Source organism: Labrus mixtus, chromosome 11 (genome assembly GCF_963584025.1).
Source record: "Labrus mixtus chromosome 11, fLabMix1.1, whole genome shotgun sequence".
NCBI lineage: Eukaryota > Metazoa > Chordata > Actinopteri > Labriformes > Labridae > Labrus > Labrus mixtus.
Window position 1 is genome coordinate 9,469,268 of NC_083622.1, and position 110,193 is coordinate 9,579,460.

At 43.6% G+C, this 110,193-nt stretch overlaps 1 protein-coding gene across 10 annotated transcripts; it reads left to right on the forward strand.

The window, feature by feature from the left end:
- Positions 1 to 33,721: 33,721 nt before the first annotated feature.
- satb1b (SATB homeobox 1b) lies at positions 33,722 to 98,721 on the forward strand. 10 transcript variants are annotated; one of them, XM_061049872.1, is made up of 14 exons: positions 33,722 to 34,182; positions 47,743 to 47,981; positions 50,574 to 50,750; positions 52,328 to 52,454; positions 54,405 to 54,458; positions 56,085 to 56,208; positions 64,154 to 64,265; positions 65,402 to 65,479; positions 68,423 to 68,937; positions 71,358 to 71,570; positions 74,740 to 74,811; positions 75,316 to 75,471; positions 93,072 to 93,281; positions 96,171 to 98,721. In XM_061049872.1, exons 2-14 carry the CDS (start codon positions 47,768 to 47,770, stop codon positions 96,783 to 96,785), a joined length of 2,667 nt encoding a protein of 888 aa, XP_060905855.1. In that variant the 5' UTR covers positions 33,722 to 34,182; positions 47,743 to 47,767; the 3' UTR covers positions 96,786 to 98,721. The 10 variants fall into 10 exon arrangements, with proteins under 10 accessions (XP_060905855.1, XP_060905860.1, XP_060905863.1 ...); XM_061049870.1 differs by having other exon boundaries at positions 33,723 to 34,182; positions 68,420 to 68,937; XM_061049875.1 differs by having other exon boundaries at positions 33,723 to 34,182; positions 56,085 to 56,133; positions 68,420 to 68,937.
- Positions 98,722 to 110,193: the final 11,472 nt, after the last annotated feature.

A 110,193-nucleotide genomic window follows, 5' to 3' on the forward strand; every position in this document is an offset into this window, starting at 1 on the left:
TATCCTCAATAGTTTAAAATCTCTGTTACAGTAAAAAGAGTCTTAACCTTTTTTGACCTGAGACCTCAAAGGTCAAGTCATATTTATTGTTTCTATTATTTTGGGATCTTAAACAACATGGAGGGGAAGTCAAGTCTGAAATATATTTACTGCATTTAGGTAAACAATTAAATTAAAATATTTTTCAGTGGATCAAACATAAGCCGTGCTTTATTGAGATTTCCTTTAAGATGCAGTTGGATCATTTTAGGGTGGAAATAAAAATGATATATAATTAAAAACTGAATTGAACAAAAGGCAAGAAAATATTAAAAGACAGATTTTGAAGTTTGGCATCGAGGGGCAAATGGGTTTGATGATTTTTGTAAAAAATAATCCTGTTTGCACTTTGTGACCCTTCACACGGGACACGAGGTTGGTTTGCTTAAAGTGTCGACGATCTTACAGAGAGCTGTGAATCAGTGTGATGGAGTGTCTGTCATGCCACTAAAAGGCACTGTTGTCCACAGCTGAACCTCTGGTGTTTCCGTGTCCTCTGACAAGCGATGAAGACGCCGTCGCGTTGAGCAAACCTCCAGAGAGAGTTTGAGGCAGGTCACCTCTGCAGTCAGATTTATCGATAATCATCAATAAGATTTCTAAAACCAGAATATCTCATCTTTTATTTTCTCCAAGTTGAATCATTTTAAAATCTGAATTTGAACTCCTGAAAATCAGCCTTAGATTCCTGCAGTCATATCAGATAAAACTTCTCATGTCATAACATTTCAGGAGGGTTAAAATAAATCAGGATAACAAAGACAGAAATGGTTTTCAGCTATTTAACATTACAAACTGTATTAAATATACCCTCCAATTTAATACACAGTCGACAACATTCACCCTCTAATTTTATTTAAATTTTTATATTTCTGGGCCATTTTTGCCTTTACTAGAGAGGACAGCTGAAGAGAGACAGGACATGTTGGGTGTAGAGAGTGAAGGGGGGGTGACGTGCAGCAAAGGGCCGAGGTCGGATTCGAACCCACGGCCGCTGCAATGAGGACTATAGCCTTATTTTACGATGTTGAAAGGCTGTTGTAGTTAACAAAATAGTATGTTTTATTTAGAGTAGATTTTTATTCCATCATTTTTATTCACCTTTATTCATACATTTTGATAAACATAAACTGTTAATTGACCTTTATAACCACATCGCTGACCGTCCTGACTACAGACATGAATTACAAATAAAGGAGGAACTCAAAACATTTCACAGTTTGCCAAACACATCGGCGGATCACCGCAGGGGCAAAGTGGGCAAGTGTCCAGCAAGTACCCAGGGCTCAGCAAATAACCAGGGTCCAGCAAATACCCAGGGCCCTGCAAGTGTCCAGGGCCCAGCAAGTCAAAACTTTGGTTTAAGGTTAGAAAAGGGTTGGAAAAATGGTCAGAAACACACAAAACATGGCCAACACTAGAGGATTATATCATCTCTCACAGTGTGTTTATTCTTATTAAAACTTTACAGATTGTTTAAATGTTACAAAGTGAAGCAACGACCGTCTCAAACCAGCACATTATACTTTTCATGTTTTTGTTATCAGGTTTATAAAACACCTCGGTCGACTCTCCGCTGGAGAAAGGATGGCATGTTAAACCTGGAAAAATGTTGTTTTTGTAAATATGAATTTAATCTGGGCTACAGGTATTGGATTCTGTGTCTGCTGGCGGGGAGCCACACACAATAGCAGGCACAGGTGTTGACCAGGAAAAAAAAAAGGGAGAGAGAGAGAGAGCGAGCGAGCGAGCGAGAGAGAGAGAGAGGGAAGAAGTGCAGAAAGTGATTTGAATTATCATTGTGGAATTCATTTGGCATCCCTGCAATAGAGAGACAGAGGCACAAAGTTTTATGTAAAAATTTGTGCATGAATATTTCTGAAATTTCAATTTTTCATTGTTTAAGTTTTTTTTGTTTTGTTTCTAAGTTAAAGGATTTACCAACTCTCCATTTCAAACGGCAGGGCTCGTCGATGCCGAGTGAAGATATCTTTGACTTGAAGCGCAGCGTAATGAGAGAAATTAGCACAAATGCTCTTAGTAATAGTTCCTGATTTTTTTTTCTCCCCTCCTCACTCAAATGATTTTTTTTTTCAACTTGTTTTTGTATCTGCGCATAAATTAAAAAATCTGCTTAAATTTATTATTCATCTGAGATGTGATTAATATGCAAAATTATGCAAATTAAGATGCAATTAGGCTCCAATTCTCTAGTGGAATTTTCCATTATAATTTAATACAAAGTAACAGAGTAATTGGTGTCACGTGTAATTACGGTTACTCAAGTGCACTTTCAGGCATGCAAATGATTCGCTATATGTTGGTTATCCTATGCAAATGCACCATGTGGTGTTTTAACAAGTTGAGGAAAACACAATGGGTGCGTGGTGCCCCAGTGGGGCTGGAACAAGGTAAAGACACCGGTGTGTGTGTGTGTGTGTGTGTGTGTGTGTGTGTGTGTGTGTATGTGTGTTTATATGAGAGGAGTTGGAAAACTTTCAGGGCTCAGATTATCACTACTTAAGACTTCCTGTTACTTTTTGTTTTTCCTTATTTGAATTTTTAATGAATCGAGAAGAGATGCAGACTGTCATCCATCACCAATCGATTCATGAGAGGAAGCTGCTTTTGGATGCGACTCGGGACTCTTTAGGCATTTTTTTTTTTTTTTTGTTAATAAAACTTGAAACTGTTGCTTCAGTCGACGAGAAGTCTCACACCCCAAACACCTTCAGCCACCTCCTCGAGTCAGTCAGAGGAGCTTTTCATTACCGCTGTTTCCCCCTAGCTGCTTTGATCAATGACACTGCAAATGTCACAGGCAATCACAAAACATTATGCGCCGGGGACAATTACGCCGCAGCTTCTGTGTGACAAACTTTGCAGTCGGCGTCCGCGCGGAGAGAAGAAAAAGCGATTATGTAATTGATATCTATTTGGATAGAATGAAAGTCCTGTAAACGCTCGGAGGGAGAAAACGTCTCGCAGAGCAATTCCTTCTTGGGAGGCAAATTGATTTTAAATTGTTACATGGCTGGTTACATGTCCTGACATCTTGCTTTGCCTGCTCTCGCTCTCTCCGACACACACACACACACACACACACACACACACACACACACACACACACACACACTCACACTCGTGCAGACACACACCCTCTGCTATCTGTCTTGTTCATGATCAACGCTCTGAACAAAGACATCCTCCTCCCCTCCTCCTGCCCTCCCCCCCTCTCCTCACCCATCTTCTCTCTCTCTCTCTCTCTCTCTCCCTCTCTCTCTCCGCCTCCACTCTGTGTGCCTGCCTGCTCGCACAACTCTCTCAAAGAACATAATCCCTCAACAAAATGGAAACACAAAGGAAACTTGAGCTCAATCCTATAAACGCGCGGACACAGCAGACAATGCCTCCTCCCACCCGTTTCCCCCTATCCCCGTCCCCCTGCCTCCCCAACAGCCATAAATGCCCTGTGGCACAGATCAGGCTTTATCAAAACCTCCCCTCCTCCTCCTCCTCCTCCTACATCCATCCATCCCTCCCGATTAGCACCCCACCGCCACCACCTCCTCTACCCCGCCCGTCCCGCTCCCAGCATCTTCCATACCTCCACATGGACCCTTTTCCTGTAGCAGGAGGGTAAAAGTCCTTTTTTGAAGGTTTGGCTTCAGCTCTTCCAGCGTCTTTGATTCCAAAAGCGTGTTGAGCCGCTACACCATAAGCAGAGGTGACGCCCGAGTAGGAGTTGGAAAAAAAAAAAAAAAAGTTTGAGCCGGAGCAGCCGTCAGTCAGACGACTCGCAGGTCGACCCTGCAATCTTAAAACGGTGTGGATGTCTTCATTTCCTGAGATGCTCATTTTCCCGTCGCTTGTTTCTGCGGAGTTAAATGAATCATTGATGCACGAGCGGCTTGTCAATCAAAAACCGTCGCGCGAAACTCTTTTACACCCATTTCCTCAAAAAAATCTTTTTGTTGATGATGTTCTCGTGTTTCTAGGTGTCGCTTTGGCGAGCTCGCTAACCGACAAGTCTCTGTGATTAAAAGTACACTGTTCATCCACGCCCTCTGGAAGCACACATGGGGGTGTTTTCTGATCGAACGACCACATCTACACGACGACTTCAGTTGTTGCATCTACAAAAAATCCAATTCCAGTTTTTTTTTTACGTTGAACTGCTGAAGTTAGATGTATAATTATTGCTTGGCGAGAGGCAACAAGACTCTGTGCTGTGAGGACAAGATTCTGCTTTAGGTTTAATTGTCTACTCTTTTAAGATTAGAGACTTTTGCACCAGGTTTACCATGAAAAACACACGGCTAAAGTTTGGTTGGTCATGCTAAATAAACCTGTCAGCTGAGGTCTCTGATTTTGAAGCCTTGACGACCCTTCCATCCCCCTCCTTAAGCTGATCGTGTTGCCTTGTGAGGACAAAGGGAACATCAGCTAGTACTACTGATTCTGACCTTCTTCTTATGGGACCATCCCATCATAACCTAACTCTTCTATAAATGAACCATAAATCTTCCCTGGGCGTCCTGAGCTCTGTTGTCTCGTTGGTTCCTCTGGATCGTTGCTGCATACGGCCTGCTGCTGTGGACCCGCCTGACTCCAACTGCTGCAACTATGAATACAAGTGTATTAATGTCAGAATGATCAGTCGATTTTCATACGTTTCTGATAATACCACACATACTTTATACCATTATTGCTAGCATTGTTGTGCTAAACCAACAGTGCAGCATATGGATGTTCAGCATGGGTCTGGTTCTGGGGGTTCAAGGGGCAGCTGTGGCTCAGGTGGTAGCGTCGGTTATCTCTCAACTGGAAGGTTGGGGGTTCGATCCCCAGCTCCTGCAGCAACATGTCCGATGTGTCCTCGAGCAAGATACTTAACACCAAGTTGCTCCCGCTGCTTCATGAATGTGTATGAATGGGATTCGTTACTTCTGTAGGACTCTTTACATAGCAGCCTCTACCTGCGGTGTAGAAGTGCTTTGAGTAGTCAGAAGACTAGAAAAGAACTACACAAGCTCAAGTCCATTAACTATTTCTGCTCGAGGTTTCTGCCTCTTAAATGGATGTTTTCCTCTCCACTGTAACTTTGCTAAATGTTTATTTACTTGTTTGATTTGGCGCCTCCTAACATAAGAGGTCTGAACTCTGCGTGCTGAGGGTTTTGAGGGTCTTCTTCCTTCTGAGTGGCTTTTATTCGAAAAACATGGTCAAGATTTTTCAAGTCACCACCAGCTATCTTTCGGCAAAGTTTAACCATACTTCCTAACGCTGAGGTTACCAAACCAACAGATCATCACAAAAGTTCAAATGGATTCTTTGGAGATAATATAACAGAGTAAGGTAATTACCTTCTTGCTCTCTTTGTGAACTGTCTTCAGATAACATTTTGATATCAGTGTTGTACTCAAAATCAGTCTTGGTCTCAAGAACACTTTTTGAAGGTTTCGGTCTCGGCTCGGAATCGAAAGCATTTTTTCTCAATCTTGTCCTGGTCTCAGACTGGGCGGACTCCGGCGGCTTTTAAATCAAGACCAGTCAAGATCACCACTGAGAGGCTCCAAGTCATTATTGTGATTGGAAGGAAAAACGCCCTTTTGTAAATCAACGAATCACTTCAATTCATTTGCAGATTGATTTTTGCCCCTAGTTAAAGCTGCAACCTTCCCGGTGTTATGGTCTTGATCTTGTCTTGGTCTTGATCCATAAATGTCTCGGTCTCGGAGCACTCTGGTGCGTCTTGGTCTCAGTTAGTGTGGACTTGACTTCTGTACAACACTAACTGACACTATACAATAAAGATGAATTGATTGATTTGTTCTTGTGTGAGTGCTTCCTGAGTGCTGTATGCTAAGTTTCTCACAGTTTCTCACACAGCCTCAATCAGTCCTGAGCTTGCCTGTAAGTATCCTCTTTGATTCTCCAGTGTTGGGCAGTGAAAATCGCATCAAAACAAACTCTTTGTGTCATTAAAACCAAATCGTTGTTTTTTTTAAATTATCAGACATCACTGCTCTGAGCTCTACAGTCACCGTGAGCCCATCAGATGAAACACAGGAAAGATGTGAACTGTTTGAACTTGTGCTTTAGTAATGAGGTCAGTCTGAGTTTCCACATCTGATTAAGTGTTTTTCTCTCTTTTGTCATAGAGCTCTTCCAGACCGGAGCCAGAGCACCCCCCCCCCCCCCCCCGAGAGTGACTCCTGCTCGGAGCCGCAGCAGCAGCAGCACCGCGGAGGGCGCCCCCTGGAGGTGGAAGCAAAGGTGTGTGAGGTTTACTCTACATGTTATCTGGTTCTCAGTAGGAGGAGGGGACGCTGTCGGGGGAACTGTTTGGCATCAGCACCGGGACTCTGTGCGACTGTGTGGTCTTCGGTGGAACCACTCGCCGCCCCCGTGCTCTCCTCCAGCTCCCCGCTCGGGAAGGTGAGGCAGACTCCCCTCCCGCCTCGCCCCAATCCCCTCCCACCAACACGCTGATTAAATCAACCTTAAGCAGGGCAAAGCGCGATAACAGACGCAGAAGTAGGGCGCCTTCACTCGCTGTCACAGGAAGAGGAAGTGCCTCGCTGCACCTTCACCTGGGCCTGGAGCCTCGCTGGTGCCGTGCCACTACAGTCGCTGCACAGCTGGAGACGAGACAGCGAGCGCGTTAGATCAGAGAGCAGCGAGGCTCACGTGTCGCGTTTCCTGCTATACTGCGAAACGTGTCGAGTGACCATCTGAGGCCTCAGAACAAAAGAGGCGCAGAAGACGGCTCGTCTCTTGCTTAACTGTAATTACTTACCGCTCTTTGAAATCCCTTTATGAAAAAAAAAAACCTGTCAATGACATTCTGCTTTTTTTTTCTATATACATTGAAATCAAAATCATCTCCTCAAAAAAAAAGAGAGAGAACAATTCAAACACGGTGGATTTTTACATTTATTCATTTTTGATCAAGACATTAAAAGTCAGGCAAGTTGTTGCAGAACGTCTCTTCCATGTGGCTCAATAATTAACCCCAATCAATTTAGCGACGAAAGTACAGCGAAAAAGAAAAACAGGTTAAGTTTATTTTATATATTTCCCGTGGATTTTACATGCCAACGAGCAAATCCCACAAACATCAGAGATCTGGATGGCGAGTCCTTCTCTGTAAATTCTATAAATGTCTGGTCTCTTTTCATGGATTACTGTCATTTGCCATCCGCTATTGTGAGCGCCTGCCAGACCGGCTTGCCATTTCTGGGCCTGTGTTTCCAACCTTGATATATTTGCCAAATGAATATTTGAAGCTGTAATTAAATTTATCCCACCTCTACACCTTCTGTAAGACGGCCACCTTGCACATTTCTCACACGCCATATTTCAGCTATTTTCTGTGTGAGAAAAAAAAAAAAAAAAAAAAAAACCCCGCACAGCTTGTTGACATTTTTTTTTTAATGATTTGGAATGAGGGTATTTTTAGCGGATAAATCTGATTTCAGGACATTCATAATGGCCCTGCTTACACATTCAGATGTAAATAGACATCGTGTGGCGAGGAAGAGCCTTCAGAGCTGTCACCGGCGTCTTAAACAAACTTCATAATGTGTCTGTAAATACGATTAAAAAAAAAAATAAGAGGATGACATTAAAGCAGTATTTAGGGCATTAAGTAAAAAAAAAAGAAAAAAAAAAAGGCACGGCTCCACATTTTAAAAACAGCGTTACTGTGTCCACATGCAGTAACAAAACCCTTCTCGGGAACACACTAACACGTCACACACACACAGAAATCTAAAAGGTGTATTTTTTTGTATTTGTGTAAAAGAGGCTGCGAGGGAGCTTGAGACAACAGGAAAGGTAATTATTTATTAAAAAGACCAAACAAGAGGATGCGTACACCATTGTTCGTCCTCAGACACGAGGCCTTGATGCATGCAGGAAACAAAACATTTCATTAATTCATGACGTGGAGCATTGTCGCCCACACTCATTACTTTTTCTCGGCTTTTTTTTATTTTTATTTACCTCAGAAAAAAAAAAAAACAGATTCATGAACAATCACTTCATCCCCAAAAAATACAAACAGACAATTTGAGAGCTAGTTTTTAAAGAACGTGACGTGACTTCAGAGTGCGTATCAAAAGTTAAGATATCTGGTGGAGCAGTTGGTTAGTGCGCTTGCCCCGTGTATGGAGGCTATAGTCCTCCAAGCGGGCGGCCCGGGTTCGAATCCAGCCTGTGGCTCCTTTCCCGCATGTCATTCCCTACTCTTTCTCTCCCTGATTTCCAACTCTATCCACTGTCCTATTGCTCCATTAAAGGCACAAAAAGCGCAAAAATAAGTCTTTAAAATTTTTTTAAAAAATAAGTTAAGAGACCTTTTTGAAAGAATGAGAAACATACATTCAGTCGTCAGTGTACGGACTGATTATATCTCAGTTAGGAGTCTGGGACGACCTCTTTCTCTCAGTCACATGACCTCACAACTGACCCGCCCTCGCCCTCCGCCCTCGCCCTCCACTCTCGCCCTGCCTCTGAATCCTCTTAGTTACACTTTAAAGGAGCCCACTCCTCATAATTAAAATCTCCAAGCCTCCCAATAATTACCACTGGTTTCCCCCCTGCACTTTGAATTGCACTTGTGGTGACATAATTCATTAGTGTTTGTCCAAAGAAATGATTCAGAGTCTTTAAAGTGCTCCTCCATGCAGAATAGCTATTAAAGCGACCATATGCACATATGCTCGGAGCGTTAAACGGTTTGTTGAAGTCAGCCGGGGTACACGCCATGATAAACATAAATTATGACTAATACACTGCACCAGTGGCTTTTTCGGGAATAAAAAATTACTGACACAGGGAAACCACTTTGGATTCTCCGCTGCACACCCCCTCTCGCACACCGCCCGCCCTCCTCCCTCATCAGTGTGTGCTGAAGCGAGGATGTAGGAAGCACAACACAAATGGCTCGGGCATCACCTTGAATATTCAGATGGGTAAGCTAATCGTTTATGCCTGGATACACCGTTGTGATTACCTGGCTTCTTTTGGCGGCGTCTACTCTGAAGCCCTCTGAAGGCGACGGCGATGTTGTTTTTTTCTTCGGCGCTATTAAAAAAAAAAGTTTAGAGCAAACAATGAAGACCATCCCTGAAGTTCACACCGTAAATCTACACCCAAACATGCTGCTTGTGTTTTTTTTTTTTTATGTTTTTTTTAAAATTAAAACCTGTGATTTGTGCACAAAGAACAAACCAGTCATCTTTTTGTTTTTTGTGACAAACACCCTCGATGAGGAGTGCGTCTGAGATGACATCTGGTGCAAACGAACGAACGCCTTGGTGACTTTTACACCGATGTCGTCACCTCTTGCATGAGCATGACGGATACATACTACTCAGGATTCAAACATCTTAATCCTGTAAATGTGGCGGCTTTAAAAATCCTGTTTTTTTTTAATAACCTCATTGTTTCTCTTTTAGCTTCTTCCTGCAGGGAATTTTTTTTGAGAAAGTATGAAAAAAACTAAACTGTTTAACTAAAAATTAACCATCGTGCATCGTTTCCTTTTCAGCTCTAAGGATGAGCAAAATAAAAATACTAAACATTTTTGTTGATTGACAATAAATTTATCAGCAATTATTTCAAAAAAATACTTTTTTTGAGTCACTTTCCAAATAACAAAATTGTATTTTACCCTTTACCCTCAAACGTCTTAAAAGTGATAATTTAATAATGAAAATATTTGCAGACATTAACGATAATGAAGGTGATGCTTTTTATTCTTTCCTGACAGTTTTTTCTCAACTCCTCCTCAACGTTTTTTTCATTATCACCCCTTCTGACCCGACTCACTGCCCCAGCGCTCACACCTTCACTGTGAAAGCCCCCCCCCCCCCCCCCCATCATAACCATCCACCCTGCATTCATCACTTTGTTTCCCCTTTTGTGTTGCTCCTTTTTTTAAGGGAACTGCAGGAATTATTAGCGGCTTAGCACCGAGAGGCCCCTAAGTAGCTCTCAGGGTGTAAGCCCCTCTCCCAAGTCAAGGCCAACAGCACTCTGAGCCCCCCAGCCCCATTCAGTGATAATGTACATGTCAGCAGGGACACGCAGTGATCCCTCACTTCTCCATGCTAAATGATCGTTTTCCTTTCTTACACTCTGTTCGCATTCAACTAAATCCACTCCCCTTAAAAAGGAAAAACTCCCAGAAAATATTAACACGCTGTTGAACAATGGCGCTCAGAAATCATGAATCAGCAGATGATTCCCAATTCTATTCACACAACAGGGGATTGTGTTCAGTGTGTGTGTGTGTGTGTGTGTGTGTGTGTTGAGGTGGGTGCAGGGGAGCCTCTGTTAGCACCAAACGCTCCCATCCAACAAAATTCCAAAACCCCCGGCATCAGTACGGAGCTTAGGATCTGTGGGAAAGCCGAGGCGAGTAGCGGAGCCGTGGAGCACCTCGCCCGAGTCTCCAGACGGCCTGATTTGGGAACGCCGTGAAATCCGTGGCACCTCTCCTGGCTTCCTGGCTGAACGGCTGCCATATCTTGTGATGGACTGAGGCAGGAGAGAGCGACGCAGCCAGGGATGAATACGGCTTAATCTTTACCCAGGCCACATGTGTGTGCATGATAACATGGTTGCTTTCTTCCCGTGCAGGGTTATTCTCCGCCAGCTGCCAGGTTAGCTGCCTCGCTCAGCCGTGTTTCGCTGCGATATTTGCCCGCTGTAAAAAGAACTATTGCACCTAAGGTGGGGGCTAATGCATGTTTTTGGAATTGGCGGTAATTCCTGACACATTTCAAGAGACAGATAGGGTGTCTTATAGCAAATGACAATATATGTAAAGACACCTAGCTTTTCCCCCCCTTTTAGTTCCTAATATTTTATTTGTGAGGAGCCTCCGTACGCCGGGGATAGAGGTTATTTTTATAATTAAACGGCGGTGTTGTGATCAAAATAAGCAAACACACATTTAAAGTCAGGCGGCTGGTCTGCAAACAGCAGGTTGGTATAAATAAAGGAGAACAATGAAGGTCTAAATGTAGCTTTAAAGAAATAGTTTCTAATTTTTCCTTATTTTGAGCACGCTAAATCAACAGTCGACACAGATTAAAACAGCTTTATTTCACATTCTTGTCTTAAATTATGACCGTGTGTGTAAGTGTGTGTGTGTGCTGCATGCAGGTGCTTTCCCCTCCATACATTCTCCCATCATCTACATCGACTTTGCTGCAATCACTGCGTCGGGTTTTTTTTGTAAATTTCCCTCTTTCTCTTTAATTTCTCGCATAAACTTTCTCCCCCTCCGCTCATCTGCCCGGCTACACACGGCCCATTTATTATGATTGCATTACCATAAATGATTTTATAACATCTGCTTGTCAATAATTATCCCACAAATTCCCGTGCACTCTGACCCCTGCTCTGAATGAACCCCAGGTGTAAGGCACTGTCGGGCTAATGAGTAGCGCCGCGCTAGCACATTGTCCCCACGTCAGTGCACACAGCCACCCACCCACTTCAATTAGAGCCTGGCACACGCCTAAATATTAGCCCGGAAATTGAGGAAATCACGCGCTAATTGAAAACATTGCATTCAAGAAGAGAGAGTTTGTGAGCAAATGGCGAGGATATATTTGATCTAATATCCTCAATGATGCACAAATGGTTGTTTCTCCTCCACAGAGAGAGAGAGAGTTTGAGACTCCCCTCTTGAAGTCAAGAAGATAATAAACAAATAGACTCAAACACAAATATTATAGTTGTTGTAAGGAGACATAGAGACACTGTTCAGCTTTTATTTGTCAACAAATGTAATTCCATGAATGATTGATGATATATAACAGAGCTGTAATCATTTAAAATTCCATGAATTATTTGTGCTATTTATTAATTGAGTAGTTTTTATTTATTAATGCTTCCTAACTCTTTATGACAACTAAGAAATCTCCATCCACCGATGAGGAGCAGGAGAGGCAGCTAAAATCTCTCGTAAGGAGACCCTGAGATTAAAGGGGACATATTATGAAAAATCCACTTGTACAGTGTTTTTGAACATATATCTGGGTAACCTGAGAGTCTACTGACCCACAGAATGTGAAATAAACCCATCCAGTCCTTTGTTTGTGGTCTGCATAAGTCTTACAACGCAGAGAAAAATGCTCCATTTCAAATGTGCTCTCCTTGTGATGTCACAGTGGGATTCTGGTAAACAAATCCCCTCCCCTCCCCTGGTATCTCCACCCATGGACTCCACCCCCAGACTAGAACAAAACTTTTGAGCAGGTCCGCCATTTTTATTCTCTCTACAGAGGAGTGATGTCTACCGGGAAAACTCAGGGGGGGGCATTTAAAGAGACACACACACCAAAATGGAGCGTTCTGAGAGAGCTGGTTTATACAGGGTCACAAACCTCCTCTGCTGCTTGATTCATGTTATATTTGTATATGTTTGAAAAGGTGGAGAAGGAGGATAATATGTCCTCTTTTTCCTAGGGGTTCACATTTTCTTACCCTTTCTATCCCCACCACAGATGTGTAAGAAACACAATTTGGCAACATGTAAATCTTCTTAGATTAATTCTTCAGGGACTTAAACACAAAGATGTATATGCAACATCACAATTTCAAGTAAATTGCAAACACTTACGTACGACGTCTAATTTCCTAAAAATAATTTTTATGCAGTTAGGTGCATTGCAGGTTATACAGCGTGCATGAGTTTTTGCTCGGACATTGTTATGTAAAGAGCAAAGTCTTTATTTACAACTGAAAATACGACCATTAACCTGTTGAAAACAGCAAGAATAGTTGGTTTGTACTTAAGTCCCGCCCCTGATTAGGCAAATAGGCAATCATAGCTTTGGATTTTGGGGTGGCACCTGAGGTGACCAATCAGATTTAAAGGAGGGGCCCATGCCAACTCTCTGGCCCCTCTGACTGGTTGAGGATCAATAATAACGGTAAAAAAACCAACATGAATATGAATAATAACTTAAAGTATACTGAGCGTATTTTGACAAAAGAATTAAAAAAATAAGAAAGATGAAGTTCTATTTCGATTTAACTTCAAATAGACTTCTATTTCGATCTATTTTCTGTTTACAGACTCTCATCAAAAGTCGAACCTCACTCCGTTGAGAATCCTTTAATCCTTAATAAAACAGCTTCTAGATTTCAGGAAAAGTGCCTCCTAAAAATGACCTTTCTGTGTTTCAGTGTTGTGTGTTCATGCTGCTTTTTTTGAATGTGGTGTGTATGTGACTTCCAGTGTTCCTGGAGTCAGCCTCAAGCGGTCACTTGACCAACTGCAGGATTTTGCACTTCCTCGTTGGCTTCATTTTTCAACACCAAAACAAATTGATTAGCTCTTATAAAAGTTTTACAAAATCTGAACCTTTTGAGTCTTTACGGGAAGACAAAACATGAATAAATAAAATATGTAAATGAAGGACTTCCCATAGGTCCTACAAGCTTCATGTTTCTGAAGTCAGAAGTTTCTGTGTGAGATCATCGATGAAGCTAGACAACCATGATGCTAGCAACTATCTACCTACAGAGTTTAAAATGTATACACCCCTCTCTCTTTAATTCCACGTGCTCACATTACAAACCGTTATTCAGGCGCTCGAAGACGCTGAAGTGCATCAATCTATTTAAGTCTTTTCCTCCCGATGCAGCAGTCTCGTCGCTCCAAACAGACTCAACTGCAGAGTCAGATGAAGTCCTAATTGAAAAGTTAATTAACTTTTTGAAGTCATCAGCTGTCATTCCTGCAAATCAGGCTCCGCGCCGGCCCCCTGAGACCAGCTGTATATCAGCCTTAATGGCTGGGGACCCGCTGCGAGGCTACGTGGGAACGTTTGGTCATTGAAAGCACCATTTATAGAGTATTGTTTAATTAAAGTCAAATTAAGAGGACTGTATGCAGAATTTAATTTCTGGTTTGAATTATTGTCCAAAACAGAGTGCAACACGGATAATCAAACTTTTCATTATCCTCTCCTCCCTCCTGAGGTTGCCTCCGCCGATTCTTTGTCGACGACTCCCAAAGCTTAAATGAGAGGAAGCTACCCACAATGCATTGCGTATCTACAAGTGTTCACTCATTCATCAGCTTCCCTCGGTCAAACATTTTTTTTGTTTTGAACACACAAAAGCTCTCGCTCACGGCCCTGTCTGGAGCAGATAACTGTCTCAAGCGTTGCTATGGGTTACGCTTGAAACTCTGCACAAGAGAACTTCATCATCACCTGTGAAAGTGCAGGGTCTTATACTCTATAAAAGTCTGCAAAAAGAACCAATATGTAATGTGAACTTTGTGTTGCTGACCTAAATGAAGAGCTCCCTTTTTCTAACGGGTGTTTTTTCTGGAGTTTTCTGGAGTTAAGGACCTTCCTCTGGCTGTGGAAACAGGTCGCTCTCTCTTAATTCCAGCGGAGGAGAGAAAGTGTTCGCTGTGTGATGTTGGTGAGGTAGAAAAAGAAATGCACTTTTTGTTCTACTGTCGATTGTACCGTTATCTGAGATGTCTGAATACAGGTCCAGATTTGTCTTCTATTTCAGATGAAGACCGACTACAGGTGTTTCAGCTCGCTCACTTTGTGGTCAATGCCTTTGAATGGCGCAGGAGGACACTTCATGTTTGATTCATTGAAGTTACAGTCGGCGCTTAACGAGTGTTTAAACCAAAAATTAAGCCAATGCGGAAGTGCAAAATCCTGCAGTTCGTCGAGTGTCCGCTTGAGACACCACAGCCTAAACAAATTAGCGAAGCGATATTTTGGGAAGTGACGACATTCATGCAAATAATATCTTTTGGTTTTAATTTGATTCGGATCTGCGCTTCATCGGCTTCCTTTGGCAGGTGTAATTATTTGACAAAAAGAACAAAAAGGTCTGACTAAACTATGTTGGTTTGTTGGATGATGTTTTTCTCTGCAGTCATATTGTTACGGAGTGAGTGTTGGAAAATTGTGGAAACTGTAAATTAGCGATTCTTTCCTTACGTTTACATTTGACACTTTGGTCTTTCTCCTTTGTTCACAAACTTTTTTGACACAGACGTTTGAGTCAGATTCAGCGGGACACGAGTTAAAATCAGCCAAACTGACGTCTCATTTTAGAGCTTCTGCGGCGACAGATCGTCCTGTGTTGTTTCCAGGGGGTCAGCTCAGGTTTAATTGATTCTCCTTCTCCCTCCGTCTCTTATTAGGGCCACACCGCCTCTCCATGGGAACTGCTAATTGGCCCTCCCCAGTGGCCACTTGGAGAGGCAGGCAGACGTGGCCCGGTAGACACTTCTGCTGGTCCACAGGGACGACAGCGAGTAAGAGATTCACGCCGACTGTGCGGCTCTGTGGTTCCGTTTCTTTAGGGACGACGGTCTGACGTCTCCTTCCTTCACCATCTGGACACCAGATTTACTAACAGAGACCAGAGAGACTCGACTTGATTTTAAGAAGATAACACCTCTGTGTGTGTGTGTGTGTGTGTGTGTGTGTGTGTGTGTGTGTGTGTGTTCTTGTACTTCTATTCTTGTGAGGTCTATAGCGTAAACAACGGGAGTTCCTTGAGGACAATCAGGTTTCCTTTGAAAAGTGAGAGTATGTTTACAAAGTGAGGAGGTTTTTCAAAGTGGGGACATTTTAAAAGATAATGTTTTTCATAATGCAGACAAATATTTAAAGACGAGAGATGTTTTGAAAAAAGGAGAAGAACCTGCTGAGGTCTTAGCACAAAGAAAGTTCACTTCTTCCTGGTAACTTCTGTGTTTTGGAGTAAACTGACGCATGTTTACTTGGTTTCAAACAACAACTGCAATTCATTAAAGTGGAGGAAAAGTTAGGACCAAAAAAACATAGATATAAATAATCCAGACCCGGGCACACAGATGGTTTGGAAAAATATAAAAGGCCTTTAATTTATTGGGCTAGAAACATTCAAATAAACCAACGTGTATCAGCTAACACCTTCTTCAGGGTGCAGGGAAACACTGAGGCAAAGAGAGTAAAGCTGCATTTATTTTTATTTTTGTTGGTGTTTTATAAGATGTGGATCTTTCAGATCAAATTGAAGAGTGCCATTGGGTTGTATTTTAATCCTAACCTGTTTCCCCACATGCATTCCTGAATTTTTTTTTTAAACATTTTTTTAAGATTTATTTTTTGGGCTTTTTGTTCCTTTTATTGAGAGATAGTACTGTGGATAGAGTCGGAAATCAGGGAAAGAGAATGACATGCAGGAAAGGAGCCACAGGCTGGATTCGAACCTGGGCTGCCCACTTGGTGCGCCCAATGCATTCCTGAAAACCTGAAAATTTAAAGAGAATTTCAGGAAGACGGCCCCTGAAATCCTCCTGACTGTCCCGTTCGAACGGGAGGGGGGGGGGGGGGGGGGGGGTCTCCTGAGACAACACACGGCGTTAAAAGAACGATGTGAAAGTAGCGGATGAAGCAGAGTCCGCTATACGACGCTACAAAGAGAATATTATTATATATTAGTATTTAAATCAATGCTACGTGTAGTTCAACAGAATGACAATATCAACAAAAGAGCAGAGAACATACTGGAGAACAGAAAGCATAATGCAGGTTCATATCATAATCGTCACCGCTCCCTCCCACTCGCTCAAGATGAATTCTCCTGATTACATCCTGCTGCCTTCTCACATCGGTTTGACTTATCTGGGACTTTCTGCAGAACAAAAACAAGAGGTGTGTTTGTGTTCACACATGCAGCTCACACGGAAAAAGAGTTCTCAGGAGTTTTGTGCAAGTTTGAAAAGCAATATTAGCTGCTAACAGCGGGAGACTATTTGTGATGGACGGGAAGGGAGGGAGTCTCAGGAGGCAGGATGTAGAAAGAGCAATGCTGATGGCATACGAAGCAGCAAAAGTCTGCTGTGATAACAGTTATTATATCAATGCTGCACGTGTAATTGGACTTATTCATAGTATCAAAGAATGAGTATCCCCTCGCATGATTTACATCACCTCCTCCCTCCCCTCACTCTTGCTAGCAGTGGATTTTTCTGAATATTTCCTGTTGTGTTCTCATATCGACTCACCCTGAGTTCTGGCGGTTAAAGTCACGGTGAAGTCAGCCGTTTGCGTTCACACCCGCAGCTCACCCAGAAAATGACAGGGAGTTTTGTGCATGTGTGAAAACACCCAAGTAGTCACACAGTGTTTGGGACTCGCATTGTTCTGGTCTGGTCTCTGTTTTGCCATGCCTCGGTCTCGATGTTGACCAATTATCAATCCCTTCTACTAGTCTTGTAGTCCTTGAAATTGGTCTTGGTCTCAACACCGGTCTCAAGACAACTTTTTGAAGGTCTCGTCTCGGAATCGAAAGCATTTTTACTCGGCCTTGTCTCTGTCTCAAACTGAGCGGACTCCGGATTTTAAATCAAGACGGGTCAAGACCACCACTGATCGGCCGTTTTTAAAAGAATGAATAACTTCAATTCATTAATAGTTCGATTTTTCCCCTGGTTACGGCTGCAACTTTCCCGCTGTTGTGGTCTAAGTGACACGCAGGCTGCACACAAGATGACGATTTTTCAGAGATATTTTTGGTCTTGGTCTTGACTTGGTCTTGATCCCTAAATGTCTAGGTCTTGGAGCACTCTGGTCTCAGTCGATGTCTTGTTCTCAGTTAATGTGGTCTTGACTACATCATTACCTTCTACGTCTTGGCCTTGTCTCTGTCTCGACACACTCGGGTCTTGGACTTAACTTTGTCTGTGTTTAGGCCGTCGACAACAACGACGGTCATGTTTACCCGTTTAGGTTCATGCTTCCTTGTGTGAATGTGTCTGCAAGTGTATTTGTCAAATCCGTTTCATGTGTGCCCATGTGTGATAGGACATCTGTGTCTTTGTGTAACTGACCTTGATCTTGCGCGAGTGAAGATGAGCAGATAGGCAGCAGAACAGTTGTTCTCTTCTCGCCTCCTTTTAACCACAAACACGAAGAAGAAAGTGTTGCATTTATTCCCTATCAAAGATTAACTTAGGCTGTGCATCCTGTCAGCGCATTTCCCCGAACATGACATTTAAATATTTTCAGGTGAGAGAGAGAGAGCTTGAAGGCAGAGCAGGATTCTTTTATGCACACTTTTAAAACACAACCTGAGTAACAAAGCTGAACCGAGAAGTTTCATGTTCACATGTTGAGATATTCTCACGGTGCCAAGACGATGGATGTATATTTGTTTTTACAGTAACCTGAATAATATCAAAACATTTCACACTATTATGACTCAAAAAAGTGCCCCACATTAAAACTTTGACTTTCAATCTCTTTGTTGTGGCACATGTTTTTTAATAAAAAGCCCCAAATTTACCTGAAGTGTCACCACTTTTTCAGTTTCGTTTTTTGTAAACCATCAAACGGAAATTAACTGATGATTAAAGCTTTTCCACTGTCTACTTTAACAACTGATACAACCTCTCTCATGATCCTGCAGTTGATCGTGGTTAAAAAAAAAAAACACAAACCAACATGAACACTAGTGGAGCAACAGTTGCAACGAAGCATCCTGTTTAAAAAAAAAAAAAAAAAAGTCACGATGGTCGTGAAAACCACAGTGAAGTCACAAGTGTGCGGGAGAAGTGGAATTGAAAATGAATCAGGCGTGAAGTTTCTCAGCGTGAGTACAGAGAAATCACAGTGGATTCCAGAGAGAGCCCGGGAGTCAGGATTAGTGTTTGAAGGCTAAATGGTGTTATCGGTTCTGATTAAGGAGCATGTACGTGGTGCTCGCTCCACCTCTGAGACAGCCATGGATGTCAATAGGGCTAATTGGCTCATTAGAACAGGTATTTAACGCTGCTATAATCATTCTGTGTCATCACTTAAGCCCTGGTGGAGCATGAGGGGCTGTGGCGATTGAATACCCCCCGAACCCTTTTGAAATAATTTGAGATGCGAGAGGCTTGACAGGAAGAGTGCTGGGTGGCTCATGATATCTTCTGCTGTCTTCCTCTTTTTTTCTTTCAAAGAAGAATTCATCGTTTACAGAGAATATTAAGAAGAAGAAAAAAACGCTGCATTTCTAGATTCAATAGATTTACATATCACAGTAGATGATGCACTGACCACAGAGCAGGATGTCCCTTCAGATAAAGATCTGAATTTGCTGCAACCACTTGACTTTTTGAGCTGTAAAATGAGTTCCCCTGTGCAGAAGATTTGTTCTGCACAGGGGAACTCAACCTGGAGGAACAACACTACCCACATACAACAATGGATTTCCCCCAAAATAAACCAAGGCCTCATTTATGAGATTCTTAAAGAGGGACATTTTGAATAACTAAGACATTTTTAGTCTTGTTGTAATCAACACCACACTAACGAGACCAAGACGCACCTGAGACCAGAGTGCTCCGAGACCGAGACAAGACCGAGACATTTAGGGATCGAAACCGAGTCATGACCAAGACCAAGGCAGGGCGAGGCCGAGACAAGACAAAGACCAAATCATCATTTGGTCTTTGTCTTGTCATTTGCAGGGGACGTGTCACTCACTTAGACTGAAACACCAGGAAGGCCGTAACCGAGTAAACATGCTTTTGAGTCCAAGACGAGATCAAGACCTTCAAAAGTTAAGTACACTAAATTGCAGTGGACAGTCACAAGATTTCACACGTGCAAAAACTCCTAAAAATGTCCATAAATGTTCTGGTCGAGCTGGATGTGAGAATGCAAATTTTTCACCTAAACTTAACTGAGACATATTCAAGCTAACCCCCTGCCCGTTTGTCCTTTTCCACTTCGATCCACTACCTGTCGATACTGTGAATACATCCAAACAAGTCATACATGTTGCATTTATTTAGTCATTACAGTCGGACTCTGACACTTTGCCCTCAATCTTGGGTTTCTATTCTTGTGTAATTTTTTGCCTCCTGAAGCAGTTTCATAACAGTCAGTAAGACTGCAGAAGTTTCATAACCATGTAGAAGTGGTGGCTCAGTGGTAGAGTTAGTCGTCTCTCGACCGGAGGGTCAGGGGTTGGATCCTCAGCCCTTGACATCCACACGAGAAGGTGCCCTTGGGTATATTGCTGAACCCATAATTATCCCTGCTGCTATGCTAGTGGTTTATGAATTCAATTCAATTCAAAAAACTTTATTTGTCCCCGGGGGGCAATTCAAAGGCACACAGAGCAGTAAATTAACAACAGTGCAAGTAAGCGAAACATTTTAACCTAAATATAAAGTGTCAATTTAAATACAACTTAAAGCTTAAACTTAACTTAAAAATACAAAATATAAAAGAGTAGATATAAGTGGACAGTGATCAGACTAACAGAAGTAAACAGATGTAATATGTTTATGGGATATGTTGGGCAGTAAGGTGCTCTACGTAGCAGCCTCTGCCAGTGTGTCCATGTGGTGTGAATGGGTGAATGTGACAGGTAGTTTTTAAGCGCTTTGAGGGTTCAGAAGACTAGAAATATGCTACACAAGTCCAAGTCCTTTTACCATTAACCTTTGAGATTAGATACCTTAATGAATCCAAATATAGCCAACAACCAGACCAGGAAGTTGCTGCTTCAACTTAATAAATTAGATAACCACATTTTTTGAAAGATGGAGCTCCCTTTATTCTACCAATTGAGCCACTGAGAAGGCTACGTCTCCAAATCCTGCATGTAATTGTACCCAACATTATGGTTTGCACCCTTTACTTAAAATATAATCTGAGGTAGGGGAAATTAAAGCACCCAAAAGATTACAAACAATTTTACCGCCAGATTTTACTTGGAGTTCCCTCAACAACAGAAAAATAACTAAATCTGTGGAGTTGACAAATTTTCAGATATATCCTTTAAGTCTTCAAATATAACGGAGATCTGCAGTCTACTTGAAAAATAATTTGCCTCATCAAAGTTAAATGAAAAACAAAACTTCAGCTCCATTTAAATGACAAAAGAAAAAAATCGGAAAAGTTGCGACCAAACACATCTTCCCTCATTGTTTGTTTTCCCCGTCTGACCCGTTACACACATCAGTTGGAAGCTCGTGCCATCACTGCCGTTTTCTTTGCTTAAAGGAGAGAGGGTGTGTGTGTGTTTGTGGGAGTGTGTGTGTGTGTGTGTGTGTGGGGGGGGGGGGGCGTTGGTGTCCTTAGGGCCTGTAGAAGCTGGCATGGTGCTGACCACGCTGCCGTTTCCTCTGAAAGGAATGTCTGGTGTGGCATCAGTCACTGCTGGCATTCTGGAGATGGTCTGCCAGTCCCTCATCATTGTGCCATTGCCGCACACACACACAAACACACAGAAACATAAACGCGTCACACTCGGTTCCCACCCTGTGCATGGCAGTGATAGGCAGAGGACGAAGAGCGCACATCCTTATCGACGCCAATCCAGATGAACCTACAGACACGCTTCCCCAACACCCCAGACCCACTCGCTGCACAGTTGGCCATCATTAGCCTTCTTTTAGCATTGACAGTCCTAAGGCTAAGAGGAGACGGGGGAGTAGGGGAGGGGCACCACTGCCAAGGTGCTCCCCTGATTTGCTACATTTCCCTGGGCTACGGGGCCTCTAGGCTTACTGGCCCATGGAGACATAAGCCCCGGCCTCCCTGGAGGCTCTCGGCCAACCCAGACGCTTGGCATGGACCGAACCGCCCAATGGGAGCAGTCCAAGAGCCATGGATGGCTATGATATGTTTCCACCGAGGGCAATTTCAATCATGTGGAATTTCGATGGATGAAAGGAATGTGTTTTCGCTGGGGGTGGACTGAATGATAGCGAGTCAAGCTGCTGCTTTCACACATTAACAAGTAACACAGCAGAGAAAAGAAGGTTCCTTCTTCAATATGAGAGCGACATTTCAGTGCGAAAAAAACACTTAGAATTCAGATGAAACAAACCATCATTCATGCTTTAAATGGCCATTTACCTGAATTACAAGAAAACATTAATACTCTTGTATAATGAGGGAATTTATGCACGCAAAAAAGCTTTGGTTTGGTTTGTCTTGACTTTGAGATATTCTTCTGTTGGATTTGTTGTTACTCAAGTAAAATGAAAACACAATTTATTTTGTAGAGCTCAAACCACAGAAACAAAATTCATGGAGAAGGATGTCCAAGCCAGGAGTATTTAACCTTCTTCATTAACAGATTGCTACTCCATAACTTCTGAGGAGTGGACAGTGGCTCTCGGAGAACATGTCATGGTCAGACGATAGCCGATGTGTCCTAAGATAGACTCTGAACAAGCACACATTACAAATAGATTGTCGCATGCTGCATCGATCCGCTGTCAACGAGCACTAGGCTAGTATTGAATTATTACACAACACACTTTACTGCTGTGTAAAGGAATATTGTGCGACTTTTTAAATCGGTAGATGTCACCATTGAGCTCCAGCATGAAACCAAAGCAAACTGCTGTTCAGCGACACCTTCGCTGTTCTGCAGCGACACACCTCCAACCCCTCTTCACTCACATGAAGGCGTTATCAATAAGAACGCGCCATTAAGCGCAATCGGTGGACAAAATCTCTTGATGATTGCCTGTGGCCTGCATTCTTGTGTTAGCAGGCTAATGCTAGCATACGTTGGTTAGCTTGTAGCTTCAAATTGCACATAAATTGACACAGTGAGATAAAAAAGACTCAGATAGACATTTACAGAAGATAAACTTGATTTCTGCTATATCAATGTGTGAAATATCGCATATTCTTCCTTTAAACGCGCAGTATGTAAAACTGCCGCCAGGGGACTGTCAATCAAAACAAATAACAAAAGATGACGCCGAGGCTAGCGGGGAATATGATAACTGTTGGAAATATTTGAGGTAATGTACTCAACCAGAATTATATATAACATAGGCTTCGTCCATTTTTTATTAATTTAGTTATTTGAATGTAAACATTGTCATAACATTATACATACTATACCTTTAAGTAAAAAAGCAACAATTTTGGATTATTCATCATCATAAAATCATGTAATAAAAGAAAATGTAAAACCTCCAAACCCCTATTGTAAGAGCTCACAAAGCCATTTATAAACATGTCAGCAAAGTAGCCCTGCTAACAGCTTGGCTTCCCGTGTTAATTACGTGAGCCTCACCTTGCATGTAGAAGTGGTCCATGGAGAGTCTACCTCCTACATGCTGGGTACATTACATCCTGCTGTGGTGATGAGCATTACCAACGTTCGGAAGTGCAGTGTCGGTGAATCATCGGTATGAACAGAGTTTGAAGGAATGCTGCATAAAAAGATGAAAACTCTCCTTATTTGTAACTGGCAATGGCTGTCCTGATGTCACAAACGTTTATTGATGATGACACAGAGCAAAGCAGCCCCAATCATCGGGTTAAAGGCGCGCTGATGAAGGATTACGGCAATTTTTAATCTAGACGTGTTGTTTTTCTAATTCACTCTGACTGCTCTGCCTTGATGCTTTTGATTAATTCGTCCATGAAATGTTTGTGAGTAAGACATATACTACGATTCATCTGCAAAATAATCCAATCATTACCAGCTAATGACAGTGGGGGGGTTGAAAAATGATGCTCCCCAACATGCACCAGGAGGGCCCCATAGACGCAGAGGATTGGAGGCCCCACCTGTCATGGTGATGCAGTAATTGCATTGCGGGCTCTCTCCTCTCCCCGGCTCGCGCTCTCCTCTTCCCCATCCACCGCCGTTCAGCTGCGCAGACAATGCTCGCCTTAATGAAGCCGTCTGACGAGGTGGCAATTACAGACTTCTGTCACTGTCACTGGGGGTAATCGTGGAGGAGGTGGAGGGGAGGGGGGGGGGGGGGTGTGGAGGGTTTCTCACCCCTGAGGGCCTCTCCACACCCGCTGTGTTCCACTGGATGGCAGGGTGGCTAAGCTGCTGTCAAAGGCAACTTGAGACTGTGTGCTGGATTGGAGGTTCACTATATGAGTGATTGTTAGAGATCAAGTGATGCATCGCAGCGTATGGAGATGTCTCCGGATTGACGGATGATCCAGCACACTTGAAATGGAACAGTTTCATGTGCATAAGAGAAATCCCCCGACTGATATGATATTGTTTGGGTCGTTACTTCTTAAACAGTTGCCCCCCCCCCCCCCCCCCCCCCCATCCCCCCCATCCCCCAAAGTTGCACACATTTTTTAGAAAAGACAAACTTTACTCATCCATGGTGAGTATTACTTGAGAAAAAAGTGAGCATTTGTAAGGCAGGAATAGTCTTGGACCCTCGCTCAAGACTTAAAGTCAGGGTTGGTCATTTCCTCCAGAGTCACTTTTTAAGATTCTGGTTGAAATTGTCTTTAGGTCCTGACAGAAATTAATAACTCATGTTCTCTGAAAAAGGAACGAAGAAAATCCATCATCTGAAAACTTCGACCAATGTCTGCCATGAGGTACCAATCTGATGAACCAATCAGACACCTCCCTGTCTCCCTGCTCGCTCTCTACCTCTTGCGTGCTCTAGCCCACACTCAAAGCGCGTCACAGATAAACAGAGTTTATACTGTGAGTTTACTTACCGCTGAATGAGACGTGAGACGACGTAGTTTCTACACAATGTAAGAGATGAGCTGAGGTCCGCTTCTGGAGCAAAGTCGGCGGTCATGTGTGTAAGTGAGGGGGCGTAGCTTTTGAGGGAGCACTGAGAGGAGGGGTGGGGGGGGGGGGTGCAGACGGAGCACTGAGGGAATGCTACTTTCAAAGTCAGCTAGTTTTTGAAAAATTTCCAACCCTGCCTTTAAGAGAGAATGTATAGCGAGCAGGTTGTTATTGTGGAATGATAGGGTGAGTAGGTCTTGTCTATAGTTTGAAAGAAAACTGCTCCCTCAGTTTTGCAGCTTTTCCAGAGGAACAACAATCACACATAGTGACTGTAACTTTTGTAAATGTGTGTGAGGATTAAAGCTCATCGATTCATGGTCAGACGTGGTTAAACATGCCTAACACTCTTATGCACTCTTTGACATGCTGCTTTTCAGTCAAACAGTCCCATTTCTAGCTTTTTGTTCTACCTTGTATACCCACAATCAGCGTTATCGCTCGCTTTGTTTGAAGCTCCGCTAACAGAATCAAAACAGCTGCATTAACCTGAACTCTCACAGGCACAGGTGCCATAAAGTCACCCAACCTGCTGTTTTTGTTTTTTTAAATTTGTTAACACAATTAGGTTATCCAAGCAACGCTCCAAAATTATGCAGAATTAGAGAATCCTCTGGTTGCACTGGTAGCAATGAAGTCATGGCGGCTAAAAGGGAAATGTACATAAGAGGCTTAAAGGCATTTCAATTCTTAATGGTGGTGTGATGGATGCACCAGTACAAAATAGCATCGCAGGCCTGGATAAATGGTTCAGTAGAGATATGGTCCTGTTAAAGGACCGACAGAGACACCCTTTATGTTCCAGGATTATGAAAACAACACGAGGAAGAGTTTCACCAAAGTTAAAGTCTGCTTCAAATCATTTATATTTTACATGTGTCTTTTAATAATAATAATAATAATAAATTTGACTTTTCTAAAAACTCAAAGACGCTTAGCAAGGAATAACAAAAGACGACGAAAACGATTCAACAAAGAACTAAGGAGAAGGAGGATGAGAGTTGAGTTTGTTGGTGGTTGTAGGCGATGTTGAAGAGGTGAGTTTGCGTCAGCAGACCTGAGAGTGTCAGTGGAGGAGGTCAGACAGGTAAGGGGAGGAGCCAGGTTATGGAGGGCTTTATGGGTGATGATGATGATGAGGAGTTTGAAGTGGATACACTAGGGGGATGGGGAGCCAGTGGAGGTTTTGGAGGACGGGTCGGGGAGTATGTGAGATGTCCATGATTATGCAGTCAACATAAATTAGAAATAAATACTTTGCCTCGTTTAACACGTTCCAGTCAACACACCGTACACCTGACGGTGCCTTTAAAGTATCTCCTACTCGGAATAAAGTTAATTGAATCAGAGTGTCAACACTGCGCGTCACTGTTTTGACATCTCCAATGAAGCTTAAACTTCCCTCACACACACACACACACACCAACACATAGTGCAGAAGTTGTCATGGTTACATCATGCCCTGTACAATTATAAGAGATACCATGACATACACAATACAAACAGTGTAAACACTTTTATTATTCCTTTTTGTGTTTGTATTCATTAGAAAATACATCATCTCCTCTTAATCTGTTTTACTCTTCATGGTAAAGGCTGCAAGGAGTGAAGTCACTTAAATGTTTACTTTTCCTATAACGTTATGTGATATATGTGAGCTGCTGTGGCTCAGTTGGTAGTCAGTTGTCTCCAGACAGGAAGGTCAGGGGTTTGATCCCCAGCTCCTGCAACAACATGTCAGATGTGTCCTTGAGCAAGACACTTAACCTCAAGTTGGCATATGAATGGATTAGTTACTTCTCACTTTACATAGCAACCTCTACCATCAGTGTGTGAATGTGTAGGTGTGACCTGCGGTGTCAAAGCAATTTGAGTAATCAGAAGACTAGAAAAAGTCAATTTAGCATAAATCTTCTTTATTTTTCCCTTTGCAAAAACTTTAAAATGTGCAAACACTGTGCACATTTAGGTGTACACATATCGCATCTAAAACATTTCCCTGTCAGCGTATCTTTGTGTTGAAATCTTTGTATCAGGGTTGACAGATATACGCTCCTGGAAGCTGATATGCATGCTCGAGTGACAATAATCTCCCTCCAATATACTACCAGACATCTGTGTTTACAAAGGCCTCTAAATCTGTATTTAAACCATCACATGCAACACATTCTCCATTTCTGCAGTATTCCTTCGACCGACAAACTTGTACCATACAGTAAGTCGCTTCCATCCAGTCAACCATCGTGTAGTCAAACAGATGAGGTTGTAGTTCTTTGTTGGTCCAGCTCGGACTGGAAAGTTTCAAAGCGGATGTCGCTCATGACCCCCCTCTGTAGATCAGCTGGCAAAAATGATTTTGTCATGTTTGTGTGGAACTGTTACCACCACTTACAGTTCCTAAGATGTAACTGGACAATAACCTTTTGAGGGAGGAGTTAAAGTTGGGTATTCTGTCATCACTTTTTTTTTAGAGACTTCTGTTGCCCTTAGTTTGAGGAGTGCTGTCCACCAGCGTTTTGTCATATTTTGGCCAGATGCAGGAAAGCAGTCCATGTGAAGAGAGCAAGAAAAGGCAGAACCAAATCCTCTGTATCCTGCAGTCATCTAACAACGATTTAGGAGACATCATCTCTTAACTCTTTTTCAGCTCAAGTTGTAAGACCGTAAAGAATCACAACATAGCCAGTAGTTTGTAAATGCTGGCTACACTGTGAGCCCTGAGGAGTTGGCCATTACTCCAAGAGGTCATGAAAGCCAATGAGTTTCTAGGTTTTTGTATTCTGGGATACTTACTGTGAGATATTTAAAATCCTTAAAAGACATCAATAAAATGCAGAAACAAACCTCTTGATAACGTGGACGATATCAGCGCAGAAGAGGAAAGTTTGAATGGATCATTTAAAACAAACTAAAGTCTGTGAACCTTAACCTGAACTTTTCAGCTATTAAAGACCTCATTAGTTTGATTTGGCTCAGACCCAAAAGACATATCAGAGCCGCATTACCTGAAGCAGCTCGTCCGAAACCCCTCGGTTCACTCGGACATAGGCCGACATTGTCTTTAAAATAGCCCCTTCGCTTGACGGCCCGGTTTGTCTGTGATTGAGTAACGAGCGCACAATCAAATTGAGGAGTCTCAGAGGGCAGAGGAAGTTCAAACTTTAACTGAGTTTCTGCGACTTGTTTCCTCGACTTAGTGCTTCTGAGTAGCAAGGTATATTTTTTTGACAGCGAGCGTTTTGCACTCGAAGGTGAATCGAAATGACTCACAGTTCAAATCCCCCTGAAATATTAGCACGTGGAGTTACTTCCTGCGTCTCTGTCAGTGATTCATCTTTTACAAGTTAGTGAGAAATTTCCCCGCTGCTTTCCACCTGGTTACAACTGACAGCCGTGTCTAAATCCCACCCACAGACCTAGCACTAAATAACCAGTGATCACTCTGTTATTAGTTATCACCTGTTTCCTGACACTCCCAGCCGCATCCTCTCTTGACAGTCAGCGTTAACTGTAATTGACAAACTTCAGAAACGTTGCTGTCTGCACACATTTCTCCCCATGTTAACTCTGCAGCTCGCCGCGCTCGAGCTGCACGTTAGTGTGTAATAGACGCTATTAATAAAGACGAACCATGCGTGACTTCTCTTTCTCTCTGCAGCCGCCTCTCATGGCTGACTCCTTACCGGGGATTCAGTTGTGTGAGTTTGGATCAGTCTAATCACATTTGTTTAATTAAGCACAGCTAATAGACTCTCCAGGAGATAGGGCGTCTCACTGTGACGGCGGCGCCGCGTTGAGATGCATGTCAAACACGGCGGCCTGATATTACAGCGCCGCGGCCCCCACAGCTCTGTGCTGAGAGACGTGCCCGACGTCCAGCCACGCTCGCAGGCCTGACACAGACAAGCTGGAGGCTGAACAGTGAAGGATGCCGACGGATGGGTGGATGGGTGTCTGCAGTGGTTCTAACATCACCTTTGAGGTTTTTGTTGTGTGCGGAACGCTTTACAACGTCTTGAACTTTCTCCGCTCTCCTGACGCTGCCATGACGGACAATCTGAGTTTGACGCCGTTTGCATGCAGATAGTGTTGTCCTCAAAGGAACTAACCTGTGAGGTTTCCCCCCCCACCAAAAAAAGAAATGTCTTCTTTTGTGATTTGAACAAATATTAATTTATAAAAAGCTTCGAGCTTTGCAGTTCTTAAAATATGTTGTATGGTTTCTCCTCTGCATATCAATCAATCTTTATTTGTACAGCGTCAGTTCACAAATGTTATCTCGAGATGCTTTACAAAAAGCAAGTAGAAGACTTAACACACCGTTATGTTCCAAAAGAGAAATGGGATAATCTGCAGGAAAGGATTTCTCCTTTGTATTCCTCTCGTTCCTGTTGTCCACACTTCCTTGCCGCTGAGGTGGAGGTCGGGGCAGGCCGTGCATGGATGAGGACGGCGGTGGTTTAGGGGACGACACAGTCTGATGGTGGTGGCTGGGCTGTCAGGGACGTCGGGTGGTAGTAATGCCAGATCACCTTACTGTAGGTTGGGGGAGCTCAGTCTACTCCAGAGCCTGGCTTCTGCTGCCGGGACAAGGCCTCCTGAGCTTCTAACACACTGACACAGAAAGGGTGGAGGGGGGGGGGTTATCTGGTGCCCCTCAGCACCTCTTCAGATGTATTGTTGATAAAGTGATGGGGTATACACTGGACCGTCTGTACATGGTGTTTTATTGTGAAATTCACTGGATGCTCCATGCGTTCCCATGTATGACATCCTGTCCAGAAGTGCTGGAAACGTTTTGGTTGAAAATAGACTCGGAGCGTATTTCAAGTGAAGCGACTCACAGTGGAGATAGCATGAGCATTGACTCGAGAGGTCACGATCAGCTCCAGAGTGCAGCAAACACAGATCCCGTGGGGTTTAGCAGGAAGACTCCCGCACTGCTGACATTTTCTTTCACATTTGTCCATGAAAACAAATCAGAGTTTGTCCAACAGGTGACCTCCTCTGCCCAAATACAAACTCAGCAGCTAAGTAAACCATCTTTCCTGCACTGAACTGATGTGACACAACAGATCTTCATCTTCTGATGCCTGCCACATTATTTGTCAATGGGCTGATGTCGGTCCACAGGGCTCATATTGGCATTCAAGCGATGCATCTGTGCATCATAAATCATTTCAACGGCTGCCCTTGGAGATTACAATTTGCCCCCAGAAAAACAAACACTCCAAAAAGACTACAAATATGGGAGTTCCTGTTCGGATTGTGTCACTTAATTCTTGTCATCTTAAGTTATAGATCATCTTTATTGTTCCAGGTGATCATAGGAGAGATGTGGGATCAGGTGGTAAGAACCTGAAATCGATCCAGCATTTAAGAGGATTTGTTTTGTTTGATTAACAGGAAACTACAAGAAACAAATCACAGCACGGCCCTCGTGGTTTGATTGACAGGTGATCTTTATGTGAGTGTGTTTCAGGAACACCTACCTGTGGCATGAAACCTGCAACTTTCCTCTCGCTGAGTCCTCTAACATCTGGGCAGCTGCTGATGCTCTCCACGCGCAGTAATGTACGGGGTGACACCGAGCTGCCACAGCTGATGGGAGAGTTCACACCACACAGTAATTACTTCAGTGGGCTGTTTTCTTTCGCCCAGCTGACTGACATCTCATTAACATCTGGAGGCGTGTGCGCTTCGGGGGCGCCGCTGTGGGTCAGCTTTTATTGTTCTGATCGGCTCTCATCTCCTCTGTCCTCCTTGGCAGCGTGCAAAATGAGGATTAATAGTGTTTCATCCGAGAAGGTGAGCGCCGGAGTACTTCTGTTTCAAAGAGAGAGAAAAAGAGAGAGAGAGAGAGAGAGGAGGGGGAAAAGACGAGGAATCCACTCTTCAGTTTTCAATTTCTGCCGAGCAATCAGAGGAACAAAAAGTCTGAAAAATCCAGTGCTTACCCCGGATAGAGCAGACAAGTGTTCGTCTCCTCAGGAATCCTTGTTAATCTTTAAAAGGTGAGCGATTATCAAAGAGCGACAGAAGAGAGTTGCAAAGGCTAACCACAAAACCAGAGCAGCACAAAGTGGCTGAGCATTCCAGATTTAGACGAGACGTCTGTCTTTTAGCTCGTGGGCATCTTTCTGAGACAAATTACTTTCACTCGTCAATAGCCTGTAATTAAAATATACCCACTTGATGGAGAGGCAGCAGTGTCTCTCTATTTAGTTATGGGTTGGAAAGATTAATTCTGGGGTGTATAACCCTTGTAATTTTCCAAGTGCTTTTTATTGTTTTAGGATGGGGGGGGGGAGAAGTGCAGACGATTGAAACGTCTCAGCTCAAGGTCTGCTTTGATTTGTTTACACTTCACACACATTTCACTTCTCTTCTTCTGTGCCCTCTTTATGCTTCTGCAACATAGCTGCACATTATCAATTTGAATTAACGTTTTGGAACTCGTCCACGGCTCCCTCACACGTCTCCGCTGCGCCGATAATCTTCTCTGGGTTTGAATGCTGAGGTCAGGGGGGCTGCTGCTGCTGCTTTTAAAATCAGGGGAATCAAGAGACTTTGGCAACAAACAAAAAAAACTCTCTTACAGACTGAGGTCATCATCAGCTGCCCTCCTCCTCTCTCCTCTCTCTCTAAAAACTCTGTTTGAAATGAGACTCAGTGGTCCCCCTTGTGGCCAAAGCAACAACTGCAGCACATGTGGGGCTTCTTTTTTTTTTTTTTCGGAGGCAGCAACATGAATTGTTGGATAAAACACAGGCTGCATTGAAATCACCAGCTGTTGTCTGTAATGATGAAAACATCCCTAACTTAGCATGAATTTATAATTATGCAGAAAGCAAATCTGAATCTCTTTACTGGAACTTTTCAATTCTCATTCAAGCTCCCAGGAGAGAGAGAGAGAGAGAGAGAGAGAGAGAGAGAGCCAGTGTGACTCATATGCAGAGATTGTGTGTGTGTGTGTGTGTGTGTGTGTGTGTGTGTGTGTGTGTGCGTGCGTGTGCGCGTGTGTAAGTGTGATTTCTTTCTCCGTCTTTGTTGTTTTTTTTAAATGCAGATTTCAGTTGCTTCATAATGAAACTTTTATGGAGACCCAAAACCACAACAAATGAACTTTTCTGAGAAGTATTTGTATGTATCGGCTTACAATAAGAGCTCCAGTCCTTCTGTCTCCTCTCTGACAGAATACACTCACTGCGGACAATCAGAATAATTTTCATGATTTGTCAAACCTTTCTTCCATCTCTCTCTCTCTCTCTCGCTCTCGCTCTCTCTCGCCCTCATTTGTTCTCTTACATTGGCTGCTTTTAGCTCTTTTTTTCCCTCCACGCTGATTCTATTTTCAAAGGGACGTGTAAATTAAGTGTAAATGTAAATGGATCAGTGTGTTATTTATGCTAAACCCTGCAAGAGAAAACACATTCATATTGTAAGTAAACAGCTGCATTACCTGTGGGCTCCTGCACACCTGCTAGAGCAGAGCAGTTAGCCTGTGTGCAGATGCAAACTGTCAATCATCTCACACACACACTCTCACACACACGCACACAAATAAATTCTTACACACAACAAATGAGTGTAAATGTGTGCAAGGGTGCACAGAAATCTAAAAACAGATGCATGACACAAATATATACGTGCAATCAAACCACAATTTGTGACACACACACACACACACACACACACACACACACTCACACACTCACACACACAATGGGCTCACATATGTACTAACCACATGTGCAGGAGCTACACACACACACACAGGATGGACAGAGACATCACACAGATTGGGTGAAGGACACATTTTTCTCCCTGCATGAAAATTAAATCTTAACTTCTATTTTTAAAATTGAGAAATATTCATACATAATCATATATAAGGATAATAAGCATAATCATGATAACAGGATCCTTCATCTCCTCACTGCTTGTAACATGCTCTTTATTAAGAACATTTAATTTAATTTCTCTGAAACTTGAGATCTTTTTTTTTTTCCCCCACAGTCTAATTTCAGACTTTGGCAGGAAAGGGGGGAGAAATACGCGACATATATTCTTTACTTTTCCCGCACTGCGTGTCAACAGAGTTCCAGCTGAAAATCAATTAAATTAGCACAAATACATTTCGACAGTGTGAGGGCGCAAATAAAAGCTCCGTTATCTGTCGCTGTCCTCTGTGCCTCGGCTGATTCTGCTCCGGGCTGTGTTCTTAAAGATGTCCAAGAAAATAGGGAAGAAAAAAAATCAAATTATTCTGCTCTCCACGTAAATTTTAACAAATTTGCATTCCTAAAGCGTAGATATTTATTTTTAATTTTTTTTGGATAGGCCCGGCGGAGGATTCTTTAATGTGATGGAGCGGCTGAATGTGTGTGTGAGCGTGTGTGTGTGTGTGTGTGTGTGTGTGTGTGTGTGTGTGTGATGGCCGGAGTTCAACCAAGTTACAGCATTAAAATAGCAACAGCTTGCTCTAGTTAAAAAATGATGCATTAAGAATGATAACAGGGGAAATAACCGAATAATAATTATTACTTATCAAGAAAAGAAAAGCTTAGTTAAGTGTTCAGACTGGAGAAATGAAATGGGAGAAAACCAGCTCTCTGATGACACTGCACGAGTCAGAATGAAGTACAAACTTTTATTATTTGAGGAAACTTTTTTCTGTATTATTTCTGCACACTTCCAAACACATAGAGACAGATAAAACCCTTTAAGAAAGCAGCTTTGTGCGTCTGCAGGAGCACCTGATGTAAAGCAGACTATAGCGGCTTTACGGTTTCATATTCCCCCGCAGGTGTTCGGGGAGTGAAGCTGGCAGGTTGCCCTCCTGTTAAAACAACACGCTTTGACTCTTTACGGCGCAAAACGCGCAACGCCACTGCGCCCAATCGACTATTTAGCAGACTTTTTACCCTCTTCTTCTTCTTCTCTTGACATGCAAACATGTGGCGTGTAAATATGAAAATGAATGAGTGTGAGAGCTCTCCTGGCACTGACTTCTCTCTCTCTCTCTCTCTCTCTCTCTGTCTCTCTCTCTCTCTCTCTCTCCCCGTGTCCCCGGAGAGCAGCGCGTCGGAGAGGAGCGGCTGTAAAAACCAAAGTGGGGCAATGAGACAAGCTGCGCCACAGCTGGCAAATCATCGATTTGAGCATCAGAAACGGGGAGGGGCGGTTCGTTTACCTGCCACCCTCTCAAAGCAGCCCTTCCTCACATGCCGCTACTCTCCTCTCTCCTCTACTTCACCCCCGCTGCCCGCAGCGCACGGTTGCTCGCATTTCTGCGCTCCATCCGCCGCGTGTGCGCTCTTGCAACTTCAACCTCCCGCCTGAGCGGTTTCTTCAAGACGACTCCCTCCCCCTCACCCTCATCCTCACCCTCCTCCTTCTCTCAGACACAGGACTTTTGACTTTTTTAAAGCAGTTTTTTCCTCCCACAGAGCAGTTGCCTATTTTTGGATCTCTCGCGGTGGAGCAGTGACAAGAGGTTGCTCAACTTTTGATGGAAAACAAGAGGTCGGGCGACTGCTGACTTTAAAGGTACGCTCTCATCGTGTCTCTGTGCTTGTCATTCTCTCTATGTACTTTCTCTGCGTGTGTTATAAATCACTTTTATTTTAGTGCATGACTCATAAAAATTAGGAGCATCTCAGAGGATTTATAAGAATAAACTCTGTTCTACATGAATTCAAAGCAGCTTGCAGACCTATCTCCTAAATCACTTAAAACCCACACACACTAAAAGTGGCTGCTGGGGTTTAATATTTCATAACGTAAAAAAAGAAAAAGAAAACGCAGAATGAATGCCATGCTTAATGGTAAATATAAATGCACGCATTCAGAACTTCTTTTTTTTTTTTTTTTTTTACCATCTAATTTTTAATGTGCAGAAAGAGGCCTGTGTCATTTCTGCACGAATGAGCAAAGCACTCGTGATATTGGCGGGGTTAAGTACATCCATCTCCTCTAATTCATTTAACAACTTATTCAGCGCGCAGCACAGGAGCGAGGAGAGATGCTGCCATCCTGCTCCTCTTGCTCATCAATTCATCAACTATATGTTTGGAATAAAAGTTATCAATTTTATCCCCCGAATTATGCACCTTAAAGAAATATTTTAGCATCTTACACTGTCATTAAATCAGGCCTTTGGTTAAGATTTCCCTCCCTGTAATAAAGTGTGTGTTCTTCTCAAAGTGCTGACATGTCTGTTGGAAATGCTGCAGCCAAACTGCCCATCTACTTTTACTACTTTTTATTAGGCCATTAGAGCCACTTCATTTATTCTCTCCTCACACTTAATATTTAATTACATGTCAACTTGCTTCAACACTTTTATCGCTGTAGCATGAAACACTTTGTGCAACTGCTAAAACACACACACACACACACGAGGACACAGGGAGGTGTTTTTAAAAAAAAAATCAGGTGAGAGAGAGAGAGAAGCACGTGGAAACAAACAGGTGAAGAATTTATTGCTCTCTCTCTGCCTGACTTGGTGTGAGACATTCATGTAGATGAGGAGATAAAGAGTCGTTGTAGTAATGTTGCTCGGGCTGCCTTGTGGCTTTTGTCTCAGTGCTGATAAAGTCATTTCAGGTACAACCAGACGTGTGTGTGTGTGTGTGTGTGCGTGAGAGAGAGAGGGATGGAGAGCAGTTATGAGAAGATGTATTGTCTTCTTAAAAGTGCGTGGGCACTGATGCTCTGTGGTTTACAGGTTTTTTAATGGTTTCACTCTGTGCTCTTTAGAAAAGAGCTGACATTTCACACACCGGCACGGCCAGTGGCTCTCACTCAGATATCTGAGACCATTTAAATATAGAAAACCAGCACAAATACCCTCACAAAGACACCGTCATGCAGCCGTCTTGAAGAATTGATTTGTAAAAATCAGCAGCGATGCCTCGTTTCGAAAAGGATGAAAGGCAAAGAAAAAGGGGGCTTTTAAAAATCCAGTGAAGTTTGTGTTGAATCAGAAACTTGATCAGATAATTAAAGAGCTACAAGATTTTATTTTCCCCGGATGTAATCTGCAGCCATCAGCGTCACTGGTTGTTGTTTGTCACCTCGCTGTTTGTCAGGGGAGTTGTTTGCTTTTTTTTTTTTCTCACTCACATGCGATTACGAGGTCAAAACTGGCACCTCTGCATGGAAAAAAACAAAAAAAAATCAGGTTATGGCACAGTGGCGGGCCAGTTTTTCTCCTTTTATCTTGTGCAGATCTGTGGCAGCTCAAGGTGGCTGTGGCTTATCTGGTCAGTGCCTTTGACAGCAGAGACGCAGCTCTTTTCCTGTCTCAGGCTGCCTTGTGTCACTTCTTGTAAAAGTCCTCCGGCGAGACCAAAAAAGCTCCAGAGCGTTAAAGCAAAACTTCTCCTCGCCTTTATTTTAAAAGAAAAAACCTTCTTTTTTTTTGGGTGATAATTTTCTGGTTGTGAAAGTGGCACAAAAACAACAGACACATCCTCAGCGCCGCGTTGATCTCATTGGCAAAAAATGTCTCTTCTTAAACTTGTTTGGCAGGAATGATAAGAATCAGAGTGTGAGGACGACGGCGGCGGCGGCATTGAGCATGACTGCCAGGTCACACACATCCAGCAGTAAAGCCTAAACATCTGTCACAGCTTATTAGTGTGTAATGAATTCCTTTAAATGTGTTCACAGTCCTTACAATAACTGCACTGTGATTTACAAGTAGAAGGCGAGCGGGGGAAAACACCTGAGCGTTTGTACCTTTCTACCTTTTGTGCTATCACTTACAGCTTTAACCTTGTTACACCTTTTCTTTTTCCCGACTCCGAGCCGACTTTTGTTTTCATTACAGCTAATCGAAACTAGAGCGCGCTGCGTTTAGTGTACTGGAGGTGTGTGATGGCAGGAAATCAGCTCGTAGTCGTCACAAATATTCAAGGAAATCTTCTTGTCTTTTTTCCTTTAAAAAAAATGTCTCAGTGGCACGTTTTGCATTCCGGCTCCAGCTCCAGGTCGTTTGATCCACATTCATCAAATTCTGCAAAACCAGTTAGACATTTGTCAAGCAGATTATTTTAAAAAAAGCAACAACCTGAGCTCTCGCTCAGTCTCAGGTCGTCAGACGAGAGAGGGAGAGCAAAGGCAGAGTTTGTCCTGAGACCCTGAGAGACCAATTAGTCTGCTCACTGGAGAGCGCCGCTTGTGAGTTTTTGTTTTGTGTTCTCGTGCTGTAAAACAACCAAAGTAACTACAACATGAAACTCATATGACACTCTCAATGATCCGCACGTGTGAAGGTTGTGATTTTCTTCTTTTTGCTGTGCTCTAAATATAAAGTACGCTCCTACGTTTTATTTACAGACGGATCATTTTTCTCCTGAATTATTATTGGAAAAAATAAAACTCAACATCCAGTCAAAGCAGTAAAAACAGAAACACTTGTAAGTTTGAAAGAGCTTCATGCTTTGATTCTGTGTTTGAGCGTCAAATTCAAAAAAATAAAATACAAAAACCCTTCCCTGCATGTGAATAATACGACACTCAGGAAATGTTCCTCCAAAGACAATCCAAAATGTAGAAACAATTCAACAATGAAAAAAGTCTTTACTTCTCGTGTTTTAGTTCCACTGTCGAGTATGTGCAGATATTTCAGAGCTGAGGTCGTTGCTTCACTTTGCTGAGACTGATATCTCGTCTAAAACCATTAATCGTCTTCCCTTTACCACCTCGATAATTATCGCTGCAGCAAAATAACAGCTCAGCAAACAGTGAAATTATACCTGTGGTAGGCAGCAGAGTAAATACCTGTTTAGCTGCCAGCAAATGTATTTATTAGACTGTCGCCAGTAAATAAGAGGCCTGTCTCGTTTTTTTAATGTGTGGCTCTTTGGGGATTCCACACACCACCACACACACACACACACACACACACACACACACACACACACACACACACACCCTCCATCCCTGCTCTGTATGAAATAGCTCTGTTATGATTGCTAATAGAGGAGAAAGATAACAATGATTCCCAGCGTTTTTTTCTTAATAACATGTTGCAACTAGTTTGGAAAAAAGAAAAGACGGTTGGTGTTAATAGGGACGGCTGCATTCCTGGGCTCAAAAATGTAAGAAACCCCCCCCGCCCCCCCCCTCTCTGTGTTTCTCAGACGGTTTCAGACATACCACCCTGGGTGAGTGCTTAGTGTGTGATTCCAGAGTTACAGCTCATTTTGTCATTATCTGGAAAGTTCTGTATGAAAAAAAAAAAGGAAAAGGAGAGAAGGGGGTTTATGTTGTCCCGGCATGTTGGACTGCATTTATTCTGGCATATGCTTTGCATACTGTTGATCCAGATTCCTTGGCTTAGCGATAAAAGCGTCACATTGTGTTTTTTTGGGTCCTGACAATCAGCCCCCTTCGTCGGATGGGTTGGTGTTGTCCTCGCCGGGAGAATTTATAAAAAGAAAAAACAACCCAAAGTCCGTCATGTCGGTTTTGTCACGCTTTTTACAAAATGACATCCCTCCTATGTTTCGATTTTCTGTTGTTGCTCTCGTTATTTAGCGCGCGTCATGCTACCATGGCAAATATCATTTAAGAAATAAGAAAAGCACATACGTCTTAAGTTTGTCACAATCCAAATCGCATTATTACAGGTCTCAACATCTGTTTATATTTTTCATAAATTTCTTCAGAGGAAAAAAAAAAAAAAAAAGAAAACCCTCATTGTGTTTTATTCCGATGCTTGTCTTTATCCAATCTGTGTAGGTTTTTCTGGATCCTTTGTTCAGAGAGAGAGAGAAAAAAAAGAAGAGATTTAGAGGAAAGCGCATCCGCTAAGATCAGGTTGTTAATACCCACCCACATACTCCAATGAAACAATTTCAACAGATACTGATTCTCCCTCTCTCTCTCTCTCTCTCTCTCTCTCACACACACACACACACCCTTGCCTTATCAACTGTTTTGTTCCTCAGTGGATGGATGATGCATCCTTTGACAAGGGATTAAATATGCAAAGAAAAATATGTAGATAAAGAAACGGCATCCTTAAGTCTGCACCTCTTCTTCAATACTTCCCTGCCTATAAGCCTCCATATTAAGATCCGTTCTCCCCTCAATGCTCGCATCCCCATCTCTCCTTTTCATCTCAGCGGAGCGCCCACTTTCTCGCACACTGAGGCGAGTAACACCCTCCCATCACCTGCCTCCATTTCTTTAACACTCCCCGAGAAAACTCCCCACAAGGTCCGGCTGCTGTGCCCTTCACCGCCTCGCTGCAAAAAAAAAATCCTGGGAAAACCCAGCAGGCCTCGGGTGACCTTTCTCACCCTGTCCAGACAGAATCTCTCTCTCTCTCTCTCTCTCTCTCTCTCTTTACACACTGACACTCCTGTCTGTCTGACTCTATTAATTGTGTATTTGTTGCAGCCACGAGGCAAAAATTAGAGTTTATTTATTCGGTCTTGTGATAACAGGAGTTCAGCGAGCAGTGGCAGAAAAGTCATTTCTTTGAAAAAGCCGCTGTCATGGCCGATTGTTCAGTGACTGAATGGTTTAATGATTCAATAATGACGAGACAAGACAAGAGGAGGAGGAAGTGAAGGGGGGGAGTGAAGAAGAAGAAGGGACGCAGCTTTGAGTGTTGATGTGAACCTGATGACTCCTGTGGCGTCGAGGTCCCTGACTCTAGGGCTCAAAGGCCTTGTCAACATGGAAGCGCGCTCTCCCTGCCGCTGTGTGCGGCGTGCATCTAGACGTGGGAGGTGTTATGAGTACAGTGCAACACCACAAATCTAAAGGGGTGGGTGTGAGCGAGAGGGTTACAATGTGAGTAAGAAGGTCTTATGTGTGTGAGCTCACCTGAAAATTCAGAGGTTTGCCTCCCGTTTCCCCGGGGACAGAAGGGGAGCGATGGACGCGGAGAGACCTGTCGAGGCCAAATGGCGTCGGGGGCCCTTCCTGTCAGCAGACCTGAGCCTGAGACCGCTCGCCCCTTCTTCTATTTCTGTCGACTTCACGAGATTATAAAACAATTAGGCACTTAGAGGACTCGACTCTCAGTTCATTAACCCCCCCCCCCCCCCTCCTTGTCTTATTCTTATTCCTCCTACACCGTAAAACGTGGACGTATGAAAATGTAGAAAAACACCTTATTTCACGAGTAATTGGCCGGTACGAGAGGCTAATGGAAAACACAGAACTAATTTGATTTGTCGGATGTGTTCATTATGGACTTTTGAGTCGATCTGTGCTTACCTCGTAACAAGTGATTAAGCGATGTTTCATGGTCCTCAGATGACTTATGAGGGAACGTTGATAAAAAAGCAGCAGAGGTGAACCTATAGAGGCTGGGACGTTGTGCAGCAGCTGTGCAGGGAGACGAGTTGATTAAGAAAGAAAAACTTGACACGTTTCATTTACAGGAATGATGATTTTGTCATCTTTTTTGTATTAAATTAATTTTTTTCTTTGATGCAAACTTGTGTTTTTTGGGTCTAAACTCTTCCTCTGCCATCATAATGACCCACAAACAATTTCCCAAAACTCAAAAACCTTCTTTGCAGATTCATTCACAACTTCAGAATTAAATCAGAAACTGTCGATAAATGAATTTCTGTTCATGTTTTCAAATATCCAGCGCTACTCGTCCTTTGACTGCGTGCTTGTTTTTGAGCGGCATCGACTGTACACCACCTCCTTCTTCTTCTTCTTTCCACTCCACTCCACATCTCGTCTGTTCAACCCACACATGTTGTGACATCGTTGTGCCCCCCCCCCCCCGACAGATTATTAAATCCTTTTTCTGCAGCCTCTAATAACACCATTATGTTTACATGTGTGCGTATCTCTCGAGGTAGACACTTAGAGAAAGAGCTCAAAGTCAGACCCCGGTGACAGCTCTGATCCCCGTGCTGCTTGTGATTTTCTCTCAGACATGCGGCATGCTCAGACTCATTTGTATTAAGTAATCCAAATAATCGTATTAATGCCTATTAGAAGCGTCACAAGTGGCGAGCATGAAGACATCACAACACCTACGTGCAGTGAGTGATGCTGCCGGATCCGTCTGACACACTCAATAAAGACGCTTTCAGATGTTGAGCCACCAATTATATCATTTTCTTTTTAATGTTTTCCGTCATTGTGCGTCGATTATTAGTGCCTTTTGCAAACAAAAAGACACAATATTTAATCCTCCTGAGACGTGAATAGTGGTTTAAAGAGCAGCAGGCCGAGGACGGGCTGGTTTAGATAAGTGTGTTATGGTGGAAACATACAGTACCTGTGGTGATGCACAGAGAAAAAGATGACATGTATCTGCGGTGTAATGCTATGACTCCTGACATTTTAAATATGAGGTGTCCTTTGTTGTGATTTAGCATGCAGTCCGTCATGTTTCTCATGTCATTTTTCATGTTTTCTTTACAAATGCAGCCAACAGGGCACCAAAAATCTTCCCTGAACAATTGCACTCGTGCACGTGCACCGCTCGCCGCGTCCTGTATCTCCCCGACACAAAGCCGCACAGCCTTGTAAAAAAAACCCACCTTGAACAGAGCTAAATCTGCATTCAGCGTGCGATTAGAACAGCACACGGCTAGTATTTTTTAAACAGGCTTTCTGTGTTTCAAAAAAAAAAACATTTTTCCTCCTCTATTCTGTGCGATACAAAACGGTATATGTTAATTGATAATCAGCAGTGTTGATTCAGTGGTGCATTCAGTGCAAATCTGTGCCCTTCTGGATGTCAGAGGGTTTTCACAGCCGCGTCGGTGCCAACCTCGCTGGCAGTGCCGGCACCTGTTGGCGGTGCCAAGGCCTGGCAGGGGTTATCGATGCTCTCTGATGGTGCCCGACAATCACAGTGGAAATGACTGCGGCTGCTTGCGTCATGCCAGATAGAAAAGGAACATTTGCCGACAATGGCTCGCTTTCACCGACGCTCCTGTTTTTTTTTTTTTTTTTTTTTTTTACTGAATGCTGCTAAGCTAAGCCAAGGGAAAGAGAGAAAAAAAAACACAGAGAGAATCAGGAACATTGTGTTAAACATGTTTACGTGGAAAACATGTTAACATGGAGGATGTGGCGCTGCTGTGCAGGTGGAGGTGATGCAGAGAATCGAGGAGGGGGCGAGGGCTGCAGCCTTTTTGTGTGATTCATATTACTACATCACCTAAGAACCTAAATAGTAGGCACATTTTATCTACACTACACATCCATCTGGAGACATGTTTTGACCTTATTATCATGATGCATTTTAATACAATCCTAATTCATCCTCCTTATTTGTACAGCTCGAGGTGGATTTGAATATTTCTGGAAATTGTGAATTGTACTTCTATGTGTGCTGTGACATTGTTGTAATAATATCTCACACTGGAGTGAATCTCAGAGAATAATAACCTGCCAGTTTGAGTCCTTTGCAGACACATGACCGAGTCATTTCAAACCACACGGCTCCCCCACAGCTGTGTTTATTACACAGTGCTGGTTTGCTCGGTGAAAAACCAGAGACCGGCTAGGAGAAGAATTCATCTCTGACTTTGTGCTTCAGCCCTTCTGCTCATGAATTCACATGTCGGAGGGTCTTATACAAGAATTGTCAACAACTCTTACACTTCCTGTTTTAAAACCACAGCCACGGGACCCTTTAAAAAAAAACACACACACACACACACACATCCGCCCCCTCAGTGCTTGCATCTCGTGCTTACAAGGTGTTAATATTGCAAGACGTCGCTCTGTGTCGGTCCGAAGGTGAGTTTCAGGCTGCGTTTTTTTTCCATTTGAAGCCTCTCCGTCGGCCTTCTGCGGTGAACGCTAGCCTTTTTTCCGGACACGAGCGTCTTTTCAAATAGAAGAACTTTTGACCTCATATAGGCGGGTGGAAGAATGATTTTTGGTTTCACAAGCAGGGACTGGATGAGTGGTTCAACTGTACTGTTTCTATACACATCATCACTTCTTCCTTTCTTTGATCTGTTTAAAAAAAGTGACTCCAGTCGTCTCTTCCCCCTCGATCGTAACGTCTAAGCACCTCCAGTAAACCTGTGGGATTTTCTCCGCAGTTGTCCCGTGACCGTCTTTGTCACCTGAATGCGGTTCCTGTAGCTAAGCCGAGAGGCTCTCGTCTGTGGCGTTGCATTGTTTATGAAACAACAGCTTTGTGTGAGGCCACTTTACCGTTACTGCGCTGTATTTACGGTCGCACAGAGAGGGAGATTTATTAGAAAGCATGTAGTGTTGGGAGCGTTTCACACGTACCTGACCTCCGAGCTCCCCCCCCCCCCCCCACTCTCTCCACCTCATGGCCCTTCGTTGCCGCTGGGTGGGTGTACTCACTTCCTGTTCCTGTTTTTGGTCGCCTACAACCCGGACAGACTCACTATAGATCGTTTTTGTTTGATGTGGATTTCAGGCCTGATGAGCCGGGTCAGATTGAGGCACCTCACTGTCACAAAGAAACAACTTTACTTGCTTCTTTGCTTCCCTCCAAAAAAAATACTAAAATGTTCAAAAAGTAGATCTGACTTATCTTTACTTATTCAAGAGTATTTCATTGTGAATTTCCCCAATGAGTAAGTTTGTAACAGATCATAAAAATGTTATCATGTTTCTTATTTATTATGAAAATAGCATGTATAGATAGTGTTTTTACGATATGACTATATGTAAATAGTGTGCAAAGGTCTCTGTGGTCTTGACAGTGAACTTGACCTCACATTCTCACCTCTCTGACCACATTAGGACCTAAAGATGGAGGGCCAAACACAGCTACACCTCACATCAGCCTGTATCAGTCAAGTGAAGTCAAAGTGGAGCAGTTCTTAGTAAGCCACCTTAAGGTTATGTACAGACACCATATCAGACCTTTATTGACAATATCAACAGAGATAAGCTTGTCTGATATTTTCACAGTTTGCTCTGGAGCAACAAAGCTCCTCTCCGGCAGAGGGAAGGTTCATGAAATAATTACTAAATAATAACAATAGCTCACACAGCGACTTGAGAGAGAAAAAACCTCCCAGCTTGCCATTGTTTGCAGAGATTGTGTGTCGCTCTCCATCCTCCAAACATTCCTGCGTTCCTTTCTTGCGTCCTCTCAGCTCTTCCTCCTCCACAGTGACAGTTCAGGGTTTTTGTTGACAGTATCAACAGAGATTAGCTCGTCTAATATTTCGGTCTAATCCAGTTTGACGTTACACGGTGTGATCTGCTGCCGAGGTAAAACATTTGGAAAGATAACCAAACTAGTTTTGCTTTTTTTTTTTTTTTTTTGCAGCATATTGTATTTCTACTTCCTTTTTAAAATGTTCCTATTGACATCAATGGGATCAATATGACAATGGAGAGGGAACCCACTTAAATATGTAATTATTTCTTTCTTTGCAGAATACTTATAAGTATATTTATTGATTTATAACAATGCCTAAGGTAAATATGAAACTGACATATCTGCAAACAAGCAATCTGTATCACTCACAAACCCTTGCCATGCAGACAGAGATGATCTTTAACATGCAGAACAATAGAAACTTCCTCCTTTTAGCTTTCATTTATACATCTTTTAAATACAAAATGCGTAAATACTTCCTTAAATGTAGAAATATTTAGATTTGTGTGTAATATTCTGTCTCAGACTGAATGGGAAGTAAACAGGAAATCATGTAAGCTCATTTATTAATTGTTAGGATTATCAATCTGCTCGCTTTTGCAGGGTTTTTGACTAAAAATGTTGATTAAACAAACGTAAAAAAGTGTGAAAAACTAGAAAAATAGATCCGAGACATGCCTATGATCATGCAATATTAATTTGATCTACAATTTTACGTGTGTTAAGGGTGATTTTGGGGGAAACAAAGGACACATTTTTATGTATTTTTTGGAGTATTGTGATAGATGTTTCACAATAAAAGACTGGAGGTGAAGGAGTTCAACTCATTTTTTCCCCCCCTATTTTTGATGAGAGAGATAAAGAAAGAAAAAGTCAAGTAAATCTATTTATTGGGTAGCCCTAACCCAAAATTTAAATAAAATAAAAATCATAAATTAATGCGTGTGCGTTTATGTGCGCGTGAACATCTGTGTGTACCCGGTAATAAATGCAGGACCGCCTCACTCTAATCAAGCTGATTAAAAATTCCTGCGCGCACAGCCGGAAATCGCACCACCGTTCTTGTCTGTTGTGTGTGTGTGTGAGCGTGCGTGTGTTTTATGAGCGTGTGTGTGCATGTGTGTGTGTGTGTGTGTGTGTGTGTGTGTGTGTGTGTGTGTGTGTGTGTGTGTGTGTGTGTGTGTGGTTTCTCTCCCTTGAACACTTTCTCCACTTTATTTGTCTCCTGTCAGGACTTTTCCGGCCTGACACGCGGAGGAATCATGTAGTTCTTTATTTATAAAGAGGGGGATTATTTCTCTCCCCCCCCCCCCCCCCCACCCCCTCTCCTCTCACCCTACACTCTCTCCCATCTCTCTCACGCACACACTCGACCCCCTCCGATCATCTTTTTTTTTTTTTAATTTTTTTTTTTAATTTTTACCCCCCTCTTCTTCCACGCCATTTGAAATGAAGAGGAGAAAGGGAGAGCACGGACAGGGGGAAGCAGCGGCGGCAGCAGCAGCAGCAGCGAGGAGAGAGAGAGCAGAGGAGGAGGAGGAGGAGGAGGAGGAGGGGGGAGTGATGAGTCAATACAACTAATAATTTAATGGGGACAGAGAGGGAGAGACGGAGTGAGAGGGGGAGAGACGGAGAGGGGAGATAGATAGAAAGGAAAGAAAGAGGAGCTCCGTCCGGACGCCAATCCCCAACCAGCAGGACACCTCCTACTATTACTATCGCAGGCAGCTCTCGTTAATGCATCCACAGCGAGCCTTATTTGATCCGCGACGTCGGAAAGTAAACGGCACTTTTTGACCCCCTCCTTCTGCTTGTTTTATTGCGCGAACCTGCTCCCGACTGTCCGCATATCGTCTCCACATCGCCTCCAACAAACCGACGCGATAACAAGCTCACGCTGTCGGTTACTATTATTATTATTTTGCAGTCAGTCTCTGCCGGTAGTCGGACGCTGGGCTGTTTTTCTTTTCTTTTTTTTTTTTTTTCTGTGCATGCACGCTACGTCCCCTCCGCGAACACACACACACACACACACACACACACACACACACACACACACACACACACACACACACACAACGGAGGTTTCTCGGTGGCGATTATTATCATTGCAACTGTGTCCGAGGTGCTTTGGTTTTGTACACCGGCGACGGCTGACTGTGCCGCCTGCCTTCCTGCCGGTCCGCCTCTCTGTTCGGATGTTGTGGTGCGAACTACAGCTGAAGTGGCGTTCACTTGCACGCTAAATGTCGCAGGTTCCCACGGCTACCGTCTTTTTCCTCCGGTTGGACGGAATTAGCTAACGGGCACACATACATAACACACACACAGAGACAGACACACACACACACACACACATAACCGCTTACCAATGTTCGCCTATCACGGTCCATCTCGACCTCGTCGTCTCTCCCACAGACCCGGGTTGTTGTTTTTTCGCACCGCCCGCCAGACCTCCGCGAAGACGAGCAGGAGGAAGCGTCTTTTTCAACACTGATTTATATTTAACAAAAAAAAAAAATTGCTGTCATGCATACGTAAACAGAGAGAGAGAGAGAGATAAGAAAAGAGGAACTGGGAAGCAAGAGTTGTTCTGTTTCCTTTTTTTTTTTTTTTTTTTTTTTTTTTTTTACCCTGGCCAAACTTGAAGAAGACTCGTTTTCCAGCCGGTGTTATATGCTCTCCACTGCACAAGTGCTGCGTTTAAGGTTGGTTTGTCTCTCAACTTATCCTCCCTAAACAACCCCCCCCCCTGTTGGGACCTTGATGTTGTCCATTTGAACTATTGCTCCTGTATCTTGTGTTTTAAGGGTAATTTAAAAATCCTGACCTGGATCTGGGTCTGGATCCCTCCCTTCTTTTCCTCCCCTATTTGTGGGGAATTAGTTGCCTCATTGCATGTTATGAATGGGGGGGGTTCATGATCTTTTGCGTGGGGGTGGATGATTTTGACAATCAGCATTCCTATTCATGTTCATCAGCTCAACGTGCATGCAGAGTCACCCGTGATAACTTTTCCTATTGCAGATTTGTAAATCAGCACATTTTCTTTTTAGAATTGATCATATTTCAAAGTTTACCCAGAGAGTTCAAATATCAGCCTACCTAAATAACCAACTTCAGACTGTCAGTCAGTGAGGCACCTGTGGTTAAGTCTGTGGTGGATGCTCCACCAGTCCTTCCTCTCTCTTCTTTTCCCTCCTAACTTTTTTTTTCTGGCTTTCTTCATGAGTCAGCAACTTGTCATGTGAAATTTTTTTACAACGCTGCCTTTTTTTCCCCCACCAACCCAAAGTTGTAAACCCTGCTGCTCGACGTGTCTAAAAATAAAAGTTCATACCTGTAAATTCATGTTAGTGGTTGTGTGTGTGTGTGTGTCTGTCGCTTACAGAAAATTGACGTCCTCGCCTTTTCGCCCGTCCTCCCCCTCTCCTCTCCTGAGCTGCGTCATGAAGCCGCACCAAAGTGACTCAGAAACCGAATTACGTTGGTTTCTCCTCTCTCTGCGTGCACCGCAGCAGCAGAACCTTGTTCCTTGAACTTCACTGTATTCATTCAAGTGGAATCTCCCAGCAAATGAATGTGTTTGCACTAAAAAAAAAAAAAAAACGGAGCTTGTTTGCCCCTTCTCGCATGGGAACGTCTAGCGGGACACCCATACATAATGCATGCGTTTGAAAAATGGGAACATTACAGCGGCACGGAAACGTCACCGTGTTCTGCGTTGACATAACCGAAGCGAATTGACAGTTATTGTCGTAATGGGTTTTGTTCTCAGAGGTTTCAATTACTTAAAAGCAAATTTTTTTTTCGCTCTATAAAAAAACCCTTTCACGTCTTCACATGTCAGTGATATCAACACAAAAGATGTTCCCCTCATATCGCCTTTCATTCCTCCTTTTTTTTTCTGTTTTCAAGCTTCTTTTCTACCGCACACATACCTCCTCTGACGGCTGAATCATCGTGTGTGTGTGTGTGTGTGTGTGTGTGTGTGTGTGTCTCCCCAGGTGATAGTGAGCAGAGGTGCTGAGAATGATGGAACATCTCAGCGAGGCGTGTTTGGGCAAGGAGAACTCCGAGCTGGTCAACAGCATGGCCGAGGCCAAGGGCCCTCCGGCCAAGCTGCCCCGGCTGGAGCAGAACGGCAGCCCCCTGGGCCGGGCCAGGCTGGGCAGCACCGGAGCCAAACTAGCCGGGGTCCCTTACAAGCCCACCGGGCACCTGCTGAAGACCTGCCACAAGAGAGGTAAAGGGGGAGTGTGTTTGTGTGTGTTTGTGTGTGTGTGTGTGTGTGTGTGGTTTTATAGCTCACTCCATTATTGTTTGATTTAATGTTTGTCTTTCTGCAACCAGAAATCACAAACCCTGTTTCTGCATTTCAAATATGAAGGTTTGGAAATCTCTCCCCTTTTTTTTTTTTTTTTGATTTTCCTGAGAAGAATAGAGGATGATTTGGTAGTTGACAGAAAATTGATTACCAACAAAGAAGTCATTTTTCTAGACAAAAACACCAAACGTTCGCTTCTCCAATGTTCGGATCGGCTGCTTCTCTTCGTCCCATGTGACAGAAAAACTGAATAGATTTAGTCTGAACTTTTCACTGGGACAAGATGAGCGGTTGCTCAACGCTCTGAGGACATTTATCATGAACATCTTCTCACAATGTTTAATTTATTATTCTGGATCATTTGAATTCATTGAAGTGGCAACCCAAAATTCAGACATCTTATAGACTGCGTCAGGAATCGATAAAGAAATAATCAAAGCTGCAGCTCTAGTCTGCATGAAACTATGAAACTAGCCGAAACTAACTTTGCACACATTTGAGCACAAGTCATAAAAAAAAAAAATAAACCATGTAAATAAAGGAAAGCTATTTAAAATGCAGTTTAAAAAGCCCCCCCGACCCCCCTACCCACACACTCAAAACACAGCACCTTCCACCCACCATCACCACCCTCTGCCTGCTCTCAAAAACTCTTAAACCTTTTTACAATGCATCTTTAGTCATCTCTGCATAAACACACACACACACACCGTGCACACACACACTCCCACTTATTTGCACAGACAATAGCTAATAGCAGAGCGCAGTGAGAGTTGTTCTGCATGGCGCCGTGTCACCGCTCCCCTCTCCAGCCGCAGCCCTCCTGCGCCGACGTTTCTTTATTAAGAGGAAGTTTCTGTCCTTTAAGAGCCATTTCTGTTTCAAAGCAGAGCCTTTACTTTCAGATTATGACTTAGCTTTTTAATATAGCTGGTGTCATCTGGTGATAAACACGGCAGGCAAAGCTATCCAAAACATGTATTTTTTTTACGAGTGTTTTTTTTTTCTTTTAAGTGGTTCAGAAATAAAAACTGCAGGTTTGGAGTTGTAATAGTGTTTGGCAGCGAAGGTTGGTCTGTTTGTTTGTTTGTTTGGCTGGTATTGGTCTTCTTCGGGGCAACAGGGACTCAGGAACTCTTGGAATGTGGCTGTGTGAGTGTCCTCAGATGGGCCGTTTCTTATTTATTCTTATTTGCTCCTTTTATCTCTGTGTCGGCGCTCCAGCTGAGAGAACCTAATTTTTCACCTCCATCATCTCTGCTTCCCCTCGGCCTCCTGTGACGTTTGTTCCTCTCTTGGCCTCCTCCTCTTGGTTTCATTCTTTAAGCTTCTTCCCGGGCAAAGCGTGAAGCAGCAGCAGCAGCAGCAGCAGAGGAGAGGCTTTCGCTGAGAGGGCCCACAGTGGGCATTGTGTCCGAGCCCGTAACAATATTTACCACAGCCCTCTCTGGGCGCCCTGGAAACAAAGCCAGTATTGATCCCCCAAATGAACCTACACAGCAGTCTTTATTGTTAGATCTTTATCTATTAAAATCAGGGCAGGAGAAAAGCAGCTCTTTCAGCACATTCCCTGGCATCTGTCGGCTTATTGATTGTTTTGCCAGAGCTTTGTGCATCTTCTGGAATGCCTGGGATTGAAAAAAAAATAAAAATAAGAATGAGAATCGTGTTAATCGGCAAAAACAATAAATGTAGAGGAATTTGTTCAGGTGACGGAAGAGTGGAGACAAAGTGAGAAAAGTACGGCAACAGGGCGGCTCATAGAAACTGTGAAGTGTGCAAACAAAAACCTTCCTCTTCAACAGGTTTTTGTGGAGTTTTTTTTTTTGGAAAGCAGAGATTTGGTTGGCTAGCTGAGGGGAGGCTAATGTGATCCCAGAAAACTTGAAAAAGAACAAAAACTTTACGTATGACTTTCGAGGATGTGTGCGGCTTCTTCTTGATTCTTAACACAGAGCAAAAGGTTGATACACTTTTATAATACTATATTTGATTTTTAATGTCAAGACATCACTAAAGCAACACTTTAATAATAGTATGCTATCCTGTTGAAGACCTCAAAGAGGAATCAACATTTTGATAAAGTTGGATTTCAAATGGTTGAACCATTGAGAACATCATGGAAAGTACATGACAAGAAAAACAGCATTTATAATAAAATAAAAACTTGCTAGCAAGCACACTATGAAACTGTGCTGATTCCCCATGATGATGTGACAGTTTGGCACCGAGACAAAGAAGTGAAGGTTCAGATAGATAACGGCCCTATTAAAGATGAAAAATGCCTTTGTGTGGTCAAAATGCAGAACTTCCCCTCCACAACTTCCACTCAGCAGCAATCTAATCACTCACTCCTAATCCCTCGACACTCAACCTCAGTGTAACCTAATCATCAGCGCTAAATATTAATCTCTTCCCCGCAGCAAACACAGAATACTTGAAGGTCAAAGTTTGCATGTGAGGGAAACGGGAACCCCATCCAGTTCTCACTCTGTGCCTCTGTGTCCTCAGGCAACATGCTGCCGGTGTTCTGCGTGGTCGAGCACTACGAGAACCCCATGGATTTTGACAGCAAGGAGGAGCACGCCGAGTTCGTCCTGGTGCGCAAGGACATGCTCTTCAACCAGCTCATCGAGATGGCCCTGCTGTCGCTAGGCTACTCCCACAGCTCGGCCGCCCAGGCCAAAGGTAAACCGCCGATGTCACCCATCGACTCCCATCATCATCTATTTCATCTCTGCCCTCTTGTTTTATCTCTCTAATGCTCATTAATGTCTTCTGTACAGCCTTTTCTGACAAGCTGCACACATTCAGACATACGCTCTTCATGCCACACACACACACACACACACACACACGCACACACACACACACGCACACGCATACGCACACGCACACACACACTTTTTGACCATAATAGCCGACCGCCAGCAGATCTGAAGCCACAGTAACACATCCTGACACTGATCCCAGACAGGAGATGCTCAAGTCTCCCAGAGGTCACACACACACACACACACACACACACACACACACACACACACACACACACACACACACACACACACACACACACACACACACACACACAGAGGCTTAATGTACAGACTTATACACAAAATGTTTATACGCACATACTCATACTGTGCATATAAGCACACACACACACACACACACACACACACACACTCTCATAATGTATATATTTATACACACTTAGCCTCAGTGAGTCAGTGGGTGGGAGGGGCAGGTGGAGGAAAGAGTCTACTAATTGCACTTGAGCGCACGCAGGCCGAGGGTGGCTGTTTCAAGGTGCCTCTTAGTGTGCTCTTTTATTATAGCCTGTCCATCAGGCACACACACACACACACACACACTTACACACACACATATATCCTAGTCCTCCTCTCCTATAAGCTGACTTCCTGCTGTGTGGGCTGCATCTTTTTTAAATCAGTCTCAGGAGAAATTTCTGCTCGGTTGTTGGGATTTTAGTAAGAAAGAAAGAAAGTATGTGAAGGGTGTTTATGGCCCCAGATTGTGTCTGGGGAGGCTACGTGTGGCTTTATTCATGCTGTTCATTCATGTGTTATTGGTTTTAAACAAACCCTTTTCTGTGTTAGGGGCTAAGAAAGTAAACATACATTTGAGGATGTCGGTGTTGGCAACCGTGATGGACACAAATTCAGATCCTACTTTTACTTTTAGTTTAAGTAGGGATGTAAAGATGAACCGTAAAATCGTGATGAATCGATTCAAAGGTGTCAAGATTCACATCGGTACTCTGAAAAATGAATCGCAGTAATATGGCGAGCGTCATCAGCTGCAGAGCAAGATTTAGAAATCGAGGACTCACCACCGTCTTTTAAATCGGAGGTGTGGAAGCATTTTGGCTTCCCCAAGACAGAAAATGCAAATATTGCAAGAAGATGGGGAAATACACAAATAGAACAACCAACATGATGCAGCATGCTCACATTTAATCCACACCACAATGAGAAGCTCCAATCACTCCCCCCCCCCCCTTGTTGAGAGGGAGCAAAAACATTAAAAAGGCCAAACCACACTGACGCGCGGTCTTCCAGCCCCTAAAGGTTGTCATGAATCGGCATAAGTTGAGTGAATGGTTACATCCCTACTTTTAAACTAAGACAGTAAAATGAAATTTTGAATTTCTTTTCCATGTTTGGTCACTTGCTCGTACATGACAACATTCCCGATTGCTTGTCCGTGTTGACCAATGCTCTCCATGTTGCGTCGTCCAGGCATGATTCAGGTGGGGAAGTGGAACCCCGTCCCGCTGTCCTATGTGACAGACGCACCGGACGCTACAGTGGCTGACATGCTGCAGGACGTCTACCACGTGGTCACGCTCAAGATCCAGCTGCACAGGTGAGGAGCACACAGACGCAGACACGCAGACACACAGACACACGCCTTGATTTCCTCTAAAATAGCCGACACCGCCCACCAAAATTCAGGAGCACAACCCTAAAACACAAACCGGTGCTGAAGGACGTCCATACATAAAGAGGCAGGTTCACCTACAGGAGTCTAGCTCCAGACACTCACACACACAGCACGTATTGTATGCCCAGAGGCTGGTGCCAATCTGCAGATGCCTTCTGCATGTTTGATACTGAGAATAACATTAATCCCAACTATACACACACACACACACACACACACACACACACAGACACACACACACACACACACACACTGACCTTTCAGATGAAATGGGAAAATCCCATCCAAACACAGAAAACTTCATTGTCTGATTATTCCACAGAGATTGGTTTATTTGTCAATTTAAGATAGCTGAATCAGTAATGCCTTCAGTTAGCCGACACTGTGCTGACTGATCACGCAGGTTTGTTTTGTGAAGCTGCTCCGCCTTTAATTGGAAGCTGATTTAATCTCATGTAAAAGATTAGTATTGATATTGAGATAACTCCAATGCTATATGACTATAAAGCAACCAACTTGAGCTTTTCCTTATTAAAAAAAAAAAAAAAAAAAAAAAACTGGAGACTGCTCGCAGCTAAAAATGACTCTGCAGCAGATGAATGCAAGGTTGTTCACCTGAAATAGTTCCATAAATAAACCTGGCTATTTTTAAGTCGCAATACATTTCTTCTGAATCTACATCACATGTAATAAAAAGAGACCTTCTTCGACTGAGTGATGCTAGCTGTCTTGTGCCATCACTCACCATATTGTACGCTAAATGCTCCGCTCTGTAGGTGTGAGGCTTCGTTGTATTTATACATACAAGCATTTATAGACATGGACGCCAACAGGCTCATATGTGCTCATAGCCACACACACACACACACACACACTCACACACACACTCACACAGTCGAGTGGAGCTGGTGTGGAGGCTTGTGACAGCTGCTGCTCCCACTCTTCCTCTCCCTCTCCTCTCCTTCTGTGCCCCCCCACCACCACCACCACCACCACCACCACCATCACCACCACCGCCACCCACCTTCACCAGCCAGAATACAGAAGGTTGTGTTTATTTCCGGCATGCTAGCCCCGGAATGCACAGATAGCTGTCTCTTTCTCCGCTACCCCCTTCCCTTCCCCGTCTCTCCCTCCTTCCCTCCTCGTGTTCACTTCCGTCTCCCCAGAGGCTTTTTCTAGCTGCTGGAGCAGTTTAAGGTGTTCTGGAAAATCCATTGTTTGCATGTGAGTGTGTTTTCCTACGAGCAGATGTTAGCCTCGACCGGTGCACGCATCCCTTTTTTCCTATCCCTCTCTGCCGCTATCTCACCGCTTGTATCATTTCCAACACACAGACTGACAGATTTATGCACACACACACACACACACACACACACTCACATTGTCTTGTGCACTTGTACACTTGTACGCTTATCACCCCTAATTCTATCTCTCATCTCCCGTCACTTGTCAAGCGTCAAGGCAGGTTTAAGAGAAAGTAATTCAGAGATTCATACAAAGCGTCAAACACAAGTCTAACACACATGAAGTGTTCACCCAGAGCCAACTGGGCGCTCTGACTCTGCTGCTCAGCTTTAGTTACTCCACACTCCCACCCACCACGTAGATGAATTTCACATTTTCAGAACCCAGAAATGTTCCTCATGTGGAGCTCAATCCCTGACGGCACACACCTCCTAAACCAGCTAACGCCTAAGCCAATTTATTTGATTCATAAATCGATTTGGATTTTGCTGCATATTGTTGTCAGTATTGTTATTGTTTTGTATTTGTTTTTTTCCTTCTTTTTTCTCTTCCCACCCCTCCATCCCTTCATCCACAACCCCCACCCTCCCCCCACACCCCCACCCTCCGCCCCGGCTGCTGCAGAAATCTAGCCAGTAACACCTTAAATTGTTTCGCCGAGCACAACGAGCCAGGAAGGTAGAAGTAACATGAAATAATAGTCGCCACATGCAGCTGATGTATAATTCATGCATCAATCCAGCAGATGTGTTGTATAAAGTAATTAACTAATCAGAACAATCAGGAGAGAGAGAGGGAGAGAGAGGGAGAGAGAGAGAAAGAGAGAGGGAGAATATGAAAGAGAGAGAGAGAGAGAGAGAGAGAGACAGAGCAATCTCCAGATGCATCTGCTTGATGCGCCAAATGAAATCTGTCTGTCTTGGAGGGGCGCTTGCAGCAGGGAAAAAAAAAAGAAAAAAAAGAACGTGAGCCCGTGTGTGTTCGGCTCTCTTTCTTTCTCTCTCTCTCTCTCTGGTTTCCTCGCTCTGTCTCCACCGCTCTGTCTATCTGATTGTTCCAGCGATTCGGCCAATTCATCAATACATGATGTTTGAAACAGGCTTGGACTAATGCTACGATATCGGATGTGGGCGAAGTCATTTGTTCCCAGTTTTTTTTTTTTTTTTTGAAGAGAACGCTTTGAGTAGTGTGAAAACAATAACAACCGACTGACAAGAAATGTTTCAAAATATCTCACATGTGAGAGGTTCTCTGAATGCTAAATCTCATCATTTATTGAATATATCACTCTAGATAAGCTTGTTGTCAGCGATCAATAATCCGCACTTGATGATTTTGTGAGACTTGGGACTGATATGGGATTGTTGAGGCTGATGCTAGAGCTGATTTAAGGGGGGGGGGGGGGGGGGGATCACTACTTTCAGATATGGTGATTTAAATACGCTGGAATGGAAACAGGACTCACTATTATTTTGTAGCTTTTTTTTTTTGCATTTAAAAAAATACAGTATTTACGTAGGTAGGTGTTACATATTCATTAATTTACAACCACTTCTGGGCCCACTGTTGGTTTAGCTGTGATGCTCTGCTGCATGATCTGCAGACTGTGTTGAGAGCATTGGCGTCTATGCGTTACATGCTCGGTAACAAAAGTTTTAAAATGAGAGAATATCAGAAAACGAACACTAATACTGATATGATGAATGTGAAAGGCCTGTTTCTGCTTACAGATAGAGCAGGCTCTTGTTTGTATTAACGTTTGAAACATGATCCCCATTTTCCCATTTTCAGTCAGTTTAAGAGTCTGTCTGATTGATTCCGACGAGTCCAAAGCTTTTATCAAGTGAAGGATGTTGGAGGAGGACGTTTTTGCATGCAGGTGTTGAGGATGGTGCAGGAGAGCCTCACTATGTTTCACCCCCGGTAGATGTTTGAGTTGAAATGTTTCCAGATATAACGATTGGTGTTATTACTCCCTTTGCTCCATATATCAGGGAACTGTCCGACCCCAACACAGAGATGAAATAATGTTGATATTGTGTTGCCAAATTTGTAGCTAGCTTGTGTATTTACATCATTTCATTTGGAGATACCATCAGGGCTGCTGGCTCTCCTTTCTACCTCTGTCTCTTCTCCATCTGAATTGTTTCTCATGCTCTTCCCCCTCTCTCTCCCTCTACATCCCTATTTGTCCCCCCCCCCCCCGCCCGCCCCCCAATCCTCCCTCTTTTCCTCTCCCTATCTTATCTTCCCTTATGCCTCCCCTCCACCCCCCGTTCGTCTCCTCTCTTTCTCTCTCCACAGTTGTCCTAAGCTGGAGGACCTGCCGCCCGAGCAATGGAGCCACTCTACAGTAAGAAACGCCCTCAAGGAGTTACTCAAAGACATGAATCAGAGCTCTCTGGCTAAAGAATGTCCCTTATCACAGGTGCTGAAGCCCAGTCTGCTTGTTCTGAAAAAAAATTGAAAAAATGAAAACGATTAGCACCCAACTCTCCCACCCCCCCACCCCCCCACACCCTCCACCCCACCCCCCACCTCTTTTTGCTACCAAACAAATCTCCATCACCTCCGTCTTATATCCTTAACTTATCAAATGCCCTGAGTTTGATCAAGTGGGAAAGAGAATCGGCATTGAAAATCCAAATCAATAGCTATTGTCATTTCTTTGCCGCATGATTTTTGTTTTGTTTCTTTTACAGCCCAGACACACACACACACACACACACACACACAAAACCCAACACACACACGTTAGAAACGGCAGCCAAAAAGCAGAGGTGTTGTTGAACGTATGGTTATTGTTAGATAAACATTGGCCTGAGCCCAGAATGATCTGGATTGTTTTTGACTTTTTTTTTTTTTTTTTTCTCATTATAGTTAATTCTCAACATTTCATAGCATCAGGACCGGAGAGCCAAACATGTTAGGTGTTACATTCTCTGTCCTCCCCCCCCCCCCCCCCCTCCCCCGCTCTGTCGGCTGGGAGGTTTGGATAGAAAGCTCTAGTGCAGATATTGTATTAACAGGCGGTGTAGTCAGTATATCATGGAGGCAGCTCTGGAGTGAATGGAATGAAACGGCAGTATATCTCTCACAGGGGCCAATAATGTGTGAGTGTGAGGAAATATTGTGCGTGTGTGTATTCGCTCGAGTACGTTTGTGAAATGTATATCAAGGTGCAGGACGTACGTGTGAAAGTCTTGTTTGTGTTTTGCATCCATTGTGCTTATTTAAACCCAAACATGTGCGTAGGAGCCGTCAGTATGAAGCCAGCTCTCCTCCTAGGCCACCGTATGGTCACCTGGAGACCCTCATTTGCGTTCTAGTGTGTGAGTGTGTACGTTTGTGTGAGTGTGTACGTTTGTGTGAGGCGGCTGCTCTCAGTCTGTGTGTGTGTGTGTGTGTGTGTTTGTGTGTTTAGCCGGGCATGAGCAGTGCGCTGATGATGTAAAGAGTCCCTGGGTGGCGTTCAGGCGGAGCCCAGCCCGGTCTGGTAATCACCCTGTTTACGGTCCATATGTGAAGACGGCTCAGAGGAGAGCACATGCGAGCTCGGAGGAGCTAACACACACACACACACTCTTTCTCAGGCCCACATTTGCTATTTTCACTTACACACACACACACACTCTCAAATTAAACTGAAGATTGTTTGAGCTTTCCAGTGAGAATGAAAGAGAGGGCTCTGAAAATATCTTGAACTGATTCTATTTCTTTCCTCGTTGTATGTTATAAACCTAAAACGTCTGAATCCTAAATCAATCAAGTGTGCAGAACATCTTGTAGTAAAGTATATATAATAATAATAATATCCCACCCAGTGTGGATTAGGAGAGTCCTTCTCTTCTCATTGTTTTGACTTTTCTTTTTGGCATTTTTGCCTTTTTATTAGAGAGGAAAGCTGTAGAGAGACAGGAAATACTGGGAGGAGAGAGTGAGGGGATGACATGCAAACAAAGGACCGAGGTCGGATTCGAACCCACGGCCAACTGCAATGAGAACTTTACCCTCTGTACATGGGGCGCGCAACATAACCTCTAAGCTACGGCAGGTCAAAATATTATAGATTGTGAAGTATGTAGAGATAACCACAGAGACATACATTACTTTTAAAACTAATTTTGAATTTATTTTTGCTATATACATGTATTTATTTACTGCTGTGTCCATTTTTTAGGACAGCAACCATTGAAATACTAATCAAGTGACTATTTCAAAGCAACTTAAAGAGCTCTGATGTCCACCTGATGCCCTGTGGTCTGTTTCACAAAGGCACAGCGGTCTGTATTTGCACCGTCCGAGTTGATTTTGCTCATTGATAAGTCTGATGCGAGTTTAAGACGATTTAACTACCTCCTTATCCCTCAAGAGGTAGTCAGGCCAGACACCCGTGTTACCTCGATATCACTACTTTCCCATAAGCCCCGGTTATAAAGTTTGTTGATCTGTATCTTGCAGGCTTCATTTTCATATTCTGTATCTCTAAATCATCAGTCGGCTAGAAGGTGGCTAAAAGGTTCTAAAAACAGTTTTAAAGTGAAACTTTTAACTTTATTTTGACTAATGTTACCGACACGATAGAGACATATTTGACCTGATTGTACCCGAGTTTTCCTTTGGTTGTCATTGGCCCAGATTGGCCCACATGACTCCTGCTGCAGTAGCGTTTGAGACAATCTTGACTTCACCTTCTTCATGAGTGATTAAGACGCCTCTTTTTGTTTGATCAAAATCTCTGGTTAAGTGTGAAACTGGCAACTGATATCTCCATGTATCTGTCTTCTTCAAACATGGCTGCCGTGATGGTGTTTGACATCTGTTACTCTGTGGGGTTTAATGTGGCCGGCTACACCCGTAGAGCGGCAGTTTGTCCCTCCACCAAACCCAACTGGTGGAGCAGACTGGTGGTGACGTTCGAGGGCTGTCCCCACGTTGCCTCGATACTCAGGCTCCCTGCCCTGTGACTGCTGATGTCACCTTCTGTGTGTGTGCAGTGTGTCGAGAGGGTGAAAAAAAACAAAAAACCATGAAGCGTATCTCTGAACCCTCTCAGCTTCGCTCAGAGTTGACCAAAAAAGTGGAGTGAGAGTGGGAGGGGACGGGGCGTTGCAGGAGTCAGCAGAAGATTGGCAACCTTTTTTTTAAGGATTAGTGTTTTTCTTGAATTTCTGCTGCGTAATCGGCGACCGCAAAGAGAGGTTAACAGACGACAGAATCGCAGCAGAAGAGTGAAAGAGAATTAGCTCACCTCTGAACGGAGCTCTGAAGAGAGACGGGGGGGGGAGAGGGGGGTGGCAACGCTGGGAGGGGAGGGCGTCGGGGGGGTTATTTTGTGAAACACCGCTTTTGTCCGGGGCCTTGTCAAACATTTAGTTTCATTCTTTTGTGGCGGGGGAGTCATGCTTTTGTGTGTTGAGCCTACAAATGGCACGAGGAAACTCAAAGAGGGAAAATTAATTCGCTCATGCCCATTGTGACTCTGTCGGGGGGGGGGGGGGGGGGGAACTGACTCAGACCTGCGCTCATGTGAAGCTAGCTTCAACATTCACGGCTTCAAGAACATGGCCAAAATACAACTTCCTGTGATTTTGCCTCAATCAGGATATCAGGATTAATATTTATTTTCCTGAGGTTGCTAACAAGCTTCCCCACCCCCTTGCCCATGTTCACAGAAACTATGGCAACAAACGAGCCCCCCCCCTCCCCCCCCCCCCCCCCCCCCCCCCACATCACCCCAGTCTTTCCCATTGCCACCACCTCTCCTTGCCCGCCCCCTGCTCGCTCTCACTGGGCGGCCCCTGATACACCAGCTGCTGCGTTGCGTAGCAGCAGATAGTCATCAAAATGCCATCTTTGCAGGTCTTCACCACCTCTGCTGCCATAGGCCCAATGTGGCTGCCAGTTTATGTGTGTGCATCTGTGTGTGCCTGTGTGTGTGTGTGTGTGTGTTGGATGAAGAGAGGGGGGAGGGGGAGGAGGAGGAGGGGGGGGGGGGGGTCACCCAGTTTAGGTGGGTATGTGCCATAATTGAGCTGTGTTAGATGTTGGCGAGAGAGAAGGCACAGTGTTGCAAATGGGATGCGCTTTTTCTCCCCAGCTGATTCAAGACATCAGGCTAAGTTGGAATGTGTGTGCGCGTATTTAATTGTGTGTGTGTGTGTGTGTGTGTGTGTGTGTGTGTGTGTGTGTGTGTTTGTGTGTGTGTGTTTTAGGCTGCATGTGCGTGTTTGTGTACCTGCACCATGTGTGTTTGTCTGCAGGGGGTTGTAGTTTGTGTGTGTTTCTGTTTGCCAGTGTGTGCACCACACTCTAACGCTGGCAGCTGGGTGCCTACAGTACCTGCCTGCTGCACCGTTATTTTCCTACACACACACACGCACACACATGCACACACACACACATGCACTCTCTCTCTCTTCCTGTCTCCCATGATGGGGAGTGGAGTAGATGTTGGGGACCGATAGTAGCCCAGTGCCACTTCCTGGTCTTGCTGATAAGCTCTCTGTGCTGCAGATGGCTATCACTTAAAGGGTCCACACACACATGCTCCTGCACACACACACACACACACACACACACACACACCCAAACACACAGCCATGCTACCTGTTGACAAGCTCTAGCACAGCCCTCCTGCTGGCACCGCAGTGGCAGCAGAGGCTCTGGTTATCTGCTTGATTTCACTTAGTGCGTATGCGTGTGTGTGTGACAGAGAGTGAAACAGAGAATAGGTGTGTGTGTGTGTGTGTGTGTGTGTGTGTGTGTGTGTGTGTGTGTGTGTGTGTGTGTGTGTGTGTGTGTGTGTGTGTGTGTGTGTGTGTGTGTGTGTGTGTGTGTGTGTGTGTGTGTGTGTGTGTGTGTGTGTGTGTGTTGTTTCCTTCACACATACACGCAGGGCCCCCTGTGAGAGGTGGAGTGATGTATTGAGGGAGAGGGCTGATTAATGAGGAGCGTTTATTAGAACATCTGTGTCAAAGATGGCGGAGAAAGAGGGAGCGAGAGAGAGAGAGAGAATGCACTGTCTTCTGCAGGCCTCTTGTTTGTTGCCTGGAGCAGCCTTAGCCCAGATATACTGTAAATAAAAGATGGCAGGCTGGAGGAGAGGAGTTCATTATCCCACAGACTTACAGGAGAATTCTTTCACTTCATATTTATGGTTTCCAGATGGATCTTTGGTTTGGGTGTTGGCTCCAGGAACCAGGTAAAAACTGGAATTTGTGGTTTGCTGCTCCACCACTTTTTCCATCCAAAAATATTCACATTTCTTTCCCAAAGAAGTCGCTAACAAATTGCTCCCATCCTGAATAGCTGTATCTTTTTCTTCAAGTCACGAGGAATAAACAATACATGATCGTATTAAAAGCGGCTACAGATTGAACTTCTGTTTCTTAAAGGAAACACTTCATAAATCTAAAAGAAGGAGCTGCTTCATGCATAAATGTCTCAGCCAATAAAAGGGAAATTCTGACTTCCTAACCCTAACCTGAACTCTATTAGGGTTTACATAAAATGAAGGCTTTTCAGTATTTCTATAAAAGCCTGCTTTGTTATACCATGCAAGTCCCAATTCAGACTCCTTCCCCCCCCACCCACCCACCCACCTCCCCCTCTCCTCGCTATTTTTCATCATGACACGATGCACCACAGTGTGGTTGGTACAGTTTTACACCAATCTTCAGCCTCCAACGTGACTATCCCCTCACTCGCTGATATTTTACTTAAAAAAAAAAAAAAAAAAGGAGCAGCTAACTCGGTCTGACAAAAGTGCAACCATCGGACTCTCCGCGTATCACAAGAGTCCATGATGATTATTGTTGAGGTGTGTGGTCCTTTGCGACTTCTCCTCAAGTGTCATGGAAAGCAGCACATCAAACTTGACAGCTTCTCTGAATAATAATGCAAAAAAAGATTTGGCCTCTATCTCTGCCAGTGTCTTTGAGAACTCAAGTTCCTATCATCTTCCAGAAGTGTTTTTGTCCTGATCATGACATCTTGGTTTTCCATTAAGCTTCCAAATAAGCAGACCCCCCCCCCTGCTTCTGTTTGACAGAGGAAACCTGTGTCTGTCATGCTCTTCTGTAACCTGCTTTTTAGGTGTGTTCTGGTTGAATAGTTTTACATTTGTCCAGTAGATAAAGGAGTGTACAAGATCCACCTCTCTGACAGAAAAGCTTTAATCCTGTACAGTCCAGGGTTTGACAGAGGGGTTCAATATGTTGTATTTGGTAGCTCCAAAGTTTGGTCCCTACATTCCTTTTTACTTCCTGCTAGTTGCCTTGTCTAGGTTTTGAAATTCGTTTTACACTCTGGGAAATTAATCTGAATTTATGGCAATAATTGAAAAAGCAAACACTTCATGTAGTCGAGCAATGCCTCCTCACTCAGCATGTGTACAGTCTGTAGGAGGCCTGTGTATGATGGCCGTGCTTTCTAACCATTATGATGCAGTCAGATGAAGCTAAAGCTAACTATCACCTACTCTCGTATTAATTAGTGTCAAATTAGTGGAGGAAAAAAAACCTGTTTTGGGACATATTTTGGATTTAGGAGGGATATGTTGCAAACACTGGTGTTCTATAAAACATGGAGAAAGGCAGATAAACATAGAAACTGAGTTAAAGCTAATCACATCTTGAGTGGTTGGGACGCGCGCCCCATGTGCAGAGGCTGTGGTCCTCGGGGCACGCCTGGGTTCGGCTCCTTTCCCCACATGTCGTTCCCCTCGCTCTCTGTCCCTGATTTCTGACTCTGTCTACTGTCCTGTCTCTACAATGGAGGCATGAAAAGCCCCAACATAAGTCCTTAAAAAAAAGCTAATATGCACTATTTTTTCTGTTTTTCTTTAATCGCAATTCTGATCATTACTTGAACATTGCACCTCACATATTTTTCTCATGTTATGCTGGCCTAGTTTAAAACTCTTATCAAGGCCTGACTCCTCATCAAAAACATGGAACCAGTTGATTAAAAATCCAAAAAATCATTTTATGTAACAATCGAGATTAGTTTTGAATCGAAAATAGATTCTCAATCGAATCATGAGACACCCAAAGATTACTAGCCCCACAGTTGACAATTATTTCTGCTATCAGGCCTGGCACTAGCATTTGCATAAGCATTGACCTGTCAATGAAGCAACTTTTTTTGTTGCTCTTTCCGCCTCAGAAGTGAAAATATTTAAATATTCCTTATTAGGCAACTTAAGAGCTCAGCGCCAACAGCTGACCCCGACTTACTTTGAGATGATGAGAAGGTAAAGCTGCTCTAACAGACAGAGAAATAAAAACGTACTTTGATTCTTCTTATCTGTCATTTGGAAGTGTCCCAGTTAAGCAAGGTTGCCATTCTGTTTTACCATGAGGTGACATTAAAGATGAACTAAAGTAAACTAAGTCTCTGTGCTCAGTGCGTCAGAATATAAGCATCTCTCTCTGCCATCCTTTAGTCGAGAAAAGCTGCAGAACCAGAATCATCCTGAACCAGTTCATTGTGCTCACCTCACCATCCTGCTCTGCCAGAAGGTCCCCCCCCCCCACCATCCTCCCAGCGCATATATTATAAAAAAAATGATAAAGATGGCATACCTGTAATTTGAAAACAGATGGTTTGGTTCTTTTGAATATTTATAACAATCAAAAACAATTTCTCCCGCACCAGCCTCCCTATTCGCCCCGAGGCCAGCAAGGTGTTAAAACATTCATTTTAATGAAACTAGAAGGAGAAAAATATCACATTTTTTTTTGTTTTTTCCTACAGCGAGGCAGGAAGGTTGAAGTGAACGCCGTGAGGGTAGAGAGTCGACTGTAAAAGAAACAACATGCTCAGTGCGGCCCCTCCATCCGCTTGAAGTTCTCGTCTTTAACAGATTGTATAAATAAAGAGCTGGAAAATAAAAAGAGGTTTATCTGTTTACATCGCACGACTCCCCAGATGCTGATATTCAATAAAGCGCTATCTTCTTTCTTTTTTTGAAGGTAAATATCCTCTCTGCCGCCTGCTTTTTTTTTTTTTTATGTCAACAGACGTAGCACTCAGTTGACTTTGTGATTTACCCACTCTGAAATCCCAAAAAAAAAAGTTCAGACAAACTCAACGGCATTTGATAAAAAAAAAAGAACAGACGAAGCCTTGTTTGATTTAATTTGTTCACCTTTAAGGAGAGGAAATCAAAAAAAAATATCTGCATGTCTGATCCCTTTATTCTTAGTGCAGGGTTTCACCGTGTCCCTATCTTTGATTTGTTTTGACAAGCTACAGTGTTACTGCATGTTTCACAAGCTTTAATATTATGTCTGTATATTTTTTCCACAATGAGAATCTAAAGTCTCTCTCCCGTCCTCTCTCCCTCTCAATCAATCTCTCTCTTTCAGAGTATGATTTCCTCCATTGTGAACAGCACTTACTATGCAAATGTGTCGGCGGCGAAGTGTCAGGAATTTGGGCGCTGGTATAAACATTTCAAGAAGACAAAAGATATGATGGGTAAGCAAAACGGAGGGGCGCAAAGTATGGCGCTCACACTTTTGTCTCTTTCCACACACACACACACATTCACACACACACACACACACACACACACACACACACACACACACACACACACACACACACTAGTCACCACCACAATATGTTCTCTAACCAACCGTCTCTTTGTCTTCCTGCCCTTGCATGCAGCAGAAATACATTTTTATCTTGTTATCTAATAACTCAAGATGACTCCAGTCAGTTCTGCAGAACACAGCGTTATCTTTGATTTATCCACTAGTGCTCTCACTCAAACTGAGCCAGAGCACCAATAGAGGCTCTGATTTGGTTTTTATTTTTGTTTGTGAACTTCAGTGCTCCTCGAACAAAAGGCTTGCGACGACTTCAACCGAGCCACCGCCTAGTCTGGAATTCAATTAGATTTTCTTATCAACCCTCTAACAACGCATGCTTTATATTATCTCCTAAAATAAAAAAATCCCCCTTTGACCCGCCAGGAAATGAGGTTATATGATACCAGTATCACCCCAGCTGCAGAGAGAATTCCGCTATATATTTTTTTATGTCTTTTGATTAAGCACAACACCACTCTGTTGCAGGGCTCGTAAGGCGGTGTAATGTTGAGATATTAGCTTTAACAATCTGTCCAACAATCTTTTCTCTGTTGCCAGCGCGCAACCGCTCGCAGTGATGACAGATGAGATATTATATCAAAATGTTTTCACAGCCTCCATGCAAATAGCGTGTTGTGATCATATCTTATCTGCTGCTTTTTTTTTCTCTCTCTCTTCTGGTTAAGTGTTAAAGTGTCTGCTAACATACGCCGAGAACATTACTTACTCCAGACCTGCTGTACTTGTGTATTATCCTGCACACTCCTACACATTTTCTGTCATAATTGTTTTCGATCTGGCTTTATTTTCCTCCAAAATGGGGCTGCTGCAGCTGCCAGCATGGGCCTCAGTGATGCTAGTGCTTTAAATGTCATATTTCTGCTTAGCTGCAGTGGGAGAGGAGGACTGTGGAAAGCCTTTAACCCTGTGTTTCTTTCTTCACTACTCCACATTGTGTGTGTGTGTGTGTGTGTGCGTGTGCGTGCGTGTGTGTGTGTGCTCTGCCATCCAACTGTGCAGGCATGCGCCAACCCTCCCAGCTGGAGGGCTACCTGGGGACATGTGTCCTCCGTGAGAGTCCCCGTGCCAATGCACTAGGTACGTTGCAACATGGGCTCACACTCAAACACACCTTTGATTCATTTTTCACTCTGAGGGGTATTACAGGGACAAATAAACTGGTGAGAGACTGACCAAAAGTGTCATTTCTAAGAGGGCGCCAGGGGTCTCTCATTCAGAATAAACAAAAACAAAACACATAGTTATCATTCTCACCCAAAAAGAAGTTTTATCTGTGTAACCTTAAGTCATGTTCTTTTACATTACAGCAACAAAAAAAAGTCTCATGAAATAGTTGCAAGGGAGATTACTACACTGCATATTGTATCTTCATACTGAAAGTGCAGTGGCTGTGATTCCTAAAGTTATCCAAATGGAGGCTTACCTGTCCTTTGGAAACCGTCAAGATTGTGTGTCTTGCTGTTTTTCATTCTATCCCCCCACACCTCAAGGTCACACCCTCAATATAATGTTCTCCATGAGATAGAGTGGATAGAAATGCTTTATGTTTCTTTTGCCTTTAAAGAAACATAAGCCGCAAAAGTGTCCACTCGAACTGTTTTTTTTTTTTTTCTCGTTTCTCTGTGGGTGCAGCAAACCCTGATAAGAACAAAACCACCAGTGTACATCCACAGCAGCCGTGATAACATCTCGAGATGTGCTCGCACACAAACTCTAGCCCCGAATGTGTCATGTTAACCAAACCTCAGACGCAAAAAAAACAAAAAAACCTGACACACGGGCTCAGGTGCCCATCGGCCGCCCGCCCGCCCGCCCACAGAAACTCCCCAAACCTCAATATTCATGATGTGCTCAGTGTCTGCTGAGTTGGACACAGAAGTTTTGAAGGCTGGAAGCGAGTGTGGCACGGTCACCCTGTGTGCTTTGGCAGCGGCGCTAAAAATGTGACTCTGCATTTACTTGAGCACACGGCTTACAAGCCTGAAGTCAAGAGGGGAACAAGTACCTGGTCACAGGTACTGGCGAGCTACCGCTCTGCTCTGCCAGCTGAAGTGGAGTTAGCGGCTGACGGCTAATGTGGTGTCTCCTCTTTTTGAGGTGGCAGCGTTAGAGCAGGAAAGCCAACATGGGAGAGAGAGTTGGGTCACTTTGTATCTCTCCCTCTCTCCCTCTCTCCCTCTCTCTCTCTCTCTCTCTCAGTCACACACACTCGCTCCCTCCCTCCCTCCCTCAGCCCACATCCCATTCCCATTGTGTGTTTAATCCGGGGCTCTTTTGTGGCAGGATTCCACACGAGGACTCCCGCTTCTGTGGCAGCCTTTTTCTCCCAGGGCCTGCCATGCTCTTCTGTCACCCCTTCTCTTTTCAATTTGCATGGAAATGCCTCCGTGTGCCTGTGTGTTTGTGTGTTGTGAGCATGCCCCCCAGCAGTCTGTGCGAGCGAGCATATGCACACACACACACACACACACGCACACACACACATTCACATATGAGTGAATAGGCACGCCATACCATCAGAGCCAGGGAATGCCAGGGATTATGGGAAGAGATGTGATTATTACCAAGATTTTTTTTTTGTTTTGTTTTTCCCCCCACATCATTTGTTTTCCACAAACGCTCAATAGACCCGTCTTGGCCGGGTGTTTTGTGCTTGCTGACAGTTAAGAAACAGGCAGCTCAAAAACATGATTATTGTGGGTATTTTTGGAAAACATCCATGCACTTAATCTTTCATCTGCTGAAAAATTCAGCTTGTTGAAGAAGACCCTCACCCCCCCCCCCCCCCCCCCCTTCCCCATAACAGCAATTTACTCTTTTCACAATCTCTTTCCGTGGGATGTGGAGGCCGCAGCACACTTCTAAGGTGTTAATGTTGCCATCCGCATGAATTCTTAAATGCTGCCCCCTCACTCGCTCGCTCGCTCGGCATCATGCGTGCAAAAAGCCCCAGCATATGTGATATTCCTTAAAGAGAGGCGGAAACCTGAAAACATTCAGCTGCTCCGAATGCTCGTTCACTTCTCTGTGGGTAGCACTTTGAATGTTAAATCATTGTTTTCACCCACTAAGCACATCATTTAAACCTGCCTTAAAATATTCCCGAGCAGCCATTATGGACTTAAAGATTCCCAAAGCTGGAGATGCTGCGAAATTCTTGAAAAATGCGATCAAATGATGCCACGTATACCATTTTTAAAAATCTTACAGACAGATCAAATCATCTTAACACGGGCGTTTCTTAAGTCACAAAATATCTCCTCCAATTGACTGTCACCGTTCACTGCCCCCTTCATTTATAATAAGACCACCCTGCACTGTAAGTGCAGTAATGGCGAGCTTGTGTTCCTTATTTCAGAATTAAGGATGTAAAGAGAGATTTAGAGCTCTTGCTTTTGTGGACACACACACACAAACACACACATTTTTCTTGTACCTACTCTCACACACACTCACACTCACACACTCACACACTCACACACTCACACACACTCTTCTGTCTCTCAGGGATTTAATTTTCACATGATGAGCCCACAGACGGTCTGAACTTAATTTTGAAGGCATGGCTTATGGAAGACACAGGTCAAACACAATGAAGCTCTTTTATCTGCCTTTCCATCCTCTTTTTTTTCAACCAGTCATTGGCTGATCAGCTGTTTCGTATCCAATAAGAGAGGAAGAGGCTTATGGGGGGAGAGAGACTGAACTTATATTTTCGTTTTTCTGTTGGGGGTTTAGGTTTTGGCTAATCCTCTTCCCTTACCATGTGTCACTAACGCATAGTGAAATGTTTGCTGACAGTGTAAATTTCACTCAAGGTAAAAGTTAGATCTCATGCAGAGAAGCTCTGTTTTATTTCCTCTGATAAGAGATCAGAACATTGCGAACATTAAACTGATGTTTTTTGATTTTAAGATTAAGTTTAACGTCAGTTTTTTTCCTCTCCTGTGTCTTTGAGCTGATTACTGACCCTGCCTTTCCTCCCTCTCTCTGTCGGCTTTGTGACCCCTCTTGCAGCAGAGATGGACGGCCTGTCTGACCTCTCTCCACCCGGCTCCAACCATAACCATAACCACAACCACAACCACAACCACCTGGGCTTCTCCCAGCAGCAGCAGCCTATCCCCGGCAGCACAGCAGAGCAGACCCCTTCCTCGCCTGTACCCCCACTGTCTCACGCCCCTCCACCGCACGGAGGCCAGACCGGCGGGCGACAGCCCCAGCTTCCTGGTCTGCACCACCCAGGCCTGGTGTCCACCCCCATCAGCCCCCAGCTGGTCAACCAGCAGCTCGTGATGGCACAGATCCTCAACCAGCAGTACGCTGTGAACCGGCTGCTGGCGCAGCAGTCCCTGTCGCAGCAGTACCTCAACCACCCACCTGTCAGTCGCAACTCCCACACCAAACCCATGGAGCCACAGGTGGCGTCCAACAGCGAGGTGTCCGTTGAGATCTACCAGTGGGTGAGGGACGAGCTGAAACGGGCCGGAATCTCACAGGCAGTCTTCGCTCGCGTGGCCTTCAACAGAACCCAGGTGAGGAGGGGAGACGGGTGGGTAAGAGTGTGGGCGACTTTTCTTATTCAAAGCGTCCACAAAGACAGCGCGGCAAAAGGAATAGTTGAGAAATGTCAGACACAATTTTGGATTTAGAGATCTATTGAACTGAATCTTGAAATAGGTATATTTAAAGACGACGATTTTGAACACTACATAACCGTTCATCGACCTATCAGCATCACCATGACTAAATAGTACCTTTTCTCTGGCCCTACATCAGGACTTTACAAAGTTCCAAATCAATCAATCAATCAATCTTTGTGGAGTAAGCAGAGTGACCCAAACATTCATAATAATAATAATAAATAATAATAATAATAATAATAATAATGATAAATAATAATCAATAAACTGTGATTCTAAGCAGGTTATTCAGTGTGCAGGAATTTCTTCTTTTTTTTAAACAGTACTTTTGCAGTAACATTTTCAAACAAATCTGCAGATGACGGTAAATATCTTCTTTTGGAGCTTCTTAGAAGACGTGAGAATCAAAACGACTTGGACCACATTCAGTGTTTGCTTAATCACCTACGACGGCTGATTAAAGAATTTCTGTTTCGTTTTGAAATGTAATATCACGTTTTATCGTTATTATTATTTTTTTTACCACCCAGTCTGACTCGTATTCACAATCTCATAAATCTTATTGAGTACAAACAATACTTTTCAAAAGGAGCGCTTCAAGTCACGGCACATCTTTTCACTAAACTTATGGACTGTGACAAATGTCAAAACGTCCTCTTACATGTTTTTCAACAATCCTAATTTTTTTGAGTTTGAACAGAAACATCGAGTTTAAAAAAAGAGAAAAACATCACATTAAGGAAAGTTATAAAACTATTTCATGAGAGTTATTTTGTTAATAAAACACACACACACACACACACACACACACAGAGGCCTGGTGTGTTTGTATCGGCAGCTTTTTCCTCATTCATAATTCTCACTCCAGTAGCACCTCTCTACTGTACTTCAAGACAGCTGGCGGCCCGCCAAGCCAGAGACCCGGCCTCGGTCATCGCGTGCGTTCTCTCTCCCTGCCAAAATATGTGGTTTCACTCCATAGTCAGAGGCCTTTCACACACACACACACACACACACACACACACACACACACACACACACACACACACACACACACAGAAGGCAGTGATGATGTTTTAAGACAAACCGTCTGTATTAAAGCGGGCAGGAGGAGGTGACTGCGAACCTCATTATGACTCCATTTGCTTTGAAGTTTCTGTGTATGAAAAAAAAAACAGAATCTGATATGGATCTATTTGACTTAGAACATACAACAACCCCCCCCCCCCCCTTCCTCCTCTGCCCAAATAATAAATGTGTGTGTGCCTGTGTTGGAGTGAGACAGTGGTGTTTTGTGCAGATTGGCGAGCTCCCCACACAAACAGAGTCTTATCTGCGGCTGATATGAGGAATTAGCTCAATGTGCCGTTGGAGAGTTTGCCTTTGGAGGATTATTTATTAGACGTGCGGTTCCTCCACGAGTCTGTGTTAATAACAAGAGAGCAGAGCAGAGAAAGAGAGGATGTTGAGGAGTGACATGAAGGGCTTGTGTCTATGCAGCAGGATCTTTTTTTTTTTTTTTTTTAAGAGGAAACTGATCGACCAGAGAGATAAACAGTAAGGTCTGATGGCAACGACTGATGATGCACACACTGAAGAATGCAGACACCGACAGGCAGACAGTGAAAACATAAATGCCACTAATCTAGCCTCTGAATACTTGTGTGTATTAAGCGCAGTCCCCCTTCACCGTAAAAACCCTCACTCTGACTCAGATTTCACTTGTTCACACTCGCCCGGAAACCGCAAACATACCTTTTAAAACATGACACATATGGTCGTGTACATTTTAATAGTCGAGCAGCCGACGCCAGGCAAATATTTGCAAGAGCACCATCCTCTAAAGAAAAAAAAGGGAATAAATCAAAGTAATAGCACGAGCATGTCTTCCCCATCACCTAGTTTTATTACCAAATCACACCAATTGATGGGGAGAGAAGCGAGGCGATGGTTTGCACAGTGTGTGGCCAAGAGCTGATGAAAAGGCCCAATCACACGTCTCAGATAATGGAGTCATCGCCGTCTCATAATGATGGAATTGAGCGCTATTGAAAGTAAACAGAGGATACACTGATTGCCCGCCGTGGAAGATTTTTCATATTTCAGGCAGAGTAGCTTTGAGGCTCTTATCCAAAGCAACATATGGCTCTTAGAAAATGTCCAAGATCTGCAGACTGATACGCTACAAAGTGTTGCAAAGTCAGAGGCACACAGTAAAGCAGTATGGACTGTGGTGTTGTTCTCCCTTCCTGTTCCTCTTTCTTACTCTCTTTGGTTTGTTCTTCTCTTCCCCCCCCCGCTCCCTCTGTCAGGGCTTACTGTCCGAGATTCTACGCAAAGAGGAAGACCCCAAGACAGCATCCCAGTCTCTGCTGGTCAACCTGCGGGCCATGCAGAACTTCCTGCAGCTGCCGGAGGCCGAGCGTGATCGCATCTACCAGGACGAGAGGGAGCGCAGTCTGACGGCGGCCTCGGCAATGGGCGCCGCTCCTCTCATCAGCACTCCGCCCAGCCGACCTGTTCAGGTACCAGACATTTAGTTCACCCTTTGGCATGCTGTCAGGTGTGTGTCTTTTCATTTTATGACCAGATATCTTGATGCCTGACTGGTAGACTGGAGCTTTTACAAACATTGTATGGAGACAGAAACATGTTTTCTAAATTGTTGGTCATGAAACTTAATTCACAAAGATGTTCACAGTAGTCACAGGTCAGATGTGTACTCAAAAGCTCTATTCACCTGTGCACAAATCTCCTGAAATATCCAAATTTTTCACTCCTACTTAACCCTGAATTTGTCCTGCCTTTCCCCTTGTAAGATTCACACATCGAGTTGGACTCCAACCAGACATAGCATCGTCACCATAGCGTGAGACTCTGTTGCTCTGCTCCGCCCTAGTGGTATTCACGACATAAATTCACCCTCTAGAGCAGCTGTGACTCAGAGATATTTGTTTCAGTAGTAAGAATAGATGAGAAGTGGCTTAGTGGTTGGTTTTCACGCGCCCCATGTGCGGAGGCTGTTGTCCTCGGGAAGGGACGTCCCGGGTTTGGGTCCAGCCTTTGGATCTTTTTCTGCATGTCGTTCCCCACTTCCTGTTTCTCTAAGATTTCCGGCTCATTCCACTGTCCTGTGTATCAAGTGAGGGCGTACAAAGCACCCCCAAAAAAATCTTAAAAAAAACGAATTGTGAAATAAATGTTTTAATGGCAGTCATAGTTCAATAAGCATGCATCAAAAAGAGAAGACTTCATTATTTCATCATATAGAAACTTATGTATGAATATATCGAGTTGTGCGAGTTGTTTGGTCGGCCATTCATAGATGTTGTTGTTGTTGTTGTTGATGTTTTGTGGATGGTTGAGGTATGCAGGTGTGGGAGCAGGTTGGAGTGTTTTCATGAAGCTGGAGTCTTTTGGACCGACTTTGTGCTGTTGTCATGGACACAACGGTGGCTTCAGAAAGCTTTTTTTTTAAAAAAAGTCACTCTTCGGTTAATACACTCTTTTTAAAATGTACACTTTTGGTTTTGTAGACTTACCAACACATGCAGACTTAATGTGTCACGCACTCAAGTGAACAACGAGTGTGTTTACATGTGACGACAGCGATCGGCACACAAGCACCGCCCTCACACATTGTTCAGTTTCACTCCTCACATTCCCCTCCGTTGACTCAACCTGTCGACAACCTGCAGGAAACACGAGGAACAAACAAAAGGCCCATTTGTTCAGTCAGCATGCTCAGCGGAAGAAATGCTTTACATTCTCCCTGCATGTAAATCAGGTCTCCATCATTCCCCTCCCCCACCGCACCGCACCGCACCACACAGGTGGGGAATAGTGCACAAGTGAGCGATCATTTTTTGTGTTAATTTTGACCTTTTACTGTGCATTAGGCAGCATTAACAGCCCTCCACTTTACAAAAAAAAAAAAGTCTCACTCAGTGATGACAAGCTCAGTGAAAGATCAAACATCTTTGAGTCTGTCCCCTTTAAAAATCTCTGCGCACCACCGCACAACTTTCCACCCTCACAGCAAATCAGTGCCTCTCATCTGAAAGGTATGTGGCAACTTTCTACCACTTAAGCCCATTTGAAGTGCGGTCAGCTGCATCTGGGAGGTGAGAGGCGGCGCACAAAGCCTCCTCTGTCCTGTCCTCGGTGACGATTTGGCTTTTATTTAGGTGAGGAAGAAAGACAGAAGGGACAGGCCCACCCATCTCCAGCATGAAGCCTCCTCCTGGGGTTACTCAGCAGGATGGGCCAGTCTTTTCAAAAAGGGGGAAAAGAAAGAGTTTCTTTTCTGAAGCAGCCGTGCTGCAGAGCCACTTTGCAGTTGACAGCTCATCTTTACAATGAGAGGCTGTGTCAACTCTCAACAGGGACTCCCACTTACAAAGTGGACTTTCACACAAAATAAAAAAACTTAAATTTTTATTTAAAAACCCCCCAGAAGCAGCAACTCCTAAGTTTTGAGTTTTGTTTTAGTAATCACATCAGGTGTAGAACAGATCACAGATGTACTCACAGACTGGATGTGTGGACGGCCTTTTAGCCTATCAGAGAGCAGCTTACAGAGCTGTGGAGATTGATAACGGAGCAGGGATACATCTGCAAGCTGAACAGTAAACACAATGACTTCTCCACTGCGTTTCAATCTGTAAAGATTTCAAAACACGGCCAGGAAGTGAACACCTCCTGTTTGTGTTTTTTATCTGCACATCCCTCAGAATGCTGTTGGCACATCAGTAGAATATATAGACGCCTAACACACTTCACCTGTGTGACTTAAACCCATTGACATTTATCATACAGCCCTGTTGCTACACAAGGCACTTCTCTCACGCACAAACACACACATTTGCACACTCGTACACCTGGCCATCTGCCAGCCTCTCCTATGGAGCAATGCGGTGTGAATTTAAGCACATAAATCAGCCGGGGTGGCAATTGAGCCCGAGACAGAGGAGGCTTTTTTATTGGCCTCGTAAAAACAGATGCAGAGGTATGTTTCTCACACGTACGTCTGATGAGGTCGGCTTCGACTCCTCCGAAGCCAGTTAGTGCACGTCCCAGCCTTAACAATTAGCCTGACGTGCTAACCTACCGCTCAGACTGACAAGCCCATGTCGAGCTGTCGGAAAAAAAAAAAACATTCCAGTTTGACCACAAATGTAAGGATTGTTTTTAACACGTAAAGGAGCTCATATGAAGTGTCTAGACCAAAACTAGAATGTATATTTTTTATAAGCACAGGTTGTATCACGGGTTAGTAGCTGTTGGGGTTATTACGGTTTATTTTATTGCTGTGTACTTGTACTCATACCCAGCCCTCTCCTTTCAAAGGGCGCGTATGTATGATTCATATGCTAATTGCTCTTTGGTTGTGCTTTTATTAGGATACTTGTTACTTTGTCAAAGGATTTTTTTTGTCAAGATGCAACAAGCCGCTAAATGAAGATGATTTGATTTCACTCGACTTGCATTTATTTTTTAATCACCAGCTTGACACGAGAAGAATAACCTTTCATACAACACATCTAAGTGTTTTTGAGCGGTGGTAACGTGGGAGAGACGGGTGACTGGCTGAGTGGTTACCCGGATTACTTTTTATTTTTTTTTATTTTTTTTTACGACTGTGCAGCCTGAACAAGTGTGGTTGTGTTGTGTTCCCCCCCCCTGCCTCTGCAGCCTCGGAGGGAAGACTGCAACAGCGTGAGGCCCGAGGACTGGAATCCACGGATCCCTGTGGGCATTTCTCCTGTGAGTTTAAACAAAGAGCATCCTCACCTCACCTCTCCAACACCAATCTGAAAGCACACATTTTAATGGACAGCACAGCACACACACACACACACACACACAGGAGCTTATCGTCCTCCACTAATGTTAGTCGAGCATTTTCATGTTTGGGAAGCAGGACATTTAAATCTGAGCAGCCTGTGAATTTATCCTTCAAGTCTAAGGCTGGTGTTTGCATTTTTTTTTTTATCAGTGTGAAGAAAAGATGTTTTTTCAGTATTTAAAGAACGCCAATTTACAGTTTATCAAGAGGGAGAAAGAGCCTTTGAGCGTGTGTTGAAGCAATTTTTTTGTACAGATCACAGATATACAGTCTTAGCTGTATAATCAAATCTCCCTACAGTGACTCAGTCCACGCACACACGCAGAATTCAGAGTATTTAAGGTTTAATTTTAAAATACGTTCGGATTTTTTTGTGCAGGAATGTTTTAATTTCCTTCCTCTTTTCACCTTCTTCAATCAAGGTGAAACCGCAGCCTCTGCCCAGCGAATGGAACGGCAAGACAGAGAGCTGCATCCTCAACATCAACTCCACCATCTACGACGAGATCCAGCAGGAGATGAAGAGGGCCAAAGTTTCCCAGGCGCTGTTTGCAAAGGTTGCCGCCTCAAAGAGCCAGGTATTAAAACACACACACACACACACACGACAGGAGACACACACAAAAAGAGTCCTAATCCTGATTCAATATCCAAAATCTGGTGCGCGAAATCTCTCTCTTGTCGAAGAAAGATTTCACTCTCTTGCACCTCTTCTGGTTCAGAAGCAGCCAAATGTAAATGCAGTTCATCATTTCAAAAGATTTGTATTTGTATAGTTGTTCCTACAACAGTTTGAAGTGTGCCATGAATCCAAAACTGAAATTCTAAAAATGCAGAAATACTCGCTCGACGTCTCCAAACACAGGAATCACTAATGGAAAGTAATGAGACCCCCTTCAGTCCGGTTCATGTCCAATAAAGCAGATCTTTGACCCGAGAAGCATCTGGTGCTCTTGAACTCTTAACACATGAGGCCAAAGAAACAAACATTTAAAGAGTAAAGGGTTTTCAGCACTAGATAAAGTTCACAAAGTATTCATTCAGTGAAAGGTATGGAGGTAGAAATCCTCTCACCGGGGTTGCAAAATTTGCCTCGGAGCAATCACTGCGATGATTTATCACCATAATGACACATCCTCTTTATTGTGGGTTTGGATTTGAGCAGTCGACACTGTTTCGACACCAAACAAACCTGTTTATATTAGCTCTGCTCGGTAAGACGATGGGGCCCCTGTTATCTTCTCCCAGAGAGCAGGGCGCTCACACAATGCCAGCCTGTGTGTGGTGGAAACAGCCCCAGTTTAACTCTTTATTAAAAGTCATTTGAAAAATGGAGCACTAAGGAGTTATTATTAAAGGTTTTCCAGCGTCTGTCGGAGGCAGAGTTGGGAAAATTTCCACAATTGTGCTTGATGAGGAAGATGGGGGGTGGAGGGAAATAGATCACCAAGGGCGGAATAATCTGGAAATATCTGCAAAGGCTTTATTTTTTTCTTGCTGATTAGGATGATTATACCCCCAGATAGCTTTGTTTTACCAAATTGCAGTTTGATGCACAAACCACTGTTTTTGTTAAGGAGTTCAAAGACTCCTTGGAAGGATGGAGAAAGAGAAAGGGGGGAGAGCGCGTCTTTTTCTGCTCGGATTGAAGGTTTGTCTGGGAACAGGGTTGCCTTTTCCACTTTACACCCATCGTTGTGTCTTGCCCCCTCTACCTCTCCCGTTTCTCCCCCGATTTCTGCCTCTCTTTCACGTTCCATTCATGGCAGGCGGGTGTGAATGTGAATTGAACAGCAGATAAGAAGTGTGCTAATTATGCCTGTGAAAGGGGGCCTGGGAGAGCACTTATCTCTGGCTCCATCTCGTAATGGGCGCTCCCCGGGCAGCTGGTCTCCCCCCTTTGCTACCCAGCCGGCATCACCAAAGCTACCAGCCCCGCCAGGCCGGGCTCGTTCCTCCCCATCAGGACCCCTGAACCCCTAAAATCAGAGACAGGCCCCCATGCTTTAAAAAATATATATTTTAAAACCGCAGCATTCGACTCAGATCTCGTAGTTTTACCTGAGATTTTAGTTTTGAGCTAACAATGCTACAGTTTTAGTTTCCGAATTGTCGTGCCAGAATCGAATCAGTCGAACAACATGGCTGGAAATATCAAATGTTTTTATTTTTGTCATACTATAGAAGAAGAGCCCTGACAATTCCCAGTCAAATAATCCATTCCATCGTCATGAATATTCCTTCATCTTCTTTATTAGAAGTCTTTTTGTAAGATTTCTTCTTTGTTTTTAATTTGTAGTTTAAATTCATCTTAAATAAATAATCATGAATTAAGATTGGATAAAATGTTCTGTGAGCTCACAGAGGGGACAGTTCACCTCCCACATTACATTACTAAGACTGTCATAAAGTACATCAGACTTTAAGAACACAGAATAAATAAACAATTTATAAAAATACAATGGCAGGATTTTGAAGGTGAGGTTGAGCTGGTTTTATGGCGCCTGGTATCAGACGTCACTTGTTAAAAACAGACGGTCAAATATATTTTAATAAAATTTAATTCCAGGTTTTTTTTCTTCTTTTTCCAAATTTGTTCCACAGCCAGACATAAAGAAACATTTACTTCATGTAACCGGAACATTTTTATCTGGAGAGGACATTTTCTCCAGGGTACCGTGTGTTGAGTGTGCTCATTGTTAATTGTTAAAGAGCTGGCTATAGGTTGAATCAGCCAGCCAGGAAGAACAGCAAAATGTATATTTAAACGTTGTGTTGTAAGCGACAGCTGAAACCCGGAGAGGTTTGCAGCTTTACAGGAAGAAAATAACCCCCTACCCAAGCCTCGGGTAGAGCGCCATGCCAGCAGAGACTGGAGGTAGGGAGAGCAGTGTGGATGTGGATGGTGATGAGAATGGAGGATGGGCAGGACTGGCAGGATGCCCATATGGGGTCCAGGGAAATAATCGTAGGGGGAGGGTGGAGGAGAGGCCTCATCACCAGAGGCTGGCACTGACGGTCCTGTCAGCTCGGTGTGCTGTTCAACTTCTGCCTCTTTAGCTCTGTTAAGGATTTCCCAGCATGCTTACACAAGCGCAGGGTCAGGAGAGAGTTTGGTGTTAATGTGTGCTCTGTAGTGGTTCCTGTTTATTTGTGTACAGTGCGTTTGGCTGATTCACATTGAGATAACGTTTAAAAAAAATAAAAGGGGGAAGGGGATTAGCCGAGGAGACGTGAAAGGAGAAAAAAGAGATGTGGAGTCGACTGAGGTCAAAGGCGGTGTTTGTCCTCTGGGTGAGGGGAAGCGGTAAACAGGAGTTTAGCGATTGGTTCATGCTCCACTGAGTGTGTGTGTGTACTGTATAGAGATGTGTGTTAGCTTCTCTGTGCATCAAACTGGGTTTTCTGCTCAGGCACATTTGAATGTGTGGTGTTTGGGGGGGTTTTCCTGGAACGCAGCCATCCTGTCCTCTCTTAGGGCTCGTAACCACAGCAGGCCTCTGCCACCCCTTAACTGCCCCCCCCCTCCCCCCCCCTCTCACATACTCAATGTTGCATTTCAATCACTCTTTTACTGCCATATATTCAGAGTAGTAACTCTAGAGCAGTGAATCTTACCAAAGCAATATGACTTCATCAGATAAAAGGTCTCTATTCACTTTGAGTATTTTCTCAGTGATCAATAATGCACTTCTTATTTTTAAGGTCAATTTCTCTGAATACATATATTATTCTCGGTCCATTCCTTCATAATTCAAGCCAATCAATCGCCCCGAGACTGTTCCACCTCCGATTTAGCTTGAGGTGACGTCAGACTCGGAGAAAAACATCTGCGCACAACTGGTTCCGATCCAGCGATGACACTGCCAGGAGCAGCTTCATCCACCAAACAGCCTCCTTTTTTTTTTTTTTTAAATTTTAGCTTGCAGAGGTGTGAGCTATGATATGGATAGCCTGGAGTTGATGTCAACATTATTATCCGGCTCAGTTGGGGCTAGAGCGCTCTCTAGCAATCGACTGTGCTTTGTTTTCATTCACGCTAACAGGGGAGGCTTGCTGTGTTGGCTAGCCTGGCAGAGAGGGCGGCTCATGTTCAGTTGAGCGATGGGAGGTTAGCCGAGGGGGGTAGGAGGGGGTAGGGTGGGAGAGGGTTGGGGGCATTCCTTTGACACGACTTTTATGTCCGAACATCCCCGACACTTCCTGAGAGGAAACGCGTAGACGGGTTGGAATCAGAGTCCCTGCTGTCATAAAACAAGCACCCCGGGAGCCGTGCGCACCGCAGGGCTCAAAGCCCTCCGACTCCTCAATGACCAGAAGAGTACAGAACTCCAGCACCGCCACCAACACCGCCCTCGCTCCCCGTCTCTCTCTCGCTCGCTCACTCTCCCCTGGAAGAGGCTACGCTAATTAGCCAGGCTCTAATGAGACAGAATGGCACTGATCTGGTCCGCCGCTGCGCCACCGGGGGGGCCAGGCAAGGGGGGGGGGGGGGGGGGGGCTGGTGCAGTAGGGGGGGAGAGGGGAGAGCGAGAGGGGGGGGGGAGGAGGTTGGTGTATGCCATCTGTCACCCTGCACCCGCCTGGCACAGCGGTCCCTGGAGTGGAGGGTGAGGGAAGGGGCGGGGGGGGGGGGGGTGAGTGCAGTGTTGGTCTGGAGAGGTGGGGGAATGGGTGGAGGTGGGTGGAGGTGGGTGGGGACACTGATCAGAGTAGGAAGGGAGGGTGACAGAGTGACTGGAATAGCTGCTTCCTTCATGTTTTGTAAATTAGTATTTCCTGTGAGGGGCTGAATCTGCCCGGTGGTCCAACATGGCCGGTGGTGCTGTGAATGATTTATTTTATTTTATTTTTTATTTTTTTTTAAATCTCTGATATTTGGCAAATGACCAACACACACACACACACACACACACACACACACACACACACACACACACACACACTCACACTCACACTCACACCACTTGTATCACTCTGCTCTATCCAATGGCTGCGGAACAAGAGGGGCAGATGGCTGACCTTTCGGTGTCTGTTTCTAGATTGTGACCGTTCAGAGGTTTGTCTGTTACGGAGATGCCACTCGGGGTCAGCGTGTTGGTCGCCATGTTCTGCATGAAGAGTTGTCTAATGGTATTAAATGACATCCAACGAAGGGAATGTACATTATCAGATTCATTTTTAATATAAATACTGAGGGCTGTTTGTCGCTGCAGCAAAGTGCACCTTTCACACGTTTTACATTCTTGGCAGGGTCAAGATGTCTTCTTTTTTTTTTTTTTTTTTTTTTCCCACTCGCAGCTCTCCACTAATTCCTTTCACTCAAATTAGGCAGATCAGAACAAGTTTGTCTCAGCCTCTTGGGATCTCAGAGGGCCGTGACTGTTTATTAATTGATTTATTTATTTATCTCCAGTGCCTGCTTGGTTATTAGGTTGCCATGGGAAACAGGCAAGGCCAGATCCTCTCTATTATTAAAGACACAATTTCTTGAACTGGAGACCCAGCTGTCTGAATAATTAATTTAGCGAATGAATTATCTTGCAAACGGTAAGTCTTCCCACCCTCTGAAATGAGCCTTTCTCTTATTGTTTAATGGACAGTGGAATTCCCACCAGCCAGTTTTTTTTTTTTTTTCCTCTCCCCGCTTCCCGTTTCATCGAACCCTCCTCCTCTAAGCAGGAGCCCCGGGTCTCACTGAGCATGCCCGGAGCACTTTGTGTCTCCCCTGCCATCGCTCTCACTTACGCCTTACATGCCACCTCTCACCCCATCTGTCTCCAATCGCACAACCCACTCCCTCCTCTTCGACTTCCTCCCACTCTGCAGTCCAAACCAGGAATCTGGCCCGACTGTCAGGAGTCCAAATTGCGTCTTCGTCATCACCTCTAATGCATTATTGTATGACTAATGCTTCCTACTGTGGAGCAGGTGTTGGACGTGCTAACACAGGTAACTAGCAAAAAGGCTAGTAGTTAATTATCCCTCATTCAGTGAAAAGTTTTAATGCATTAAGTAGTGCTTAGTAGTAACCCTTTTTATCTTTATCTCCTGCTAGCTTGTTAGCAAATGCTGCCATTGCCCCAGTGACAGGCAGAGCGTTTTGCTATCTCTTTCTTTGCTACAAATGTTCGCTAGCTAACCCTCTCCCACTGTCTCCACTTCTCCTGACAGACCACACAGGGCTTGTTCTGAGGCCCATTCTCGCTAATCTGATCAGGCAGGCAAATACGCCGGGAAAAGCGCTTTAATGATCCCCCTAATTACCTCAAGTCAATACCAACTGTATTATTAGACTCGGGGAAAATATTCCATTAGGGTGCCCCCCGTGGGAGTCCCCCCTGTGCGCGCTGATGTCACGCGCCGCGCGCCCCCTACGCTTGTAATTAATTTTATTTACACACTCAGGAATGCACAAGGTCGCACCTGCAGCCCGGAGCCGCCCGACTCGGCCCGCCTAATCAGATCTGTCATAATTATCATTCTGCATGCTTCTGACACACGCCGGGAAATATTTCAATTTAACTACAGCCACTAGCTCCGGCAGATGCAGTCTGAGAGAGAGAGAGAGAGAGAGAGTGTGTCTGTGTGCACACAGGAGTGTGTGTGTGGAGCTGAGTGAGGGGGAATTGCATGGGGAGATATTAGGACTATCCAAGTGCTCATGCTGGTGCTTGTGTGCTTCATTTCTCCCTCCCTCTCTCTCTCTCTCTCTCTCTCTCTCTCTCCATCTTTCACAATCTCCTCTCGGCCCTTTTCTCTCTTTCTAAGAGAGGCTGACTCCATCCTCATCACTCCGCCCACATTAGAGTCACTCGCCTTACAATATGCTGCGTAAAAAGAAACCTGAACGGAGACATATACAAGTTCCCTTTATAAGCACACTGTAAAGATCTTGTGTTTACTATGTCTGCGCCTCTATCATATTCCATTTATAAGAGTAAGATTAATTTCTAAGTTTAGTAAGACACACAGCCATAGCCCTGAATAAACAACTTCTATTTCAGATCCCTTTTTGGGGATGCATTTGTTCACTTTCATTACCGTCTAAAGCAAACTTGTAGACCTATTAAGAACAGTTATTTAACTGACACAGACAATTTGCAGGTTCTGTGCTATTTCAATCCCTAATTCAATAAGATCAGTCATGATTTATCAGCCTAATTACGCTTTGATATTAGCAATTAAATCCCAGCTTTGAATTAAATATCAATCAAGCTCTTATAATTGGTGGAATCAGACTCCATGTAGGTACTTTGTGTGTTTTGTAATGTTACCGCCATCGCTGTTTATCTCTAGTTCATCTTCTCCGTGTTTGTTGTCTTCTGTGCATTCATCCTCCATCTGCCTCGGCAGTATTGAACAAAAATTACAAACAAGAGGTAAATTTGTGGTGGGAGAACAGTGTTTGAACATTCAGTGTGCTGTGCAGACAACGCTAGTACCCAAATATCAGCCCACCACCAGGCTAAACTAGATTATGGTGCAATTTCGACAATACTAATATTTGATACAAAGAGGCGCGTGTATTGTAGCATCATCAGTGACTCCATTTTCAGCCATTTTGTACACAGAAACAATCTGAAGTGCTTTAGTGCAGAAAGAGAAAAGCAATCTCTCTGAAATGTGATATGGGACGATTTTTAAAGTGAAATTTGATGTTCTTATGAATTAAAATATGACGCCTGTTGATATTTTCATCATCTATGAGATCACACCCAGAGCTTTTCCAAGCCAACGTTTCAAATGGTTGTTTGTCTAAAGCCTCTTAAATTAAACATTCACCGCTTCTCTTTGTGATTTGGGATAGTGATGAGGAGTCTGTGGGCTTTGAACTGTTGGTCGGACGAGAGAAAAAAAAAACCTCAATATGAAGATGTCACTTCTGGCTCTGGGGTCCGTTTTGATCAGGATCACAGTTGCATTTGGAAACATTATAATAAAGTAAGTGTTATTTGAAGTCGTGTGAGATGAAGATCTTGCTGCAGAAAGAACAGAGTGTGCAGTAAAAAAAAAAAAAACTGTATCCCCACAGATGTTTAATGTGCTCCATTGTAGATGGACCGGTCATTTGCCGTTGGCTATTCTTTATGCTCCATCTGTCTCTATTTGGTTGTTTGAAAATTCCCCCGCACACTTTATCGGTTTGTGAACCATGACGTAAACTGTCACACAGAGCTGCTCAGTATTGTTTCAGGGAGCAAGTGCTGACACAGAGAGAGAGGGCCATTTCCTGCATAGTCATGCCTCGCGTCCACAATGTGTGTCGTGTTAGCTGTCAGTCTGTTATTGTTGTCGACTCGCTTATTGTATCCGGAGAGGTCGCGACCCCTCTTTAGAAAAAGTCCCCTGTTTGGCGACGGCTCCTCCGCGCCCGAGCTCCATTAGATATGAATTGTTTGGGCGTGCAGGAGATTCAGACTGGCAAATTTCTCTCCTGCAGCTCAGCCACTGACATCCTCACAAAAGAGGAACAGTGACACAATCTGGCAACCGCAAATCTGGACAGCTTCCACTTTGACGAGACATCAGAGTCATTCGACGTGATTTAATAACGCAAACAAAAAAAAATATATATTTCTTTTTTTAAAGGCAAGTTTCAAATGATGATTCAGTTTTTAATCTTCAAAAGCCATCCTTAAGAGAGCAGCAGCTTCACGACGGGTACATATGAGAACTAGAAATTTCATCATCCATTACTGTGGTCGTAAATCCCGGCGTCCTCGGGGCCTATCTGTCATTTCAGAGAGAAGTCCGTTTGATCCGTCTGTTTTGTAGAAAGCGTTCACGACCACCATGTGAATTGAAATCAGACGGAAAGGTTATAAAAAAAGATGCAAAGATTCAACTCTTTGATTAAAATATGGTGAGCTGCATCATCATACCAGAGGAATGAAGTCGTTTATTTTTAGAAATATGTTAATTGACTTTATCTGTCGCTGATTGTTATTCTCTAAAGCAGCATGTGAGATACTGGATGCCTTTAGACTCCCTGTGGGGTTCAGTGATATGGTCAGAAAGTTGACCTTTTGACCCAAAGGTCAACACCAAGGATGGATTTAGCTTCTGCATTTAACTGTCCCCCTTACATTGTACTTCTCAAGGACTTCGTTTACATCAGTACATAAAGGGGATGGGGTTGGGAAATATGGCCAAAAAATGTCATCACCATATTTTGTTTGTATAGAAATGAATATCTGTATGTCTTACAGAATCTATTTTGATGATGATGACAGTTTGAGGAGTATCCTGATGATGGCTGTAGCCCGATGTAATCAGAAAGTTAATTGGTTTGGTTTTAAAATGTTGTTTATTAACACACCCTCAAATTGTATTTTACACATTTTTATGGCTATATTCTTTATTGTACACAAAGATTATTTAAATTTGTTTAACAGTTTAAGGTTGGGCCGGCGAATCTTTTGGTGTCTCACGATTTGATTCAGAATCTATTTTCAATTCAAACCTATTCTTGATTCATTGATTCATGGATTCAAAGTCTATTTTTGAATTAGTACAAACTTCAGGATCTACTCCAGTCATCTGTCAGACTGGCTGAATCTCTTGCTGCTCCATTTGGCATTCTACTGAGTTAAAGAGCTAGCATTAGCACTTAGCAGGGAGTGACTGATTAGCCCCAAAAAAATAAGCGATTTTTGGAAGTTATTAATCAATTTAAAATCTCACAAGATAAGAATCAAATGTATTTCCCCACCTCTAGTTTAACGTTGTGGCTGCAGTCTGGACTGCAGTGAACATAAGCTCAGCTTGTTTCTAGGAGCTAAATTAGTTTTTAAGTTAGGATTTCTTCAGTACTCATGGTGAGGTTAAAACAAGGGACCAGTTTGCCAGTGGACCAGGAGGTCTTCTCTCAATAAAGGGGATTAAAAAAAGAACTGAAAACACTAAATGAAGCAGTTTTTGATTGCATATCAGTGTCCCTTACATTTTTCAGTTGAAACATGAAGTCTGATGAAAAGGCCTCTTACCAATCTGCAACTGGCATCAATACATTTGACGTCTTGTTGCAATTTTTTGACAGTTTCCAACTTTTTTTTAAAGGAAATCGGAGCTCTTAATTTCCCCTTTAGAAATCACAACTAGTCTAAGAAATGCTTAGGAAGTGGGCGTGTACTCCTGTGTGTAAATCACATGGAGAAAAAAGAGAAATTAAAACATACAAGGCTCTTTCTTTGTAGTCATTTGGCTGTTTAACTCTTTCATGTTGTGCAAAGAATGCCTTAAGTTTGTATTGTTAGCTTTGCATTTAAGTGCGGCCCAAGTTGAGAGCGTTGTGTCGTCAAGCCCGAGGTGACTTCATGTGGTGGTCACTTTATAAACACAACAAAAAGGCTCAGTGATCTTCTTTTGGGTAAAGCTAAATAAACGAGTAGTTTGTGACGTAGCTCAGCCGTCTCCAGCAGGAACCTTCTCCTCATTCTCGCCCTGAGTGAATAAGAGACACACAAACACGATTACTTCGGGTACATAATGAATGCACATGTCAGTAATCTTCCCCTCTCCCACTGCAAGACACATTAGCATGTTAAGATCTTGCTAGCAGTCATTTTTCTGTGTGTGCAAACCTTGCCCTCGCATTGATGATTTCCTTATCAAGTCGTCAATGAAAGGATAAAAACATGATTACTTCTGGTATGTAATGAATACACAACATTAGCATGCAGCGCTGCAGAGGGGGCTACGATAATCAAAGGGTAAAAAAAATCCAACCATGAAACATGAAATATTTCCTCCTCTTTGAGCGTTTAAGACGGAGCGAGCAGAACACCTCCATAGAGGAGCGCACACTTGGATTCACACTTGTCCTTTTTATTAAGAATAGACCTTTTTCCAGCGTCCTTATCGAGCACTTCATACGATGAGATCTCGCCGTGGCTGCAGCCTTTAGCGACATGCTGTGTGAACGCTAAGGAAGTAATGAAATAAAGACGCTAATAGAGAAACAAAAAGGACTTTGTGGTGTGGGTGTCGTTCTGTGAGGATACAATGTGTGTTTCACTTTATTTTTGGCACATCATTCCAGTGTTTCCAATTGTCACTGCGGTTCAAATAAGGCCACTGACCCCATTTCCATGGCCCTATCTTCCCCACATTATGCCAAAGATTATTTATACAGCCACCCAGAACTGTTCTATTTGCATATAGAGACTTAAACCCCCCCCCCCCCCCCTCCCAAAAAAATAAAAAAAAAACAATCTGGCCATGAATTGTGCAGTCAATTATTGCTTATTGTTGCGGGAGGTTCGCATATGCCCGAGCATCCGGGGCCGTTTTCGACACTCCTCTGTCGTCAGCAGACGGGGCGTCCACCACAGCTAATGTTTTTACAACACAGGCACACGTTTAACTCGCAGGAGCGACCGCGCACGTGCAGCCGCCAGTTTGGCGTGCTCTGGGTGAGGGAGGAGAGGCCCACGTTATCGGCTGCATTTATCTGCATGGCGTTGTCTGCCAGTGCTGGGCCTCCGCCAGGTTCAAGGAGGAGGAAAGACAATAATGCATTGTCTTCCTTCACTTTTTTCGCTCTCTCCCTTGTTCAGACACAGAAGAGGGTTGTCTGGCTGCCTCCCGAAACAGACAGCCACAACAATGGCCACAATCATTTTTCCATCTGAGATTTTTTCTCTCTCTCTCGTTTTTTTTTTTTTATTTCTCTGATGTGTCATCTTGGCCTTTTGTGTCCAAATGGTCTAAATCCAAATTGTTCTTAATGCACTCGCTTATTCTGTTCCTGTGGTTGAAAGTGAGGCCTTATTTTTGTTCGGGCGGTAATCCGAGGAAGAGGGGCGGGGGGGGGGGGGGGGGGGGGGAACCGGAATGGCAAATTGATGGACATCTGTTGGCTTATTTTATTAATTTATTTTTGCAGTGGCCGAGGTCAGCCTGATGGGACTGATAACAAGCAAATGAGATTAGAGGGAAGGTGTTGGCCGAGCCGTGTGACAGCCCTCTCTGTCTGTCTCTCTGTTTTTGAGTCTGTCTCAAAGCTGAGCCAGTTGTTGATTCACGCTCCTCTGAGCCTCCATGTTTTGGGGGGGATTTTTACAGTGGTGGTTTGGTGGTGTAAGGGTGAACGGGTGGGTGTTTTTTGAGCGGTGAATACCACGCTGTTCTCTGACAGAGCAGGCCTATGCTCTTATTGGCAGCTTGTGACTGCAGCACTCACATACACAGTATACCACACCGCATAGCTGGATGAATCTCGCGCATGAATTCAACTATTGTGTTCAGGGAGGAAAATATTTTTATCCCAACACCGGGTTGCTATTTATACCGAGGTTATACAATAGGCTGCTGAAGAGTTTATTACCCTTTTAATTTGCCACCTTATGACCCCAGAGCACCACGAGCCTCTGGTCAGATCTGCGTCGGTTGTAAACACAAGAAAAGGCAAAAGGCTGCGGCTTCTTGATTGCCAGCCCCGTTTGTCTGAAACTAATTAATAATTAAGAAATGATGACCTGGAGGCAACAGATTATTGTGCAATATTGTCGCAGGTGTGTGCCAACATGGAAACATAATCCCAGGCCTGTGTGTATTTATTGCTCCAATGAGCCTGTTCGCTGCATCTGTGAGTTCAACTGAGAGATATCGAATTCAGCGTGGAAGTTCGGTTTTACAAGGCAGTGGTTCTCAACTGGAGGGTCGGGACCCTAAAGTGGGTCGGGGAGCCGTTTTCAGGGAGTCACGACTGGAAGGAAAAAAAAAAAATGACGCGCTCTTAAACATGCTGGTTTTGGCTCCTTCTCTTTTTTTCTGTCACATGTTTTGTGCCATCTGAGGTACAAACTGCACTATTTTTTCAGTCAAGAAATCTGATTGGTTGAAAAAAATATCAGAAATTTGGGTCATCATTTTCAGGAAGGAGTTGGTGTTGGGTCCTTCGGGTAGACCGGTTGAGAACCACTGAGCTAAGGTGATGTAGGTTAGGAAAATGTAGGCTGTGGCCAATTCTGGACCCACTGAAAGCGGCTCCACGACCCACTTTTGGGTCCCCGCCCATCAGTTCAGAACCACTGCCTAGAAATGGTTTAAATTGTCTTGAATGTGTAGGAAACATGAATTCCATCATGCTTTCTGAATGAAGAAAGAGTTGATGTGACATACCAGGTAGTGAACGCTGACATTGCTGCGTCATCGTATTGATTTCTTCAGGTGCACACCGATACAGCAGCGACTTATCTTGACCTTTAGATGCTGTCGTCTTCATTCTTTCTCAGATATGTATTTGTGTAAGCTGTGTGTTGTCTTTCTCTCTCACCAGACACAAAGCTAAATCCTGTTAAAATCATTTCTCCCGTAATGATCTTAATTAGGCTTGAAAAATATATCCATTATCAATGACTCATCAGGGTGTTCTTATAATTAATCTATTAATGGTCTAGAAATAGCCAAAAAAAAAAAACCCAACCCAATCATTTTAATTTCCAATGAATCTTCATCGCTGACTGATTTTCTGTCTGTAAGAAGTAGTTAGAGAAGCGCATCAGAACTTTGTGAATCTGAGGGGAGCCGTCAAAGTCTTCACTGAAGACACTGAAACGAGGGAAGTCTTTGCATATTCTTCATGTTAGTGGATTCAATAAATCACTAACTGTGTGGTTTGGTGTGAACGTGTGGGACTCGTCCATTAGAGGTGGGGGAAAAAATCGATACGCACATTTTGCGGTGCGATATTATATCGATTAATGGCAGCCAAGTATTTTGATTATATTAATAGCAAATATGCTTTTTACATTTTTAATTGCTGCAGGGGTTGCACGATGCATTTTGAACAAGTTGCATTGTTGTTATTGTGAAAATAATATGCAGTTCAGAAAGTTCTCTTTCTAAAAGGAAATGTTAGCAATAAAGTCGCCAAACTACAATATGTTTCTAGTGAAAATCAGACCATATGGGAACATTTTTCTATATCACATTAACAAAAATACAAGTCCTAGTCACCTAATAATCTGTAACGACTTGTTTTTAATTACTAAAAGAAAAAGGCCAAATGCATTTTCAACATTCAGGGGCCGAAAGGTTGCTGACTTATTTGAAAAAATTCAGACGCTGCTCTCTGTTTTTCAGCTTTAAGGTAAAATTATGACCGAAGATCTGAAGTTTTTTTTTTTTAATGACCGAGCGCTACGGCTACTATGGAGCGCTGGTAGTCTGGTGATTAGTGCGCTTGCCACATGCACAGAGGCTGTAGTCCCTCCATGCGGGTGACCCCGGGTTCAAATCCGACCTGTGTCTCTCTGTGTTTCTGATATCCCACATCATTAGTTATCGGAGGAGTTTGATCTTGTCCCCTCTGGTCGGAGGTTCAGGCTGCACAGAGCCAAGAGCAACACATACAAACACAAACGTCTGATATTCCCTGTGGGATTAAAGCTCTTCTTATTGTTGAAATCATGACCACACTTTCCAGCATTCCCCGCTCTCTCTCTTTCTCCCTGAATCCTGACTCTGTCCTCTGTCCAATCTCTGAAATAAAGGCAAAAATAAATAAATAAATAAACCTTGGTTTGCAGTACGAGTGAGTGAAAGTCTGACACTTTTCCTGCAGAAGCTCGAGTGGTGCTGAAACCCGATGTGTGTGCTGTTAGTCTGTGTTTGGCCCAGAAGCGGGCCTGCGCTGAACTACCTGTTCTGTTTATTTATAGAGAGCCCTTAATGATCTCCAACACAACAGGCGAGCACACTGCATTGAAGAGCCCTAGATTTTTTTGTTTTCTGTACCGTTGTTGGAACACTTTAGCGGGAAGGGGCAGCAAGTTCCATGATCCAATCAAGAGCAGTTGGTGCTTGTCAGCTGCGGTGGAGAGGCTCGACAAATTACATTAAACAATAAGGGGGGGAAAAACAGATTTGCAGCAGTATGGTAATGTTGAACGGGAAGGTTGAACATATTATCTCTTTGATTAAGTAACTCGTACTAAGAGATATTGATAGATAAGTAAGTTTCACATCAAATTAATTCCATGCTGCTTTAAATTGCTGATTCCCCTTTTTTTTTTTCTTCTTCTTAGAAACAAGGAGTCAAACAGCTAACTTCTCCCACTCTCTCTCTCTCTCTCTCTCTCTCTCTCTCTCTCTCTCTCTCTCTCTCTCTGTTTGTCTCCATCTCCTCCCTTTATCCCCACTGCCGCTGCCTGGCCTGTGGAAGCAATGCAATTAGACAAACACAAACAGAGCTCTTGAAACTGCCACGGAAAAATGCTGACTGTCCACTGGCCACAGTGCTGGCCGGGAGCGGAGCTAACTGCTGTTTGACGTGCATCACATAAAAAGCGATTAGCGAGCGTTCGTTTCTTCTTCCTCCTCCTCCTCCTCCTTCTTCTTCTTCTTCTTCTTCTGTAAAAGCTCGTCGTCAGCCCCCGAAGCTGTCGACACTAACGGCGGTAAAGTGAAACAGCCCCAACAAAACTAACATTCCCACTTGTGAACTAATAAACTCTCTGTACTTTATTTCATCAAATGGACTTCCTGGCATTGAAATGGAGTTCACGTCGTGCCTTTGTTTGATTGGCTCTGCTACTTTGGGTTTAATCCTGCTGGTTTGGGGAGTGTTTGAGTTGGATTACTCCATCGCTGGGCCGGGGTACTGTTTCTCTGGCTTTGACAAGATGGTGTGTGGTGGTTTGTGTGCGTCTGTTTGTGTGTTTTTTGTTTTGTGGTGTGTGTGTGTGTGTGTGTGTGTGTGTGTGTGTGTGTGTGTGTGTGTGTTCTCCCTCACTACCGAATCAGCTGAAACCACAGACAGCCCAACTGGAGCGCCGTCCAAATCCCTCTGCATGCAAATTAAAAACGCAACAATAAACGTGGCAAAGGAACAAGGTGGGCACGCAGGCTTTATGGCCTCTCTCTCGCTCTCTCTCTCTCTCTCTCTGCCGCTGTCTCCCCCTCTCGGCTTCCTCCAAAACCCCTCCTGGGTTTGATGTGGCTTATGGGAGGAGTTGGAACAGGGGACAACCAAACTGCTGAGTTATCTCTTGCATGCAGTGTGGCGGCGTGGCTCTGCCCTCCGTGTGTGTGTGTGTGTGTGTGTCTGTGTGCGGACAGGCAGCGCGGTGTAATCCTGTGGAAATGAAAGGTGCTGCCGCGCACTGGCCGGGAGATTACAGCGCCGCTCTGTCACGCTGCCAGGACAGACTACCCGGCTGTGAGAGTAGCCCTCCGTAACACACACACACACACACCTCGCCGTGTTTCCTCCTCGCTGGTTTCACTCGCAGGCCGTCCTTCCTCCTTCCTCCACTCTTGTCCCTTTACAACTCTCTCGTCGATTCACTCGTCCCTCGCTCTCTCACCCACACAGCACTGCAGAGTGTCATTTCCCTCTCTCTCTCTCTCTCTCTCTTACTCACACACTCTCACACTCTTTGACACACACGCCCGCTGAGGTTGAGGTCATCGTGTTGGAGCCTCGGAGGCCACGTCACTCGACCCCCTGCAGAGCCCTGCTGTCCGCCTGTGCGGCCCTCAGATTGTCACGATGAGCAAACAAACACAGAATGGAATCTCTGCAGTCGAGAAGTTTCTGTTTCCATCACTCCAGAACATTTCAAATATTCTCTCTTTGATTTATGAGTTGATGAGTTTATACTCTTGGAAAAACTTTTAGGATATACATCCCAGATTAGGAATAAATAAGGACAAAGAAATAAAGTTGGAATCTAATATTTTCATAACTGAATAATGTGACATTTATTTTATAACTCATTTAATCATTTTGTTTATGAAATCAGAGGAAAATGTTTGAAATACAAATTTTAATTTAAAAGAAACTACAGTGACATTTTTAAAATCACTGGTTCTGTTCAATCAAAAATCTAAAAATCAAATCAAATAAATGATTTATCTTCTAATATTTCAACATCAGCTGGAGAGAGATACTCTTCAGAATTATTCCCTCATGTTTTTGTTAAACTAATTGTCGACGACCTCATTGTTCCTTCTTGTTTTTTTAATCAACATGATAGAAGAGGAAATATGTATTTTATTTATATATTTTTATATTTCACTTCAGACCTTTTAATGAAGATTTTTTTTTTAAAAAGACACAGGAGAGAGCAACACTGATGGAAAACAACCAAGAAAAAGACAAAAATCACTGCTGGAGAAAAGTGACTCTGGAATATTTCTGTTGGAAAATGAAAAATAAAAGTCTATAGTGCTGCTGGAAAGTGCAGCCATGATTTCAACAATTTGAAGAGCATTAATCGCACATATAGGAACATAAATGAAAGCTTGTATGGGTTGCTCTTGTGCTGAATGTCCTTTAAATTTTCTTTATCTGGGTTTTCAGCACTAGGCCTTCATCAGTGTACCTGCAGCCTGAACCTCCGACCAGAGGGGACAAGAACAAACTCCTCACATAACTGATGATGATGGAAATAGAGCCACAATTTCATATTCATGTGTTGGACTGATATTTGATCTGACACTAGAAATAAGTCTGAAGAAACATCAAAACTCAGATTGACTTTAATCCAAACTGGATTCAGATCTGGTATTTATTTAAAGGTTCTGACATTCAGTCAACAAAGCCTCTGACAGGATCCTTACCTTTGCCCCTCGGTGATGTCGTTCAGCTCTGCAGCTTGAGTTCATGCACTCTGAGTCACAGTCAGGTGACGCCTCTTTACGCCTTTTTTTTTTCTTTTTTTTTATCGATCCAATAAAGCCTCTCTGTTTGTGTGAGTGTCCCGCGCTGCTCCTCTGCTCTGTCTTTCATGGCCCTCTGCTGGAGCGTTTCAAACATGGGAGTCACTCCGCCGCCTCCCGAGGGAGCTGCTCAGTATGCGAGCGAGTCTCTCCTCCTCGCGTTAAGTTGTTCCTCCCTGCTGTGCTGCTTGACCTTGGCTAATTCACATCTTTATATCGTGAGCTGTGACAGAAAAAACACACAGTCACTGCAGGAGCAGCAGCGATGAGACATGGACTCTGTGTGTGTGTGTGTGTGTGTGTGTGTGTGTCTCTCTGTGTTTTGATTATTATTATCGAAGTCCTGGAAAAAGCCTTTTTATGTGTTATTTGTTTCTCTTTGTAGGAAGGCCTCGATAAATCTGTTTGATGGTGTGATCCAGTCGTCTCATTTTGAGTGTAAAGACGTCCCTTTACTGATCTTTTCTCCCTCTCTCCCTGTGTCTCTCTCTCTCTCTCCCCCCAGGGCTGGCTCTGCGAGCTGCTCCGTTGGAAGGAGGATCCCTCTCCAGAGAACCGGACGCTCTGGGAGAACCTCTCCATGATCCGCCGCTTCCTGAGCCTGGCCCAGGTGGAACGTGACGCCATTTACGAGCAGGAGAGCAGCGCCGGGCAGCAGCAGCACCACAACGAGCGGCCGTCCCACCTCATGCACATCACCGCCGACCAGCTACAGGTGAGAACAAGGACGGCAAAGAGCCCTCGCCGTGCACACGCTTATCATCACGTCGCATCACACGCTTCAGCTGAGACGGGAAATGTTTCATGGATTCAGACATTTCCTAAAATAATCTGTGTGTGTGTGTGTGTGCGTGTGTGCGTGTGTGTGTGTGTGTGTGTGTGTGTGTGTGTGTGTGTGTGTGTGTGTGTGTGTGTGTGTGTGTGTGTGTGTGTGTGTGTGTGTGTGGGGCTGTGTCTGTGTCTGTGTGTGTGTGTGTGTGTGTGAAATCATCCTAATTTAAACAAAACTAAACTTCACATTTGCTGTGAAGTAAAAGAAAATGACCTCAGAGGATTTTTCAGCTCTGTTTTTTTTGCCAAATGTCCAGAATCAAAAGGCCCAGCGTGGCTCAATAGTCCGCAGATGGTGATACAGGAGTGATCGTCTGTTTCAATCACAACATACACTATTTAAATCAAACACTGTGGACAAGCTCAGAACAAGACATGGGGTCAGGACTACACTTTAACATACACATGCAACAACAAATATCTGAAAAAGATGGATAAATAAGTTAAACAACAACAAGATTCAAGATTTGTATTTGTCACATGCTCATACAGATGTGCAGTGAAATGTAAAGACTGCTCCGCAGGATGCACCACAATCTACACGGTATCACTTCCACATATCAAGAACTTTAACAACTGATCTTTACCCGAGCTAAGAAGATTGTTTGATTCAGGCGCCGGTAGCTTAGTGGTTGGTGCACACGCCCCATGTACAGAGGCTTATGTCCTCTAGAGCGGACGGCCTGGGTTCGAATCCAACCTGTGGCTCCTTTCTTGCATGTCATTCCCCACTCTCTCTCTCTCTCTCTCTCTCTCTCTCTCTCTCCACAGTTTCTGACTCAATCCACTCTCCTAAATCTCTAAACATCTCTAAATAAAATCATAAAAAGCCGAACAGTTCAACTTGGGAAAAAACAAAAGATTTGATGAAATAAAATTAAATAAATCTGCAACTTTATTGACAACCAGTTAATCTCTGAGTCGTCTGAAAATGTGCTCGTTACACAGAGTACACAGGGGTAAATTTGCTGGTTCCTTTTTTTTGTTTTAAAGGGTTTTTTTGGGGCTTTTTCTGCATTTATTGGAGAGATGATGGAAATCAGGGAGAGAGAGAGAGAGAGAGAGAGAGAGAGAGAGAGAGAGTGGGGTAGACATGCAGGAAAGGAGCCACAGGCCGCCCGCCTGGAGGACCAAAGCCTCCGTACGTGGGGCGCACGCACTAACCACTGCTACACCAGCACCCCGCTGCTTCCTTTTTCCTTTTTCCCTCATGATAAAAATATTTCTGTACTGATGATGATCATCATGTCTTAAACTCTACATTATCAGTGTAGAAAGTAACCAGGGAATAAACTGGGAATCAAACTAGCTGTTTGTTATTTGAAACCTGAGTTCATGGTGACGGCTTCACAGACGACCTTCAAACTCACAAACAAAAAAGTGACAAAGTGAAATACCTTCAAACATTAATTTAATTCTTCGTTACATTTCCTGGAACTTTTTTGTAAACAACTCTCCCGGCGGCTTTTTTATGAACTTTGTTTGATTAGATGTTCTGTTTTTTTTTTTTTTTTCTGTGGAAACTGTTTTCAGAGATATCATGAACCTGAACTTCTTTGTAGAAATACAAAAAAACAGCTGGGAGATAAATAGGAAGACTTACAGGCATGGTTAAAGGTTCACATGTCTTAATGAAGTACAATAATGATTCCATTAAAAGACCCAACCACGGCTGAGTACTTGATTAGATATTTGGTGACTTGGAGACGTGGCCAGAGATTTACAAAGGCTGCTTGTTACACGATTAAAAAAAAAAAAAAAAAAAAAGGTAATAAGGCGTCTCCCAGCTGCAGATATGGAATGAGGGGCATTCTGTGAGCACTCTGCCTGCAGACAGTACTAGTCGTAGATTGATCAAACAGGATCATTTCTGATTTAATGGACAGTTTTACTCTGCTCATAAGAGACGAGTGTTAAAATATTTTGTGCTGCTCCCCTCACTAACGCCACACATTAGCCAAATCATCTCACATTTGCTCAACCAGAAGTATCATCGCTGCGTATATTGGTACAGTAAAAAAATCACATCTCTGGGTGCATTTATGCAGCTGGCAAACAAGAGTCGCTGCAAAGTGCTGTTTTGCAAAACTTCATTATGAAACACCTATTGGACGGCGTCTGACTCAGGAATGAAAATAAAAGAGCACCCATTCTGCGGGGTCAATGGGGACCGTGAGTTGCCCACTCACTCCCTCTCTAACCACACAATGAGACATTTTTACGAGTAACGTGTCATGTGTTTACACTAACGGGACTCTGCCGGCCCAGTGAAGGCCATCGATAGCATTCTCACACTGCGGCAAATCAGCCAGACCATCGCGGTCCACAATTGTACAAGGGGAGCTTGTTTATCAGTTTCTGGCAATAGAGCCTGATAAGCAGCAGAGGCCATAATAGAGAGGCCAGTTTCCCACTGTGTGTAGGGCGGATTGTGTCTCTCCGGTTCGTGTGTGTGTGTGTGTGTGTGTCTGGTGTATATCCCCACAATGAGAGGCACAATCTCTCACTACCAAAAAAGGAGGAAAAAAAAAAAGTCATATCTGCAGAGCTGATTACATTCAATGAGATGTTACATGGAAAATTCCTTCAGCCAAGTGCCTGTTCTACACAGCGGGCCCGTTTTTCCTCACAACTCAATTGATTTTAATGAAAGGCCTTATTAAGGCGCCGATAAGTGTTAACATCTGATAACATCCCCGTCTCCTTTCTCTCTCTCTCTCTCTCTCTCTCTCTCTCTCTCTCCCCCCCCCCTTTTTTTTTTTTCCCACTGCAGGCTCAGCTACCCCAGTCTCAGCAGCAGCACCAGCCCTCCCTGTCCCTCCAGCACCCCTCCCAACCCCTTTTGTCCCAGCAGCCTTTGCAGCAGCAGCAGCCCACCACAGGCCCTCGGTTGCCGCCTCGCCAGCCCTCCACCGCCTCTCCCGCCGAGACGGAGGACGAGGGCAGCCGGGGAGGGAGCATCAAGGCTCGCACCGTCGGAGGGAAGATCTCGCTGGAGGCTCTGGGCATCCTGCAGAGCTTCATCCAGGACGTGGGTCTGTACCCGGACGAGGAGGCCATCCACACCCTGTCGGCCCAGCTGGACCTGCCCAAGCTCACCATCATTAAGTTCTTCCAGAACCAGCGCTTCTACGTCAATCACCCAGCCAAGGCGCTCAAGGAGCCCAATAACAACAACAACAGCTCTGTGGCGACCACCAACACCAGCAGCAGCAGCAGCTCCGCCTTCGAGGAGGAGCTGACGGACTTCAGGGAGAGCGGAGAGCTGCTGAAGGAGCTGGAGGAGAACACGCAGACCAACAGCACCATCTTCTCCATCAAGATCGAGGAGCATCTGAGCCGAGGAGCCGAGGCCCAGGCCGAGATAGAACACGAGGCCAAGGAGTAGACTCTCCCCGTCTTCACACGCGCCGAGAGTTTTCATGTGAACACAGACAGACTAGTGACTGTGCTAAATGTAACGCTCGGGCCCCCCACACAGAACCACCACACCGCAAATCAAGAAAAGTAGTGTTTTTAATGAAAACAGCTCCTGGACTGTTCGGAGGAGTGTTTATATATATCTGTAACAGACTGACAGGCTATGTGGAGGGAGCGTTCACACACTGGAGAGCCCATTTCAGACTCAAGTACTACTTTTTGGATTTTGTAAAACTTGTATTATTCACTGTAAAGACTGATGCATCATTTAAATAATCTGCACAAAAAATTATTCTAAGTATGTTGCCGTGGATATTTGCTGACTGCACTCAATGTCTGTTGTTTTACACTGACTTACTTTATCTTTTTTGAGCTACTGATTCTATTTAAAAAGACAAAAAAGCCCCCCCCCCCCCTCCTCCTGGAGTTTGTCAGGACTTTGATAGGTGTTTACGTATGTGATGTTTAACTGGATTTTTTCAAGAAAAAAAAAAAAAATGAAATCGAGGACCAAGTGGTTGACAAGGCCTTAATCATGAGGTATGGCGTGCGGCGCCTGCTGGCGGAGGAGTTCTTCTTTTAAAGAGCGCGTCATGTGATTCTGAATCAAACTCTGGAACGCGATCGCCCCCGCCCGCCTGCCAGCCCAGGTGCATCTCCGAGAACAGCTCAGTCTTTACATATTATTTGTTAGGGAGGAAATATAAATATATATATATAGACATTATATTGTAACTGTAAAAAAAAAAAATACAGTCTTAAAGAAACTATGCCAACAAATGCCTTGTACTATACGGCACTGCCGATGTTAGATTATTTTGCAAAACCTTTGTCACTGTAACTTTCTGAATTTGCCACACACAGTTAGAAATGTGAATTCTCCACCATGTTTTTTATGTTGTCTGACATTATTTATTTGCAGTTCATGCAGTGTTTCCGATGTAATTACTTCCTTTTTTTTTTTTTTTTTTTACGTTTCTTATGTAGAGCTTTCTTTTTTCTTTCTTTTTTTTTAACTCCACCCGTTCTGTTTTCTATTTATAAATGTGATTTTTCGATGGGCAGTAAAAACAAAAAGTGTCTTAAACGTTTTAAATGGACAAATGTGCTTTAAAGGTTGCCTATTAAAAAAAAAAAAAAGTGCTGTACGTCAACCAACTCATGCTACAAGCTTCACAATTAATGTTGTATGCAATTTTTACTATCATGCAAATAAGCTTAGGTAAAATGACTAACCTATAGAACACCTTAGAGAGAAAAACATATGCAATCTGTGTGAAAATCGATGTCTGCGATGTGTCTTCCTTTGGTTAACGATCCAATTCAAAAAGCTATTCCTGTATAAATCTCCTGTATAAAAGTGTTTCTTTTTTATGAGTTGATTTCAATGAGAACACCAGTTATTTTGTTACGACTGACTGTTTTATAAGTGTTTCTCGGTTCATTTCTGCAGAAAAATGTTCTAACTAGAAGTGGTTATTGATTGTTAATTACACAATTAAACTGTTTGTATTGTACCACACATTTCTCGGCGTTAACTTGACCAGACTCTTTTGACGGGTGGAGCTAGACCCCCCCCCCCCTCTTCTGCAGACGAAAAAGATGATGTGAAATGTTTTTAATCGACTCCACGTCTGAGCCGTTCAGCTGCAGCCACTGAACACAGTATTTGTAATAAGTGTAAAAAAAATATCACATCTTATGAATCGTTGATTGTTTATGATTGTAAATATATTTGAATTTTGTGCAAGAGCTCGGTGTACGAATCAGCGTTCTGTCGTGCCTCTTCCTCTCAAAGCGACTGTACCGGAGCTCTCCTTCTTCTACTACTGCTGAGTGTATCTGACGCACCTGTGAAACCTGAAATCAATAAACGGAAGGTGTGAACACCTGTAACAGCGACAGCCCTCTGCAGGGAGTTCATAGATATGAAACAGCACAGGTGTCCTGACCTGGCTGTGAACCCCAGGTGAGGCCAGGTGTCTGCACCTTTAGGAAATTAGCCTCACCTGTTAACACCCTGCGATATGTGCCAGCCTATGTTGGCTGGCGTTCCCTTGATGTTCTGCTCTTTTTTTTCTTCTTTTTTTTCATGAATAAAAAGCCAGAGTGTAACATTGTGTGTGTTCAGACATAAAGACAATCACTTAAAAAAAACAGATCATACAGGAAGCGCCGTGCTCTGCAGGAGGATTTAAAGGTACGTCACGTGCTAAAAGGTAAAAAAAAAAAAAAAAAGGATGCACCGTTAAGCTTTATTATTTCTTCTTTTTGACATTACAAGCAACTTATTCAGCGTCAAACAGAGGTGAAGGCACCAACAAACAACAGGAACTCTGATATAATACTCCTCCTCATCACCACTGTTTTCATAAGGATCAGCCATATTTGCGTCCGCATTAGAGAAGGTTTTTCCACACAGATGGCGACTACTTCTCGAGAACAGCGGTTCTCAAACTCAAGACGTGGTCACAAGAATATTAATGAAACGGTTTCTGGGGAAAGGGAAAAGTTTTTAATACAGAAAAATAAGGTAAATTATCCTCTAAATGGGTTCAGGAGTACAAAATAAAAACACGGTCTGTATGGAGTTTTCAACAGGCATGACTTTCTTTGAGTGGATCACGAGCTGAACAGGTCACACATGAGCTTCTTCCCAAGTAAAAAAAACTGTATATTTTGTGCAAAATGGAGCTGGAGTTTCGCCACGGGTGGGTATCATGGGTGATTGCTCAGAGAAGACTGGCAAGCACAGAACAGTTTTGAAATTGTGTCTCCATTAGGCTGTTCGCTGGCTCTCCACGGCACCAAACACACTTCAAAGCCTTTCCCCCAGATGTCAAAATAGAAATCATAATTACGACAAGAATGGTGACTGATGAATCACTGACTCTGTTGCCCCGGGCTGCTCATGCTGGTGCTTATTTAAAAAAAAAAAAATTAAAAAAAGAAGCAGGCTACACTAGACGAGTTTTCCAGGAAGCATTTATAGATGATGCCACCTCATGCTGTGGTGCGCCACTTATAGAGATACAGTATCTAGCTTGTGATATTTGTAGAAAGTTATGGCAAATAAACAGCCACCACATTAAAGTTCCTGTTGACGCACGCGGCCTGCTTGCACTTGGTGGAGTCTTGGAGGTCAGATTGTCAAATAAAGCGTCACAAACAGGCGTTATGAAACTATAGAGGATGTGTTTGATTTCTTTATAAGTTAGGTAAGCACGATTTAAAGGTACAGGATGTCATTTCAACCACTTAATAAAACTCTCAGAGCTCCCCAAAACATGTGTGTGAAGTTTCTTGTTCTAAATCCACTCTGATCCTGTATTTGATCATGTCTATAAACCCCTCTATTTCAGCCCTGCTCAGAACAGGCTGTTTCTGTGTCTGTACCTTTAAATGTAAATGAGCTGTGTCTGACCACGCCCCCTCCCTGGAAGAGCTTGGGTGTCTCGGGCAGACTCAGAGGGCAGAACAAACACCTAGCTGTGGGAGTGTCACCCACCTGGGGGAGGGGTTACTGCCCTTTGTGATGTCATGAAGGGAAAGTCTCCAAACGGCCTGTTTGAGCACACATTTTCTGAAAAGTGGAGCAGGCAAAAGACGGAGAGGATGGACTTTTCTCATCATTGGTGGGTTTGTAGACAGACTAGAGACACATGTTAGTTACAAAAACATGACGAAGATTAATTTGCACTAAATTAGACCAGGCCTTAAATTGAGATGGGCTTCAATATAAAGTTTTATGGTTTGTAAATTTGCCAGAATTAGCACTATAGCTGAATCCAACTCAAGACAGTCCACAGAAGAACTCACAGACAGTATACATCAAATATGGACACATTGGGACCTTAAAAGGTTCAGGTTCAGGTTACTTTATTTTTAAGGTGTGTAGGTAAGTTTGTTTTCAGCCAGAAACATCAGCATCCATCATGAAAAACAGATTACAAAACAGATGTCACAATGAACAACACATTAGAGAGAAATTGAACTATTAAATCGACATGATGAAAACCTAAAAAACTAAAAATGATAGAAGTACTTAAGGTTCCACCAATCAGGGCATAAAGGAGAGAGAAGTCTCAACCAATAAGATCAATTAAAAACACAAAATAAATAATCTCTTCTGCCAGGGTAAAAATAAGTTTGGGCCATAAATAAATCAAAGTGTGTGTGCAAATATGGCTACAGCTTGTTCAGTTCAGTGCAGGAACAAAGCTGTTTTTGTATCGTCTTGTTCTGCACCATGGAACTACAAGCCCCCGTCCAGAGGGGAGAAGCTGAAAAGCAGTGTACAGATAAAGACATTAACCCTAACCCTAACAGACTCACATAAGATTAACTGGTTAAAATGCAGGAAGAGCCAGAAGGCCCCTGAAATGGGCATCAGAAGAGGATCTGGTATCTGGTATTTATCCTGATTTTGTGCTTTTTATGGATAAACACTTTTAATGGGTAGGGGGCGCCCATTTTAAACTCTTAAAACAAGCCGCACATCCAATTTTATACATGTTATACATAGTATATATTGACTTAAGCACCAAATGAATGTGGTAAAGTAAAGAAAATTCTACATCAACTGAATTAAAGATCTTTAAAAAACACAGAAGTTCAGTAAATCTCCGTTATAATGACTATTTTAAACCAAACGAGCAGCGAGGAAATGCAGAAGTGTAACTTTTATGAGTTCACTAGATGTAAGATATTCCGATGGTGTGTAGTTTGTTAGGATGCACATCTGCAGGATGGACACATTTAAATAACACATACATGCTCCATTGAACACAAAGCCCCAGAGTCCTCATGGAGACGTCAATCAGCAGCGCACATTAACACTTCACAGACCACTCGGAGGAATCCTGGAGAGACACCCGTTTGGGTTTCATGAATGCAGATTTAGATTGGGCAGCGTGTTTTTCTGTTCTGAGTCGCTGAATGTTTTGTATCATCAGTTGACATCTCTGAGAAATAGGGTCAGGAACTCACCAGACGGCTGAGTGTTTGGTAAACTAGGAGATAAACGACCCAACACTTGGCTTAGACCAAGGCCGCCCATAAGGGGGGAAAAAGGGGGGAAACTTTCTGGGATGAATGGGGGCCCCACTAGGGTTGGGTAAAACATGGTCCATCCTAGAATGTAAGCCAAAATACTCACCATTACTTACTAACACAACAAATAAAAACTTTTTTGTCACGTTAAAGTTGTGGGAGAGCCCGGTGAATCTTGGGCTGCGTAAAGCAGCGCCAGGACCTGCACAAAAGTCAGGACGCCAGAAAGACAGGAGGCGAAGGCGTTTGAGCCCAACAACAACTTGTTAACAAACTTTTTTCCAGTAAGCTCCAAAGGCTGATCAGAGCCAGGCAGAGGAGGCAAATGTTAGCTAGGAGGCTAGCGCTAACACTACAGATCCAACACGCACGTAATGATACTTAGCTAGCTTAGCTTACCACTGATGGCCTGGCGGTTGCGTGGCACCACATGTACAGGATGCTGAGGTCGTCCTCATGTCGGCTATTGGTTCAAGTCCGACCTCAGTCCTTTGCTGCATGTCGTCCCCCACTCTCTCCTCCCAGCCCTCCCATGTCCTGTCTTTTCTCTGGAAATTGTCGTAAAATCAGTTGATGCATGTCCTCTTAGGGCTTCCGTAGGAAACACTTCAGCCATTAACTAATTTTTAAGTCAGTAAAATAATTCTGAGACTGTAACTTCAATATACGGGAGTGCCAGGTTCTTACCCATAATCCTCATAATCAAGACACTTTGTCACTTTTCTTTGTCAGCACAAACACTGAGTGCACACGCTGCGTTAAAAGACCTGAAAGAGATTTATCGGCCAGCACCTATACTTTATGTTTCTGCCGCATTTAGCTCCAGATTAATAGGGAAGAGACATCGGCAGGTCTGGCTCGTGGACGGGAGTCCTCGGCGGCTACCCATGAGCCCTTGGGACTGCTCAGTAAATCAAACAGAAAATGCAGCAGAAAGCCTAATAAAGTTATTCTAATGATTGCAATCTCTGCGGGATCACCTTCGATGTAAATCCAACCTTTCCTTTCCCCCTCCCGCCTCTACTCCGCTGAAGTGAAATCCCAACATATTCCCACACACACACACAAGAAAAAGGTTTCTCATATACCGAACGTGAAGAAGCGGAAACAGAAGGTTAGGGGTGTGGGAATTAATAACATTAATCACTGAGTTGCTTTGCAGGCTCCTCTCCTGCTCTTTGCCTTCTGGTTCTGAGGATACAAGATTAAACATGATCCAACTCAGAGGGGACTCAAACCGTCCTTCTGATCACATTAATTCAGCAACACATGAATATGCATACTGATCTCTGATAAAACTGGCACATGCCCTTGTCTTATTTTGATTATTTGCACGTTCTAACTGATGGTATGATGGCCAATATTCGTGGTCAGATGAGTCCTGGAACTCGTCTTGCCAAAAAATGTGCAGACATCTCCTTCATCCTGACAACGACGCTGTGAGAGGCCGAACCACCATATCGACCGACAAGGTTCAGATTTATCGAAGCCTCTTAAGCTTGTTTTTGTTTGCATGTGGGGTATGTGTTTGTGTATTCAACTGCTACCATGACGTCTGTAGGCTGCCGCTAAAAGGCTACGTTGGAGATGCTAATTGATTATGCTCGTTGAGAAAGGTGAGTCAGGTTTCACATTTGGAAAGCTAACTTGAAGATCGACAAGGAAAGAGACAACTTTTTGGAGCAAGAAGGATATATTTATTTATTTGTATGCAAACCTGAGACATCACTCGGGTTAGACGACGTTCTGCACCCGGTAAAGCTGCTAAACGTGAGACAACGATGACGCCGCTAACGATACAGGCTAACATTACAGCACAATCTGTTCTGAATAATATCTGCAGGGATGTATACGCTGCTTTTTGCTCAGTCACTCTCTCTCTCTCTTTTTCTCTTCCTCCGTCACCTTCCTCTAAGCCCTGCCCCGTTGTATCAAACCGTACAGAGACGGGCTAACTGGCCCCGCTGTAAAAGTTACATTCTGCAGTTAACAGGCAATCAGGCCGCACTGTGGACTTGATAGACCTCCTGTCCCCCCACCCCACCTGCAGGACAAACCATCGGTCTTGGGGGGACAGGGCCTTCTCCATTGCCGCTCCCACCCTCTGGAACTCACTCCCAAAAAACATCAGAGACAACCTCACACTCACTTCCTTCAAGAAATCCCCAAAAACTTCAACATCGCCTACAAACACTAACTCTCATCCTCCTTCCTTTATATCACATCTTCGTTGTATTGTTCTCGTCGCTTTTGTTCTGTTTTTCTTGTTATTCCTTATTAAAGCGTCTTTGAGTACATAGAAAAGCGCTATGGAAGACAAATTGATTATTATAATTATCATTGAGAGAGACGTCATTCTCCCTGTTGAAAGTTCTTGAGCTCCTAAATCGACCTTTTTAAACGACAGTTTTAAAGTGGAAAAGTTGCATATTGTAGCTTTCAGCTGGTTCAAAGCATTGTGAAAGGTTGAGTACGACATTCCAGGGCTTTCATGCATGTTTGGGGCCGACACCTCTGTTTTGCCCTTTTATTCTCTCTCAGACATAGCAGCTTTTGTTTTGAAGTTTGGAGGCAGACACAACATCTCGGCTGCGGCTCCACGGCGCTCAGACCTTCCACCTCTGTTTACAGCTCAAACTTCTCGAGAATAATGTTGTGAAACGGACGGCTGGGATGCACTGAGCATCCAAAGAATTCTGTTATCTACATAAGATTGTCCCAAAGCCTCCGGTCCTTTTACTGGAATGGATTTCCTTATCAAAATTCATCTTAGGTATTTCTCTTGGAACACGGTGAGAGGCGACCTGATGTCACTGAAATATGGCAATGGACCTCCACCTCTTGAATACATGTTACGTAGTTGTGGAATAATGTGCCTGCGTCATGAAAACAAACAGGAAAGTGAGTCAGGCCTTTTTGTGTTTGTAGTGCAAAGGGAAATAAACTTTTGCTGGGGTGACAATCAGGAGCGTTGGAGGAGTCCAACAAACTGGAATTCCGATCAGATGATGGAAATGATGGGATCAAGTTTTGTGCAGGCATCAAAGAAACTATCAGCGACAAAGAGCGTGCTGAAGAAAAAAATCCTTTCCACTATGTCATGAAACAGTCAAACTTTGGTTAGGTTTAGACACCAGGTCTTTTGTCGGTATCGATGCATTTGTTTGTTGTTACCGGCCTGAGCCTGTCCCTTTAAGTAGGTGGATGATGGGTAATGGTGGCTGCTGAGGTACGAGTGTGTACATGTCTACAGCGTCTGTGAATAATGTGACCCAGTTCAGAACGTATACTCCTACTGTCTCTTTTCTGGCTTTGAATGCTGAATTTAGCCGGAGTACTAGTTCGCAGCACAAACCATTAGGGACGACAAAGCTGACAGAAGGGTAACATTGTAAAATATTTAAACATTTTTAAAGGTTTTGGTTTGTGTTCAAAATAAGTACTTGAGCCAGCAATGTCATGTATGCGCTTTACGTTCATAGACTGTATAAACCATGGGCAGAGTCTTAGTGACGTCACCCATTGGTAACTAAAGGGGAGTTTTGAAGCCCATTGATGGCGGTCACCATATTGGAAATGCTGTCTCTCTGACTTTCGGTCAATCGAGCAACATATTGAATTCATGTGGTGACGGACACATCAGAGAAACAAGTTGTAAAATGCACATGAACACATGCTCAAATGGAACAACAACTCAGAAACTCTGGAAAAATTAGGTTCCCGACTTGCTGAGTTGACGCTTTTGATGAATTCACATTTTGCACATCAACTTTTTTGCTTAAATATAGCTTGTATCTTGCTTGTGGCTGCGCTCACGTTCCAGAAAGTGATCCAGTGGGGCAGGGTGGGGCCGTCCGTCGAGTTACTCCCCAGGGGGTCGTCATTTACTTCCTCCTATCATCTCTGTGGGGCTGACATGTTACTCTGACGTATATCTGACGTGCTACCACTGCTTAATGAGGTGTTAAAAGGTTTTTATTTCATGTATTTCTGCAACACCTGACCGGAAAATGAATGTTAAAAATATATTTGACCTTAATGAAGTCCTTGATTTGTGAATGTTGGCATTACTTTAAGTAAAAATAAGTCCAGAATGAGCAGACATATGTACACATGTTGTCTTTGTAGCCTTTTGTGTCTCATGAATAGAAATAAAACATACTGTTGAGCCCGCGGCGAGAGGAGAGAAAAAAAATCAACTCGTCTATTTATTGAGTCTACGGCCTGTTGTTCATTTTTCAGGAATTTAGCTGAAGTGGCCTCTTGTTATTTCAAGTACTAATTGAACCCATTTTCCTTTTCCAAACCTGTCTTACCACTTTCATTTTAAAGCAATAACTCATCGATGAACAACACCACTCAGCGGACGGCACTTGTCACAATGGTTCCACTTATGCATTGACCAAAACAGACTCAACAGTGAAAGTTGCATCACACATTTTTTTTCCGGGCCGCCGCTTGGTTTTTTCCGTCAAAGTGCCTCACCACTTATCAGTCTCAATTGTGTTTAATATATTCAGGGTTTTTTAAAAAGCACAGAGCTGAAAGCATCTCAGCGGATTAACTGGTGGATTTAAGGTGTGTGCGTTTTCACAAACTTCTGCAGATTTTCGACTTTTCCACAAACCGGTCCTCGGAGGGTTTGCACACTGAGGCCTTTCCAAAAAAAAAACACTCCCAAACAAGAAGGAGAAAAATCCTATTCAGTCTTTGTCTTTGATATTCCTAAATGTCCTTAAACTGAGTAGAACCTTTGCAATATTTGAACCTTATTGAACTTAATGCGGCGGATTAAAGTAAAGCGCTCTTGCATCTGTGTCAGTGTTTGTAGATGTGAGTTGTGATCTTCCAATCATGGGGATGCTGATCCAGGAGAAGTTGACACGTCCTGGTCGCCAATCTGCACGGGGAGCTGAGGTGTGGATATTTCATTCAGGCACTTCTTCTCCTCTGATCATAATTGCACAGCGACAGATGGGCAATGGTGGAGCGCGCAAGTGTACAGCGTGCATAGAAATGTGCTCATAGCTCAGAAGAGAAACAGCTTTGGGAGCAGTCAGGTGTGGGCTTTTATTCAGCCTGCCTACGATACACCTACTTCCTTTCTGGCAGGACAGGAGCCGCAGAAAAATGGTCAGAACTTCTTGGAAAGACTCAAGTGTCAAGTATGAATAGTTGTAAATCGTCTTTGTTGCAGGTGAATGGCGGAAATTGTGGCCGTTTTTTGAATCAGAGAAGCTTCTATTCGGAGATAATGGAGCCGTCTCGAAGGCCACCTCGACGAGGAAGCATCGAGAGAGAGAGAGAAAAAAAGAAAGGAGAATGGAGAAGAAGCGGTTAAATTACTTTAACAGCTGTGCAGGGTATGAATAACTCGTTAGCCGTGTGCATTTTAAGTCATCAAATCTTAAACCCCCTCCCCTCCCCACAAACACACACACACCTACCCCTCATTTGCAAAGGGGGGGGGGGGGGCAGGAGGGAGGTGCTAATTAAAGTGATAAAGAGAACAAATCTTATCAAATCCTGAGCTGGAGTTTTTTTTTTTTAACGGGGTGGTGGAGGTGTTGGTGTCTAAGGAGAAAGAAAAAAACTCCAGGGTTACATCTGTATTCTCAAACACTCGGGGAAGGTGTTATTTCATGTTTAATTAATTAAGCCGCCTCTTTAACTGTATCTTGACAAATGTGACGCCAATTAGATAGTGAGGGGAAATTGTTTATTGTTAATTAATGGTTGATTTCGGGGGGGGGGGGCAGAGAAGTTTAATCCTCTGGTGTGTTACCTTTTTCTTAAGAGTCACAGAGCAGAACAGAGCAGCTTCCTCTGACTCGGTGTCACAATGGACGGGGTGTAAATGCTGCATTCAGGTGCTGCTCGGGTCGTCGGGAGTTTGGAAGCAACAAAAAAGCGTTGATGCAAGGAAGAAGATCAGTGAAATGTGACTGTTTTAAGTGACAATTGAGCAAAAGAAATTTGCGATACTTGAATTAATAAAAAGTATGTTAACATTAACAAAACATATTCTGCCCCTCGTGATTCTGCACCTAATTCTTTTCCGAGTTTCCAAGCTGTTGCTCCGACTTGAGCGGCTGTTCATGTGCATTTTACAACTTGGAAAATCGTTTTTCCGATGTGTCCGACATCACATGAACGCAGGAAAAGAGCTGCAAGAGAAGTATTTTAGCCAACCTTAAAAAGAAGTGTATTCAAGCTATCAGCAGCGCCTCGTCTTTGCGCTCGTTAATGCTGTGGCCACATACACAGAGTGCTAACGGGGCAGGTGCTGCTGATCTCTAAGTGGTTACACCTGCAGTGAGTCACAGGCGGCTTTTGTTTGAGAAGAAGTTATAATCACAGCGAGTTACTAAACTTTAAACGTGGTTAGAAAAGGTTGATGACGATTTGCAAACCTCAAGTTTATTTGTAAAGTTCATGAAGAAACGTGGGCCTCACTGCATTCATCATGTGTGAAATATCTCCAAGAATAAAAAATATCACAATGCCAATGTCGTTCAGTCCTCTTATATCATAAATTAGAAGCACTCACACTCACACACAGTAAAATAAGGAAATAAAACAGAATATGACGGTTCTACCAAATATAAAGTCTGAGATCTCGGTTCATTTCCCCACGGTGTGCACGCAGAGCTTCAAGTCCTGTATTCATGTTGTGTTGGAAACATCAGAAAAAAAACAAGTTCCCGAGTTTCAAAATGCTCATGAACGCCTGCTCAAGTCGGAGAAACAACTTGGAAACTCTGAGGAGAAATAGGTGGCTGACTTGATGTCATATTCGTCTTCACATGGGGGCAAAATATGTTTTGTTAATTCTGATTATTTAACGTGTTACACATGAACATTTGGCTCAGATAGTTCTTGTAACAGAGACATTACAAACATTTTCTTTGTAGCATCCACAACGTTTAGTCAGACTTTCAGATCTGAAAGCACATGAACACACTGAAGCGGGAAGATTGACGTCCCAACTTAGTAACTGGGACCCTCCGAGGTGCACATGAATGCAGCATGCGTCCTGCACAGCACTTGTGACCTTAAACGTCACAGGACAGAGGGCGTCCTCTTTTCATTTTTCTTGATGAAACACCACAACGTGTAACACTTCATTTGTATGAACTCCTGAAACAAGCCGGTTGATATCAGTCCATCTTTATTTCAAATCTTTCAAACAGTTTTCTAAACGTTTCTCTAAAGTACATGTTGTTGTAGTTGTGACAGCTCTGATCTGATAGTTTAATTTCTGACTACACAAGCAAACTTTGATGTCTCTGTCTGAGTTTCCAACATCAGAAGGTCAATCTGTGATTTAATTTAGGTTTAATTTGAGATTTGACGTCACAAGATGAAACCAGCAGATTGTTTCCAGTTCTACAACGACTCGTCTGATGGTGTAGATTCCTGCAGATCTGACTTATCAGATTAGACTTAATATTAGGCTGAGCTGTCTTCACAAAAAGGGTCAAAAGGGTCGAAGTTGTGCAACACAATCCGAGCAGAGGTGGTAAAAACGACCCTTCTTGTGTCATGTTAGGATTTTTTTAAACACTTTTGATGTTGGGCTTTTTACTTTGGGAAAATCACCTTATAGCTATAGTCCCTCCTGTGTAACTGTGTTATTTTGTACCTTTGTGTGTTTTCCCGCCCTTGTCATTGTGTAGCCTGTCATTGTGTAGCCTCATTGTTTCCACCTGTGTCTGATGACCTCAGGTGTATTTAGTGTCTGTGTTCCTTTTCTTCTGTTTCTAACCTGGTCACTCTGTGTTCTTCTTCTGTGTTTTTGGGGCTTTTGATGGACATTTGATTCCTGGATACTTATCAACAAGTGTTTTATTTTTCCTTTGTGTTTGCTCTGATACATTTCTAATCTGCACCTGGGTCCTCTTCCTTTGTGACTTCACTGAACATGCAGTGTTGTGGATGCATCCATTACAGCCTGTTTCCAGTCTGCTGCCTGAAACAATCAACCAGAGCAGTTTCAAAACTTTCTGCACCTTTGAGTTTAGATCCTAAAATAAAAATAAAATGGGGCTCAGGTTTAAAAAAAAAAAAAAAAAAACAAGGATAGAAAAGGAATCCTCTTTTAATAAATTAAAAATCTAAATTTGGCAGGGACTTTGATTGGGATTTTCGAAGTTATTTGTTTGTTTATTCCTTTTTAAAGGTCACAAATTATGGTGCACTTTACCATGTGTTTCTAAAACTAATATGTGTCTCTAGTCTGTCTATAAACCCCCCCAATGATGAGAAAAGTCCATCCTCTCCGTCTTTTTCCTGCTCCACTTCTCAGAAAATGTGTGCTCAAA

What these genes read in the sequence shown, in the direction of transcription:
- satb1b (XM_061049870.1), top strand. Translation starts at nt 47,768, where the DNA reads ATGATGGAACATCTCAGCGAGGCGTGTTTGGGCAAGGAGAACTCCGAG. An exon ending in GAGCACAACGAGCCAGGAAG is followed by an intron (nt 54,459 to 56,084) that starts GTAGAAGTAACA and finishes CTCTCTCCACAG; the next exon opens with TTGTCCTAAGCTGGAGGACC. An exon ending in GAAGACAAAAGATATGATGG is followed by an intron (nt 64,266 to 65,401) that starts GTAAGCAAAACG and finishes CCAACTGTGCAG; the next exon opens with GCATGCGCCAACCCTCCCAG.